Source organism: Ursus americanus, chromosome 12, assembly GCF_024610735.1.
Source record: "Ursus americanus isolate L20-20 chromosome 12, mUrsAme1.1.p, whole genome shotgun sequence".
NCBI classification, from domain to species: Eukaryota; Metazoa; Chordata; class Mammalia; order Carnivora; family Ursidae; genus Ursus; species Ursus americanus.
This window is the reverse complement of record NC_142138.1, coordinates 59,467,959-59,572,040: the sequence shown is the minus strand read 5'-3', so window position 1 is coordinate 59,572,040 and position 104,082 is coordinate 59,467,959. Positions and strand designations below refer to the sequence as shown.

The 104,082-nt window shown below is 46.3% G+C and overlaps 2 protein-coding genes and 1 long non-coding RNA gene across 10 annotated transcripts; 1 reads left to right on the top strand and 2 right to left on the bottom strand.

The window, feature by feature from the left end:
* Positions 1–13,682: 13,682 nt before the first annotated feature.
* LOC148109204 (uncharacterized) lies at positions 13,683–60,190 on the bottom strand. Its single transcript, XR_015726390.1, has 3 exons — positions 59,749–60,190; positions 32,189–32,413; positions 13,683–30,196 (listed from the first exon to the last, which is right to left on the bottom strand). It is a non-coding gene; the product is annotated as an uncharacterized LOC148109204 (long non-coding RNA).
* On the top strand, positions 51,192–80,997 carry ADORA3 (adenosine A3 receptor). Of its 4 annotated transcripts, XM_045801508.2 has the most exons (6): positions 62,826–66,122; positions 73,911–74,020; positions 75,520–75,867; positions 77,366–77,432; positions 78,306–78,406; positions 80,407–80,997. In XM_045801508.2, the coding sequence occupies exons 1-6, from the start codon at positions 65,773–65,775 to the stop codon at positions 80,475–80,477; spliced, it is 1,047 nt and encodes a 348-aa protein (XP_045657464.2). In that variant the 5' UTR covers positions 62,826–65,772; the 3' UTR covers positions 80,478–80,997. The 4 variants fall into 4 exon arrangements, with proteins under 4 accessions (XP_087722294.1, XP_087722293.1, XP_045657463.1 ...); XM_087866168.1 differs by lacking the exons at positions 73,911–74,020; positions 75,520–75,867; positions 77,366–77,432; positions 78,306–78,406; positions 80,407–80,997 and adding exons at positions 51,192–51,268; positions 52,662–52,777; positions 67,776–68,895 and having other exon boundaries at positions 65,604–66,122; XM_087866167.1 differs by lacking the exons at positions 73,911–74,020; positions 75,520–75,867; positions 77,366–77,432; positions 78,306–78,406; positions 80,407–80,997 and adding exons at positions 51,293–51,430; positions 52,662–52,777; positions 67,776–68,895 and having other exon boundaries at positions 65,604–66,122.
* A 7-nt stretch (positions 80,998–81,004) lies between these two features.
* On the bottom strand, positions 81,005–100,314 carry C12H1orf162 (chromosome 12 C1orf162 homolog). Of its 5 annotated transcripts, none has more exons than XR_006780324.2 (7): positions 89,914–100,314; positions 87,892–87,968; positions 87,081–87,147; positions 86,506–86,600; positions 86,173–86,240; positions 85,331–86,024; positions 81,005–83,252 (listed from the first exon to the last, which is right to left on the bottom strand). XR_006780324.2 is itself a non-coding variant. In XM_045801512.2 (7 exons), the coding sequence occupies exons 3-7, from the start codon at positions 87,926–87,928 to the stop codon at positions 85,863–85,865; spliced, it is 429 nt and encodes a 142-aa protein (XP_045657468.2). In that variant the 5' UTR covers positions 87,929–87,968; positions 89,531–89,557; positions 89,914–92,084; the 3' UTR covers positions 84,346–85,862. The 5 variants fall into 5 exon arrangements, 4 of the variants coding, with proteins under 4 accessions (XP_045657468.2, XP_045657465.2, XP_045657469.2 ...); XM_045801512.2 differs by lacking the exon at positions 81,005–83,252 and adding an exon at positions 89,531–89,557 and having other exon boundaries at positions 84,346–86,024; positions 89,914–92,084; XM_045801509.2 differs by lacking the exon at positions 81,005–83,252 and having other exon boundaries at positions 84,346–86,024.
* Between the last annotated feature and the right edge of the window lie 3,768 nt (positions 100,315–104,082).

The window sequence follows — 104,082 nt, the reverse complement described above, 5'->3', positions numbered from 1 at the left end:
AAAGGGTGGGCAAATAATCAATGAAACAGATTGGAGAGCCCGGAAACTATACCAAACACGTATGGAAATTTATCGTATGAAAGTGGGTGGTGTTACATATCAATTAAGAGACGGGGCTAAGACCATTGGTGTCCACATAGAAAAATAAAATAAAATTACACAGTTACCACATACCGTGTACAAAAATTAATTTTAGGTAGATCAGATTCTTAAACATCAAAGACAAACTTTAAAATGTTAAGAAGAATATATGGGAGAATATTTTTATGATCCTGGGAAAGGAAATGACTTTTAAAATAAGATACAAAAAGCGCAAGTCATAAAGGTCCAGATTGATACATTTCATTATACTAAAATTAAAACTTCTTTACACAAAAAGACTCAAAGAAGGGCAGCCAGCATCTAGCAGTGTATATTTACAATGTATAGACCCCCCCAAATGAGCATTATGAATGATATATCCCACAAATTATTGAGAAGAAGACAACTCACCAGGAGAGAAATGGGCTAAAGACATGAACAGATACAGAAAGGAACATTAAAACTGATGAATACACATAAGGGGAAATGGCCAAACGTTTTGTCATCAGAGATAAATTAACGCAACCAGGTATCATTTTAAACCTGTCAGAGGAGTGAAATTAAGGGGGAAAAAAAGTCTGCGTGCTGGTGAGGATGTGGGAGTGTGTTTGTGGACAGCTTGCCATGTGTGTCCCCTTCTCCAGCTAGAATGCGAGCTCCAGAGAGCAGCGACTTCCTTCTGTTCACAGGTGCACTCCCCAGTGCCTAGAACAGCGCGGGTGCTGCCAAGAGGTGACAGCAAGCGTGGGTAGAGGTGAAGATGCAGGTAATCTAAGTGTCCATTCCAGGAAGCCTGGGTGGTTCAGTCATCGCGCATCGCTCGGGGCTCCTTGCTCAGCGGGGAGCCTGCTTCTCCCTCTGCCCTCCCCCTGCTTGTGCTCTCTCTCTCCTTCATATAAATAAATAAAAGCTTAAAGCAAACCAACAAAAAACCCTGTCTGTTCATAAGAATATGATTCACAGGAAGGGACCATAGGAAACCCCTTTTACATGTGCACAAGAGATCATGGCCAAGTACGTCTCTTGTTTCAAAGCAGCACCAAGTTGGAAGAGGACAGATGAATGAATCCATTGTGGAATATTTATACAGCGGAATCATGTATGCCAGTTAACATGCATGAGTTAGAATGATCATGTAACAATGTGGCTAGAGTATCAGATTAATCTCTGTATTTAAAATATATTTGCTTGAAATGTCATTAAAAGTTATATTTGTACTGTTGAAAAATGTTAGATGAGCAAAAATTTCAACATAAAACCACCTGTGATGATTTATTATAATTTTTGCTATATGAAAGTTTAAAAAGTTAAACCAGATACACTAGCAGGTATAAAATGGTATGAGAGTCCTGAAAAGAGAAATTAATCTCTCCAAAAGAAATCAGAGAAGTGCTCACACCTGAAGCTGCACTTAATATTTAAATAGTTGGAAATGGAGTGAAGAGATTCTTGGTGGAGGGAATTAAGGCCCAGGCAGGGGAAATACAGCATTGAGAAAATGTGAAGCCTTGAAATTTGGAAGTGCAGTTTGACCGGAATATAGGTTGAGTACAGAGAAGTGGTGAAAAATAGGTTGGGATAAGACCCTGGAGGTATTTATTTTTTAAGTTTTTATTTTTTAAAAGATTTTTTTATTTGACAGAGAGAGAGAGAGAGAGCCAGCGAGAGAGGGAACACAAGCAGGGGGAGTGGGAGAGGAAGAAGCAGGCTCCCAGAGGAGGAGGGAGCCGGATGAGGGGCTCAATCCCAGGACCCTGGGATCACTCCCTGAGCCGAAGGCAGATGCTTAACCAACTGAGCCACCCAGGCGTCCTGGGAATGATATATTTTAGAGAAAGATGTTCGGCATATGACAATCTCTAATTTAATGCATTGCTTTTTTCATACTTCTTCCACTGTTGTCACTACTTAATTTATCTACACTTTGCCCCTTGTCTTGAGTATAAAACAATTTTTTATTCACTTGAACTTGTTCTTAGACTTGAAGTCTCCATGATTCATTTGTTCATTCATTTCCCTCTACTAATATTTATAAGAGCTTAAACCAAATAACACATGGTCTTCACTTTCTTGGGGCGTATTTTCTAGGACCAGATATAGGAATCCACCAGCAATGATGAAGGAGGTGATAGACGTGTTCTTGTAGAACAGAGGAGGGGCAGCTAATCCGAGAGTTAAGGAAGGCTTCCTAGGGGAAGAGATGTTCGAGAAGGATAGTTAGCAGTTAGTTAGCTGGACCAATGAGGAGAGAGTAGGAGAGCATCCAAGGAGGGGGCTCAGGGGCATGAGACATCCCGTGCATATGGTTAAGTACAATCAGAAAGAGGAAAGTGTTGGGGTACTTAGGGGAATAAAGGCCAAACACGTAGGCAGGAGCACATTGTGAAGGATCAGGTGTTTAAGGGGTTTTAATTTTATCTTGAAAGCTAATGGGGAGCCATCAGAGTATTTTATACAGGGAAATAACATGATCTGATTTGCATTTTAGAAAGATTATTCTGGCAGTAATGTGGCAGGTAGATTGGAGAAGAAATTAGCAGACCACTATAATGATCCAGGTGATGGATGACGAAGGCCTTACTAAAGTAAAAACAGTGGAAATGGATTCATGTGAGGGCACGAGAAGACTCTAGAAGCCTAAGTAACAGATCAGAGGCACAGGCGATAGAAGGATGAGAACAAGAGGGGGGCCACATTTCCAGCTTGACAATTGTGTGGACGGTGATGCTCGTCACTGAGGCATGAAGAGGCACAGGTTTATGGGGGGACAATGATGGGTTTAATGGAGACCCGTTATCATCTTTCTGGAGAGAAGTTTGAGTTCAACATACTTGGAACAGATTTGGGACTGAGGTCGTATGTGGAAGCTGAAGCTGGATGTCTGATTGAAGACCACCAAAGAGAGTTCTTAGGTAGACTGGGACAGCCAAAGACTGAAGACAGGCTTCTGTCTGGTCAAAGAATACACAGAGAAGGACGTGAAAAAGGACACAGCGGTCTCACAGAAACCCAAGGGGAAACCATATCCAGGAGGGGTTTCTACAGCATTAAGTACTATAGGGAGATTAAGGGAGATGCCAACAGGCCACATGAAGTCACTAGTCACCTTGGAGAACAATTTTCTTGGCCTGGGGATGTTTGCCAGATTGCAGTAGACCTTCAGATGAATGGGAGCTGAAAGCAGAGACAACGGGAATGGGTAGACTTTACAAACTTGGTTTTGAAGGAGAAGGAAGGGACGATTGCTAGGAGAGAGCGTGGTGTGGAAGGGTGGAGGCTGTTTTTAAAGAGAGTAGAGATGAAAATATTTACATGCTTTCAGGAAAGATCAAGTGGAGGGGAGTTCGGAGTAAAGGGGGTAGACAGGATGATTAATAGAGCAAGAGTTTCCTGAGGAGGAGGCAGAGGCCAGATGAAGGGATTAGGCTTGACCTGGAGACAAGGTCACCATGGAATGGGGGTAGTGAAAGATGGAATCAGAGGTTTCCATGTTTAGGTGTTGGGAAGGGAGCCCAGGGGCTTCCAACGGCTGGCTTTCCTCTACTCGGGTAGAAAGTAAGATGGTTTTTCCTGCAAGCGGAGATGTCCGGGCTTGGAGAGAAAGCAGGAGGGGTGTGGGCTGCTTAGAATGGCAGAACAGGTCAGCACAGCTTGAGCGCCTCAGGAACCAGGAGCACAGGAATGTGTGGGATGGCTTGTAGCCTGGGGGCCCAAAGCCCAAAGGCAGGACTGCCGGAGTGTTATAGAGTGGTTGAACTCCAAGGGCAAGGAGGAAGAGGGCTGGTGGGGAGGGGGAGGCTGCTGCAGAGAAGAGGGCCAGGCCCCGGCCTTGAGGAATCAGGGGACTGTAAGACCATGGGACACAAGTCTTCCATGCAGACACTGGCGTTTCACTGTTTGGTAGAGGCGTAAGAGGTGGTGGGGAAGGGAAAAAGGAAGGCGACCTGGATGCCAAGTCCTAGATGAAGTGTGGGAGACTTGTGATTCCAGCCTGCTCTGGCGATCCAAGACCACGGGCTAGGCTGGCACCCGACAGGAAAGCCGGGCAGAAGGTAGGGAGCTGCCCTCCCCATCTCCCCAGTTAGCTGCTTGTTTCTTTGTTCATTCATGCTTTCACCCATCCCTCCCTTCTGGTCCTTCAACAATCTGGAAGTACTTACTGAACGTTCACTCTGGGCTAGACCCCCATCATTGGAGGGGAGCAAGACCTATCTCCATCCATCAGCTCTGGAGCGTGCACCCCACGCCACCCCGCAAGTGTTTCCCATCTCTGAAGTCAGTTGGCATGCTTGTTTCCGCTGAGGTCAGCCAGGCTGCAGGCGGGATGCGGTCGTCGTGGTCTGGCCATGCTCACACCTCGCTGTAGCTGGTCACGTGGTCATGACATCAGTCGAGCTAAGTACGCTGTTCGTAATAACACGTTGAGCTCTGTTGCTGTTGAAACTGCAACACTTACTCTATCATTTGGCATGGAAATGAAAAGTTATTTTACTTGTAGAAGGTGTGGAAACAGTGGGGCATGAATCTGATATTCGCAAAACAAAACAAAACAAAAAAAACCAAGAGCCCAGTGTTTTAGGGGACCCACAAAAGAAGAAATACCCACAAACAAATAAAAATTGTGTTATGTTTTGTTACCGATAGAGACACAAAGTAATTGCCCAAGAAAAGCTCAGCAATGCAGTTGAAGGCAAGGAGAATCGTCCCATATTTTAACACCGTGAGAGGCTCGTGTGACTAATTCCTGGGTCATGGGATTATGGGTAAGGCGTGGGGTCATCATTTTGTTGGCAGGATTTTTTTCCTCTCTTAGTGATAAATAAAATAATGGCGTGTCTTACGATTAGATATGGCTTAGAATGGATGATAGATGATGATTCGTGGCCTAAAACTCTCTACATATTTTCTTTTGGAGAAACACAGAGTCAGGCCCAGAAAAACCAACTCCCTCCTTTCCAAGTGAGGAAACTGAGTCCCAAGAGATAGGCGACTGGCTCAGGAGGGCACCCCACAGCACGTCGGAGGCAGAGGAAATGGATTTACTACAGAAAATATTGCTGTGCCTTCTGGCAAGAGGAACAAGAAAAGATAACAATTACATAATGACTTAATGGCCCAGACCTCCATTAAAAATCTTGCGATCACGTTTTTCCCCCCTATTGGAAGGACGCTACACAGTTTAGTAACTACTAACCTTTAACAACATGTTTCTGATTTATGCCCACGATCGATATCTATTTCATTTCCTTAATCACAGGCCCTGCCGACTTTATAGTTTAAATGCTTCGTGGAGCGTACACTTTCGGGGTCCTTTTTATTTCCCTCAAGAAGTTTACAAGACACACAAGGTAGTTTTAAAAATAGATATAGACAGCAATCTTCTATTCGATGCGATTAATATTTTTGCAGTACCGAAGATGCAACGTTGCTTCACGGTTCGTCCTCCCCTGGGGCTGGGATCGTTAAGGAAAGCAGGTGTCCCAACTTGCAAGGGAGAATTAAAGAGAGAACAGTGGTGGGGGACCTAGAGGGGCGTAGCTCTTCCTACCCCGTCCTCCTGGCTCATGCCATCATAGGAGCAATCTCTTTGTTTACTGTCCGCGGCTCCTAATATCGGTAAGCAACTATAGTAGATTGTGAACGTAAAGATGAAAGATACTTAATTTTCTAGTTTGCAGTGGAAAGCTGCAGGCTCTCGTGATAACTTTGTGGTGAGCAGTTCATCTTCTTAAGGCCAGTATCTTAACTGAATAAGACTCAAATTTGTTTTCTGTTTTTTTAATTTTGGTTATACTAGCTGCTACTGTTTTACTCTTACTAAATAATGGCATTCTGGCCACTAGCCACACTAGTCAGTTAAATTATTTCCTATTTATTAATAAGTTGCTCTGGGACACCTGGGTGGCTGAATCGGTTAAGTGTCTGCCTTCGGCTCAGGTCATGATCCCAGGGTCCTGGGATCAAGCCCCGCATCGGGCTCCTTGCTCATCAGGGAGCAAGCTTCTCCCTCTGCTACTCACCCTGCTTGTGCTCGCTCTCCCTCTCTGACAAATAAATAAATAAAATCCTTAAATATAAATAAATTGCTCTAAAGCCTTTAGAAGAATGTAATATCGCTCTGAGAGACCTCATTCCTCTCTCCTCTCCTCTTTGGGGATCCTTTTATCTCTAAGGGTTTCCAACATAGGAGAGGTTCGTCCTTTTCTGATAGTAAAATTGATCCATAGTGTATCTTGTTATATACATCCTTCTGATCTTTCTCTTTTTTGTCAATAAAACAATTATGAGCTTTAAACAGCTGATGGCTGGTTACGTTTCCAAAAAACACGATTAATCTATTAATGGTGGCTTCAAGTTTTTCGTATTAGCTCCAGAAAATTCACCCAACTCTTGTCGCTTTTTAAAATACTGGAAGGTTGGCATGCATTGACTTGATACTCTCAAGTAACATCCTGATGGTCCTCCGTATCTACTTCAACTTTAAGGAATGGGACACTGGAATACTTGTCAGAGGGAATGAAAGAAAGCCTTGCTCACTGTGCAGGGCTGAGAAGACCACTGCTGTGAGTATAACTCTTGCACTGGTCAAGGATTCCTGGTAAGTGGCTGTAAGAACCAATGGAAATGGACCCAAAGCATGGGACCAAGCTTGCCGATCCCTTGTCTGTACGTGCTCTTCACGATTAAAGTATCCATCCTCTATATAATCATGTAGCTTGTTTTGCTTATTCAGCATTATTATGTAAGCATTCTCTTATGAGACTCTTTTTTTTTATTTTTTATTTTTTATTTTATTTTTTTTAAAGATTTTATTTATTTATTTGACAGAGATAGAGACAGCCAGCGAGAGAGGGAACACAAGCAGGGGGAGTGGGAGAGGAAGAAGCAGGCTCATCGTGGAGGAGCCTGATGTGGGGCTCGATCCCATAACGCCGGGATCACGCCCTGAGCCGAAGGCAGACGCTTAACCGCTGTGCCACCCAGGCGCCCCTCTTTTTTTTTTTTTTAAAGTAGGCTCCACGCCCAGCTGTGGAGCCCAACGCGGGTCTTGAACTCACGATCTGAAATCAACACCCGAGCTGAGATCAAGAGTCTGACGCTTAACTGACTGAGCCACCCAGGTGCTCCTGTTACTAACTCTCTTAAGTATAAATATTTGCATAATATTTCACTGTGAATATATCATGCTTTTAAAATTTGGTCCATTCTCCTGTGATTATAGAGTTAGCGTGTCTTTGGGTTTTTGCTATTGTAAATAATGCTGTGATGAACATCTTTCTGCATTCATCTTTTTCTGTGTGAAAACACAGTCACCTCTTTCAGGTTGGCTGGGTATTTCTTAATATACTGAAATGTTAATTAGTGAATAGTAGCCTAAAAGTGATAAATTGTGTTTCAGTTGACTGTATCTAAAAAGATTTTTGTTCGTTATTTTTATAAGCATGTACATTTACTTATCACCATCGGGGGTGGACCCCTTGTCCCAGAGAATAATTGGGCATATGTCCAGCAGCCTGGGACATATTCTGCCCTTTTGCACTTCTCCAGAACAGGGAAATACATTGGGGGTAGGTTGGAGGGGAGAGTGGAGAAAATCAGCAGTGACCTGGGCCTGGCAACCTCTGCTCCGTGACCAAGAAGAACAGGAATCTTTGCAAAATCCTTTGTGAAAATCATCTGTCCTGCCTTTCCAATTAAAGGATCCACTCCATGGTAGCAAAGCAGACGCCAGAACTCCACACACCCTTCATCCTGTTGTAGTCATTACAGGACCTTACGGATGTAGGAGTTGGGAACTCAGAACAGCCAGGATCAGGGCCAGGAGACCCGGCTCTGGCCTGGGTGGGAGTAATCCCCTCTCTTGTCACCTCGTAGCTTCAAAGGACAATTCTATCCAAAAGCCCTTAGGTCACACTTGCTAACACAGCTGTCAGAATACACACCCTGTAAACAGGAAATGCCTTAGGAAGTACAACTGAGTACTTCTTATTTTTATTTTTTAAGAAACTATTAAAAAGCTTGAGCAGAGGATGACATTTAACTGGCATTACAGTTAACAAGCTAGCACTGCTCCCCGACAGCCCAGGTTTTATGTTCTGGGCAGTTGTGTACCCACTGCTGTTTAACAGTTGCTTAAATACTCCCAAATTAATCTATAACTCATTTTGCCTTGTAAAATGAGTGTCTCGCTCGGTCAAGGGAGCTGTAAGTTACATAGAAAAGGAAAAGATTTACTAAACCCTAAACCAATATTTAGATACCTCTGTGCTTGGAATATGGAAATTTTAACACTGGGTAAAAGGCAAACCATGTGAGACAGAGGATGAGGAGGCTGTAGCTGGCTGACGAGCTTCAGGAAAGGCTAAAATGAAGAACTGCTGACTTCTAGAAAAGACCTCGCTATATGGCGGCCACACGACTCATCGACCCCTTGTGCGAGGTTCCACCCCCGCCCACTGCCCTGTCCCCGTCCCATTTGTTTCACACACAGCCTCACCAACTAGGCTGTCCCACACCACAGGGCCGAGACGTCGCTCGATTTGATCACAGCGTGTAGACGGCATATCACAGCGAACAGAACTTGGACTGCAGAGTAAGATATATCTGGGTTTAAATCTTAGTACCATTTTTTTTCACTAGATGGGTGACCTTGGAGAAGTTGACTTGACCTTTGTGAGTTGGTTTCCTCCGCAGTTAATGGAGCTAATAACTTGCTCACTGGACTATAGTGAATATTAATTCACACAACTATAGACGGTGCTTGGCATACAGTAGACACTCAATAGATCATTCCTTCTGCCATGGCCACTTGCCACACGTTCCTTAATTCTCCAGGTAGCATCATTTTACTCAAAACCTAAGAGAATGTCTGTAGGGTATCTCTCAGTCTGTTGTATTTACATAGTATTTAAATTCTTCATGACATGCTTAAATTATAGGGTTTCCAGAGGGAGTTTTAATTCATTTATTTATTCAACAAATATTTATTTAATGGTATCAGATGGCAGCTAATCCTATCGCTTGTGTTCTTTTTTTTTTTTTTAAGATTTTATTTATTTATTTGAGAGAGAGTAAAGGGAGAGAGAGCACAAGCAGGGAGAGCGGCAGAAAGAGGGAGAAGCAGACTCTCCATTGAGCAGGGAGCCTGATGCGGGGCTTGATCCCAGGACCCTGGGATCATGACCTGAGCCGAAGGCAGACACTTCACCGACTGAGCCACCCCGGCGCCCCTCACTTGTGTCCTTGATATGCTTTCTCTCCCTTCAGAACAGGGCTTCTTTGACACTACCGACGTTGGGCCACATCATTATAGCATGTTAAGCAGCATCGCCGGCCCCGACCCACTACAAGCTGCTAACAACCCCCCTACCTGATGTGACAACCCAAAATGTCTCCAGACACCGACCGCCCTCGGTTGAGAAGAACTGTTCTAGAACTCTGCTTTCTTGGTGATTCGCCCTCTCTTGGCTCTGTATGCAGCCTCTCCTGGCACCTTTCTCTCATAAAAATGTGTTCTCCAGTCTCTCAAAACCAAACAAAGGAATCAAGCCCCAAACGCTTTCCCTTCACAGTCCAAGAGCCTGCGTTCCTTGTCCCTTTGCCTCTGTTCTGCCTGTGGCTGCCGCCAAGCTCCCCTCACCTCACCTCATGAAGTGCTCTGGCAATGCTACCGCCGACAGAAGGCTAACCCTGTGCTCTCTCTCCACGGCTCTCTCGTCTTGCTTGGCCTCTGTGACATCTGACACTCGATACATTCCAGCTTGTCTTGACTCTCTGTCGCAAACCCTAGTGGGGTCGCCCTTGCTCTGCCTCTTAAGGTCTGTCATTCCCCAGGGCTCTGTTCTTGGTCTTCTCTCTTCTCTCTCAAGGCTTTCATTTTAAGGGCGCCTGGGTGGCTCAGTCAGTTAAGTGTCATGATCTGTCACCTTCGGCTCAGGTCATGATCTCAGGGTCCTGGGATCGAGCCCCTTGTCGGGCTCCCTGCTCAGCGGGGAGCCTGCTTCTCCCTCTCCCCGAGCCCCCACCCCTCCATGCTCTCTCTCACTATCTTTCTTTCTCTCAAATAAATAAATAAATTAAATCTTAAAAAAAAAAAAAGGCTTTCGTTTTAAGATAAACGTTGACTCCAAAATGTTTAGTTTCAGGTCAGCTGTGTCTCCTGAGTGCCAAACCTATATACCCCCTTGTGTGTCTCATCAAGGTCTCAGAGAACTTAGTATCTTTATCTCCTCGTCCCAGAATTGCTTCTCTTCCCGTCTTCCCATGCCCCATCTCATCCGCCCAGGGGAGCACAGTGTGAGCGTTAGGCTCTGGTGATGCAGATACTGGGCCCTGTTGTAAAGATGTTCCTCGTAGGTGACCTAGTCATGCAAGGCTGAGTGAGTTTGTCTCCCGCCTAGGCTCTGTCCTGAACCCTCCGGCTGTTGCCCACATGGAACAGGCACCCTTAGAATAACTTTAAATGACATAACCCCTGTCAAAGAGAACACTTTGCATGTCATAGGTACTCAGTACATCTTAGTTCCCTTTTCCTGATATTTTCTTCTAGAAGACACACTCCAGAACATTAAGAGCTAGGTATGCATGGTGAGAGTATAAGAGATTTTTTTTCTTGTGTTCTCTAAGTTTTTTCCCGTTGAAATTATTTTTGCAGGTAAAGGAAAAAGTCTGGCTAAAACACTCTTACAGGCATATCTGATCGTACCATTCCTCCCTACTGGCTGTTCATGGCCCTCATGCTTGGGTCCTAACCTCTCGAGAAGAAAGGTCATCTGTGATTTGGCCTTGATCTAGTTATGTAACCTTATCTCATCCTCTACCGGCTCCCGCCACATGACACACACACACTGGCCACTCCAAACCTCTTCCAGATCCCTGAACAAGCCTGTCTCTGCCGAGGATTTTCCCTCTGCATGGTGACGGACCCATGCCCCGCACCCCTTCCTTCCCATCCTGTGTCCATATTCAAGTCCACAGTCACACGCACACTCTGGGACACCTGGCCAATTCTCATTTCTCAAAGTACAGTTCAAACACATCCCCTCTGAACCTTTTTTTTTTTTTTAAGCATGTTCCCTTCTCTATTTTATCTGTGTACTGGAATCATTTTGCCTGCTAGATGGGATGGTTTCTAGTTTTCAATTTTAACGTGGCTCTGTGCCTTCCGGCCTGTGATAATAGTCCATACACTCAATCAACCTCTCTAGGAGTTCTGACATGGCCAGTTGGACGCTTCAATACCTTCCTTGATTGCTGTTCTGGAGTGGAATGGCCTTCAGACCCTCCTATCCTTAGGGCTACAGTGGATACTGGTGCGCGAGCTCGTCCCCCAGAGGCTGGACCAGTCTGATTTGTGTGCAGGTTGTTGACAAAAAGTACAATAGATCCACAGACAGAGTTGTGGTTGTGGTGGTTTGGGCAGTGAACATACATTATTAATTTGACCCAGATCAGCTGGTCTGGGCGGTGGCTTCCGCGGGAGCTCAGCCACATGCACAGCCAAGACTTCAGGGGCTGGTGGGGCCCTTGAAAGGAGAGAGAGCTGGTAGTCTAGATTCCTGGTTTATCAGCAGCCCGATGGAAGAGACGCATAGGCCAGAGTATGGGGAGAGGACACCACTCTCCCCAGATTTTGTGTTCATCAACCCAGAAGCTCCTGAACTCTTAGCTCTTCCAAACTACAAGTAAACACATTCTGCTTTGTCCTTCTTCGCCCATTTAGACATTTGTTAGGGCGCCGTAGATATTTGATTAGACTTCTTTGTTGAGTCATCTGTCCCCTTCTAAGGGACTGTGTATTCCTTAAGGGCAAGCACTGTGTCTTTTACTTGGCACGCGGGAGAAGCTCATTTCAATTTGATCTGAGAAGCACTGCAGTAAACTTCAGGATGACAGGAGGGAGGGGACGTATGGGGCTTGCAATTGTATCGTGGAAACGAACGTCATCAAGCGTGGTCAGGAAAGAAGAAATGATAACAACAGCTAAACAGCGTATATGCTTTCTCTCCCATTTAATGCATGATGTACTTGGAAATATGCAGCATTATTTTGTAAATATGAGAAATTGAGACTTTAATGAGGTGAAGTGATCTGACCAAGCAGCTGGTCAGCTTCCAAAATCCAAGCTCTCAGTCTAAACACAATCATGTATTGGATCCTATGGTTTGAATGAAGTCCTCGAAGATCTCTCCAGGGAGAAATTACCTCGGGGTCATCTTGACCACTGCCCTTATAGGAAACCTGGATTCCTGCAGGAGCACGCCCTGACGTTACCTGGTCACTCCAAATTTTTGGGGGCTGAGATTTCTGCTACTCCTCGACTCACCTTCGCACAGCCGACTCTGGAAGAGCACTCAGAACACAAGCTTTCCTGAGCTGCCCGCTCCCTATCTGCTCGCTGCAGGGAAACCTGTGAGTCTCCGGAGACAAGGAGAATCTGCCCCGGGTGTGGTGGGTGCCTGGAAGGGACTGCCTCGGGGCACAATGGGAAGAGCCGCTCCCGATGGTCACCTCATCTATCTATTCGAGATGTTCATCTCAGGTTACCTAGCCTCCCAAGGCCGAGTCTGCTCTCCCTCCTACACGTGCCCTCTTTCCAGAGCTCTGTCTGTGGGTCCCCAGGGAAGCCTACCTCCCGGTAGCTTTGTTAATGACTTTAGTGTCTGATTGAGATCAGGTGGCCTCCAAGCTGGCACCAGCATCCATTATACTCTCCAAAGATAAGGAAACCAAACATGAGCTGGTTGGTAGCAAACAGGGCCATAAACACACCGACGCCTTCCTCTCCTCACCCCGTCAAAGGAGCAGCAAAATGCCACTTGTGTCCTTATTTGGATGGGGGAAATAAAGACCTGAAGACAACCTCCCTTGGACTAGTAAAGTTTGCTTTAGCCCAAAGAAGTTCTCCTACAGAGAAGGCTTTCATTTCCCCTGCTGAATCAAGTACCTTCTTGTCTTTCTTGGGAATTCTCCCAATAACATCACTGGCTTGAGCCCATGACCTCTACGGACCCGAATTATACGTCTCCTTAAGTGGTACTGTGAACGCTAAGCATTAGGTGTGGATACAAGATAGAGCTGAGCCAGGGTTTTCTAGCCACTTGATATATTTCATTTTGTGTCCCGTGCATCGGAATAGTTTATAACTCCCCTTGGGGCCAAGCAATGTATTTCTTCAGTGTTGCTCGGTGGTGGTGGTGGGGGGGGTCCTCTGACCAGGAGCATGAGAATCAGTTTGGAGCTTGTGAGAAATGTACACCCGCAGGTCCCACCCAGACCCACCATCACAATCTGCATTTTGACGAGATCCTCAGGCAATTCATGGGCGCCTTAAGGTTTGAGAAGCTCTGGGCTACCATGTTGCTTACGGATACAGACCCTCCTGGGATCCCAGCGTGGCAGTTAGTATACAGGACGGGGTCCATTTTCTGTCCCCCCAAGATCCCCTGGCGTGGACAATAAACTCTACTTACACTTTTTGTGTATTTTTGTATATTTTTGCACTTACGATATACTTTTCCAGAGCCTTGCACAGATATTTTTATTAGTAGTAAACAGTAATAAGAACAAGAAATATTTACTGAGCGTTCATGTGCCCGGTCATGTACATATGTTCGTTTCGGTTCATTATGATTGTATTAGTTTGACCAGGCTGCCGTAAGAACGTACCCCAGACTGGGTGGCTGGTAAAGCAGAAACTCATTTTCTCACAATTCTGGAGGCTGAAAGTCCAAGATGTAGGGGTCAGCAGATTTGGCTTTTCCTGAGACCTCTCTCCTTGGCTTATAGAGCTTCTCATTGCGTCTTCATGTGGTTTCTCCTCTGTGTGTGCCCGTGTCCCATGTCTCCGTGTGTTCGAATTTCCTCTTCTTAGAATTCAGATTGGATTAGGGCCCACCCTGATGGCTTCATTTTAACTTCATTACCTCGTTAAAGGCCTTATCTCCAAATACAGTCACATTCTGAGGTACTAGGGGTTGGGACTTCTTCATCTAAGTTTTGGCAGGATGCAGTTCAGGTCACAACAACCGTAAAGTGGCTAATTATTATCATCCCCATTTTACAGATGAAGAAACAGAGACTTAAGCAGTTCATTAACTGCTTGAGGTCACACAGTTAGTAATGGTAAAGCCAGAAGTGGAATTGTTTGTTTACTCGTGAGTTTTCTCATTTGTTTAGCAATTATTTACTAGATAATCGACTATGGGCTGTGCCGTGTAGTATGCAATAGGGTTACAGGAATCACGGGTTTCGGTCTCATAAATTTTACATTTTTGTGGGTTATTTTCTCTTCTAGAGTCTATGTGCTTCCCCCCTCTACTGCTGCAGAGATCCATTTATCACCTAATTCAAGTGACTAATACAGCAACCTTCCAAACAAAACCAGGCTCTGGGGAATCTGGCGTCATGACTACCTACCTGGGACAATAACTGTTTCAGGTCAGTCCTGTCCATTTCCTACGGTGACCCACTTGTCTTAGTTTGCTGGGACTGGGACATCCTTGGTGTCAGCACCGAGAGTCCTGTGTCATCCCCCCACCCCCACTCCCGTCCCCTACCGGGAACCTCTTCTTCTCAGGCAAACCATCATAGTTGGTTACCCTCCTATTCCCCAACTTGTGTCCTGCACGGACAGAGGATGAAGAAGGAGGAGACATCACATGATGGAACCCAGTTTCCAAATCGAGAAGGAATGATGGGCCAATGAGAAACTTCAGCTTCATCCCGGGGCCTCTCCCTACTGCTGAAGTAGAAATAATCCGGGCCAGCCCACGGCCTCCTCCGATGGGAACTGACCCAGAGGGTACAGGGAACACCTCAGCATGGCTCTTCTCGATGTAAGTGTGAGCTCTGCGAATTAATAACGTAATTTCCTGAGATTCCTCAGCTGAGGACTTACCAATTCCCAAGTTCCAAATATCCCGCTGCCCCTCCTTGGGTAATCTCCATTTCGGTTAACAGCATGTGTGAAAATCTAACAGTGGGGAGCTGTGGTTGCCCAGGACATCCTCTCTTGAGTTGGCCTTCTTGGGGAGAACAGGGAGCGCTGCCCTATCCCAATGCTGGAGACCTTGGAATGTGGGGAACGGAGCTTCTGAAAGGCAGCCAAACCTACTGCATTACTGATGGCCTCAGCCCAGCCCAGCTGACCTGCTCTGCCGCTTCCCCAGTGCTATTGCCCCTCTGGCATGGTGTCTCTTTGCGGCTAGATTAGATGCGGCTTCTGGCAAGTTCCTGCAATATGGCAATGGCAGGCCTCTCTGCTGCAGGGGTGCTGAGCTCACTGTACTCCAGCCTCTGCTTTTCATCATTCTGTTCACGTTCAAGGCTTCACTGAAGGGGTCAGGGAGTAAGGACTATTTTGGGGAAGCTCGTGATTAGTTAAATCTATGGAAACACCTAAATAAAATTTTTCACTTTTTAACAACAACAAAAATTGCCAAAATGAATGCTATTTTATCTATTCTCTCACCAAATTCAAGGTTATAAATGGAATTGGAACAGGCAGAAAAAATTGGGACTGTCACAAAAACAAGGGTCTCCTATTATCTTTCTGATTTCAGGGAAAGCGGATTCCTGGGCCACGTTTAGTCCGCAATTACGCTTCTTGAGTTCCAAGTTAGTCAAGGAATTAATTGATACATGTTTAACTGAGAGCCTACTGGGTGCAACTGTGGTATTACAAAAAATATATTTAGTCTTTGTCTCAGATTCTTAAAACCTTTGGAATTTCCTGAGGGATAGAAATGTCTTTTGTTATCCCTAAAGAGCCTCTTTGGACCTTCCCTATGTTTTTGCTAAGAAGTCTATCCTGGGTGGGACCTCTAGGTAGCTTCAGGGTGAAGGTTGGTCCCCAGGAATGCCGAATTTTCAGCCCTACTCCCTGACCACCAGGAATAGTAGAGGGCTGGAGATGGGGACCCAGGGTCTTCCAGGTTGGTGAACATGCTGATGTGTTGGGAGGGTGGTGTGCCCAGAGAGGATGGAAAATTCCACCCCCACCCCCACCTCCTCATACCTTGCCTTCTGTGTCTCTTCCATTTGGCTGTTCCTGAGTTATATCCTTTGTCATAAACTGATAAATCTAAGCAGAGTGCTTTCCTGAATTCTATGAGTTGTTCTAGCCAATTATGGAACTGGTTGGGGGGGTGTGGGAACCCCTGAACTTTAGCTCACTAAGCCTAAGTGTGGGTAGCCTGAGCACCCCATTTGCGGCTGGCATCTGAAGTGGAGGCAGCAATACCCTTAACCTATGGGGTCTATGCTAACTCCAGGAGTGTCAGAACTGAATCATTGGACACCCTGTTGGTTGGTGCTGAAGAACCGGAGCATTGTGGGAAAACTCCCACCCATTGGGTGTTGGGAAACATTCCTCAGCAATGAACATACTAAGCACAAAGGAGACACAAAAGTAATAGGTGGTCGTTCAAGTTTACAATCAGTTGGGGGTTCAGATGCACATGAAGAAATGAGCAATTCAAAGGCATTTTGGTAAGTGCCCAACGAGTGAACTGCTGTAACTTATTAGGTCTTCATTTGACCTTGGAGTCCCTTTCAACTTCAATAGGGTTTCAATTTATGTATAGTCTAAGGTGCCTGACTATGGGTCTAGAAGAGAAGAACAAGGGGCAAGAAATGGCTCCTCTCTCCACATGGCCCTTGGTTTTACAGGCTGCCTCCGCAGAGCCCGCCACATGACCAGCCACAACACTGCAATGGTGCGAAAGCGGGGGGCTAGCCATTGTTTGCTCATGGAGCATATGAGTCCCTGCACCACAATGAAGGTTAGGTTGGCGAACATTTGCATGTCCTCTGGGAAATTAAGAAGCTTCCCCACATCACATGCTCAGGACACAGCACTCAGCAGTTTCCTCCCTGACATTTTATGCTTGGTTTTTATTTTTTTTTTCAAGTGGAAGGAACATCACAGAGGCTCCTTCTCTAACTGGGAAAAGACTGTTAATATTTCTTGTTAATCAGAACCTTCCAGAGAGCCCTCCGAGTTCCCATCTCCCAAAATACATTCATGGCTCCGAATGTGACAAACAGCAGAGGACTCCAGGCCTTTTGAGTAGGTAGTACGGTCCACCTGTGAGTCCAAGGCTGGTTTGAAGACTGACTCTTGGCCGGAAGGACCTCCCCATCTTAGAGAATGATTCCTTTCTGTGGGATGTGGAGACATTTCAAGCTTCAGAGCCCCTTGAAAGTGAACCCTGTAAAAATACAGCTTAAAATCTGGGAGCTCAGGGATGACTTAGCCCGCCCCTCATTCTACAGATCAGAGTCAGGACTTAATTTGCCTGGGGTCCTGTACCCTAGACAGTGGCCAACCTGGCCTATTGTTAAGAATCACTAGAACTCATTTGGCAATATTAGGGTACCTCCTTTAATCCGTGAGCAGAGAATCCTTTGCTAGCTGTGAACAGGACCCTTGGGCGATGATCCTAAAATTCTAGAGGGGTTAAGGCATCAGGAAGAAGGAGTAGAGCCCAAGGGAGCAAGGAGACACCAGACACAGTTCTTGCATTTCCCCTGGGAATATGGAGGGAGGCATAGCAAGGCCAGCTACTCCTGGTTGTGTTGTCCAGGGACCCAGCATAGTGACAAACTGACCATGTGGCTCTAGAGGTCCGTCTTGTCTGCTCAGTTTGCATGACAAAGTACCATAGCCGGGCGGCTTAAACACCAGACTTATTTTCTCCCAGTTATGGAGGCCACATGCTCACGAACAAGGTAGAGGAAAATTCAGTTTCTGGTGAGGCCTCTCTTCCTGGCTTGCCAGAGAAGGAGGGAAAGAAAGAAGCAAAGAGGTAGGGGAGAGAGAGAAAGAGAGAAAGAGACAGACAGGTCTGGTGTCTCTGTTTTTTAAAAAATTTTAAATTAATTAGTTTTAATCTATTTTTTTTTAATTTTTACTTTTTTGTTATTTTTCTTTTTTAAAAAAATTTATTTATTTTTCTTTTTTCCTTTTGATAATGTCTTTTCCTTATAAGACTATCAGTCCTATCAGATGAGGGCCCTAGGCTTTTGACCTCCTGAAACCTTAATTACCTCTTAGAGGCCCTATCTCCAAATGTAATCACAATGGAGGGTTAGGGCTGCCGCACATGTCTTTCGGGAGGACCCAGGTCAGTTCGTAACAGGGCTGTCATTTTATCTTGGTGGGGAGGATCTCAAGTTCTTAGTCAACCATTCATCCTGGCGGTATGAGTCTTCTAGCAAGAACTGAGTTTGCCATTCGAGACTCTTCTACTTTGGGTTGACAAATTTTTCAGCTTTGTGGGACACAAAATATTACCCACCCCCTGAGGAAGACACCCAGACCACTCTTCCCTCAGGTAAGTCAGGGGAGGGGCCTCTTTTCTCTGTACCCATGATACCCAGTGGATAGACTTCGTATCCTTACATTCCTGATGACCTGTTTAACTCTGTCCCCCACGAAAGGGTGGATTTCTTGAGGGCAGTGTCTCATTCTGTTTATATCCCCAGGGCCCTGCTCAATGCCCATATCACTTCAGATAGTTGATAAACGTCTGACGGATGAACAAAATGGCGTCCTAAAGCTGTTGAGACTGAGGCAGATAAACCATGGAGCTAATGAAGCTTAAGCATCAGGGCCCCTCATTTGCAGGAGGGCCTAACTGGCAGTTTTGAAGTCACACTTTCGTTTTCTATTCTTGAAAGAGATCCCACCCCTCAAAAAAATCTATAAAATTTTGGGCTCCAGGAAATCTGGGTGCGTTGCTGGGTTGCTAAGGTGAGCTGTGGCTCTCTGCTATATTTAATATCTTTTCCCTTCCCCGTTGGCCACTGGAAGGGAGGGACATGCCTCACAATACAGGTCTCTTTCCAAGACTATTTTTGAGAGATATATTCTGGTCAGTCAGCCATCTTTTGATCAAAGAAAATGAAAATACTTGGGTTGTGTGCCTGGAAGCATAAAATACACCGACTTCCAAAAATAATATTAATTAAAGGCAAAATCAGATGCCCTGAGTGCGATTCCAGGAGAGGTTTCTTCCCACCAACTATGACTCATCGTCTTGGTCCAGAGCGGAGGCACAGGCCGATGGTTGAGCCCTCGTACCCGGCGTTCCTTGAGGAGCTCAGTCGTTTGCCTGGACACTCCACTTTGAGGGCAGTAGTCATTTGCTCCTCATGCTTACTCGATTGAGAGCCTAGCCAATCTGACTTCTCATTAGTGTCGCACATGAGTCCAGTTCTGTCTTTGCCTCTGCTGTCACTGTCTTGGTCTCCTGCCTGATTATTGTGACTGACACGAACTGCTCCTCCTCCTTCCATTCTTGTCCCCTTCAATTCACCCTTTGCATGGTAGCCACAGTTCCAAGCTGGTCATGGAGCTCCCGTGCCCAAATCCCTCGGGAGCTCCCTGAGACCCTCAAGATGAAACTCAGATTCTGTGCTACTGTATCCCAAGCCCTCAGGACCTGGCTGCTGTTCACCTTCCCTTCCCGTCTCCCCCACTCTTCGCTGGCATCTCAGAGCTCATCACTATGAGTTACTCGTAATTCCTCGAAGGTGCCAAGCTCTCGCTACCATCTGGGCTTTGGCACACGTAGGCCCTCTGCCTGGAGGCTTCTGCTTCTGCTTTGCCCTGACTCATCTCTCCCACTTTCAGTTTAGATTCACGTTCTCCAATACAAACACTACATGAGCCACGTGTTTATTGAATTGTAAGTTTTCGAGTAGCCACATTTTTAAAAAAGTTGAAAGTACGCGAACACTACAGCCCGGAAATAGCGTACGTGACGTGACGGCAAGTGTAGCATGGGGTCCCACCAACACAATAAAGTTGTGTTAAATGGGAAACTCTTTCACATCGCTTCAGTTTTTACATTTAAGTTCATGAAATTTAAGGTAAGTGAAAAGTTCATTTCCTCAGTCATGCCGGTCACACTTCAAGTGCCTAATAATCTTGCGTGGCGAGTGGCCAGTGTGTTGGCACAGTGCTGGGCGCCCTCCCCGTGTTGCTGCGGGATTGTGTGCTTAACCCCGTCATAGTACCTATTGCACCGTGATAGCGTTGCCTGCGTCCTTGTCTCTGTTTCCCTTTAGACTCTACACCTCTTACCAGTTGGGACTTTGTTTCATTCATCGTTGTATTTTCAGCACCCAGCAACCTGGCCTAAAATAGCTGCTCAGTTTGTTTGTTTGTTTGAACGAGGTGGGATGCCTAAAAAGCCACAATCCTCTCTGGGCCTTCAAAGCACTACAAAATCTTGCCCCCGACCTGCTCTTGGGCCTCACCTCCTACCACCCTCCCCTTGTTCACTCTGATGCAACCACCCTGGCTCTTTGCCATTCCTGGAGGCCTTGAAGATGGGCTAACCTCAGGCCCTCCGTGCTCTGTTCCCCGAGTCTGGACAGCCTTTTCTCTGCAGAGCCAGTGAACTTTGCTCACCACCTCAGAGCATTCAAGCACCTCACCGAAGCTGCTTTTTCTGGCCACACTTTCAAAAATAGGCCCCGGTCTGCCAGTCATTTCCTAACCCCTGAACTTCATTTTTCATGACCGTGCCCATCACCACCTGGCATGCTGTTGACTAGAGTGCAAGTTTCGTGAGAGCACGCACTTTCCTATGTTGCTCGGTGATGTATTTCTGGAACCTAGTACAGTCCCTGGACCCCATAGGAGCTCAATAAACACTTATGGACTGTAAGAAGACTTGACGGTCGATCACAGGGGAACTTAAGCAAAGAGAAAAGATAACAAGGCACTCAGAAGCAGAGTTCCAGAAATGTCAATATTTCTCCCACTTCAAGTTTCAAAATGTCTGTCGGAAATTTACCCAACAACCAGCTTTTCCTCGGTTTATGGTGTAAAAGTTGCTGTAGGAGAAAAAGGATAATGAGCAGTTTTAGGAGGTCGAGCCTTCATGAGTACGTCTGATTCTCTGCCCCCAGAACCAAGGGACCGCTGGTCCTCCTAAGGCAGAAGGGTTGGATGGGTGGAATGTGGTTGTCGGAAGCTTCCACGGCAGTCGGTAGAGACCACCAGTTGGACTGATGGAAGGGATCCAGCAGGTTGCACAGAACAGAAAGGTGCCAGGTAGGGAAGCTTCTGGGAAAAGCAGCCCGACTGGATGTGGGGCTGCCCTGTCCTGAGTGGAAACGAGGCCGAGCAGAAAATGGAAGGGCTGGAGGCAAAGCTCTAGGTCTCGGTCTGCACAGGGACCACTCTGGAACATGACGCAGTGACGTGGGATAGGCCACTCACTCAGCGCTTTGTCCTCATTTGTGAAACGGAGGTAATTCGTATCCCTCAGGGTTGCTGCAAAGACGATGTGCCATGATATCTGTGAAAGTGCTCTCTCTAAGCTGTTATGTCTGAGAAACACAAGTTGTTAGCACCAGGGGCATTTTCCCAGGGGTTCTCTTGTCTGCCCACCCTACACATGCAATTATTGACTTTATTGATTATATACAACTCAGGGGCCTTGTAAACTTTTGTTTTGTTATAAAACTCAGAGCCTTCCCTCTTGAGTGTCCCTCAGGGTTCAGAAAAACGAATTTGATCTAGCCTTGAAGAACCACCATAATCTGTGACTTAAGGAGCTGTATTTGGCCTTTCAACAAATACTGTTTTCCAATGATTTCATATGTGAATTTCTTATCTCCCCAGATACACTGTAAGCTGCTTGTTGTTAAGAGCACAGACTTCAGAGTCATTCAGTCCTGGGTTTAAATTTTGGCTTTGCTCCTTACTTGCAGTGTAGGGATTTGGGTAGATTATGCAGTCTCTTTAAGCATAAATCTTCTCATCCACGATATGGACATGGTGATGTCATTTGTAAAGTGTAGTAAGAATTAAGAGATAATGCATCTAAATTTCTTAACCATGGTAAGAGCCCAGTCAGTTGTGCCTTCTGAACAGTAGCTGCTAGGACAGCCCTAGGTACTAGAATGGGTTTTCCCAAAATGCTTGATCGAGAACTGGAAGTACAGCAAAGGAAACAAACAGTAACTCGAGGCCATTTTTAGCTGTAAGCTCCCAGCCTATCAATAGGAACCGAAAGGGTATGGCTTCCTGACCCAGGCAGAAACTTACCCGGTAATATAAAAGCAATTTATTTTCTTGGGTTGACAACTGAAACATGTCACTTGAAATATGGCAGTGGGTAGAGGAAGGGGAGATTGGTGATATTAGTCCTGACAGGTTTGGTTGGTGGGATGGTTGTGGAACATGAACATGAAGCAGTATAGTTTATTTTAATTTTTAATATATTTTTTAGATTTATTTACTTGAGAGACAAATAGAGCACATGTAGGGGGAGGGGCAGGGAGAGAGAGCAATCCCTGAAGCAGACGCCCTGCTGCGCATGGAGCCCGTCGCGGGGCTTGATCCCAGGACCCCAAGATCAGGACCTAAGCTGAAACCAACAGTCGGCCAGGCCACTTACCCAACTAAGCCACCCAGGCGCACTGAGGCAACCTAATTTTGAGGCTGTTTCCTAATTTCAAAGCCTCTGCCGCATTTTCAGACCATGTGTCTTGATTTTGTTCAAAGAATTGAACGGACATAAAGGTAGATGTCTTATTGTACAGCACCAAAAATGATTAGTATTTTATATATTTGGTTATTTGCTTAATTTACGCACACAAGCAACAGTTCTTAAACTATTGAGCTCTGTGCTACATTGTACAAATCAGAGATGAGACACAGTTCTTTATTTTTTTTTTTGAGAGACAGACAGAGAGAGAGCATGTGCAAACACGGGGAAGGGGTAGGGAGGCACAGAGGGAGAGGGAGAGAACCTTAAGCCGAGTCCTTGCTGAGCACAGAGCCTGAGCTGGGGCTCGATCTAACGACTGAGATCATGACCTGAGCCATGATCAAGAGTCGGATGCTCAACCGACTGAGCCACCCAGGTGCCCCGAGACATAGTTCTTGACCTTACGTTCTGGTGCAAGGGTCAAACACATAACCATATCCAGAAATGCTAAATGTGCTGTTTTTACCGTTATGTTCAGAATGACAGGGGGAATATTTTTCCTGTCTTTGTAAGGTTTTTAAAATAAGGCAAACATTGGTGGGCAGAAATAGTTTTCCTCTTAGTCTTTGGAAGACATTACGCTTCTCTGTTTTGCCTTTTGTCACGGTGTTGAGAAATCAGTCATCAGTGTAAATATCATTCCTCTGTAGGTATACCTTTTCGCTTTGACTAGTCTTACCATTTTCTCTCTGTTAATCTGTGGTTTTACTTCAATGTGTCTAGATTCATATTTCTTTTACAAGGGATTCATTGTGATCCCTTAAGTTGAACATTTGTGTCTTTATCGGTTCGGAAAAATGATCTCCCCTTATCATTTTTTCAAGTTTAAAAAAATTGTGGTAAAATATACCTAATAAAATTTACCGTTTTAACCATTTTTAAGTGTATAATTCAGCAGCACTAAATACATTCCCATCGTTGGGCGACCATAACCCAGCTCCAGAATGTTTTTTATCTTCTAAAATGGAAATTCTGTACCCATTAAACCCTAACTCTTCCTTCCCCCAGGCCCTGATAATCACAATTCTACTTTCTGTCCCTTCAAATGTGACTATTAAAAAATGGACAAAGGTACCTCATAGAAGTAGAATCATATAGTATTTGTCCTTTGAGGATGCCTTATTTCACTTAGCATAATGTCCTCAAGGTTCCTTCATATTGTAGCAGGTGTTAGAAATTCCTTCATTTGTAAGGCTGAATAATATAATACTCCATTGTCTGTACATACCCCATTTTGTTTATCCATCCGTCCATCGATGGGCACTTGGATTGTATTTCCATCTTTGGGCTATTGTGAATAATGCCTCTATGAACATGGGTGTACAAACATCTATTTGAGTCCCTGCTTTCATTTCTTTTGGCTACAGATCCAGAAATGGAATTGCTGGATCATATAATTCTGGTTTTGATTTTTTGTAAGATTTTTATTTATTTATTTGAGGGAGAGAGAGAGCAAGAGAAGGGCAGAGGGAGAGGGAGAAGCAGACTCCCCAGTGTTCAGGGAGCCTGATGCTGGACTCCATCCCAGGACCCTGGGATTATGACCTGAGCCAAAGGCAGAAGCTTAACTGACTAAACCATCCAGGCGCCCTTCCGTTTTTGATTTTTTGAGGCAGCAAAATACTGTTTTCCATAGTGGTTGCACCATATTACATTCCTACCAGCAATGAACAAGGAATCCAATTTTCCACATCTTCATTAAGGCTTGTGACTGGTTGGTTTGGTTTTCTTTTTTGATAATAGCCATCCTAATGGGTATGATGTGGTACCTCATTATGGTTTTGATTTGCATTTTCCAAATTATTAATGATATCAACCATCTTTTCATATGCTTATTGGCCATTTGTATATCTTTGGACAAATGTCTATTCAAGTTCTTCGTCCATTTTTTAATAGCGGGCTGTTTTTTTGTTGCTGAGTTGTAGGACTTCCTTATCTATTCTAGATATTAATTCCTTTTTAGATATAGGATATAGATACAGGATTAGGAATGAGATAACCCATTCCATGGGTTGCCTTTTTACTCTGTTGAGGTATCCTTTGATGGAGGAAAGTTTAAAGTTTTGATACAGTCCAAATTATTTGTTTTTTTTCTTTTGTTGCCTGCTTTTGGTGTCATATCCAAGATATCACTGCCAAATCCAATGGCATGAAGATTCCCCCGTATGTTTTCTTCTAAGAGTTTCATACTTTTCGCTCTTCCATTTAGAGTTTTGATCCACTCTGAGTTAGTTTTTGTATATGGTATATGGTAAGAGTCCAACTTCATTTTTTTGCATGTGAAATATCCAGTTTGCCCAACATCATTTGTTGAAAAGATCATTATTTCATGAAATATTGTCTCTTCTCTTTCCTTTCTAGTCTCTCTTTTGGAAAGCTGAATAGACACAGATATAGCTTTCTTACTTTGTCCTTTATGGTTTTTTTTTGTTGTTGTTTATTTGTTTTGTCCTTCATGTTTCTTAACCTGTCTTTGTCTCCATTATCTTTGTGATATTAATTCGGTATACTTTCTTCAGCTTTGTTCTTCAATTTACAAATTCTTCTTCTTGGTCAGTCCTGCTATTTAATCTGTCCGCTGAGTTTTAAATTCAATTATTACATTTGTTTCATTTTTGGAAGGTCTATTTAGTTCTTTTCTACATATGTCTGGTCATTTTTTAGTCTCTTATTCTTATACTTTTAGTTAATGCTCCTGTTTTGTAAACATACTATACAAACTTATTTAATATTCTGTAACCATTGCTACCTATACTCAAAGTCTTGGGAGGTAGTTTCCCCCTCCATGTTGTTTCTGTGTCTCTCAGGGGACTTTGTGTCCTCATGTACTTGTGATTTTTGATTGTGAGCTAACATTCTTTGGAATTTGTGGGAGTTCTTAGAGGCCTGAGTGGAGAGAATTTGTGGTTGCTTTTGACAGACATTTGGGTACTACCAATCTTGGACGACTGTGACTAAATTTTTGACCAGTTTGTTTGTTTTTGGAAGATGACGGAAATCTGAATTCAGACCCCAAACTTATCTGAGGTCTCACACATGGTTAAAAATTCACAAAGGAGACTTTTGGATCCTGTACCAAATACCTCAACGGATATTATTATTTCTCACTTTGTTCTTTTGGGAGGTATGTTTGTGTCTCTTTTAACTATTCACTGAATCCGAATGTATAATCCTTTGCAACTCCCGGAGAAATGTGTGGGTCTCTAATCCTACTCCCGAACTCACCTGGACTCCAGACTTACTGTGCTGCCTCCAAGTGGCCATTAAAACAAATGCTCTAGATTACTTTGTATCTGTAAACGCTCTAGAACGGTCCCTCACTTTAACATTCACCCTCCTTTTTGAGTTTGTGCTGTGGTTTCATCTTTGACCTTTGGATATCTTCTTCATTTTCTTGTGGATCAGAAGGCTTGTTAAATTTTACCTGGTGGTTTATAGCAGAAAGGTTTTTCAGATGTGAAATCCTCTGTAACACTATATACCTCCATGGGTTCCTACAGTGCTAAATTCTGTGTCTGTGACGTTTCTAACTTGATCTTTGATTTATGTTTTATGTGTGTTATGTTAATTCTCACAAGTCTATGAGATAGGTATTATCATGGTCATTATTCCCCCCTCCTTTTTTTTTTTTTTTAGAGAGAGAGTGTGTGGGGGGAAGGGGCAGAGGAAAGGGGAAAGAGAGAATCTCAAGCAGGCTCCACACCCAGCTCAGAGCCTGACACGGGGCTCTATCCCAAAACCCTGAGATTAGGACCTGAGCTGAAATCAAGAGTGGACACCCAACAACTGAGCCACCCAAATGCCCTGATCATTATTCCCACTTTAAAGATGAAGAAACTGAGGCATAAAAAAGTTAAATAATATACCCAAGGTCACAAAGCCATCAAGTAGTAGATATTTGGGTCTGGGATCTCTGGCTTCAGTGCACATGTGCTTACCCACTTCAGTCCATCACATTCAGCTTCTGCTTTGTGCCCAGCTTCCTGCTTACAATTGGAATGAGCAGGCAATGCATACCCATGTGGAACCTCTAGAAAACAATATTAGACAATAATACATACTCAAATTCTTGTTATGTGTACACATTCTTAAGTATTACAGGTGTTCACAGAAAGGATGATCAATGGGGACTTTTGCTGCTAGTTTTGGACTTGAAACAGGTCTTGAGAAATGGATTTGAACTGGTTAAGTAAGAGAAAAGGGAATGAGGGAGAAATTCCAAAGTGGGAGAGATAGGAACCCAATGTCAGAAGTAGAAATGAGCATGATACTATATGTTTGAAAATCCTGGCCCATGAGGGTCTTCTTTAGGAAGAGACGGACAATTTGGTTGGAGAGGTATGGAGGAGCCTGAAAGCCAGCTAAAGAAATTTAGATGTACTAGGTAGAAATTAGGTTTCAGAAAGATATCTTTGTAGCAGCATACTGGTTGGAAGTTATCAAAACCTGTGAAGGGTCTGACATTTTACCCTACCTGCAATCAACAAAGTTAGCCCCTTGCGAGGATGTTGGCACAAGATGCGAGACTCCTGGGTCAGAGACAAAGGACTTCATTATTTCTGGCACAACAAACAGCATGAGTTTCAGTTTCACATCCACTCTCCTTGCTCCTTGGGTCCCACAGAGGTGATGCAGAGTGAATGCTGTATACTCCATGGCTTGCTATCACAGCTGAGGAAACCCAAGCCTGAGAAACTCAAATCTTTTGTGGTGGTCTCCAAGAGCCTCTGCCTGACTTTTGCCTGGAGGGAGATACTATCTTCATTAAACTAGACAGTACATAAACCTGTTCTCTGCTCTAGAGGAAGACAGTCCTGAAATAAAGCCATCTGTGCCTCTGCTTGCAAGAGGGGAAGCAACATGAGAAACCCATGAAAAACTGTTTCCCAACAGAAGTAATCTGAAAAACAGCAATCTGAGTATGAAGTGTTTGGGATATTTCATGCAAGCTCTGCAAGATCAGAGATCTCACCTGTTGCTATTGGCTGAATGTTTGTGTCCCCTCCCCCCAAAATCATATGTTGAAGCTCTAATCTGCAATGTGATGGCATTTGGAGGTAGGGCTTTGGGGAGGTAATTGGGTCATGAAGGGGGAGCCCTCACGAATGGAATTCGTGAACTTCTAAGAAGATGATGATCTCTCTCTGCCATGTGAGGATACAGAAGGAGGCCATGTGCAAAGCAAGAAGATAGCCTTCGACAGACTTTAATCTGCTGGTACCTTGATCTTGGGCTTCCCAGTCTCCAGAACTGTGAGAAATAAATGTTATTTAAGCTACCCAGTCTGTGGTAATTTGTTAAAGCAGTCCACGTTGACTAAGACTCCTGTTGTCAGTCTTGTTCACTGTACAAGTCCCACAGATAAGTGTGTAATAGGCCTTTAATAAATATTTACTGTCTAATAAATATTTAGTGTCTAACAATTTTTTAGTGTTTATTATGTGCCAAGCCCAGTACTTATCACTTGACAAGTGTTAATGCATTTAATCCTCATAACAGTAGGTACTTTTATTATGTCCTTCTACAGATGGGATCCACCCAGACCCACACATAGAACTGTTCAGTTCAACAAAATTGAAGGATACAAGATCAATATATAAAAATCAGTTGTATTTCTGTACACTAGCAATGAGGAATCTAAAACTGAAATTAAAAAAAAAACAATTCCATTTACAATACCATCAAAAAGAATGAAATACTTAGGGATAGATTATTGTTAAGATGGCATTAAGGAGGGCACATACTGCATGGCGCACTGGGTGTTATACACAAATAATGAATCATGGAACATTACGCCAAAAACTAAGGATATACTGTTTGGTGACTAACATAACATAATAAAAAATTATTATAAAAAAAAGATGGCATTATTCCACTTCAAACCCACTAGTATGGCTAGTACCAAAAAAGAAAGCCAAAACCCAGGAAACAACACAAAATAACAAGTGTTGGTGAGGATGTGGAGACATTGAAACACTTGTGTGCCGTTGGTGGGAACGTAAAATGGTGCAGGCTATGGTAAACAGTATAGTTCAAAAATTCAAAACAGAATCACCATGTGATCCAGCAATTTCACTTCTGGATATATAGCCCCAAAGAACTGAAAGTAGGAACTCAAACAGACGTTTGTACACCCACGTTCACAACAGCACTATTTACAATCACCCAAAGCAACTCAGGTGTCCATCACCAGATGGATAAAAAAGTTGTGGCATATACATGCGACAGAATATTTTTCAGTCTTAAAAAGGAAGGGAATTCCAACACAACGTACAACATGGATGAACTTTTGGGACATTGTGCTGAATGAAATAAGCCAGTCACGGAAGGACAAATGCTCTATGCTTCCACTTACATGAGGTCCCTAGAGTAGTCAAATTCATGGACACAGAAAGTAGCATGGTGGTTGTCAAGGCTGGGCAGAGAGAGGAAAGGAGTTATTGTTCAGTGGTTATGAGTTTCAGTTTGAGAAGATGAAAAGAATTCTGGGGATGGATAGTGAAGATGGTCTTCACTATCCAATAACTAAACGTGATATAGCCATATAATGGCTATATACAGTGTGAATAACCAAATGTGGTATAGCTGTATGATGGAATATTATTCAGCCATAAAAAGGAAGTACTGATACATGCTATAACATGGATGAATCTTAAAAACATTATGCTAAGTGAAAGAATTCAGATACAAAGTTCACAAATTCTGTTATTCAATTTATAGAAATGTCCAGAATAGTCAAATCCGTAGAAACAGAACGTAGATTAATAGTTGCTAGGAAATGGGGGGAGGAAGGAATTGAGAAGTACCGGGTTTCTTTTTAGGGAGATGGAATGTTCTGGAATTAGATAGTGGTGATTGTTGTACAACACAGTGGATATACAAAAAGTTACTACATCGTACACTTTAAAATTGGTACAGGGGTGCCTGGGTGGCTCACTGGGTTAGGCATCCAACTCCTGATTCTGGCTCAGGTTATGACCTCAGGGTTGTGAGATAGAGCCCCAAGTTGGGCTCTGTGCTGAATGTGGAGCCTGCTTAAGATTCCCTCTCTTCCTTTCCCTGTGCCCCTCCCCCTCCCCCAAATAATGTATGTACACCGTAGTTCACAGGGAACTGTTTGTTTGTTTGTTTCTCTCTCTCTCTCTCTCTCTCTTTGCTTTTCTTCTCTCTCTCTCTCTTTCTTTCTTATTCATCAGTAAAAAATACCCATTAAAAACTACATTTAACAGTTGGGTTACCAAAGAACTTATACCTCTGCTATAGGTATGGTTAGCAAAATTTCTTTAGAAACGTTCTAGATATTTGGGGGAACCTACCAATAGACTTTTGATTTCATTTTCCTATTGTATTCCAAATTCTAGTTTTTATGTTTTCTTTTATCAGGAGAAAACTGAGTTTGTGACGGGGTAGACATACAGCTACACAGTTACTCACCTGGCATTTCAGAAGGCTGGTTGCAGTTCTCCAAGAACAAATCCCAAGAAGTTTCATGGAGAAAGAAGCAGAAATCGGCCAGTAATACTTCGGTAAGCTATTGTGGGAGTCAATACTGTTGTACCTGGTCTGGCTAGCTCATCCATATGAGTGGTCAGAGAATTTCCCTAGAGAATTAGGAATTTATAAGGATGCTCTCAGAGCTGCTAAAAACCAGAAAAATTTTTATTTTTTCTTTCATCTTCCATGGTTACTGAAAGAAATATACATTACAAATTTCAAGTCTAAGAACTGGTCTGGTTGCGAACAAACACGTCTGGTATTGTTCAGTCCGTGCGTAAGAGAAAAATGCTCCCTTCACTGCCTAGGTCGCAGACCAAGGGCATCCATATGGCTGTGTGGTATGATGTCTGCACTGCTTAAATCAGATTTCCCCATTCTTAGGTGACTGTTCCAAAACTTCACTTCTCTCCTCCAACTCTCTACACAGCCCTCCACTTCCTCTCTCGAATGGCGCCTGCTACTTCATCAACTGGACGGAGGCCGCCAGGCAGCTTCCGTCAGCTCCCGCTTTTCATTCACGCAGTCCTTCTGCCCACGTGGAAGGGAGCCCCACAGCCACTTCTCCTTTATCTGACCTCTGTGCATCATCCCCAAGTTCAATGGCTACGTAAAGAAGGGAACACTAGTGCTAACGTAAACCTCTTACATTAAGATTCGCATCTTGCTCCTCCTCTCCAGTCGTTTCCTCCGAAGCCATTTTCCTGTCTCTTTCAATCTTGACTCACCGAATTTCTCAGCCTCAACCAGACCCAGTTCTATCGCCTGCCGTCCCTCACAGCTTCTTGACATTCTCCATTTCTGTGGCCTCTGTGAGGCTCCTCTCTTTTAGGGGTCTTAGATTCTCAGAGGGTCTTTTGCGGGTCCCTCTTCCTCTGCCCATCCCCTGGAGGTTGGGTCCCTCAGGGTTCTGCCTTAGCTCATTGCTTCTCTCTCTGTTTCCCCCTCCTGGTTATCTCATTTCTTTCCGTGGTTATAATCATCATGTACGTGGGGGGTGTCTGCTAAGCATCTCTACTTGGAGATCCCATAGGCACCTCAAATTTGGCACGTCCCAAATGGCCTCGCCTACAGATTTATCACTCCTTTTTCAGTTTGCCTGCAACTTATCTACTGATTTCAGTTCTCTCATCACCGTACCAGTCAGGGTTCTATTAGGGTGCTCATAGACAATTTCAGATCCCCTATATGGACCTTGAGCTAAGAATAAGAATGGAAAGCTCTGAGCTCATCATTTCCTTCTCGAAGTTCTCCAGCACACTTAGAAGCAACCAATCAATCCTATTATAGCTCGTATTGTCACTAAAATATCCTATGGCAGCAGACACTTGTTCACCGAAAGCTTTACCTTTTATGGCAGAAGTTGGCAAACTAAGCCTCCCGGACCAAATCTGGCTTGCTGTTTTTGTAAATAAAGTTGGATCAGAACACAGCCACGCCCATTCACATACTTACTGTTTAGTGGCTGCTTTTGAGCTACAGCCACAGAGACGAGTGGTGGTGGCTCACAAGGCCTAAAATATTTACTATCGGTCCCTTTTCAGAAAAAATTTGCCAACTCCTGTTCTATTGGCATTTGATTAAAGGTGGCAAGCTATGACAATTTGTGTAACTGCTTTTGCCACTTCGTGCTACATAGTGCTAGTGTCTTCTTGACCACTGGAAACAGGGCCATTAGTAAATACCTTTAAATCTAACAAAATTAGAGATTGAATTCCAGATAACCCGGAACCTATTCAGAGAACTTATCCTTCAGGCCCTAGACCCTGGAATCCTGTCCAGCACAAAATTCTCTATTAGAGTTCGATCAGAGAGGCAAAACCCCTCGAGATTTTGACCTCACACCATTGTGACATGTGGTTAAATGGTCTCCGTGAGGTTGTGTTCTCTGTGCCTGAGGCAGAGCACGACGTCTGCAGGGAGGGAAGTGGGGCAAAGAAGGAGGAGGTAAAGTGGGGGAGGAAGAGCAGGAACGGGCTGGAACCCAGAGCCGTGAGCTGGAGGCCCATGAAGATTTTCTGGAACCTGCGTCAGTTTCTCATCACCTCTAGCTTCTACAGGAAGAGCTGGCCTACTTTGCCATGGAGCTAAATACTCACCTGTCCCAGGAGTCGGAAAACGTGAAGGAAGATCCAGGAGGGGGTGGAGCAGCTGCAGGACTGGCTGTGGCCCCACAGCAAGGAGATGAGCCAGGAGATAATTGACAACAAGCACGAGCTCCATCCCTGCCTCCTGCTTCTGCACCAAACTTACGTGCGTGAAAACATGGCTGCTGCTTCCCTTCCGCTTTCCAAAGCTCACATACAATGCCTCTTTGGTCCACCCTAACCGGAAACATACAAAGAGGAGAGAGTTCTGGGAAATAGTCATTTTAACCAAATTCACAAATTACAAACCACCACCATCACATTCCCAACTATTAACGTTTTAATTGAATTATTGTAAGTTTTGATGAAATGACTTAAAATTTCCCATTTATATTTTCTGTCTCTCTGCGTATCTTTAGTGTATCTAGTCTCAAGTAATGGTGCACTAGTCACTAAACTTCTAAAGCTGGGTACCTGGGTTCATTTCTTCCATCCTCCCCGTTAGTCGCTCACCAGATCTTGCTCGTTTCAGGTCCTAAATATATTTCTAATATGTCTGTTCTTTAGCAGCAAACTAGCACTTCCCCAGTGCAGGCTGTCCTCATCCTTTGGCTTTTTGCTATCACCGCCTAACCAGTCTCCCAGCCTTTGATTTTGTCCTGCTGAAATCCATTCTTCTTTCTATACTGCTTCAAGCACAAATTGAATTGCATCCTGTATTTTCCCATGCCCTACTCCAGAGTGTTATGGGGGGATAGGAACGGGGAGATATTGTGTATAGCCATGAGTAACTTTCTTGCTTTTCTGTGTTTGCAGGTGGGTTTTTTTTTGTGTGTGTGTGATAAATTTAAATAACATAAAACTTAGCATTTTAACCATTTTTAAGTGTTCAAGAGCATGAAGTAGACTTACATTGTTGTGAAACTGTTCCCACCATCCAACTCCGGAACTGTTTCCATCTTCCCGCACTGGAACTCTGTCCCCGTTAGATCCTCCCCAGCTCCTGGTAACCATCATTCTACTCTCTGTCTATGAATTTGATTTTCGACTACCTTACGGACTTCATATAAGTGGAATCATACAGTATTTGTGGGGTTTGGTTTTTTGGGTTTTTTGGGGTTTTCTGCGACTGGCTTACTTCACCCAGCACAATATCCTCAAGGCCCATCCGTGGTGTAGACTGTATCAGAATTTCCTTCCTTTTAAAAGCTGAATAATATTCTGGGGGCACCTGGGTGCCTCAGTTGGTTAAGGTCATGATCTCAGGGTCCTAAGATAGAGCCCCACCCCCCACCCCGCCAGGCTCCCTGCTCAGCAGGCAGACTGCTTGAGATTCTTTCCCTCTTCCCCTCCCCTTCTGCTCCTCCACCCCCTCCTGCTTGTACTCTCTCTCTCTAAAATAAATAAATAAATCAATAAAAATGTTAAAGGCTGAATCATATTCCGTTGTATGCACGCACCGCATTTGGCTTATCGGTTTTTCTGTCAGTGGACGTTTGCGTTGTTTCCATATTCTGGCTGTTGTGGGTAATGCTGCTGTGAACGTGGGTGTACAAATATCTCTCAGTTTCTGCTTTCAGTTCTTTTGGGTATACCCAAAAGTCGTATTTTTGGATCATACAGTAATGCTATTTTTAATTTGTTGAGGAACCGCCATGCTATTCTCCGTATTTCCACTGGCAGTGGCATTTCTCACTTGTCCACATCCTCACACCACTTGATCATTTGTCCGTTCTAGTAATAGCCATCCTAATGGATGGAAACCGGTATCTCATTGAGGTTTTGGTTTGTGTTTCCCTACTGACCAGTGATGTTGAGCATCTTTTCATGTGCTTAATGGCCATTTGTATATCTTCTTTGGAGAAATGACCATTCAACTCAGTTTGCCCATTTTTAATTTGGCTGTTTTTTTCATTGTTGGGATTTAGGAGATTATGTATATATTGGATATGTGTCTATGTACATATGTACGTACATACGTGTATATCTATGTAATTTATTAACATCTTATCAGATATATGATTCACAATTATTTTCTCCAGTTCCATGGTCGCCTTTTAACTCTGTTTTTTTTTTTTTAAGGGTTTTATTTATTTATGTGACAGAGATAGAGACAGCCAGCGAGACAGGGAACACAAGCAGGGGGAGTGGGAGAGGAAGAAGCAGGTTCATAGCAGAGGAGCCTGATGTGGGGCTCGATCCCATAACACCGGGATCATGCCCTGAGCGAAGGCAGACGCCTAACCGCTGTGCCACCCAAGCGCCCTGCCTTTTAACTCTGTTGATAGTGTCCTCTGATGCACGAAAGTTTTAAATTGTTTTTCAAAGTTTTAAATTTGATATAGTCTAATTTACTTATTTTTCCTTTTGTTGCTTGCACTTTGGATATCGTATTCAAGAAATCACTGCCACATCCAATATCATGAAGCTTTCCCTTTGTGTTTTCTTCTAAGAGCTTTCTGGTTTTAGCCTTTATGTTCAGATCTTTGATCCATTTTGAGTCAATATTTGTGTATAGTGTAAGGTAAGGGTAACTTTGGTCTTTTATGTGTGACTATCCAGTTTTCCCAACACTTTCTGTTGAAATGACTGTCCTTTCCTCATTGAATGGTCTTCAAACTCTTGTCAAAAATCATTTACCACATATGTGGTTTATTTCTGGACACTCTATTCTGTCCCATTGATCTGTATATTTGTCTTTATGTCAGTACCATACTTTTGATTACAGTAGCTTTGTAATAGGCTTTGAAATCAGGAAGTGTGATGCCTCCAGCATTTTTCTTTTTTTTTTTTAAGATTATTTTTGCTATTTGGGTTGTAGTTCCTAGTTTTTTTGTTTTTAAAATAAAATAAGTATTAGTTTCATGATAATAAAACATTAAAAGGCAAATTTAATAAAATGTTATCTACCCAAACAGCTCCCTACATAAACAAAGCAAAACTCAACAATGGGTCCTCACTGTGCGCTGAAGAAAGTCCAAACTCCTTAGCAGGCCATTCAAGGTTCTCCACGTCCTGCCTCCTATAGATTTACCCTTCCTTGTCTCACCTCTGTCCCCACCTTCCACCTCGTGCTTCTTTTATAAATTCTGAGCTCATGCCTAACTGCTTGCATTTTTTATCCCAGCCCATCTCCCTATACCACTGGACTTTTCCTTATACTGTTCCATCTGCCAAGAACACCCTTCCTACTTTTGGGGAGTGACTCTTCCTCACTCTTCCTTTAGAAATTAGGTTATATGCCATCTTTTTCAAGAAGCTTTTCCCCACCCCCCATGCTGGCCTACAACCCTCTCTTCTGAGTTCCAGTGGTTCCAAGTCTATGTTGCTTGGTTAAGACGTTATATTATATAGGACTTGCATGTAAGTTCTTCAGGATCAGTGACCAGATCTTCTTCTTTTTTTGTTTAACTTTCAGTGGCTACACACAGTTTTTGGCACATAGATTACATTTGTTAACATTAATTCCATGGAACCGAAAGGAATTTTGTGTCTCTAAGGCACGTGCCTGTTGCTAAGGGTGGGATGTCACTGCCATTGGCAAAGGGAGGCCCAAGCGGGACAAATTCTCTTGTATTGGCCCTGGGGCTGAGGCTCATTGGGATCCAGAATATATAAAATTTTGCAGGGGAATAGAAGTATCAGATGACTTCGATATCATAGATTGGGAAAATTCTCCTGTTGCCAAATCACGAGGCAGGGCATCTATTTGAAAAAGTATATAAAGTTAAGGTCATTCCAAAGGCTACTAGGCAAAAATCCAACTCCTCTGTGATGTAATAGTCCTTTCCTGGAGGAATGCCAGAGGTCCTGGGAACCTTTTCATTCTTCAGTGCATTGAGATGGAAACATGCTTTACTCAACCGTAGCTCTTTAGTTCTTGAGATTGTTTCCCCAAATGCATTCCAGTGACTTCAGTAGTTGCAATTATTTTGTAGACAGTATGGTTCTAAACCCAAAGGAGATTCTGTGCGCTTGGCTTCCGGGACTTCAAAGATGAACCAAAAGCATTCAGGGCAAAATCCGTAGTAGTGGGGGCACTACGTGGGGACCGGATGGTGGGAGGGGCCGATTCAGCTGCCACAACAAGAGACACACGCTCCTCAGGAACTTCATGCTCATGCCCTGCTCAGAATCATTAGTCATACAGAGACATGGCATGTCCAAGCAATGAACTTGATAATGGAAAGACCACAATTCGTGTAGCCATGTGATGGGTGTGGGTGATGAACTTCCCAATGCCAATCCTCCTTCTGTATTTGGTAAACTTGAGAGCAAGGAGTCGCTGGGGTACCACATAGTTTTCTGCACAGCATCTTGTCTATAATACGTAACTGATAAATGTTTGATACAATATGTAATTCCAGAAGTACACAATGTGTTTTTCAGTGAAATGTCTGTAGTTGTCTGCATATCATAGGAAGTGCATTTTTAATAGCTGGTATCATCCTGATATGCTCAATTTTGTGATGCAACCATTCTTTAAAAAATGGTGAAAACGCCATATGAACTGACAAATAGCAAAAAGCGGTCTTTAATTTTAAATGCTTAGGTATTTAAGGAGAGGACTTAAAGGAAATGAGAAACCCCATTCTGGTAGTAAGGACATGGGGTGGGGGATCCCCTTGAATAAATGACTAGTAATTAAAATGGTCCAGCAAAAAAAGATCCCATCTATTTTGGGTGCCTGTCTGGCTCAGTGGTAGAGCATGCAACTCTTGAACTCAGGGTCGTGAGTTTGAGTCCCACCTTAGGCATAAAGTTTAAAAAAAGATCCCATCTGTTTTAATCTTGGTTACCACGGCCCCTGTGTGTTTCATGTTGCTAATTATATTGTTTTAATTTTCCTTAAAGTTTATTAATTCCCGATTAGATATGTCTTCCTTAGTCTTGGTAAAGTAGGACTGTTTCCCTCGGACACATAATCTTTGTACTCCTCAGCATTTCCAAATGAGTTCAAACTACATTCTTTCTAAGTCTTTGAAATCACATGTCAAAAAGGGAAGGTTCCCCCTAAAGGAGAACTCTCTGGTGTCCTAGGACAGCTTGTCCCAGGGACAATTTTTAAAGTGCTTCTTAGCCTTTGAGCCTCTTTGGCCTCAGTCACCCAAAAAGGGAAGGTTCCTCTTTAAGCAACAATGCTCTTATGAATTTGTTTTTTGGGTCATAAGTGCCATTGACATCCCCGCCTACATCACTGGAAGATGAGCTCTGACGTCAGATTACCGGCAGGAGCTCAGCAAGTTTTCCTTGAGCGCCTGCGGAGAGCTCAGTGCTGTGCTAGGAGCTATTCATTCAATCCGTGTTTACTGAGCCCCTACACTCTGCTAGACGTTGGAATACACAACGAAAAGGATGATTCCTGTGTTCAAACTGCTCAGAGTCCAGGCAAGGACAGAGCTAACGCACAAGGAAGCATACAGCAATTTGAGCAGTCTTGTGTTAGAGGGGAGCGCCTGGAGTAACCCGAGAGGAAACCATTACTCTGGCGTTGAGGACAAGGACCTCGATGATGATACTTGACACCATGCCTTGAAGGATGAGTGAAATTTTACCAGTTAAAGAAGAGTTAGGTGAGAACAGTGGGGAAATGAGTTTGAGTAGAGAAAGTGGTTGCAGGAAAACGTGAAAACCAAGGGGAGCAATTTGGACCTGAATTGGTGGGTAATAGGAAGAATTCAACCGTAGGACGGCATGACCGGTGAGTTGTTCAAGGAACAATTCCTCAGACAAGACATGTTGGAGACAAGAGGGGTTGGCCTGGAGGCAGCCAGTTAGTTCTGGCAGATGCCAGTTGGTTGGAAGGCAATAAAGCCTGGGGCTGAGGTGACAGCAGAAGGAACGGAGAGCAACAGGGTTTGGTGCGTGGTGGGAGACGAATAAATGTTTGTTGAGAGAGTATTTAAATGGATAACTAACAGCACTGGATGTATCGAAAGGGAGTGAACACAAAACATCACTGACTCTAAGGATTTGAACCAACATGACAAAGAAGAATGGCTTAGCATTTCATTGACAGGGATGAGGAGTATGAGAGATGAAGTGTATTCAAAGAAAAAGAAGTTAACTAGTCACTGTAAATTCCTGTAGGGTAGACTTTCGCTTCGTTCGTAGTATAGCACTTAGTATATAACAATATACTGATATATATACTGATATATATATACTGATATATATATTGGGATCCAGAATATATAAAATATATATATATATATATATATATATATATATATATATATATATATATATATATATCAGTAAGGGTTAATAGGAAGTTAATAGTGCAAGTAAGTAGGGGAAACAAGGGCATGGCTCTCAGCCTCTCTGGGGTCCTAAGATGGCTTGTCCTGGGGATAGATACTCTCGAAGTGCAGCTTGGGCCCTTAGCCCCTTTGGCCTTAGTGTCCTCATCCAAAAAGTGCAGCATGTGATTGATGGCTAGCTGACATCCTTCCAGTGTTAAAAATCAGTGACTCTGTTTTTGTTTTTTCTGATATTAGCATTCTTGCTTCTATAAAACAACTTAGAAAATGAGCCTCAACTTCTCAGGCTTTATTCCTTCCCTCTGAAGTGAGCAGACGGAACTGATGTATGAGGTACAGAGAGAATCCAAAGGACTTCCGAGCTGAAGGGCGATTTCTCAGTTTGAAGGATCCCATTGCCAAAAATGGAAGTGGTGTTTGGAGTGTTGTTTTTGCCATGTCCCCTGGACTTAAATGGAACTGAATTCTCTTGCAAAGACGGAGAGGAGAGGAGGGGGTGCCTTGGCTGGGAGCTGGCTGCTAATCTATGCACCGGAGGTCCACGTTCAAATATGCTTTCAGAAAAGCTTCAGTGCGTTTTTCTCCACCCACAATGGGGCTGTTGCGCATCCAGAAACCGGGAGAAGGCAGCTGGATTTCTAGAGCCCCATGGCCAGCATCTTTCTGATTCTTTTCTGATTCTCTTCTTTGGAGACACACCCCACAGGCCACATTGGTCTGGAGAATAAAACACGGCTCAGTCATTGTCATCAAGTCTAGAAAACAAGAAGCGCACCCTGAATGGGTGTTATCGGGCCCTCATTAGCGCTTGGCCTCCGTGACTCATTCAGCAGAATATGAAAAACGACTTGCAGTAGAACAAGGGGTATTAAACACTTAAACCTCACCTTAATAATTTGCCCTGCCTATGCCGACCATTTTAGGTGGGTAAGTTCCCGGACTGCTGGCTTTAGTTTAATTCTGTAAACTACCCCATAAAAGAATGTGTTGAATAAATGCCCATCTGATTTCAAAAGTCCAGAAGGATTTCTGTGCCTCCTGCTTATAGGATCTCGTCAGATGGTCTCTGAAATGGCTCCAGCCCTCTTTAGGGGAAAAAATGTCTAAAATGAGAAATTGTGGTTTTTTTCTGCTAAACTCTGTGTGATAGTTTTGTGTGTGTGTGTGTGTGTGTGCATGTGTGTGTGTGTGTGTGTGTGTGTGTGTGTGATTTCACTTTAAACAGATGAAATTTGAGGAATTGGCACGAGAGGAAACTAAAGTTGAGTGATGGGGTGGGTGGAGGCATTTGGATACAGTGATGGCGATGGGTGACATTTATCCAGTGTTTACTCTGTGCCAGGCACTCATAGAGGCACCTGATGAATTTACCTCATTTAGTCTTCAAAGTGAGTCTATAAAAGAGATATTATCTTTATCACCTTAAAAATGAAACACAGGGTGATTAAATCACAAAGCTGATAGGTCGTTGAGCCAAGCTCCCAAAAGTGGTACTTAGAGCCACAGACTATACTCATTTCCTGTGAGGAGGGTGTTCCCCAGACTTTCATGCCTCTCGACTTTATGTTGTGTTGTGTTCTGGGGGTGCGCGTTGTGTTGTATGTGTTGTGTTTTAGCTCTGGGTACAGTTCTTGGCTCTTCATGGTCTTTATACTCTGCTTCCCAGATATAAGATGAGCAGAAAGTAATAGAGGAGTAAACAGGCTTGGAAAGCAAGGGAAGAAGTCATGACGTCGAGTCCACACACGCGTGCATGCGCATGCAGACATGTACACACGCACGCACACGCACGCACACGCCGACCCGTTTGTTTATTTCATGCTCCCATCACTCATGCGCTCTCACAGGCTCCTTTCCTGCCAGCTTATACATAGTCCTTCCCCGAGGGATTGGCCCTTTCCAGTCCAGGTCATGGGAAGGGGCAGGAAGGGGATGACTTCCCTTCCAAGAGCCTGCCGGAAAACCATGTTTGGACAGGGTCACTTATAAGAATTGATCAATAAGAATAGCGACTGTGAAGGCCAACCCCCCGTGAGTGAACCAGTGCAATCAGCAGCGCTCGGAGCACAGAAGGAAATCAGTCCCGTCCTACAGGAGCTCAGCACTGACAAAAGCAAACGCAGGTTCTGAGTGTCGTCCCCCACCTGTGCCCACAACCCAGAACACCAAGATTAGTATCTTGGGACATGCTGTGGGATCTGCTGCTGTGTATTCTTTAGTTTCTAGTACCCCGGATTTAAAAACAACTCCAACTCTTACGACCATGCAATCAGATACTGTGTCCTTACAGTGAATGAGGTTGAATTAATATTGAAAAATATCCATGAGGGCGCCTGGGTGGCTCAGCTGGTTAAGCATCTGCATTTGGCTCAGGTTGTGATCCCAGGGTCCTGGGATCGAGGCCGCATGGGGGGGGGGATGTGTGTGTGGGGGGTGGTCCCTGCTCAGCAGGGAGTCTGCTTGTCCCTCTGCCCCTCCCCCCACTCATGCTCTTTCTGTCTCTCAAATAAGTAAATAAATAAATAACACAGCCAGCTTTAACGACCTATGCTTAAATACAAAGTCTCAATGGGGGGAAAACATGTTCTCCGTGTACAGAAATGAAATAAATAAATAAATCTTTTTTAAAAAAGAAAGAAAGATGCCGATGGTATGTTCTGCCGCTTGCAGAAGAGGACGCTCGGTATGATCCCATTTGTGTAACAAAGATAGAAATACAGGCATAACAACAATAATAACGCACAACAATAATATCTGTATAGGGCTTATTATACACCAAGCATTATTCTGCGTGCTTTCCATTTATTAACTTATTAATCTTCACAACAATCCTATAAAACAGATACTAACATTATTTCAATTTTATATGAAGCAATCAAAGAAGGAGAAGTTAAGCAACTTGCTCAAGATCACCCAAGTAAGTGGCAAAGTCAGAATTCACACCTCTGGCATCCTGGCTCCAGAGTGGCTATTATTAACCAGTATGCTGTCTATAAACGCCTTGCAAGCGTAGAACAATTCTGGACAAATACACAGCAGCCTGCTAACAATGGTTAGCCAAGAGGAGTGGAAGTGACGTTGGGATAAGGGACAGGACAGGAAAATTTGTTTTTATAATACATACCTTTGTACTCCAGGGGCACTATTCTCAAACTATCTTTTGATTTGTTTACAGTTTTAAAAATCCTTTGGCAGCTACAGACAACCACTAAATCTGGACAGATTCTGTTTCTAGGAGGAGAGAATGAGACGTGGGTTGGCTACAAGTAGAAAGGAAAGAGCAGGATAAGGAGAAGTAGTTGAAGCAAGTTAGGTACTTGGAGCTGTCAGAACCCTGGAGACAGGAAGTGTGACGGGGCTGCGGGGGTGTGGGGTGGGGAGAGGGGGAGTTAGTGCTTAGTGGGTGCAGTTTCAGTTTTACAAGATAAAAAGAGAGGGGGCGGGACTCTTAACTATAGGGAACACACTGAGGGCTGCTGGAGGGGTGGGGTTGCTGGATGGGGTGACTGGGTGATGGGCATTAAGGAGGACACGTGATATAATGAGCGCTGAGTGTTAGAGGCAACTGAGGATTCACTAAACTCTACCTCAGAAACTAATAATACACCATATGTAAGTTAATTGAATTTAAATTTAAAAAAAAATAAATAAAAGAGAGGGGTGGGGATGAATGGTGGTGATGGTCGCACAACAGTGTGTGTGCATCTAATTCCCCTGAATCGTACACTTAAAAAATTGGTTAAGATGGTAAAGTTTATGTTAAGTGTATGTTGCTACAATAAAAAAGAAATTGAAGAGGATAAAAAAAAAAGAGAGAGAAGAGGGAGAAAGAGGACGAGGAGCCAGGAGAGGCAACAAAGAAGAGAAAGGAGTTGAAATCGGTGCATAAAACTGTGCCAAGGACCTTGGCTGGGTAACACAGCCGGCTTTAACGACCTATGCTTAAATACAAAGTCTCAGTGGGGGGAAAACTTATGTTCTCCATGTACAGAAATGAAATATTTTGCACACTTTATAAATGGACCAGTAATTGTCCTTTTGGGGGATGGTTAGAGGGTCCCCGGGAGAATTCCAATCATAACAGACTTGTCTCTATCCTGAGACTGGGTATTTTGGTTTGGAGGAAAGGCTGCTGTTGTAAAGCAGAAGTGAGCTCCCGTCTCTGAAAAATGCAAATACAGAGTGACCCTCTCTTCTACGGAGCAGTATGGATAAATAGGGCCACCCACAAATACACCGGCATGGGAGAGCAGGGAGCACATTGCTGGCCGCGGGGACACCTTGCTGGCCTGCTGGTGAGGTGGCCCCATTTCAGCAGATCCCAGTAGCTCCTGTGCCAAGTCTGCTATCAGCTCACCCACCTTTGCCCTTGAACCAGAGCCAAGGTCTCTGGAGGAAGGAGTGTGCTTTCATATCCGGCCTTCCTAGCACGCACTGAGGTCAGGCAGCACTCAGCGCTGAGTGGCTCCCAGGGCTTCCTGGGGCATTGTCACTGGAAAAACTGAATCTCTGGAAAGGACAGTCTCTAAGGGACGGTCAGTCAGGGCCCACAACAATCATTGTCACCTGGGACATCTCGGACAATTTTGATTTTTGGGGAGTAGAAATGAGATTTTCTTAGTTTTTCCTAGGCTTGGATGGACTTCACTTTAGAGCTCCGCATGGTTTCATTCTGGCAAGTAAGGAGAGGTACCATCTTCCATTTTTTAAAAAAATGAGAGAGAGAATGAGCAGGGGGAGAAGCAGAGGGAGAGGGTGGGGGAGAAGCAGGTTCCCCACTGAGCGGGGAGCCTGATAAGGGGCTCAATGTGGGGCTCGATCCCAGGACTCCAAGATCATGACCTGAGCTGAAGGCAGACACTTAACCGACTGGGCCGCCCAGGGCACTCTAGGAACTATTTTCTATTCAAGTGGCTCTCCAATAAATAGGTGGCCAGAGCCATGGCGTAAGCTCAGCATACCTTGTCAGATGTAAGGTCTGAGATTCTCCTCTACCTTACCGGGTATGAAAGGCATTTGCATATGGAAGCTTTGGAAGTGACATTTCCTCAGCTACTAAATACCGTGAGGTCCTAGAACTGGGTTACTATATCCCCAAAGCTCCTCATTTACACGGAGGATAAAACTTTAGTGCTAAGAAGGATTTGCTCTAATTGTGTTCAAAGGGCTCTAGAATGAGCCAAGCTAATCCATTTCTCTCCCACCGCAAGGCCAAGGGCAGGCTCTCACTGCCTGCAGGGGAGGTAGGAGAGGACCGTTTCAGTTCTCTGCTGATGGTCCGTCCTCACCGTGAGGCCGTTCTGTGCGGTTTGTTAGGGCTGGCCTCAATTTCCCAGTGTCTCCTAGACATGATCTTAATGATTATTTATGCCCCTTGAATTCAAGTTCTCAATCTTCATACAAGTTTCTAACTCCTTTTTAAAAAGACAACTCAGGAGGGTTCTGTGAAAGAGGCGATCTTCTAAAGCTGGTTGACCTTTGCATGACTACACTCTGCAACGGATAGAACTGATTACTCATGAAAATGGGTCTTTAAAGGCAGTGTTTTTTACACTTTCTCCTCCTCACAACCCACATAAAAAAATACATTTTAGACTTTTAATTCCAACCAAGACAGAGTAGGAGGAACCAGATTTGCTTCCCCGGCTGAAACAAGTAATAAGCTGGACAAACGAGTAATGAACAGTGTTTGGACGCTCTCAGGCAATCAAGACAGTGTCTCTGAGAGAGGGAAACAAATGACGTTAACCCCACAGTCATCCAGATGACTTCTGGAAGGGTTTCTAGGTTGCAAAGCAGAGAGGAGGAAGCCAGGCAGTGCCTGGTAATTGAGGAAATGGAAATGGGAGTCTGGGGAGCCAAAGTGGCTAGAGTCTGCAGACAGAGAAAGTGCTGGACACCCCCAGAGGGTCTCCCTCTAGTCTAGCCAAGTACTGCTCAGCACATGCACGTGAGAAAATTATCTGCAGCTGGACAGAACCACACAAAGGGAGCAGAGGACAGCACCAGAAGAGTTCATGTTCCTCCCAGCCAGAGTGGAAAACTTTGTAATTGATGGGATTTGGGGTAGAGATCTCATAAAGATACTGCCTCAGTTGTAGAACAAAATTAGTCCTAGACTAAAGGCAGCTCTGGTCTCACCAAACAAAGTTTGAAGCAAGCCTGGAACGAATAAAACTATTTCTGAGTAACTTAACCATGCTCCAGAACAGAGCTCAAGAATATTTATAGGAATACAAAAATATCTAGTACTAACAAGGTGAAATTCACAAGGCTGTGCATCCAATCAAAAAATTGCCTGTCGTGTAAAGAAGCCAAACTATGACCAATAATTATAACATTTATAGAAATAAAAGGTATGACAGTAGCACAAAGGCCAGGAAGGGGAGAATGGATGTATACTGCTTTATGGTCTTATGCTGTGTGTGAAATGGTATAATATTTGCAGCTAGACTGTATTCTACAAAATAATAGTTATAGCTAATGAGTCAACAAAAGGGGATAAAATGGAATCATTAAAAATATAATTATAGGAACAGGGCAAGGATGTCCCCTCTCACTCTTCCTTTTCAACATTATACTGGAAGTCCTAGCTAATGCAATAAAACAAAAAGAAATAAAAGGTATACAGATTGGGAAGGAGGAAGTAAAACTGTCAAATTTTTTAAGATGACCTGATTTTCTATGTAGAAAATTCCAATGAATCAACAAAAAGCCCCTGGGATTAATTTGCTATTATAGCAAGTTTGCAGGATATAAGGTCAATAGACAAAGGTAAATTGTTTTTTTATATACCAGCAATAAAAAATTGGAATTTGAAATTAAAAGCACAGTATCATTTACATTAGCATTATGACATAAATATGAAATACTTGGGTATAAATCTAATTAAATACATGTGAGAGGAAAACTGCCAAACTCCGATGAAAGAAATCAAAGAAGAACTAAATACATGGAGAAATAGTCCATGTTCACATATAGGAAGACTCAATATTGTCAAGATATTAGTTCTTTCCAGCTAGAGCTATAGATTCAACATAATCACAGTCAAAACCACAGTTTTATTGTATGGATATCAACAAATGAATTCTAAAGTTTATATGGAGAGGCAAAGACCCAGAATAGCCAACACAATATTGATGGAGAAGAACAAAGTTGGAGGACTGACACTACCCAAATTATTGTAAATCTACAGTAATCAAGACAGTGCAGTATTGGCAAAGAGTAGACAAATAGATCAATGGAACAGCACAGAAAGCCCCAAAAGAGACCCACATAGATTCAGTCAACTGATCTTTAACAAAGGAGTAAAGACTGTCCAATGGAGAAAAGATAGTCTTTTCAACAAATGGAGCTGGAACAACTGGACACGCACATGCAAAAGTAAATTTAGACATAGGTTGTATACCCTTCACAAAAATTAACTTAAATAGACCATAGATCTCAATGTAAAGTGCAAAATTATAGAACAACTAGAAGATAACAAACAAGGGAATCTAGAGGACTTTGGTTATGGCAATGACTTTTTAGATAGAACATCAAAGGCACAATCCATGAAAGAAATAATTCACATGCTGGACCTCATTAAGTTGAAAATTTTCTTTTCTGCAAAGGTCACTGTCAAAAGAATGAGAAGATAAGCCACAAACTGGGAGAAAATATTTGCAAAAGACATATCTGATAAAGGACTGTTATTCAAAATATACAAGGAACTCTTAAAATGCAATGGTAGGAAAATGAAAAACCAAATTTAAAAAATGGGCAAAAGACCCCAATGTTCATAGCAGCATTGTCCACAATAGCTAAATCGTGGAAGGAGCCGAGATGCCCTTCAACAGATGACTGGATTAAGAAGTTGTGGTCCATATATACAATGGAATATTACTCAGCTATCAGAAAAAACGAATTCTCAACATTTGCTGCAACATGGACGGCACTGGAGGAGATAATGCTAAGTGAAATAAGTCAAGCAGAGAAAGACAAATATCATATGATTTCTCTCATCTATGGAACATAAGAACTAGGAAGATCGGTAGGGGAAGAAAGGGATAAAGAAAGGGGGGTAATCAGAAGGGGGAATGAAGCATGAGAGACTATGGACTATGAGAAACAAACTGAGGGCCTCAGAGGGGAGGGGGGTGGGGGAATGGGATAGACCGGTGATGGGTAGTAAGGAGGGCACACATTGCATGGTGCACTGGGTGTTATATGCAACTAATGAATCATCGAACTTTATATCGGGGATGTACTGTATGGTGACTAACATAATATAATAAAAAATCATTTAAAAAAAATAAATAAATAATGGGCAAAAGACTTGAAGAAGACGCCTCACCAAAGAAAATATGCAAATTTTCACATAAGCATATGAAAAGATGCTCCGCCTCATGTCATCAGGGAAATGCAAATTAAAACAACAATGAGATACTACTACAGACCTAGTGGAATGGCCAAAATCCCAAACAGTGACAGCACCAAATGTTGGCAAGGATACAGAGCAACAGGGGCTCTCATGCATTGCTGGTGGGAATGCAAAATGGTATAGTTACTTTGGAAGACACTTGGTAGTTCCTGACGAAACCAAATATAATCTTACCATATGATCCAGGAATCACACTCATTGGTAGTTACCCAAGTGAGTTAAAAACAACAACAACAACAATAACAACTCATATCTATACAAAAACGTGCCCATGAATTTTTATAGCAGCTTTTATCATAATTGCCAAAACTTGGAAGCAACCAAGATGACTTACAGCAGCTGAACGGATAATGAAGTGTGGCACATCCAGACTGTGGAATGTTATTCAGCACTAAAGATAAATGAACTATTAAGCCATGAAAAGACATGGAGGAACCTAAAATGTATATTACTAAGTGAAAAAAGCCAATCTGAAAAGGCTTCATACTATATTGTTCCAACGATATGACATTCTGGAAAGGGCAAAACTGAAAAAACAAAACAAAACAAAGAAACCCCCTCGGTTGCCAGAAGTCAAGGGGGAGGTGGGATTAATAGGTAGAGCATAGAGAATTTTTAGGACAGCGAAACTATGCTGTGTGATACTATAATGGTAGATACATGTCCGTACACATTTGTCAAAACCCATAGAAGGTGCAATACCAGGAGCGAACCGTAATGTAAAGTACGGACTTTGGTGATCATGATGTGTTAATAAAGGTTCTTTGATTATAACAAGTGTACCACTCTGCGCAGGTTGTTGATAGTGGTGGAGGCTGTGTATATGGGGCAGAAGATATATGGAAACATTCTGTGCTTGCTGCTCAATTTTGCTGTGAACTTAAAATTGCTCTAAGAAATAAAATGTGTTTAAAAAAAATTCTAACAGGGACACTTGGGTGGCACAGCAGTTAAGCGTCTGCCTTCGGCTCAGGGCGTGATCCTGGCGTTATGGGATCAAGCCCCACATCAGGCTCCTCCGCTGTGAGCCTGCTTCTTCCTCTCCTGCTCCCCCTGCTTGTGTTCCCTCTCTCGCTGGCTGTCTCTATCTCTGTCAAATAAATAGATAAAATCTTTTAAGAAAAAAATCTAACAAATACTCAATCCAAAAGAAGTCATAAAAAGAGGAAAAAGGAAACCCAAAACGAATGGAACAAATAAAGACTAAATAGCAAGAAAGTAGATTTCAATCCAACTATATTGGTAATTACATTAAGTGCTAATTAAAAGGCAGAGATGGTCAGATTATATAAAAAAGCAAGAATCAACTATATGTTGTTTCCAAAGAAATCCACTTTAAATATAAACACATAAATAGGTTAAAAATAACAGGATGGAAAATAATACATCATGGTACAACTAATCAAAAGAAAGCTGGAGAGGCTCTATTAATATCAAAGTCGATTTCAGAGCAAAGAATATTATTAAGGATAAAAAGGGTTATTTCATAGTGACAAAAGGGTCAATTCATCAAGAGGACACAGTAACGCTAAACATTTAGTGTTTAATAGAGTGTAATAACAGAGCTTCAGAACAAATGAAACAAAAACTGATAGAACTATAAGAGGAAACAGACAAACCTACAATTATAGTTGGAATTTTAACACCCCTCACTCAATAATTATTAGAACGAGTAGACAGAAGTCAGCAAGTATATGGAAAAACTGAATAACAACCATCAATTAACTGGGCCTGATTGTTATTCATAGAACTATCTAGGCAGCAACAGAATACATATTCTTTTCAAGTACACATAGAACATTTACCAATAAACTGTGAAATAAGTACCAATAAACTCAACAGGATTTAGATCATGCAAATTATTCTCTATGCAAATTGTTCTCTAGCCACATGGAATTAAATTAGAAAGAAATAATATAAAGATATTAGGAGAATTCCCAAATATTTAGAAATTAACACACTTCTAAATAATCCATGAGTCACAGAAGAAAACAAAAAGTGAATTAGAAAGTATTTTGAAATAAATAAGAATAAAAATATAACATCAAAATTTGTGGACACAGCTAAAGCAGTGGTTAGAGGGAAATTTATAGCACTAAACATTTCTACTAGAAAGGTCAAATCAATGGCCTCAGCTTCTATCTTAAGAAAGTAGAAAAAGAGGGGCGCCTGGGTGGCACAGCGGTTAAGCGTCTGCCTTCGGCTCAGGGCGTGATCCCGGCGTTATGGGATCGAGCCCCACATCAGGCTCCTCCGCTATGAGCCTGCTTCTTCCTCTCCCACTCCCCCTGCTTGTGTTCCCTCTCTCGCTGGCTGTCTCTATCTCTGTCAAATAAATAAATAAAATCTTTAAAAAAAAAAAAAAAAAAGAAAAAAAAAAAAAAAGAAAGTAGAAAAAGAAAATTAAACTAAACCCAAAGCTAGCATAAGAGAGAATATAGTAAAGATAACAGCAGAAATCAATGAAATAAAAAACAGAAAAATGATAGAGAAAATCAATGAAACACATGCTGGCGCATTCCCCTACTGATGGCCGTCTGGATTGTCTCCGGTTTGGGACTACTACATTTAAAAGTGCCATAAGCATTCACATTCAAGTCTTATGTGGGCAAAATGTTTTCTTGGGTAAATACCTGGTTATGGAATGACCAGTATGAGATCCTAAAATCAACAATCTCCAAACAAGTCCGGAGGAAGATGGTGGCAAAAGGCTAAGAATGGATCTCAGTCGCCAGTGCAAGAATTTGAAAGCTTAGGCCTTCTACTTTAAGACTCTATATAATTTGTCACCATATTAACAGAAGAGGAGGACCGTTGGTGATAAAGACATAGGAACTGGGGCACCTGGGTGGCTCGGGTGGTGAAGCAGCCAATGATTTCAGCTGAGGTCGTGATCTTGGGGTCGTGGGATGGAGCCCATGTCGGGCTCCACGCTCAGCATGGAGTCTGCTTAAGGCTCTCTCTCCCACTTCTTCTGCTCCTCCCCACCCCCTCTCAAATACGTAAATAAATCTTACAAAAATAAAAAAAAGACATGCGAACTTACCCAGGAGGGCTTGTCAATATAACGAAGGGACTGTTTTGGGCTCAAGACATGTATTTTTCAAACAGATTTAAAGCAATGTTTTTCAAACTACAGGTATCAACCTCCTAGCGAATTATGAAATCAACGTAGTAGTTTGTGATCAGAGTATATTTTCAATTGAATGGAATGAAATGGAATGGGCATATCAGATGACATCGCACGTAGCAAGACTCATTTTGTTTCAGGTATAGGTGTGAGTGTATGGTGGGTAGCACTCTAAAATTAATTCCCTTTGTTTTATACCTTTTTTTTTTAAAGATTTTATTTATTTATTCGACAGTGATAGAGACAGCCAGCGAGAGAGGGAACACAAGCAGGGGGAGTGGGAGAGGAAGAAGCAGGCTCCCAGCGGAGGAGCCTGATGTGGGGCTCAATCCCATGACGCCGGGATCATGCCCTGAGCCGAAGGCAGACGTTTAACTGCTGTGCCACCCAGGCGCCCCTGTTTTATACCTTTTTGAAGTATATAATTAACCTGCAGTAAACTTCACACATTTAAAGTGTGCGATTTGATGAATTTTCACGTATGTATACAGGTGTGAAACCATCACCACAATCAAGATAACAGATCCAGGGTGCCTGGCTGGCTCAGTCAGTAGAGAATCTCGGGGTCATGAGTTCGAGCCCCATGTTGGGCATAGGTATTACTTAAAGTAAATAAATAAATCCCCCCCAAAACATATTCTGTTTAAAAAAAAGATGACATAGCCCTGCTGCCCCAATTTTCCTCATACTTCTTTGTAATCCCTTCCCTCCCACCGTCTTCCTACGGACTCGTTTGGAGATTGTTGATTTTAGGATCTCATACTGAAAATTCTTCCGTGATGACTCTAGTCAGAAGGAACACTATGGGGGGCTCCCGGGGGACAGTGAGATGGCAGCCACTGACCAGACAGTTACTACTACGGTTGCCGAGGCTTCTGGATCTCACTAGCGTGGCTAGCAGCTGCTGCTAGCTATCACTTCCCTCATAAAGGAAAGCAAGCAGGCTCTGGAACTGAACCTCTTCTTTGCGATGACTTATTTAGCTCCCTGAAGAATTTGCTTTTAGTTGTTGTTGTTTTGCCTATGCATGAAGGAGGCCATATGGAAAGTGGTTCCTGTTTCCTAAGTGGTGTCATTTGCAAAGTCAGTGCATTTTACGTCCATAAAGATTTAAATAAACGAATTTGGAACCAAAAGGAAATGAAACTCAGGCAGAAGTTGGAGTTGTGATTCTGGCCCCTGCATTTTTCTAGACCGTAGCCGAAGACAAGCAACTGACAGAACGGCCTTTTTGTCCCAAGACCTCAGCCTTCCCATGGTTCCAGAAGAACCGACTGGTACGTGGATGCCCAAACCAAGATGCGTGGTCCGCTCAAGGGGCACAGGATGGTAAAGGAGAGCTTGAATTCCTAGGCTCAGCAGAGTGGCCGGGGCTCAGTTGATTTAGCTCCAAAAATCGAAGATCTGGATTCTGCTCAGAGAAGTAGGAGCCTGATGCTGTAAGTTCAGAATTCGAACATCCTTGGGGGCGGGGAGTCAGAGAATATTGATGCTGTTGCTTCTGGGCAAATAGATTTCGGTGTCAAGTTCACACCTTCCTTATTTAGAACCAGGAGAGAGCGTGATACCGTGACAAATACTTGGTCTTGGTAGCAGGCAGACGTTGGTTCAGATCGTGTCTCTGCTGCCTGCCAGCCTTGTGACCTTGAGAAAATCGTTTAACCTGTCTGAACTTCAGATTTCTCGTTTAGAGCATGAGTGCTCAACCAGGAGGGATTTCGCTCCCTTCCCCCCACCCCTCCCTGGGAACATCTGGTGGTAACTGGAGACATTTATGATCGTCACGACTTGGGGGTGAGTGGTGCTCCTGGCATTTAGTGGGACAGGCCGAGGATGCTTCTAAAAATTCTACAATACACAGATAGTGCCCCCACAGCACAGAATTATCTGGTCCAACATGTCAATAGAGCTGAGGTTGAGAAATCTTCGCTTAGAGGTAATGTATGCAAAATGGCTCTACCATTTACTACCTGTATAACCTTGGGCAAGTCACTTAACCACAGTCTATAAAATGGGGGTAATAATGATACCTGCCTCACGGAGGACAGGTCTGCCCAGCATAGCAACTGCTCGCCCAATATTTGCTGTTGTTCCGAGGGGAATAAATATGGAGCCAGTGCCGACAGGAGCCCTGATTGAATAAGAAACTGAATTTTTGGATAGGAAGTATGAAGGGGAGCGCAAACCAGACATAAATGGGTAATTGACACAGCAGTAGAAAGTTCATCAAGCCGCTAAGCACCCACTGCTGCTGGGCAGGGTGCCAGATGTTTATAAATACCACCTCATTGAATCCCCTTGACAACTCTTTGAAATGGCTTCTATTAACCTATTTCGGCCTTCTTTTACAGGCATGGAAACAGGTTCTAAGCAATTAAAATAGCTTGCCCAGACGCTCATAGCCTTCGGGGTAAAGCTGGAGTTTTGAATCTAGGTAGGACTCCAGCCTGTGTTTTTTGTGGGCTGAAATTCAGAAACGCTCAACGGAGGGCCTGTTCCGGGATATAAAACATTCAACCAGTTGGGGTTCTCTCTGTTTAGGAAAGGAAGAAAAATGGAAAGCCCAGCTTCTGTGTCTGGCACTGGCTGGGACAGGTGGCCCAGGGTATGTAGGGACGGGGAAAGGGGTGCGGGACACAAGTGACAGGAGCCGTCCTTGCTTTCCTCCAGGGATAACTGCGGCATCCAGAAAGCCACCTTGCATTGCCATAGCGGGAGGAAGCTGTTCGTGGGGAACATTCTTGGTAACGGCTTAGGTCCGGCGCCTAAGAGAGGCGATGTGAATGGTAAGGTTACTCAGTGTTGGTACTTTCTGCCACGAGGAGATATTTTCTAGAGGATTCCTGGGATGCCTGTCCCCTCACTAAATGTTTCATGAGGCTAGTGCTGTGGGCGTGTGTGTGCAGCGAGAGGAGACTGCAGTAGCCTGGGACTGAGGAGCCAGCAGAACCAGGAGAAGGGTCCTGGGAGAAGCTATGCCCCTTCCTCTAAACAAACAGCTCTGTTTACACGGAGGTGGAAATAGTGCCTAAAAACAGCCGCGAGGCCTGAGTCTACCCCCAGCCCGGCAGGGTGAAGCCATGGCACACACTGAAGCTCCGGGCCGAGGCTGTGACGTAGGCGTTGTTTCGTGGATCTCCGGCTTTGCTGGGGGGCCCCTTCACTCCGTCTGGGGCTGGAAGGCATCGCACCTGCTTGCGCCCAGAAAGCCATCGGGGCAGACCTGCCCAGCCACTCTCTGAACTCGGCCCCACTCACCCAGCGGAAGCACGGGCCACAAGGCCTCAGCAGCACACTACGGCCTGTGTGTCCTGCGGGGGGCTGTGTTCTCTCCCCCGGGGCAGAAACGCTCTCCCAAGTTCACTAACCTGGTTGTTTAAATATAGGAGAGGAAACAGATGCTGGCTGGCCGGAAGTCTCTGCGAAGACCGGGTTTTGGCCGTGGCTTGCTCAGGCTGATAAGCACATGGGGTGTGCTCCCAGATGGGCCTCTGCCAATTCGCTTTTCGGGCCTTTCTGAGGTTGCCCTGAGCCACCACCATCAGAACCTGGCTCCTCCCCAAGCCCCTCCTCCTGGCTGACACGGAGGAGGGCTATTTTTAAACTGATCTTTTGACTTCCTTTTGGCCTTCCCCCTTGCTCTCCTCTCTCAGAGGCCCTGAGAGCAGCTTCCCGCCCAGGCCCACTGGAACCCCGGGGATGGTGATGCGTGCAGGGTCCTGGGTGGTGAGGGCCGGCTGTGCAGGGCAGGGACACGCCCCCCCCCCCCACTGGGCAGGGTGTTTAGTGGGGAGGAGGGGTGCCAGGGCAAGCAGGCAGGACTATCACAGGACTCCTGGCTTCAGGCCCAAGTACTAGGGCAGGGGGCGCACTCAGAGCAGTCACCCAGCAGGAGTCACGTGAAACCTGCCGTTCCAGGACCCTACGTGCCAGGGGCACGTAGATGGGGACAAATGCCCTGAGCCTGGACATCACCCTGCTCACCCCTCTGGGGGCTGACCCTTCCTGGGCTGGGCTGGGCTGTGCTGACCCGAGCAGCGCACCTTTGCCGTCTGCGGGGAGCACCCCTCCGGTGCCCCTCGGCTCCCGGAGTTCCGGAGGAGCGCAGCTGGCCAGCTGTGCTGCCAGCATCCTCAGAGTGTGTTGCGGATGAATCATACTGACGGTCCCAGACCCGGCACCCCCGGCACCCCCGCAGTAGAGGAGGGGAGCACTGCTGCTGGCACGGGGACTTCCAGGGGCCGCGTGAGAGACACATCCCGCCACAGAGGCCCCCGAGCTCCGTGGCTGCTGCCCCTGGCTTCCTGCACATCCCAGACCCACAGCCGGGCAGCTCAGGGGCAGCCACGGAGCCCGGCAGCAGTGGCCCTGAGAATGGGCCCACTGCGTGGGGGGCAAGCCGCCGTTCCTCCCAGGGAACCCCTGCCTTCTCTGCTGGGAGTGCTGGGAGAAGGCTGACAGCACCCACTGCTCCCACCAGGCAACACACAGCCCCTGCCCTCTCCCCACTCTGGGGCCCTGCAGCCAGGACCTGAAAACACCTCTCGGCTAGTGACTCCTTCCTTCTTCAAAGAAGCAGGGCTGAGGATAGGCATTTCCTCTCTCAGACACAGGGAACCCAGGCTCAGTCCTCATGGGCGGGGGACACACACACACACACACACACACACACACACACTCCTGATTCTGCAGCCCCTGTGAAAGCAGGTGGGATGGGAAGAGCCAGGCTACATCCCACGGGCCAGTCTCCACGCGATGCTCGGAAAGGCCTTTCCAGGTTAGAGTCTGGGTCAAGAACTAGGCCTTCACTCTGGAGATTCCCTCTTTAGGGGACGCGCGGACCCAGGGGACATCTCTGTGTCGAATTCAGAATTCTAGACGCTCAACCTCTGTCGGTCGTCTGTGGAGAGTGGCACCCCACCCCCCAGGGTTGCCGGGGGACTGTGTGTATGAGTGTGTGTGTGTGCCCACCCACACTGCACACACACGCAGTGAGTGGTGGTGGTGCCAGGCACTAGAGTATTTTTTTTATTTTTTATTTTTTTAAGATGTATTTATTTATTTGAGAGAGAGAGAGTGCACGCGTGTGTGCATGAGAGTGGGGGGAGGGGCAGAGGGAGAGAGAATCTCAAGCAGACTCCCCACTGAGCTTGTGGCCTGACACGGGGCTCGATCTCATGACCCTGAGATCACGACCTGAGCCCAAACCAAGAGCCGGACACTCAACACACTGAGCCTCCCAGGTGCCCCCCTGTGCCAGATACAAGTTTAGACTTTGCTTCTCACTCACTCTCTCTATTCCTTCTGAGGGCCTTTGCTGTCACCTGTGAAATGGGGAGTTGGGTCCATCATTTTCTAAGATCCACTTCCACCTGCACATAGAATTCCACGTGTAAAATGGTATCTAGGAAAGGGCACGCCCATGCTCTATTCATTTCGTCACAACACAGCAGCGTTAATCTCCCTCAAGGAAAAGCCAGGAGGAGCTGGGAGGTTGGCAGCAGTCCTCGGGCCTGACCCCAGGGCCCGGCTGCCTGTTTGCCCTGCTCAGATGCGGCTGTACCCTCTGCCCTCCTCCCTGAAATTCGAGCATCTTCCTCCCACGGCCTCTCCAGCTGCCTCTCCGCGACCCCACCCCAGCCCGTGGCGGCCCTTGCCTCCCTGCAGATGTTTCCAGTTTCTAGATTGCACGGAGTTCACGTTGGTCATTTGTTCCATTCGCTCAGAAACAACAGCCAGCATTATTGGCAGGAAACGGGGAGGGTGCCAAGCGCAGGATAACACAAAAAGCCCTAGTCATGGGCACTGGGTGGGGTGGGGGCTGGGGGAGGGAAGGAGCGCAGGCTGGATTGTCTCGCAGTGACCTAGAGTTCTGTTGTCCCGGCTGAAGTCATGGTCACTGAAGCAAGGTCCAGCCTTCCTCTGGGAAGGGCCAGAGCGGGCCAGTTGACTCATCTTGGACGGACAAGGACAGAATGAGATGCTATCTTGGAGGCTGGGAGCGGCTGCAGGCTGGCTCGCCGGCCTGGCCCTGAGGCTGAACCTCGACCAAGAACAAATTCTATTTCTTTGTTCCTTCGAAATCAGGAAAGATTACAGGGTTCATGAAAGATTAGATGATGTTTGGCGTTTAAGGTCGAGCGCAAATACAAATAAATGTAATCCAAATTAAATTATGGGCCTCCCGTGGCCCCGGATGTTTGCCACGCCGCTGTTTTGGCAGGAGTCAGCTGTGTATTCAGCAACCTTCACGCCGGGCGCAGGAGGGGGCCCCTTCATAGTGGGTGAGTAGTGAGCTGCCAGGCCCTCCAGAATGAATGGCATGCGAGACATGGACACTGTGCTTATTGCCCACGGCAATCTGACTCTTGAGACCCGCCCTGGAAGAGCTTCACCAGCAGGAGGCTGGGGGCCCAAGGGGCTTTTAGGGGCTAGTGAGCGGGCAGGCCGCCCTTCCCCAGCCCCAGCGGAGTCATGGGTGGCACTGTCGATGAGCCCACCAAGCAGGCCTGTGGATGCTTTCCTGGGCAAGCAGGTGCCACCCCCCAATGTAGACAAACCACTCCAAATGGGACCAAGAAGGCACTTCCTGGCAAGCGTGAAGAAGGGAAAGGGAGGTGTTATCGCCTCCTGAAGTCTCCTTTGGATACTTCCCATTTCTGAAGCCAGGAGCACGTCGGGGGCCCCGACGTCTCTCAGTGAGAGACTGAGAGGCAGCACTGGAGAAAACAGGATCTGGGGGGCACGTCTTTAATGAATTCCCAGCAAGCCTGTATCTCACCATTTGGGGAGGGGTGCAAGGTGTGGAATGATTTTCCTTTAATTCAGTATGTTTGAGGCACCTCCTGAGTGGATCCCCGGGCCTGGAGCTGGAGGGACACTGGTGATGAAGCATGGAACCCCCCACCCCGTCCCGGGCACTGACACCTGCTGGGCTTCCCTCAGGTATCTTCGTCATCGAGCAAAGGGGCAATGAAGACACGGAGAACAAACAATTTGTCCAACATCTTCCACGTAGAAACAATTTAAAACAAGAAAGACAGGTTTGTTTAGAAGCCCATGGCTGGACCTGAGAATGACTTTTCCCCCTGGAGCCCATGGGTCAGAGCGCAGGGGAAAGGGCCTCCCCCTGCACGAAGAGGCGTCCGGCTGTGGCTGAACCCACTATCACCCATGAGCGAGGACTGACGGACAGGCTGCCAGGGGCCAGGCGCAGCAATGAAAGAAGGAAAGACCAACCGTGGGCGTGGTTTGAGGGGGTCCCCGGCTGTTCAGACAGCTGTGGACCAGGGTGACCAAAGAGCCAGCAAAACAGAGCAGGGAAAGAACCCCTCCAACAGGAGACTCAGAGTATCAGCCCTGAAGAAACACAGGAACTCCCAACCATCTGGACCCCTAACCATTTCTGCAAGGAAAGAAACAGGGCTACTTCTCCAGGTCTGACCTTGAACTAGCTACTCTGGGCATCGGTTTCCTCTGGCACTCCGTCCCTCTCTAAATCCTGTGTCCTGGAACGCCCCCACTCACGGAACACAGTGACGTGGGGCAAGTCACTGGACTTCGTGAGTCCCGTGCCATCGAGTGTCAGACTGAACTGGCCAGCCAGGGTCAGAGGGGGTTCGAGGTCTTGCGGACACCTCAGTGACCAGTAAGGCGTGGATAAACTGGCTCGGTGGAGTGCGAATGAGCGGAGTAAGGCGGCGGACAGTACGTGTGTGAGTGAGTGTGTATATGTGTGTGGGTGGAGGGGGCACGCTTTAGATACGTGACAGAGATGAATGCCGTGGGGTCGCAGGTACAAATCCCGAAACCACGAAATGTGGAGATGTTAGTCTCTCCGAGGGTCCCTTTCCCGAGGCGCTCACTGGTCCCATGCTGTTTCCTATCTGAACTGGTTTGAGATTGAAGTTAGAGGCAAGAAACCATTTTTTCTGAGCAGGAGTTCTCCCCGGGTACCTCCTGATTCCGCGCTGGACGCTGAGAGGTGTGGGCAGCGCTCTTGGGGGGCGAGGAGCGGCCAGGCCCCGAGAACACCACATCGTGCACTCAGAGAGGCTTTATCGCGGGTCCCCTTGTGCCGGGTACTATTTTAGGCTCTTGGTACTTTGGGGACAAGGGGAGTGGGAGGGAGAGCTAAAGATGAATGAGGCATAATTTCTTATGGAGTTTACTAAAGGATTTACTAGCTCGTGGGAGAAGCAGTCACGTAAATAAATAACTATAAATGGGGTCATAAGTCCTCCAGGGGAGGAACGTGTCAGCTGACGTGGGCGTGGAGAGGAAGCTATTAGCTCAGTCTTCTAGTGACTTCAGTCCTTTGTGGAAGTAGGCGGGATGTACGTAAATAAGAATGAAGTCTACCTGAGGGAATCACAGCCCCATTCCTAGGGGGGTGTTTCCGATGTGGTAGTGCGTGCTGAATAACGGAGCTCCAAGCCGCGTACTGAAAGCTCTCCTCAAAGAGCTCGGTTAACCCCAAAGCACATTTTCTGTCTCATCATTTTTTTTTCTTTTGCCCAAACTGATCATCTAAAATACGATTGTGGGGGCGCCTGGGTGGCTCAGTCAGTTAAGCATCTGCCTTCGGCTTCGGTCATGATCCCAGAATCCTGGGATCGAGCCCCATGTCGGGCTCCCTGCTCAGCAGGGAGTCTGCCTCTCCCTCTCCCTCTGCCCCTCCCCCCCACTCGTGCTCTCTCTCTTGCCCCCCCCAAATAAATAAATCTTAAAAACACTAAGATTATGGACCGCTTGTTGAGGAAAAGAACCTCACCCCAAAGTCAGGGAGGGTGGGGCAAGGATCTTTGTACAACAGCCTGGAATAATCCCCTTGCAGACCTGCCTCCAAGATAAATGCTAGTGTTTCGTCTAACGTTAGTTGCACGTATTTATTGAACCTTGCCAACTTCCAAAAAGTTGGGAGGCCGCTCCCAGTAAAAGAATAGGGCATGACAGAGTCGCTTACAGCCCAGGAGCCCAGGGCTGACATGGAGCCCACAGACGCCCCTGAAAGCCCGCACAAAGCGTGGTCACTGAGATAGAACACCAGCTCCTAGCCTCTCGGCTGCCCTGGCAAAGCGAACTACACAAAGCTTCCCACAGAGCAGAGGCACAAAGCAGGCTGGTTTATCCAGAAAAGCAACCTCTTCGCTAGCACGAAACTCCTCAGTGACATTTAGCCCAAGAAACTTTCTGGAAGGAACATGACAACAGGCCGTTCTCAGTCGTGATGAAATGCTGAGACGCACTTTCTATGAGAGCTTTCTATATTTACCTTTAATAAAAAGCAGAATGGGTCAGGTTATCTGGGAAGGCATTCGGCAAGGAACTAAAGTAATACGATTTCACGCTGCTGCTGTCTGATCCCAGACCAGGGGAAGGAGCAGCGCTCGGAGAACGCAGAGGTGCCCCGGCGGCCCACCACGGGCCCCAGACCACCAGCATCTCAGCAGAGCTGAGGAGCGGACAACTGACATGGTGACACACTGCCCCCCATAGCCAGCCTGACCTGTGACACAAGACTTACCCAGCAAGGCACTGAGGAATGTCTGCCTCAAATGACAAAGTGGGTTTTGGCATAATTGATACAGAACTGTTCTCACGGGGTGCACTGGGAAGAGCCAGGGCTTTGAAGCCAAGGATAGACTTGGGTCTGGGCCCCAGCTCTGTCATTTACGGGCTGTGTTGCCAAGAGGAAGTCACTCATTTGTCACCACGCCTGTTTCCTCATCTGGGCACTGGATCGAACAACACGTACCTACAAGGCGGTTGGTGTTCTCGCACAGGCAGCGGTCACGATCGTAGATACGAAGGCCTTGCGGAGTAGGACGGGAAGACGCACACAGCAGCAGAACAGGGAAGTTACGTATCTCCTGCCCGGTTCCCAGTTCATCACGGAGTGTCGTCACATGCGTTAGGGAGAAGGTTAAAAAAACGGGGTGGGGGGCAGGCTATGGCCCCGCTGTCAACAGTTAGGATCAGCGGTTGTCCTGGCCAGACTTCATTCGTTCCTGCACCATCCGGGGTTTAGATACAGGCTGTGCAGGTCGACACCAGGATCTACAGTCGGCCCCGGAGGCCTGCCCCGCTTTGGGATTTGGGGAGACACCCGCCCGGCACGGGTGATGAGAAGGCTGGCGCTGTGTTGTGAAGACATTCAAAATGTTTTGAGAAATCACAGGCTCTGAAAGGCGAGAGGCTGGGAGGCTAGCCAGCACAGGCCAGCAAGGCTGCCCACGGAAGGGAGAGGACTGGGCCGAGACTGGCAGGTGCCGAGGGAGGGACCAGGGACGCAGGGCAGCTGAACGTCCCAGTGGGACCTCGCCTGGCAAGCCCTCTTCCCGTCTTCCCTGTTCTCCCCTGAAGTGAGGAGGCCAGCGGCGGGCTCCCGTTCCTGAGTCGCCTCTGGCCTGGAGCAAACCCTTCCAACCTCTGGGCCTCAGTTTCTTCTGCGGTGAGCCGAGATGAGTAATATCGGCCTCACGGGGTGGTTTTGTTAATTGAGTGAAGTGGAGCGTGTGAGCGGCTTCACACACACTAAAGAAAAACCCAGATACTGTTTTTATTGGAATACTCGCAAGTCTGAAAGTAGAAGCATCTTCTCAACCTTCTTGAGTCAAGAGGACTGAATTCAGTGCTGCCCAGAAATACGCCGTGGCATCGGCTTGAGCTTGGGCAGCTGGCAATCTGTCCTTGTCTCCCTTGCCCTCAATCCTCAGTTCCTCCATGTTCTGCACCATCTGAGGTCTCTGGCTAAACAGCGCCAGAGCGGGGTGCCACCAAGTAAGTGCTCCCGGCTTCTCTTTTTTTCTCAGCCTGCGTCCTGAGCGGCTGTGGGAATGTGCTGCCACCTGGTGGTCACCGCTGAGCATAGCGCCCCAGCAGAGACTCGGAAATAAGCCGAAGCTCGTGCCCAGAAGCCTTTGCCCTGCCAACTCTTGTAGTTTGAACATCTCCTTGCTTTCTGGGTGCCTACAACCTGGAAAAAATTTAGAGTTAGCTGAACCCTTCTCTGGACTCTCCATTAGGGCCTGGAGGCCTTCTGACACACGTGGTGTCAGTGGGGGTCCGGAGGGTGGGGCGTTTAACCCAGGAGTTCCCCTTTGCTGAGCAGGATTTCCTGTTGCTCCGAGTGAAGGAACCTTGAACTCTCCCTTCCCCCTTGCCCTGGCTCAGAGTGCGTCTCCTGAACTCCGGCTGGAGGCCTCAGGCGTCCCTAGCTCCTTGGCCGAACCCATGTGGCCCAAGTCAGTGGGCCCTCGTAGGAGGCCGCCTGGGGACAGTGGCTCCAGCTCAGCCCCTGGAGGGAGGCTTCCGGAGGGCCCAGCGGCCTCCTCCTGGGCTGAGAGCAGGGAAAGGAGGGGTGCCGGGAGAGGCCACCTTCTTGGCCATCTCTCTCCTTCTAAGCCTCTGCGGCTGCCTAGCAAGCATGAAGCTCTATAAAAATATAGAGCTTTGGGGAAGTGGTGATGGGGCCAAAAGGAAGTGACCAAACTGATTTTGTGCAACTCTGCCGGCCGCTGCGCAGGCAGTGGGAGCGAGCCCCAGGCAGAAGCCACCACCTCCGGCCTGCCCAACATCCTGTCTCAGCAGCTGCCTGGACCACTTCTAAGTCTCCAAAGGCTTTTTCTCCCCCCCCCCCCCAACCCCGCCCCCCGCCCCGGGCTGCTGCTTCCATAGCATCTTGCTGCTGGTGCGGGATGGTGGCTGGGGCTTTTCAGGCTTGTCCGAGAAGCTGCAAAGGAGCCGATGAAGGGCTCTCTGGCCAGCCTGTCACCCCAAGGGAAACCCAAGGGAAAGGCGGCCTCCCTGTGGCTGAGCTGTGTCCAGGTGTGTCAGGCCCAGGACTCCAGACGCTTTCCTGGTGGATCCGCTTGACAGATCGTCCCTGATCCTTGTCTCCTCCATGGAGTCCAGGTTCTTTTAGTAAAACTGAAACAGACACAACCCTTCTTGTAGATGGGGAAATTCCTTGAGCCACGTCTCACTGATAATTTATTATTAAAAAACCCTATTTTTGGCACTCTGGTCCAATGAAAGATTTTCTTTCTGTCCCAGAGCTCCCCTTGGGGCCCCACCAAGTGGCCTGCTGGTTCTTCCTCCTCTTCGTGAATCAGAGCAGGTGCCAGACCTACAAGGTACTTGGGCTCTCTTCCCACAGTCTTGGTCACCTCTTTCTTTTCCAGGTGTGAGGTGAGAACATCCTATTGATAATATGGCAACATCCAGTCCAGGGACGCCTTGTCCTTGTGAAAGCTTCCCACGGTTGTTCACTTGCGCATTCATTTACTGAAGCCAGGAGCCCGAGTGTGAATGCCCGCTCTGCCACTTCCTAACTGTGCAACCCCGGGGCAAATGACGTCACCTTTCTAAGGCTTCGTTTGCTCCGCAGTGATTATCATATCTATTTCATCAGAGAGCGCTGAACAAGACCATGAGAGTAAAATGCTCTGCACTCGAGATGGTATAAAGCAGGTCTCAGCTAATTTATTGGTGTTCTGTGCCCAGTGCCAAGCTGATGCCCTCTGGTTCACTGAGGTGCTTTTGTAGTCATTCATTTACCAAAAACATACTTGAGCACCTGCCATCTGCCAGGCATTGTGGGGGGGCTAGAAATGAAAAGTGGAGGTCCCTATGCTTTGGGAGCTTGCAAGATAACAGGGGAGGGAAGCTTATAAACACAGCACGGGGAGGGGATGTCTGGGAAGTTTTCTTCAGGGTCCCGTTTGAGAACAGTCTTGAAGGAAAAGTGCTTGCATTCTAGGTGGATGCGGGGAGAAGGGCTTTCTGAGCCGGGTGCACAGGGGAAAGGAAGTGAAAGCGTGGTAGTGCTTGTGGTTGCAGGGGGGAGGGGGATCCAGGCACCGGGAGGCTGCAGAGGCTGGGAGACCCCAACCTCGAAGGGTCTCCTATGCCATTCCAGGGACGCTGCACTTGGTCCTGAGGGCTACACGGAGGCTGTGAGGGGACTTGCATCTGGGGATGACTTGGGGGGCTGAGGCGGTCTCTCCGTGAGAGATGAGGGAAGTTACCCCAGAGCAGCTGTGGCATGTGTGTGTGTGGGGGGGGGGGTAAGCAAGATGACCATCTGCCCTGGTCGCTCTGTCTTCTTTTCCAGGCTGCCTTCTGGTGCTCCACCTGGAGGGAACAGTTGGCTCAGGGTGCAACCCTAGGCCAAAACGCTAAGGAACTGTGGAAACGTCTCCCTCATCCCTCCAATCACCTTTCTGAACAGGGCTGGGTTGAGGCCTTCGTTGTTCATGGAAAAGAAATTTCCAAAGAATTCCCGGATGGGAAGATGGGGCTAGGTCAGGTGTCCCAAGTGTGGCCCCTGCCTCTCCTTTTCCCCCTGGATTATTCTCTCACTGGCAACCTACACCGACCACACTTATCACTGGTGCTGGGTCACAAAGCCCAGCAGTCCAGTCCTTCCCCAACGCCTCGGTCCACTTGCCATGGCCGGATCCACGTCTCAGGCTCTTTCCTGGCCTCTGCCACCTTACCCCTCACCCAGCTTCTGGCCCATAACCATGCAGGGCCCCATCCCTCTCTCTAAGTGTGGAAACTGTCCGTCATCTGACCAGCTCTCAAACACAAAGCAAAGCTGTGAGGCAGACCTGGGGCAGCCAAGCTCCCCCCCCCCCCGCCCCCCAGGAAACCACTCCATTGCTGTCCATTCACCCCAACCGGGCAACATGACTCGTCCCTACACCACACAGTATCTCTCTCACATTGGGCTGTTTGGTGCTACCCGGTGACATGGGGCTGGCGGGGAGGGTACACCAAGACTCAACGACTGCTTAAGGGAGACTTCTTTCGGTAGCACTCAGCCTCCTAGAAATGGCTCTCTGTGACTTCCTTCTCCAAAGCAGAGATAAAGAAAGCAGTTGCAGTAGAAACTTCGATGAGAAGCCACGCTGAAGGCTGGCAAAACTTCTCAAGCTCCCAGGGCGCAGGGATGCGGGCGTAGTTAACCCTGGAAAAGTCGGAGTGGTGGAGATGCTGTTGGGGACGGGCTGCCCCTTCACGTCTGGGGGTGGGGGGTTGGCCCAGGAAGAAGCGGCAAGTCTGGAAGGCATGAGCAAGGGATTCAGGCTTGGGCCAACTGGGGATGAGGTGGGGGAGCAGAGGGTGATGTGGAAGCCGCAGCCCGTGGCATCTCACCGATGCCCTGGTGAGAACGTGAACAGCACTGCTGAGAGCGTTGAACAGTAGTTTTGGCTGTACGTAGATTGGTTGAAGGCAAATCTTAGAAACCCTTCAATTCACGGTGTGGGCTCAGGTCCACACATCCCTTTCTCTAAATCAACGCTTTGGGCAGGACTGAGACACACCTGAACTCCATGGATCTTAAATAACCAATTGCATCTAAATGTCTGGTTGTCCAGAAGTTGTAGACCAGGTGAGCAACTTCCAGGAAAGCAATTTGGTTCCTCTTTTCCTGCAGGTGGGGGTGGGAGGGTATGCCACGTGACAATGTGCGCCTGTGGCCCTTGCCCTCCTTTCTGCCTGGCCAGTCATCCTGTTGTCCTGCTGTTCCTCAAAGAGGTTTGTCACCGGATGGGTTGCTGGGGTGAGGGCATGTGAGACGTTGGTGGGTGTGCAGGCCGACGAACGGAAATGTAGAGTCAGCGGATACGCTTTTGGGAGGTGCGGAATTTTTTGCCCTTGTAAGCAGGGGATCTTAGCGTGCAAAAGTGGGGTCCCAGCTGTGCCTGGCCCAGAGTCAACTGCCACTCAACTCTCAGGGTTTGCTGCTTTGCACTGTCTCAGTCTGTTCAGGCTGCTGTTAACAGAATACCAAAGACTGGGTGGCTTATAAGCCATAGAGATTCTCAGTTCTGGCGGCTGGGAAGCCCAAGTTCAAGGTGTCGGCAAATTTGGTGTCTGGCGAGAGCTGGCTCCTTGGTTCATGAATGGCAGGAGGGGTGAAGAAGCTGTGTGGGGTGTCTCTTATGAGACATGAATCCCACGCAGGATGGCTCCATCCTCATGACCCAGTCATCTCCCAAAGATCCCACCGCCTAATATTGTCACTTTGAGGCTCAGATCTCAACCTATAAATTTGGGGAGGGGGCCACAAACACACAGTCCGTACCATGCACTGAGAACCCAGAAATTCTGGCTAAGGCTGCCACCAGAATCTATTTCTTGTTCCCCTGTGGCTCCTATTTGCCTCTTTGTCCCAGGATCTTTCTGCCAAGCTAGCAGCAAGCCAGAATATTCTAGTCAGTGCTTCTATGGCTCTCTCATGCAGCGCCGCACTCCCATCCCATCCAGTCCCCGAGTGAAAGAGTTGTGAGCCTTCTCCATGCCGCTCACCCCCTCCTCTGCTCTTTCCATCTTCTTGCTGAGTGTTCCTGGTCTATGCTTCCTCTTGGCCCATCTCACTTCCTGAAACACCCCTGAAGAGGGTTGCTTATCTCGATGGAGCTCGAGTGGCCCTCTGGGGGCAGGAGGCAGAGGCCTTGAGCGTGCCTGTCTGGGGAACTAAGAGAAGCGGCACTTTCAGATTCAACCCACACAGAACTATCCTCCACGCTTCTGGGAGCCCCGGGATGTGTGGCCCACAGAGGGGCAGAAAGTGATTGCCCCCGGATGGGCTCTGTCTAGGAAAAGCGGGGGTCTCCAAGGGAGTGTCCCACCAGAGAAGAGAAGGAATGAGCCACTGTTGCTGCTGCACCTGGACCCCTAGCGAGATGCCTGGCGCGAGCTAGGCTCACTGGACCACACGGATCCTGTCAGCACGCCTTCCCTCGGGAGGCTCCTTGGGGAGAGCAAGATGGCCGTCAATAGCACTGCCCTGTTGTTGGCCAACGTGACCTACATCACCGTGGAGATTCTCATCGGGCTCTGCGCCATAGTGGGCAACGTGCTGGTCATCTGGGTGGTCAAGCTGAACCCCAGCCTGCAGACCACCACCTTCTATTTCATCGTCTCCCTGGCCCTGGCTGACATCGCCGTTGGGGTGCTGGTCATGCCTTTGGCCATCGTCATCAGCCTGGGCATCACCATCCACTTTTATAACTGCCTGTTCATGACCTGCCTGCTACTGATTTTCACTCACGCTTCCATCATGTCCCTGCTGGCCATTGCCGTGGACCGGTACCTGCGGGTCAAGCTCACGGTCAGGTAAGAGGGGGCAGGGTGGGGCAGTGGGGGCAGTGCCTGGGACGTGGGGCTTCTTCAGTGGAAACAAATCCAATCCGGCCTCTGAGCTTGGAAGAGGGCACTAAGTTTCTTTTCACCATTTGGTGTGTGAGGGGCTTAACAACGCTGAGCTGGGACTGAGGGACAGAGGAACGCTCAGTCCCTCTCCCCTGACTCGGGGGGGGGGGTGTGCTAAGGCCCCTGAGGCAGCTAAAGATGATGAAAGTTTGATGCCTTTCTTTCTTTCTTTCTTTCTTTCTTTCTTTCTTTCTTTCTTTCTTTCTTTCTTTCTTTCTTTCTTTCTTTCTATTTTTTGATTAGTGTCCCTAGCTTAATGCATCTTTAATTAATAAAAAATGTTCTTGAGTTTTAGAAATGATAGAAACCTATCAGATAAAATAAGGAGCAGACAGAGAGGAGTAGGAGGAGATAAATAAATGGACGGGTCCTGTTCTTTGCAGATGTAGGTTATTTTAAAGTTATTTTTAACTTTGCTTCCTCTTCCAAGTTGAGAAGAGGACCAAAAAAAAGTTCTCCACTGCAGAAAGTAGTAACAACCTTTTGTGTGATGATGTGAACAGAACAGACTGCCAAACAGAGACATCTCATTCCCCAGGTGTCCGGAATGGCAAACAGCTTGCACTCCCTCTCTCTCGTCTTGGGGAAGAGACGTGGGGAGGGAGCTGCAAACAAGCTTTTGATAGTAAAAAGCCCAGGCTCAAACCCAGATCTTGAGATCTGAGCTGGGGCAAGTGACTTCTGCTGCTTTGGTTCCTCGTCTTTGCACAGAAGTTAAGATACTCTGAACTTGGACTTACGTCATTTCCATTTTACCTCTGCCACTTCTAGCTCGTACGGGTTACCTGCCTGTTTCTTTTTTTTCCACCTATAAAGTGGGGACAATAATCGCCGCTTCCTCATCCATTTCCATAGTCCACTTCCAAGGTCTACACTCACTCCATGGCAGCTCTAACTACTGTTACCCTCACCGGTCACCAGCAAGGAAATGGAGATTCTTGTAAAACTAGCTTCAGTTTGTCGGGAGACGTAACTGAGATAAAGTCTCCCGAGTGCACAGTCAGCACGTAAGGAAATCAGTTTCCCTCTTGGAGTCTGTGTAGGATGTTGTCAGGAAGGATGGCGGAAGGAGGGACGGTGCCTCTCGTTGGACGAGTCGTTTGAGGTCCTGGAAACACTTCAGTGTGCCCTGCACGCCTTCACAGACCCGTGTCACTCGAACACCAAGTGTGGACGCCAGAGCAGATGGAGAAGCAGGGGCAGAGCATGGGTGGGGAGGGCGGTGCGGGAGAGGCTCAGGCTAATTCCCAGCTTGCAGCCCAGCAGCCAAAGAGACCAGGGAGAGCACGGCTGGAAACGTACTTTGAGACCATAGTGGGTAGGCGATCCCAAGAGACTTAGAAAGAAACTCTTACTTTCCATGAATCGAAGAATTCTTGGGCTGGCAATGGAGCTGTGCATGCGGCAACGTATTTCTAATCCATTCTATATCATATTTCTTTTAAAAGTCCCCCAGAGAAGTTTGCTGGAATGCCAGCTCTCTCTCCCTCCCCATCGCCCCACTCCTTCCTGTAGCGAGTCCTAAATGAACTCACCCGTTCTCTTCCGTTCGCACAGATACAGGAGGGTCACCACTCAAAGAAGAATATGGTTGGCCCTGGGCCTTTGCTGGCTGGTGTCGTTCCTGGTGGGACTGACGCCTATGTTTGGCTGGAACATGAAACTGACCTCAGAGCACCACAGAAACGTCACCTTCCTCTCCTGTCAGTTCCGCTCCGTCATGAGGATGGACTACATGGTCTACTTCAGCTTCTTCACCTGGATTTTAATCCCCCTGATTGTCATGTGCGCCATCTATCTCGACATATTCTACGTCATCCGGAACAAACTCAATCAGAACTTTCCGGGCTCCAAAGACACAGGTGCATTTTACGGCCGGGAGTTCAAGACGGCCAAGTCTCTGTTTCTGGTTCTCTTCCTGTTCGCTTTGTCCTGGCTGCCCTTGTCCATCATCAACTGTGTCACCTACTTCCACGGGGAGGTGCCTCAGATTTTTCTGTACGTGGGCATCCTGCTGTCCCATGCTAACTCCATGATGAACCCGATCGTCTATGCTTATAAAATAAAGAAGTTCAAGGAGACCTATCTCTTGATTCTCAAAACCTGTGTGGTCTGCCAGTCCTCTGATTCCCTGGACCCGAGCACGGATCAGACTTCTGAGTAGTTATCCGGGAAAGGTGACTCTTGACCGCATTGACCTTCGGATTCAGCATGAGTAAACACTTGAGGACCTATCCACCTGAGCCAGGGGCTTTCGCGTCCTTAATTCCTTCTCCTGAGGTGGGGAGCATTCGACTGGCTGCCTCCAGTTGCACCTACCCTCACGCCCGTTCCTATAATCCAGTTGTTTTCTTGTCTCTCTTCTTTGATTCAATGTTCTGGATGCCTGACGTGAGGGGAATGTTCTACTGTTACTACCGCCTGTGTTCCTCCTCCCCAAACAGGAGGGGAAGTCACGGAGTCTGAAGGATGCCTTGTTGACTTAACTGATGAAAGGTCCTAATCCCGCTGGACATGGGTGTGGTGGGGACTCAGTTCCACTCCGTTGTGGAACCAAGCAGAGAAACCGCACCAGCCGACACCGGGGGTGATGGCAGGAACAGAGTGTCGCAAAGGGGGACTGAACCTGCCGAGTTCACCTGTAACTGCATTTGAGTAAATAAAAGATGACCGCTAACCGTCGCGTAGCTCTTTGCTGAGGGTCAGGGTCACTTGGGGCTCGCAGACCCAGTTGGCTGCTCTTGGCACGCAAGCTGCTTGCCACCGGGAAGCATGCCGTGTTCACCTGTTTGATCTCTGGGCCCCTCACCCTTGCCCTAGAACACCCTGCTCCTTTCTCCTGGGCTGATCGGGGCATTTGCCAACTTGACGAGTCAATTGTTAGAGAAGGATCCAAAGAGGCAGAAAAGAGACACGGGATGGCTATTATTTCTAGAGTGCTTTCTGTGTGCTAAGCACTTTCCAGACATTATCTCTTCTGATCCTTCCAATCTCTGAGGTGGGTGCCACCATTATTGTCCTGTCCATTTTGCAGAAGGAAAACGGAGGCCCAGAGAGGTTAAGCAACTTGTCTATAGTCACACAGTTAATGAGTAGTGTAAAGCCAGGATTTACACTCAGCCCTGCCTTTTGGGAGAACCCAAGCTCCTCATCACCTATTTTCAGGCACGAAGAGGGACTCGTAACTTTTCCAAAGTCCAAACTCTCAAGTTCACCTAATGAACGATTAGCAAATGCATGGATACGTGCACGGTTTGTATGCTCGAGGGCTGCTGGATTTTCGGAGGGGGGCGGTTTGCCTTGGCTACTATCATAGCTGTCTCATTCATCTGGACACCAGGCGAACAGAGTCCCAGTCACATCCTTCCAGCATTGGTGTGGCTGTGGAGATTCAAGGCGACATCTCTGGTTTGGTCTATCCAGATTTGCGCTGTGGCCCCTCTCCCAACAATGAATATATGACCCTGATGAGAGCAGCAAGCTGGGGATTTCAATTAAACCACTTCAAGAGGATAAGTGTAATTGAGATTTTTTTTTTAAATTAATTCTTAGGTGGTTCTGAAAGTTTATCTTGACTGCAATCTTTGGCCAGAGCCCGATAACCATATTTATCTAGTTCGCATTTCATTTCTGTAAAGGTCTTCACTTCTCCCCCGTCACCCCAGGAAGAATGAATACTGTCTGGGAAGTCTAAAGACTTACGTCTTCTTTGCTCCTAATGCCAAATTGAGTTGGTCGCCGACCCACGCACTTCCCAGCACCGCTCACAATCGTGTCTTAAAGGCGAGTGACTAGGACCTGTTTCCATTGTCCCTGGAAGTGTGGGAGGTTACCTTCGTCTCATCAGCCTCCCCTTCAACATTTGGAGATCTTTGTTCCCTAAAAATCCAAGCGCCGCCCCCAAAACCACAATTTTTTTCCCTTAATGGCACCTTCTTGTTTGATTTAAGGCTCCCTCCCCTGACCCCGCCAAATTAATTTTTGTGCTTAGTTAGAATGCCCTTCAGAACGATGCCCTGGGTTTGCTGGGGGGCTTCCGGTGGCCGTGGTGCCTGCTTCTGCCCACAAGCCATCTTTGCCCTGTTGGATCCTTGAGGGAAGTGCTGGTTAGTTTTCGCTTCCAAACAGAGGCACTTGACAGTTTACAATCTCTAGCAGTTGCTGTAGCAACACTTAGCACCTGCTCTTTGGGGAAACTTGCCTTAAAGGGACCACTTCCCTCAGAACAAAGCAGCAGTCTGTCCTGTGTCATTTGGTGTCATAAGGTGAACTGTGGTCTCTGATTGCAGAAAAAACTCCCCCCCCTTTTCTTTTTTCCTCCTATTCTCCCCCTTCTCTCACTCTTTCTTTCTGAGGGCCACTGCTTAGCAAACCCACTGGGGGTTTGCAGGGAGTTGTATTGTTTTTTGGGTTTTTAAAAAAATGTTTTGTTTCGGTTAAATGGGAACATCCTGAGCCAAGATGTCCCACCAGCCCCGAAAGAGCCCTTAAAGTGAGAATGCCTTTCGGAGTCAACTCAAGAAAGCTGAATTAAGGTAGATGTTGAGTAGCTGGCTTTATATACCCATTTTTTTTAAAATCAAGTCAACTGTGGGTAAATGAAGACCAAGTGAGGCCCAGCAAAGGCTACCCCCAAGTTTGCGATAGAAAGAGAGAGTCCGTCAGGGCCCCTCGCATTCTGGCAGAGACTCCAAGGCAGGCAGCGGAGGGGGCCAGCGCTCTGGTGGCCACAGGGGGGCTTCGCTGGGCGCTGGTGGGAGGCTGGTGGCTGGGGGGCTGGGGGAAGCTGTGGGCGGGCTCATACAAATGGGTCATCCTGCGTGATTGGTTAGGAGAGCTCTTCGGCTTTCTCTGGTTGGCCCCAAGATGGAAGCGGGACCAATATTTGGGAAGCTGTCAGTTATTACCAGCTACTTGGGTTGATTGTCACAGGGATTATCATTTGGTGTTCCAGACCTTGGCTGGAGATCATGGTCTGATTCCCTAAAAATCTGACTGCTAGCAGGCTGGCTTCCCTGGCCAGTTACTATAGATAAGACGCTGGTTTCCTGGGCCAGAAATTCTGTCCAGAGGTCTATTTTTATAGGTGGTCTGGCCATTGTCCATGGGTACATTCAGTTTTTTACAACCACAGGCACATTTTCTAGAGACATTCTGCCCTTAGAGGCCATAGTGGGTATGGTGGGAATGGGAAAGGAGCTGCCCGTGGCCCTGACCGCTCGGATGACATAGCGTATGTCACATCCCATTGTGACGTCTAACATCTCCAAGCTTTCGCCGTGTTGTTACTGCTGTAGAAGGATGAGTAGTATCATGGAAGACTTAGCATCAGGTCATCGTGGCTGGACTAGCTGTTGTGAACACCGGCAACTTCCTAAAACCGAACCTCGTCATACCTGAGTGTCGTTTTGTTTTTTGTTTTCTACTATTTATGATGGAGAACTTCAGGCACACAAAAGTGAAGAGGCAAGAATAATGACCCCTCGGGTATCTGTTCTGCTGCTTTAGTGATGATCAACTTACAGCCAATGTTGTTCCATTTATGTCCCTTCCCACCTGCCCCACCCTGATTTGTCTTGAAATTTTGGACATCAAATTATTTCGTGTGCAAACATTTCGGTTTTTCTTTATGAAAGGTACTTTTTAAATGATAGATTGGCTTATTGTCATTACTCACTCATCTTCTTAAGTTATACATCGAAGGAGTGAAAATTAATTCCTCCCTGACAAGGCAGCGACAGAACAAAGAGCACCAAGAAATACTCAGAAGGCTGGTAGACACGTGGTTCATACTTTGTAACTCTGGGCCTCTCATTTGCTTTAGAATGTTACCTCTTCATGGCTTGGGCACTTTACTGATATCTGCGCCCAGTGCATTTCCCCCCTTCGGTTGCTGCTTCTTTGGTTTCATGGCGCTATCTCTGAGCCATCCCAAGTGTCCATTTGGCTGTAGCTTTCTCAGAGAGAAGGACTGATTTTTAAAAATAACAACCACAATATCCATCTGAATTATCAATTGCTATGTACTTTTTATTGATTTTTCTTTTTTTTTAAAGATTTTATTTATTTACTTTTTTATCTGAGAGAGAGCAAGTGAGGAGAGGGAGAGGGACAAGTAGACTTTGCACCAAGTATGGAGTCCCAGCACTCTGAGACCATGACCCCAGCCGAAATCAAGAGCCAGGTGCCCCACCAACTGAGCCACCCAGGCGCCCCCATTTTTATTGATTTTCTTGATCACACAGGCCAGCCCTGATTCAGTTTAGGAGGGAACTGCCCAACGGCATGAGTGCCAAGAGCCATCTTTGAAGCTGGTTATTTTTACTTATTTTATAATTAAAAAAAAAAAAAGAACTCATAATTCCACCAGTCTTTAAAAAAAGATTTTATTTATTTATTTTAGAGAGAGCAAGAGTAGGAGCAGAGGGTGGGGAGGGGGGGGGAAAGAATCTCAAGCAGACTCTGCCCTGAGTGTGGAGCCCAACTCGGGGCTCGATCTCATGACCCTGAGATCACACATGACCTGAGCTGAAACCAAGAGTCGGATGCTCAACCGACTGAGCCATCCAGACGCCCCTTAGAGACTGGTTCTCGACAATGTCATTATCATATCTGGAAAAAAAGTAATAATTTCTTAACATCATCAACTATCTAGCCACTGTCTAGACCTTCAGTCAGGATCCAAATATGTTCCATGTATTGCAATTTGTCGTTATTTCTCCTAAGTTCTTTTTAATCAATAGATTCCTCCTTCCTGCCTTCCCCCTCTTTTTTCCCCCCCATCTTGCGGTTTATTTGTTGAACTCACAGAGGTTTGATGAGGAGTCAATGAAGCAATGTAGGTAACATGCTTACTACCGCGCAGGTAAAACGGGCACGTGCAGGAGGCGCACCGCTGGCCCGCGTGCTGACCGCGCGGGAAAGAGGGAGAGGCCCCCTCCCCCACGAGAGGATGGTGCTGAACAGCCTGGACCCTCAACCACGCGTGGCTCTCGATGGGAAGGGCTAGCTCTGGGGGGTGATGAGTAGTGATCAGCCAAAATTCACCTGAGGGGTGGTTCTGTAATTCAAACTTTCAAAATCGGTGGTCAAGCCAGGAGTCCCGATAGGAACCAAGAGAAGCTTCTCTCGCTACGTGGACAGATGTCCTTAATTTGTCCCAGCTCTGCCCGGGGAAGCTCTCAAGAGGTCTGGATGCGGCAGCCCTGGCTCTTGACATCCAAACACCCACCTGCTCCTAACAGCTTCACGCTTCGCCCCCGACCCCATTCCCTGGGGGAAGCTTCGGTGTCTACTTGGGAGTTGGGGAAGTCAGCACTCTCACCTGGTCCATTGGCAGGACAGGCACAGTTGCACCCCTGGCTGTGTGCCAGCACGGGTGTATGTGCCTGTGCTCTTCTGAGTGGGTACAAGGCTCTGTTGTACCAGGGTGCATTTATCAAGGAGGGGAATCTCCACTGCTGTTTTGGGGGTGCCAGGAAGCCCACAATTTTTTCAGTTGTCTATATTGTTATCAAATAAGTTTATTTCCACAAATGGCATCCCTCGGATGAGGTACGCTTGTGCAGTGCACAACCTGGATAGCTATACCTAGAAGCACTGCTTGGATTGACTGGTTGTTTCCTTTGCCCTGGTCTCTTCAAACAGGATAAAGCCAACTGGAGCTCAAACATCTTGGTTCCCCTTAAACAGATCCGGGATTCCTGAGACCCCTGGGCATGGCTTGTCATTGCAGTTGAAGGTTGCTCACTGCCATCCAGTCATGGGGTTCTTCATTCTGCTCTTCCTGACTGTCTTTTCAGGTAAGATATAGGGAAGGAACATTTCCAGCCTCCAAACTTCCCAAACACCCTGCATTTCCTTGCATTTCCTTCTCCTGTCCTACTAGGAATGCCGGCTCAGTTGCTCGAACCACTCACTGCAGGAGTGGGATAGGGAAATAAAAGGAGGAGACAAAAGATCCTGTTCAAATTCATCCTTGTTCTTAGGTCTGGTAAGAGGGTAGTGAGGGGAGAAAAAAAAATTTGAAAAGAGGGTTGCGAGGAATTTGAAAGCCTCAGCTAAAATGTGGGCTCTGTACTCTCTCAGCGTAAGTTCCCCTTCCCTCCCCCTTCCCTCCCCCAAAGGGTTTGTGCAGATGGATAGGGCCAGAACTTTCTGCTGTCTGCCTGTGCCTGAGCCCAGAGTGAGACCCCAGGGGACTGGCCTGGTGACCTTGCCGGCTGCTGTGCCTCTCCCTGGGTCAGCGCCAGGCCTGTAGACCGAGCATCACCCCATCTTCCTTGTGGGGCTGATCGGAGAACAAAATATGAAGTCATATCCATTCATATGAGGCAGCATCTGCGGGGACTTAGCCCACCTCTGGAAGGCTGACACAGTGGGGCCCCTGCTGCCCCCTCTCTGCGATTTGTCCAGATACTTCCTCAGCCACAGTCAAGGGGGACATGGTGTGCACGACTTCCTCACTACGCAATTTCCTGAGATGGTGGAGCTGCCCCTTCAGGCCTTGTACAGAGGAGACGGAAGGTTCTTAGCTTCTAAGAGCAGAACCTGACTCCCTTTGTTCTCAGCCCTGTGCAGCCAGCAGAAGCGTCCGAACCGTCTCACTTTTTGAGGGCGCCTCAGTGGCTCAGGGGGGCTAGGGGCAGAGGCTCTGCTCGCAGTAAGCCTCGGGCTCTTCAAGCCCCGCCAGGTAGTGGTGAAAGGCCGCCTGTCTTGGCGCGGAGGGGGTTCGTCAGGCCAGGGCACGAGCCTGGGCCGGGCTTGCGGTAGTAGCGGGTGAGGCCTGCTGGGACCCACACCACAGACTGGCTGGCTTGAACGACAGAGACTTCCCTCTTCGCATTTCCCGAGGCTGCAAGTCCAAGATCAAGGAGTGAGTGGGTTTGGTTTCTGCCGAGGCCTCTCTCCTTGGCCTTTTGGCTGTGTCCTCACACGACGGTCCCTCCGCCTGTCGTCTGTATCCTAAGCTCCTTTTTCATACGGACACCAGTCAGGGGGCATTCGGACCCTTTCTAATGACCCCATTATAGCTTGATTACCTCTTTAAAGGCTCGGTCCCCAAATACAGTCACATTCTGAGCTACTGGAGGCTAACACCTCAACAAATGTGGCCCCTTAATAGTCGCTCACCCCAAACAGGCAAAATAAAAAAATCAGATTCTTGTGCTTTCACTGATTTTTCTCCAGGATGGCAGGAGCTGGGACACATTTAAAGAAACAAGGGCACGCGTGTGTGTGTGTGTGTGTGTGTATGTGTGTGTGAGTACACGCGCGCACGTGCCCATGTGTGTGTTCACAGATGCCATGGTTGTGGACGAGAAGGTCAAGGCAAGCTCTGCGTTGGCCACGGCTTCCGCCACCTGCAGCTACAGCGCCCACTGCAAGGACCACCCCAAATACTGGTGCCGGGGCTACTTCCGGGACTACTGCACCGTCATTGCCGTCATGCCCAACAGCACCGACCGCGTGGCCCTGAGGGACACGGGAAGCCAGCTCATCGTCACCGTGTCCTGCCTGACCAAGGAGGACGCGGGCTGGTACTGGTGCGGCGTCCGGCGGGCCTTTGCCAGGGACGACATGGATTCCACAGAGTTGGTTGTGACTGACCACAGAGGAGCCCTCGCTCGTGATTTTTGGTCTGGGAGAGGTAAGGAGCCTGTCAGCGGTCCAGTCAGGGGCGACCCACAGTGGCATGTGTTCGTGGGTGTGGCAAAGGCTCACTGAGGCCCGGGAGCACCAAGTCAGGCTCCCCCTAGGTTCTTTGGGGTAACCTGGTCTCTCCTTCCCTCCAAAGTTGGGTGGTTGCTGATGAACTTGGAATTCGGGGAAGAGGAGGGCGTGCGGGCTCCAGGGTACTCCTGGAACCTTCCTTCCCTCACAGCAGTCTGGCTCATGGGGTTTGGGAGAGGCTTGTGGCAGGGAACAGTTGGGGGGTTTTTGTGTCGCCGGCCAGGAAAGGCTCTGAGGTTGTTGCTACCCGACTCCAGCCTTGTAGGTCTAGAATCTTGAAGATGCATGTCTCGAGAGGTGAGGGAGGCTATAAAAGTGATCCAGGAGGCTCTAAAAAAAGGCCCATGTGCAAGAAAATGAGCACACTCGGAAACTGGGACGAAGATCGTGGCCAAACGGGTCAGGAGTGCAGTTTACACCCAGATGCTGCTGGGCGGGTGTAGGTTAGACGGGAGCCTGCAGGGGGAGGTCTGGCTAAGCCGGTCAACTGCTCCTTTGGGCCAGGGCTGAGTTCTCCAGATGCTCACCGGAAGTCTTCTGTCAAATGCCCCAAACCTCATTTTATGTCAGAAAGCCTCTGTCTCAGGCAAAGGGCTCACGGAAAGCGCTAGCCTTTCTCTTTTTTTCCCTCTGTGGTTTCTCGGTTGTTTCCATTTCTAGAAGGGGTGTCTTTCTATCATAATCCAGAGCACAACGCTGGTAGGAAAACAAACCGAGAACTTAAGGGAAGCTGCAAGAAGCCTCCCGGGGCTGGAAAAAGAGCCTTACTCACACTTGAGCAACTAGTAACTTGATTAGCAGGCGTCTTATTGAACGGGTGACATCCTCACACCTGGCGTGTTTCTACTGTATCGTTTTAGGCTTGGGATGAAAGAGGTCCCACCTGAATGTGCTCCTTGTGTAAGGCCCCCCCCCCAATAGATGCGCCAGAGAAGGCAATGTGGGTGGCCATGGCGGAGCGTCTCCCACTGGGTTTCCGTGGCTGTCAGGAGCACAGTGTGGCAGTGATGTCACCTATTGGCTCGTTCCTTAAGGATTGGACTAGCCCTCCAGTGCCTCTGGTGTCCCCTCCCATAACCTTCAGCCTGGGACTCTCTAACCATGGGCCACTCCTGGTCCCCACAGGGCTTTTGTGCAAGCCTGCCTCCAGGTGCATGGACCCCAGTGACAGCGGGTATGGCTTGGCCAGCAGAGTGTGGGCTGGATTTCAGCCCCGACTTGTTCCCTCCGCCTCCTGCCCTGTGCAGGGCACGCTTATGCGCTGCGCCTGCTGCCTCGGCTTGGCCCAGCCTTTGTTCGGAACACTCATTCTCTGAGGGTTGAGGGAATGACAGCCAGACACGCAGAGACGCAGAAGGCAAGGGCAGGCCTGGGGACAGGCTCACTGGACCCTCAGCAAATCCTTTCTGATGCAGACCTCTCAGGCAACGAGACCAGAAGCTGCAGGGCTTCCAGAGTGGTCCACAAGGCCGATCGTTCCAGGTGAGGGCCAGCCGGCTTTGGGGGGGTGAGGCGGGCAAGGGTGACACTGTGTGGCAATTGATTTGCACCTGCCGCTTTTCAGTGGCATGTTGCTGCTTCTCCGCCTCGACTTCGGATCTTCAATGTGACCATGTGGTTTCTCTCAGAAGAATATAGTTGAGGACTCTTGGATGCATGAAGCAAAAGTGCCCTCTCATTATTTTAATTAAAAAGGAAGATCACAGGGTGCCTGGGTTGCTCCGTCGGTTAAGTGTCTGCCTTTGGCTCAGGTCATGATCCTGGGGTCCTGCTCAGTGTGGAGCTTGCTTCTCCCTCTCCTGCTCCCCCTGCTTGTGCTCTCTCGCTCTCTCTCTGTCAAGTAAATAAATAAAATCTTTTAAAAAATAAAAATCAAATCAAAAGGAAGATCCGGCTTAAGGAGCGAGCAGAGTCTCACACGTGAAGGGTGGGGCATGGCATCCTCAGAAACGGTCCGGTGTATCTTTGGGACTTCTCAGTCTCTGATCTGCTGCTCTCATGTGTGTTTGCTGCCTCTCTCTCTGCACTGCCCTTTTCTGTTGCATTTTGGCCACTTCTAGCTCCTGAGCTTGTGTCTGCTGTGTTCAAGAGACCAGCCACTCTGGGCACTGGACCTTGCTACTCCGAGTTTGTGTTAGTCTCTGAGGAAGGGGCTCGGCCCCGCTTGGTCTGCCCACCTGCCCAGGTCCAATCAGGCTGGGGCTGGGGGACAGGAGCACTCTGAAGGGGCGCGGTGGCCACGAGCTACTGGGACTGGCTGGGGGCGGGGGGTGGGGCGGATCCCAGGAAAGGGAATCCTGAGCAGAGAACCAAATTCGAGTGACATGAAGTCCGTCTGTCTGTGACTCCTTCCAGGGTGTCCATTCTCGTCATCTGCATACTCATCACAGGTTTGGGGATCATCTCCATAATCAGTCATTTGTCCAAAAGAAGGAGAAGTCAAAGGCACAGAAGGTGTAAGTTGCCACTGGGGGGTGGGGATTAAGGAGAATGAAAGGGCCAAGGAGTAGCTTTCAAATGAGTGACGGTGACCCTCGTCTTGTTGCCTGGACCCATGGAGGCCAAAGCAGCCAGCCCATGGGCTGGGGGAGTTTCTGCTTCATGGTGACCAAGGCCCCATGAGAGGTGACAGAGAGGGCATGGTGGCCTTGGTAAGTGGGAGTGTGTGTAGACTAGGGAGGAGGGAGGCCTTGGGACAACCACACCGCAGGTCCCCGTGTGTGGAGGGCCACTTGCCTCCCCAGCACACAAACTTTGGAGGTAAACTTACTCTTAGCTTGAAACTTTTTATTCACCTGGAGGGACTGTCAAAGGACCTCTGGGGCCCCTGGGAGGGCAGACATAGAAAAGTTTCCTTGAGAAGGGACAGGAGTGGAAGAGGACAGGCCCACGGGCCTCACCCCTGGTCTTCAGCCACCGGAGGAAGGCCCTTACGCTTTGTGCTTTCTTCTGCCCTTGGGTGATTACAGGTAAAATCTTCGCTAGAAGCCAGAAAACCAGTCAAGCTTCTTCTATGATCCCCATACATCTGGTAAGGTCTCTCCTTGGCTCTTCCTGGGCCCTGGGCCCCACAGTTACCTGATCTTTAGGGATCCCCCTTTCTACATAGAGACTAGGAAGTTTGTTCAGCAGGGTCTATGTGGATCTGCCCACCTCTCCTTTTTCTCTCTCTCTCTTTTTAATTTTTGTTCAGCTTTCCTTTGGGGCAGCATCAGAGAAACCAAAATCCTCAAGACCACCATGTGGTGGTTCTGCTAACCTCTCAAGAGGACACGAGGTAGAAGGAGCACCACATACAAGCGCCTGTTTGGCCACTAGGGCTTTTTATTTTTTTTCTTTTTATGCTCAGTAGCCGCAGAAGTCCATTGGGCAACAGGGACACTGTAGACATAGTTAAGAGCAGACTCCCACTGCCTCTGGGTCTGGAAGTGCAGAGGAACAACATTTCAGAGAATGAGAGAAAACACACACACACATACACACACACCCCTGGCTGCACCTGCTACTGAAACACAGGGTAGAGCCGGAAGAATCTGGAATTCAAAGCTAGGGCTGCCAGGCGTCATACTCTCCCTGTGATAATTTGGCCTTATGGCAGAGCAGAAGCCCTAAGAAATCAAAGCCGCGGATCCCTTTTGTCCTCTATGAGCTTCGGGGACCAGTGGAGGTGGGGAATGTGGACAAAACAACATCTTTCTCAGTTGTGCCCAAGACCCCTCCCTTTGGGACCCAATTGTACTGTAGGTGTTGGCAAAAAACCATTGTCACTTCTTTAAGGCACGATCTTGGGTAACTTCTCACTCCTCTGGGCCTGTTTTCTTCTTTATAGATTGAGGACCCCAATGTCATACTCCCCAGGAGTTTTTATTCATACATTCACTCTTCTTTCAATGCGCAAGGACCGTGCTAGATGCTGGAGATACAAAGGCGAGCAAAAGAAATGGCATCTGTCCTCACAGCACGTATAATGTAGAGTGGGAGGGAGACAAACTATCACACAGATGAAAAATTGTCAGCTAGCATAAGTGCTCTCTAGGGAAGGCACAAGGTGTCGTGGAAGTTGAGGCAAGGGAATCCAACCCCATTCCTTTTGAGCAAGGAGTTGTGCGACCCGGGTTAGCCCTGGCCTGCTTCCTCACGCTCAGGCAATTGAAACGTGGCAGCTGGAGTCAAAGACCCTTCTGGCTCTGACGTTCCTGGAGTCTGCAGGGGTCCAGTGGCATTAAATCACCGAAGCGTGCTGACAGGTGAATGCCAGCCCCATGTGCCAAGCTTCCCTACTGACCGACCAATGAGCTTTCAAGTAATGACAGCTGATTTCCGCCCAGAAAACAAACTGTGGTCTTTAGTCCCCATAAAGAGACCAGGAGAGAGTTTGCCACTTCTACTGCAGAAACGCGCGGCGGAGGTGGGCAACGGATCTCAACTCGATTTCCTGTTTCTGTTTCCTGCAAAGCAGACAAGTCACTGAAGCCCTCCGCGTGTGTCCTGACTCCACAGAAAATGGCTCAGCCTGAACAGATGTGACTGAAGACTTCTTTTATTTAGTTTATAAATTAAGTGATGTTTTAATAGAGTCGTCAGGAAAACCAGCCCGCACATCGTGGGGACCGATGGTGATCTCGCAGGTGTTCTGCGGGACCCTCTGACTTGCCAGCGACCACTTGCCGCTGGCTGAGAACAGCCGTCGTGAGTGAGGAAGAGGGGCAGAATCTGGCTCAGGGGGCCAGGAGATCCCTTGTGTGTTCTCGGTTCGCCAATAAATTCCCGATTGGTGTGGAATGGACTCTCAGGTACCACTAACTTCTCCTGGGATACCCCTGGAAATGTGTTTTCAGAAAAGTTTCAAGTACAATGTCACAGTATTTATTTCTGCATTGGTATTACCGGCTGTCCTACCAAAGGAAGGGATATAGGCCACGCCAGCAGGGCTCAGGTATTCTTGGTGAAAAGATTGTCCTCTATGGGGCACTGTCCCCAGACTGAATGGATGCCGCCCTGGATCAGTGAGAAACCAAGGTGTGGTGAGTGAACTATTCAGTTAAGTCAGGAAGCACAAATCAGGACGGAGGGAGGCATCAGCAGCTGTGGGTGCAAGGGAGGCTGTACTATCCGAAAATGCCAGAACTCCCACCTGCGTGTCTGCACCTTCTCTCCCCATGTGAATTCTTCCCTGCTATTTCAGAGACTTCCCAGGGGCTCCCCCTCACTGCCTCTGCTGCCCTCACAAAAACCCTGCTCTTCTGGGGTCTTGTAACAAGGGTGCTGGCTAGTCCCAGCACTCAGGATGCTTGGTGGCCCTGGGGTCAGTGCAGGGCCGGGGCAGGGAGATTGGCTCTTTTTTTTTTTTTTTTAAGATTTTATTTATTTATTTGACAGAGAGAGACACAGCCAGCGAGAGAGGGGACACAAGCAGGGGCAGAGGGAGAGGAAGAAGCAGGCTCCCAGCGGAGCAGGGAGCCCGATGCGGGGCTCGATACCAGGACCCTGGGATCACGCCCTGAGCCGAAGGCAGACACTTAACGACTGAGCCACCCAGGCGCCCTGAGGTTGGCTCCTGACACGATTCCGCACTTGCTCTGCACGTTTTGGTCTAAGCTCTCACGGCGTCTTTCACGAGCACGGTCCCTTCAGTTTCCACCCTAACCCCTCCATCGGTGGGGAACCTGAAGCTACTGAGCAGCCTGATGGGAAGAGGTGGGGGTGAGGAGACCATCCCATTCCTACCATCTCCCTGTTTCCTGCGGCCAGTCCCCCTCCCTCCTGGAGTCTCCGATTCAAGAACATCAAAAGTGCTGCATTTTTTTTTCTCCGCCACTAAACAACTGAAGTCCCTCCTCTATGGCCACGTATTGAAGCACAAGCCCACCGGTTCTGCAAATAGCAATCCGGTCTGGGCTCCGTGAGGCCACGCTCCTGCCCAAGGCAAGAGAGCCGGCGTCAGTCTTCCACGACACATGAAGACACCTATAGTAGTTGTGCCAGATTTATACTTATGTACCTGGAGAATCATTTCCCCTGAGAATCCTACAGGTTTGTTCTGATTCCACGAACCAGCGTTCTAGAGCCTTTTCTTCTTCCCTTCCCTGGCAAAGACCTTTTAAATCTCTGGTCAACTATTTAACTGCTCATTTCATCCTCCAGCAAGACTAGGTGCACACCGGTTTTCATGGTAGGGAGTCAAAATCCAAAACTTTGTAAGCATAGGGCCCTGCTGTTAAAAACAGGAAGCTTCAAGAAAACAGAGGGAAGATCAATTAAGCTGATATTTCATGTCTAAGGGGGCGGTCCTAGGACAATGCTTAGTCCTCTTGGAACCGTTGAACAAATACTGGCTCTCAACTGGAAAGCTGACGTGCCTTCTAGCCTGGAGGTCGGTCCTATCATCCGCTGTCAGCCCAGAGTCTGGGAACAGGTGACAGCTAGAGAGGCCCCCCTGAGACGCTTCCCCGGGCCATCGACAGAAGAGCCCCCGCTACCCTCCTGGGGGCGGCCACTCTGCTGTGCTGGGGCCTCTTCACAAGTCCCCAAACTGTCTTTCTCCTTGGCCTGTTCGCTCCCCCACTGGGCCCACCCTTCCGCCGTTTTCTCAACATCCAGCTGTCACAAGCTCTCTGGGTCAGGTCACCTGACTTTCCCTTGCAAGTTTCTCTGCCACTCGGCCTGCTCTGGGTGGGGCAGCTTGGTGTGGAGGCCCGATGCAAGGGATGGGAAGTCAGGGGACTGGATGGAAGTGTGGCTCTGCCGCTTCCTCGCTGGGAGGCATTGGCTGCATTATTTGATCTCTCGGGACCTGAACTTCCCTACCTCCGTTCTTAAACATCCTACCTGATGTACTGTCTAAGAGCGATTTGTGGTGGCCGCTTTCCCCCCACTCCCACTTCCTTCGCGATAGACTGAGCTCCATTAAGGTGACACTGCTCGGGGAAGCCCCATCAGAGCAGGAGTGACCCGTCCGATGGGAGTCCACGGGTCAGGCTCCGGGTGAACCCGCTCTGCCCTTCCTCTTCCTTTTTCAACCTTCTGCGTGCAGAAGTTTGGAAGTGCACATGGTCTTCTGCAACTCCCGGATGCAGCCGAGCCACGGGTTCGGATGTGGGGGGGGGGAGGGATGGCCCGCAGCCGCACACACGCCACGCAGCCACACACGCCACGCTCTCCAGGGCTCACTGTGCAGCAAAGGCGGTCCTTTGTTCGCTCTCTGCTGAGGCCTCTTACTTCTCAGCTGGCTCAGAATTCAGGTGGGGATGGGAGCACCAGCTATCGGGTGCCCTGAAGATCCTCAACGAGGAAAGTGAAGAACTTCAAAAGGTACAAAAATGCTCTTAAGGGAAAAGACCTCCTCCCATCCCTGCCCCTCAGTCCCTCAGTTATCAAGCTCCCTGCCCAGGGGCAATCACTGAGCCCAGTTAACGGTGCTTTCTTTCAGAGACAGAATATGTACAAATACAGGTGCGCACACGTGCAGGCAGACACACGCACACTCTCTCTCTCTCTCTCCTGGACGTGAACAGAGCAGTCAGAATTCTGTTCCGCAGTCCGCACCTTACGTTTAACGTAACTTGGAGGTCTTTGTTTCCTGGAACATAGCGCAGCTTCCCTCTGTCTAATGGCTACGTTGCACTCCATTAGCCAGTCCCCTCTCGAGAGGCATTGAGACTTTTCTTGATCTTTCCCTGTTTCAGAGTTGAGCATCGTGGAAAAACGGGCAAACTCTGGAGCCGGCCTACCTGGGTGTGAGCCCAGCGCCGCGACTTCCTAGCAGCGTGAACTCGGGCGCGTCACTCAGCCCCTCTGTGTCTCCCTTTCTCTTCTAAAATGGGAATAAAAACTGTAACCTTGTGTTTCGTGAGGCTCCCACGAACACATGCCCAGCACTTGGAATATGCTTGGAGTATAACGAGCCTCGCTAAGCTTTATGCAGTTTGGCGAACGCGACAATTTAAACCGTGCGCAGGTGACTTTCCCCAGGATGCATTCACAGTGATAGGATTTAAAACCTGGTCAGTTTTTGCCAAACGGCCTGTCATAGCTATTGTAGGTGCGTCTTGGTTCCCTGCAGTCCTGCGCGAGCGGTTTGTTAGCAAACTTTTTGAACGTTGTTCATCTCGTTGATGGAAAACATCTAATTGTAGTTTTAATCATGATTTCTCTTATTACGAGTAAACTTGAGTATCTCCTTATATGTTTAAAAGCCATTTATATTTCCTTTTCTGTGACTAACCTAGACTCATCCTTTGTGCTTTTTTTTTTTTCCTACTGAGTTGCTGATTTTTTCTCTACTGACTTACAGGAGCTCTGAGTATATTAAGAAAATTAGCCCTTTGGCTATGAGAGGCTTTGCAAATATTTTCCAGGCTTGGCATTTTGAATGGTATTTTGGACGTCCAGTTAATCAACGTTTTCTAGTTTATTGGCTTTGGGTCATACATTCAAGGCAGGGACCACTCTATTTTTAAAGTTCTCCCATATACTCTCCTAATACTACTACTTTTTTTACAGTTAAATTTTTGACGCATCTAGAATTTATTTTGATGTAGGGAGGGAGATGTGGATCTGATCTTATTTTCATCCATCCGCACGATTGCCTACCTGTCGGAATACCTTTTATGGATAAACCAGTTGCCCCCAAATGACTGGATATGCCGTCTTCATCAGACTCCCAATTTCCCCATGTACATCTGTTTCTAGGCTTCTTATTCTATCCCATTTGCTTACTCACGAACCATGAACACATTTTAATGAGTCATGCTTGATAAAAAAATACTTCTAGTTAGTGGTTAGGGCTAGCCTTCCTATATTCTTTTATCTGCTTCTTTTTATAAATTTTCCTGCATTTGCTTTCTAGTTTATTGCCTACACGGGGACTTTAGAGTAACCTTACTGAGTGAAAGATAATCTTATGGGGGGGGCGCCCCTGGGTGGCTCAGTCCGTTAAGTGTCTGCCTTTGGCTCAGGTCATGACCTTGGGGTCCTGGGATGGTCAGGTTCCTGGCTCAGCGGGGAGTCTGCTTCTCCCTCCGCCCTCCCCCCTGCTCGTACTTTCTCTATCTCTCTCTCAAATAAAAAAACATATATATATATAAAAAGAAAATCTTATTGGTATTTTTCCTGGGACTGTCTGTGGGATCATCCATTAGGATGTGCGGGGGGGGGGGTTAACATTTAAATTTTTAGCTCCCACATAACATCGCTTTACGTATCTTTTATGCTATAGCAAGGAGGTGGACATCCACATTTGAATTGTGCTTTATACAAGAGGGACTTTATATTTGTGTAAAACTCTTGGGATGTACAAGGTACCTCAGGAGATGACATCTCACTTGCTGTCACATGAAGAGGTGAATGTTCCGTTTTCACGAGGAAGCAGTTACACTTACCAAAAGGATGCAGCTAGTTGGTGCCGAGCTTGAGACCTGGGCCCCGATCGGTCCTGAGCTTGCTCCAGAGTCCCGTCACCTCTGTTAGGCTTCCGGCTATGGAGGGCTTCGGGATCTCTGGACGTGACAGGACCAGACAAACAAATGATGCGGGAGGAGCCAGCGTTGCAGAGGGATTGCTTTTATTTGTAAGTCTTGCTGACTTGCCCATTTAGCTGACTTCTCCCACGCTGGTCAGTGGTGCTGAGTGAACACTCTTCGTGTGCTGAGCTCTGCACCACACACTTTGGAAGGGGACCCGGGAGGCCGTCTCGGCCCTCAAAGGGCTAACAGGCTGTCCATCCAAGCAGGAGGGCTGGCAGTCTCTTCTCAGGCCAAGGGAAGGACTCCCCCTTGGTCTTCAAAACTGCTGGCTAACATTCCCAGACCCCACCCAAACAGCCCCAACTGTTGTTTGGCCATGTTGTGGTCCAGAAATTGTCCTAAGGGAAAGTGAGACATAAGATGGAGCTGAGAATAAGAGGGACTGGTGTCAAGCTTCATTGGAAAGGTGGAGGGAGTCTGTCACTTTGACGGGAGCATAGACAACCGAGTCCAAGGGTGTAGAATGTTTCTTGGTCAGGTGATCGGTCTTTTCTTCTGAGATTTTGAAAGCTACGCTAGCATAGGTGAGTGCTTCCTCCGGGGACGAAAGCTGCAGAGGACGAAGGAGGAGGAACGAATGAGTTCAATTTGGAGGAAGGCGTCTCTTTAGAAGCCACTTGGAGGCTGTGGTCACAGAGGACCAAAGAGATCACAAGGTCCCTGTGCCCAGTGTCCCAGAAACAGTGTGGTCGTCTTACCTTGGCTGGAGGCTCACAGCCGGAGTGAGGGTCTGTGGGAGGATCCAGGGCCCAGGGACTGGAGTGACCTACCACACGTGCCAGGAAAGAGAGGGACGAGTCTCACCAGTGGGGCCTGGAGGAAGGGGAAGCCTCTCTCTGCAGGCTGGGGTGCAGGGGTGGGTGTTGGAGGTGGCAAAGTGGAGGGGCAGGGAGGGCAGGGGGAGAAGCGATGGGATTCAGGCCCTCAGTCTGCAGACGGAGAGCTACCTGGGTTTTAGGCCCCCTGAGAGCTAATGCTGTTCTCAGTGTCAGAGCCAGAAGAGCCGTCCCATCTCTCTCGAGCCCACTTACATTTCCTGTAGCACTTTATGACGAAGAAGATAAGGGCCAGCAGCAGCAGCGTCAGCAGGACCCCCGCGAAAAAGGCTAAGACCAAATGCTGAATGCTGTTTTGGCAAAGAAAGGGAGCAGATGACCTGCTGGGCTTTCTACAGGCCTCTGCTAAAGGTCAGAGGGTCACCGTTCCCGCCTGTGGGTAAATCCCTGAAATAGCTTTTTCATGCTGGTTAGGTGACTTTTACTGTTAACCCCCTGCATTTCAACTTCCTGCTTTGGGGTGCCAGAATTATCTGAGGCCTCAGTGCAAACTGTGGGCTCTTGTCCCCCTCAAAAATCTTCATAAGCCCGTACACACAAAGTTTCTCCATGAGCTGAGGGGATTCATGGATCTCTTGAGGGCTCTCCCCTCCCTGGGGCACTCCGGGTTAGGAACCACACTCTAAATACAAAAAACCGATTCAGTTTTCCAACTGTTTCTGGTCCCTTTTCCCCAGAGCTCCCTCCCAAGTCCCGTGAGGCGAGGCTGTCAGCACAGAATCCAATGCCATGTGGTACGCGAGGAAATGGGTGGGAGAATACTCGCTTACTTGACGTGCTCCAGGAAGCCGAGTGTAGAAGCAGTTGTCGGGGCTGCTGTGTTGACACACTGTTTGTCTGTGAGAGAACACAAAGGGGCTTAGTGTACCTGCCATGTCTCATAAATCTTTCCAGCTTAAATGTCCCCAGGTGCCCCTCCCTACCCAAGCAACCAGGAGAGGTAAATGATGGAGGGCCCCACTCTGCGAAAGGAGAGAACGGTGTTTCGTATCCTGGATCCTTTAACGTGAAAACTAGAGTTGAAACTTAAAAAACAATCAGCTACACACATGAAAGAGGAGCCTCGTGTTTCTGCAGCCCCATGTGCCCCTTTGACAAACACATCTCCTGTCGCTCCCTCCAAGATTTAATGGACCCCAGGGAGATGTGCTTCCTCGGACATAAGCAATGCTAAGGCCAGGGAGTAGAGAACCAAAAGCGAAACCCAGAACTAGCATTTCCCAAAGGTTTAGGGAACTTGACCTTGGAAACTGCTGCCTTTTCTAGTTTGTTCCTTTGTGTGCAAGGCAGCTTTTTACAGTGACTAGTTAAAGGCAGCCACAGTGAGTTCTCCCCACGCCGGCGCTATAAATAGGGGGCCAGTAAGGGAAGTGACCTGCCTTGTCCTCAGCTACGCAGCTGGTCTCGTACTGAGCACACACATACGCTTTACTCAACTTGGGAGGGTAGATTGTTCTCCCTGGTTCCCCTTGTCCCTCTTCCTGGCATTGGGTAAAATTTGATTCTTCCAGCTTCCGAAATGTTGTCCCATTACAGCTCGTTAGTACAGTTACTGGTTAATCCAATCCATGTTGGACTTACCATTGCTGGGTTCAGGTTTGGAACTCCCTGTTCCCATGCTGTCTTCCCGAGAGTAAAAAATGTTCCTCTTCGAAAGCCTAGAAAGGAAAGGTAGCAGAGGGGTGAACTCTGAGACTGATTTTAATACCAAAGCATACTGATGAGAGACAGGCTAGTCACGGTGGGTATTCTAGCAAGGACAGTGGTCACGGACTTTATGTGGTGTGGTCACCACACCTCAGCAACCAGTCCTCAGCTTTGCAGGTCCAGAAATTTGATCTTAGCAGGGCACCAAGAATTGACTGATTGGTCTAGAACTGACTCACACTAACTCACTCACAGGAGACTGATATATAAACTGAAATGACATAAGGAACATGTTGGTGTCACCAGTGCATTCTATCGGAACACATGAGAAAGCCAGTTAAAAACACAGTTTTGCTTGGCAAACATTGAATTGAACTAAGTATGGGAGAAGATGAATGGATGATTTAAATATTGAATATCATAGAGGTCTAATGCATTTGCCTCACTCCTCCCTGGCAGTGCTGGGTAATCTCTGACCCACTTTCTTGTGAAGATCCTTCCTTTAGGCTATATCAGAACTTTTATTCTGTTCACATATTGTCTTTTCAAGTATGTCAGTGTCCTTATCTAGGCTATGGTTCTACTTCTTATGTTAAGTTTTCTGTATTTTCCCTTTTATTTATTTGTACTAAAAAGTATAAAGTACCTAAAAGTAGCAGAGTAAAATCACCCAAAATCCTATTACCGATTATTAATATTTTAGTGTATTTTTTTTTAGTTATACTTCCGTGCATTTCCTAAAAATTGGTTGAGACTTCATATCTCTTTTGTTGTTTTTACTGTTATTTTTAAATCATAAACATCCCTCCCATGCCACTCAAAACTTTCTATAAGCATTTTTAGTGGCCATAGGTCTTTCTGTTATAGCTATGTACCATAGCTTGCTTAACCAGTTTCTTTGTTGATAAAAATGGTTTCCACTTTTATTTAAATAAAAGAATAAAACCATTTTAGGAAACGACAGTTTTACTTCATATTTAGTCATGCCCATGATAAGAATTTTTGGCTTTGCCAAAATACCTGCTGTATTTTAAGGTAATTTATTTAGACAATAAATGTCATCTATTATTTGTGTTTATTTATTCAGTTTTCAAAAGTGAATCAATTTCCGAGTCCTTGGACACAGGGAGGGTCGGGAGAAGGATACCTCATCGCCATGTGCCACTTACAACAGCAACAATAATAAGTGCCTTAGACTTGACCAAATAACATGCTCTAGGCTAAAGTGCCGACAGGGAAATCTGGCGAGAATTCTGAGAACCGAGACTAGGAAGCCCACCATCCGCAGCAGAATCATCAGTGGTAACAATTTCTCTAGCATTTTTGCTCTTTTTCTAATTTAAAAGTCAACAGTGCTCTTTGTAGAGCACCATAAAATATTTATAGAGAATTTTTTAAATATTGAAATATGTGCTTGCCCTAAAAAGAGCATGATCTTATCCTATGAATTTATATTAGACTTGGCCACTGGGGACGTGGGAGATGAGAGGACCATAGGTTTCTGTAAAATCTTAACCTTCACATAAGTGGCTCTGAATTTACAACCACCCCAAAGAAATGCTACCATACTCACCTTTAAAAATTTGGGGGCCACCACACTCTGAAAGACAAAACCGTTGCACAGGGCAGCAGGGAAATAAATTCTTACAGATCCAGGCCAAGAAAAGCAGGAAACACATTTCCATTTGAAAACAACACCGCGAACGTTTGACAGAGCATAAATTAAAATAGAAACAGCACTCTGTATACTTTTTCACGTTTTGTCCAGTCCTGGGAGATTCTTACCGATTGCCATAAAATCCACCAGCTACGTGCAGCCGCTCAAATACAACCCTTCCCCCACCAACTAAAGTTAAACAGAAAGAAAATGGTAGAAACCACTAAAAATTAGATGGCATTTTCTTTTGGTGAATGATTATTTCATCTAGATTAAAAGCATGGGGTAAATGCATTTACCTTCTGAGAAAAAGTCCGGTCATAAGATGCCAGTTGTCTAAGACTGAACTTTTCACTTGCTTCCGTGACTACTCCTACTTTTCAGAGATGACGAAATAAGGGTTTACTGCTACTACCCCGTCAAGCTGCGTGTTGCAAAGATCTCGTCTAAACTTGAGGTCAGACTTCCTCTTTGAGGCCAACATTATATATATATATTTTAAAATTATTTTTATAATGCCATATATTTTTTAATCCCATGAACAGCTTCTCTTGTATCTTTTGACACATGAACACTAGAACACAGGGAGCTAAGACAAGTTTATTTCTAATTAAGCATGTATTAAGTATTTAACCACCATGCGAGATAAGGTGGAGTTCCCAGCAATATGGCATTATCATTACCATCAAGCATCTTCAAATCTCTCTTGTTCTAACCAGAAAGATGAGGTTGATAGGAGGGACAAAGAGCAGAGTCAAGTATGAGCTGCTAGCTGGGCAGACACGAAGTGTGTTGGGAGTTATGGAGATCCCTGGGGGTGCCTGAATGGCTCAGTCAGTTAAGCCTCTGATTCTCAGGTCATGGTCTCAGCGTCATGAGATTGAACCCATGTGGGGCTCTGCGCTCAGCGAGGAGTCTGCTGGGGATTCTCTCTTCCTCTCCCTCTGACCCTCCTCCCTGCTCATGCTCAGGCTCTCTCTCTCTCAAAATAAATAAATAAAATCTTCAAAAAAAAAAAGAGTTATGGAAATCCCTTCAGAGGGAAGGCGAGTCATTTCTGTATAAACATTTATCCATAAAATAATGTTAATAAAGTACTCTGCATCTTGGGGCTCCTGGGTGGCACAGCAGTTAGGCGTCTGCCTTCGGCTCAGGGCATGATCCCGGCGTTATGGGATCGAGCCCCACATCAGGCTCCTCCGCTATGAGCCTGCTTCTTCCTCTCCCACTCCCCCTGCTTGTGTTCCCCTTCTCGCTGGCTGTCTCTATCTCTGTCAAACAAATAAATAAAATCTTAAAAAAAAAATAAAGTACTCTGCATCTTAAAAGAAGTAGTAAAAAGTAAAGGGAGATTGAGTTTAGAAAACTAAACATATGGATTTAGAAATAAACCGAAATAGAATTTGTGAAAGATTCACTATTATGTATTCACAGATATTTAAGAAATTTGGAGCACAGTGATTTCTAAGAACACCATAGAGATCCTGGTCACTCTATTGTGTTTTGTGTTTGCCCCTATAAGAAAACAGTACCGTTGAGAGTGAAATCTGGTATTTAAGGATTCAAGAGGCGTGATAAAAGAAAATAATCCCTGAAATTATTCTTTTTACAAAAGAATGTCCTCAATTTATGGATTTTATGGAAAATAAAGCAAGAAATCTTATGCTTATGAGGCCGAAGTTATCAAAGGAACAGATTGGATAATCCTCATCAGATTATCCTCTCCATAACTTGAAGAAACTATTGAAAGAGAGAAAAAACACCTTTAATTTGGAATCACTATCTCTGGATCTGTTAATCAAGAAATGCACACTTTTTTTTTTTAGGTGTAGTATTTGAAAACAAGAAACATTCTATAATTTGAAAAAAGATTTAAAATATTAATACATATACTTGCTAAGTAAACTGTGAACTAGCTGCTGTGAATATTTCAGAGAACAAGGCAGAACATTTTCTCATGGGGCCTATTGTCTAATTGAGAAGAGAAATCCTAAACAAGAAAACAACAGACATTACAGATTGTGTTAAGGGCCATAAAGGACAGAAGCAGAGTGCCATGCTAGACTAGATTAAATGATGGGAGAAGGTCCTTAGATGAAATGGATGACTGGGGATGGTCTGTCCAAGGAGCAGACACTGAGAACCAGAGTTTGGGAAAGAGCTGGTCAGGCAGAGAGCCCCAGAAAGACAATTTCAGGCAGAGGGCAGAGGAACTCACAGGCAAGAGAAAAGGAAGAGCTGGCAGAGCTGGCAGAGCTGGTGAAATTCGGCAAAGCTGCATGCAGGTGGACCCGAAGCAGGGGTCTGGGGCATGGATGAAGTTTGGCTGGAGGGAGCAGAAAGAAACCAGGTAGGGAGTATCCCAGGCCTGGGACTAGTTGCTGGGATTCAGGGGATGTATTTCCTGGACATCAGCGTGGTTCAAGAGTGGAGCAATTTTTTAAATGTAATTTTTAAATTTAAATTCAATTAATTAACATACAGTGTATTATTAGTTTCAGAGGTAGAGTTTAGTGATTCATCAGTCTTATATAATACCCAGTGCTCATTATATCTCGGGCCCTCCCCATTGTCCATCACCCAGTTACCCCATTCCTCCACCCTCCTCCCTTCTAGCAACCCTCGGTTTGTTTCCCATGATTAAGAGTCTCTTATGGGTGGTTGTCCTCTCTGATTTTGTCTTGTTTAATTTTTCCCTCCCTTCCCCTATGATCCTCTGCCTTGTTTCTTAAATTCCATATATCAGTGAGATCATATGATAATTGTCTTTCTCTGATTGACTTATTTTACTTAGCATAATACCCTCTAGTTCCATCCACGTCATTGCAAATGGCAAGACTTCATTTTTTTTGATGGCTGAGTAGTATTCCATTGTATATATATATCCACCACATCTTCTTTATCCAATCATCTGCTGATGGACATTTGGGCTCTTTCCATAGTTTGGCTATTGTGGACATTGCTGCTATAAACACTGGGATGCAGGTGCCCCTTCGGATCATTACATTTGTATCTTTGGGGTAAATCCCTAGTAGAGAAATTACTGGGTCATAGGGTAACTCTATTTTCAACTTTTTGAGGAACCTCCATACTGTTTTCCAGAGTGGCTGCACCAGACTGCATTCCTAACAACAGTGTAAGAGGGTTCCCCTTTCTTCAGATCCTTGACAACAACTGTCGTTTCCTGACTTGTTAATTTTAGCCATTCTGACTGGTGTGAGCTGGTATCTCATTGTGGTTTTGATTTGTATTTCCCTGCTGCCAAGTGATGTTGAGCATTTTTTCATGTGTCTGTTGGCCTTTTGGATGTCTTCTTTGCAGAAATGTCTGTTCATGTCTTCTGCCCACTTATTGATTGGATTATGGGTTCTTTGGGTGTTGAGTCTGATAAGTTCTTTATAGATTTTGGATACTTGCCCTTTATCTGATAAGACATTTGCAAATATCTTCTCCCATTCTGTCTGTTGTCTTTTGGTTTTGTCAACTATTTCCTTTGCTGTGCAGAAGTTTTTATCATGATGATGTCCCAATGGTTCATTTTTGCCTTTGTTTCCCTTGCCTTTGGAGACGTGTCTAGCACGAAGTTGCTGCAGCCAAGGTCACAGAGGTTGCTGCCTGTGTTCTCCTCTAGGATTTTGAAAGATTCCTGTCTCACATTTAAGTCTTTCATCCATTTTGAGTCTATTTTTGTGTATGGTTTAAGGAAATGGTCCAGTTTCAGTCTTCTGCATGTGGCTGTCCCAATTTTCCCAACAGCGTTTGTTGAAGAGATTGTCTTTTTTCCATCAGATATTCTTTCCTGCTTTGTTGAAGATTAGTTGACCATAGAGTTGTGGGTCCATTTCTGGGTTCTCTATCCTGCTCCATTGATCTATGTGTCTGTTTTTGTGCCAGTGCCATACTGTCTTGATGATTACAGCTTTGTAATGGAGCTTGAAGTCTGGAACTGCGATGCCACCAGTTTTGGTTCTCTTTTACAACATTCCTTTGGCTATTCAGGGTCTTTTCTGGTTCCATACAAATTTTAGGATTATTTGTTCCAGTCCTGTGAAAATAGTTGATGGTATTTTGATAGGGATTGCATTGAATGTGTAGATTGCTCTAGGTAGCAAAGACATTTTAATAATATTTATTCTTCTAATCTATGAGCAATGAATATTTTTCCATTTTTTTGTGTCTTCTTCAATTTCTTTCATGACTGTTCTATAGTTTTCTGAGTACAGAAACTTTGCCTCGTTGGTTAGGTTTATTCCTAGGTATCTTATGGTTTTGGGTGCAACTGTGAATGGGATTGGCTCCTGAATTTATCTTTCTTCTGTCTCATTGTTTGTATGTATAAATGCAACTGATTTCTGTGCATTGATTTTATATCCTGCCACTTTGCTGAATTCCTGTATGGGTTCTTGCAATTTTGGGGTGGAGTCTTTGGGTTTTCCACATAGAATATCATGTCATCTGTGTAGAGTGAGACTTTGACTTTTTCTTTGCTTATTCCGATGCCTTTTATTTCTTTTTGTTGTCTGACTGCTGAGGCTAGGACTTCTAGTACTATGTTAACAGTGGTAGAGTGGACATCCTTGTGGGAAAAGCTCTATTTTTCCCCATTGAGAATGTTATTCACTGTGGGCTTTTCGTAGATAGCTTTTATGATATTGAGGTATGTTCCCTCTATCCCTACACTGTGAAGAGTTTTAATTAAGAAAGGATGCTATAGTTTGTCAAATGCTTTTTCTGTATCAATTGAGAGAATCATATGGTTCTTGTCCTTTCATTAATGTGATGTATCATGTTGTCCTTTCTTTTATTAATGTGATCAATCACATTGATTTGTGAATGTTGAACCACCCTTGCAGCCCAGGAATAAACCCTACTTGGTCATGGTGAATAATCCTTTTAATGTACTGTTGTATCCTATTGGCTAGTATCTTGGTGAGAATTTGGGCATCCATGTTCATATAGAATATTGGTCTGTAATTCTCCTTTTTGGTGGGGTCTTGTCTGGTTTGGGAATCAAGGTAATGCTGGCCTCATAGAATGAGTTTGGAAGTTTTCCGTCCATTTCTATTTTTTCAAACAGCTTCAGAAGAATAGGCATTAATTCTTCTTTAAATGTTTGGTAGAATTCCCCTGGGAGGCCATCTGGCCCTGGACTCTTTGTTTGTTGGGAGATATTTTTTTTTTATTACTTCTTCAATTTCCTTGCTGGTTATGGGTCTGTTCAGGTTTTCTATTTCTTCTTGTTTCAGTTTTGGTAGTTTACATCTCTAGGAATGCATCCATTTTTTCCAGATTGCCTAATTTGTTGGCATATAGTTGCTCATAGTATGTTCTTATAATTGTATTTCTTTGGTGTTGGTTGGATCTCTCCTCTTTCATTCATGATTTTATTTATTTGGGTTCTTTGTCTTTCCTTTTGATAAGTCGTCAGTGGTTTATCGATCTTATTAATTCTTTCAAAGAACCAGCTCGTGGTTTCATCAATGTGTTCTATTGTTCTTTGGTTTCTATTTCATTGATTTCTGCTCTAAACCTTATTAATTCTCTTCTCCTGCTTGGTTTAGGCTTTATTTGCTGTTCTTTCTCCAGCTCCAGACCTTTCTTGTTTCTTGAGAAAGGCTCATATTGCTATATACTTCCCTCTTAGAACTGCCTTTGCTGCATCATTGAACAGTTAGTTGTGTTTTCAATTTCACTTGTTTCCATGAATTTTTAAAATTCTTCTTTAATTTCCTGGGTGACCCATTCATTCTTTAGTAGGATGCTCTTTAATCTCCAGGTATTTGAGTTCTTTCCAAATTTCCTCTTGTGATTGAGCTCAAGTTTCAAAGCATTGTAGTCTGAAAATATGCAGGGAATAATGCCAATCTTTTGGAATTGGTCGAGAGCTGATTTATGACCCAGTATGTGATCATATTCTGGAGAATGAATGTTCCATGTGCACTCGAAAAGAATGTGTATCCTGTTGCTTTAGGATGGAATGCTCTGAATATATCTGTGAAGTCCATCTGGTCCAGCATGTCATTCAAAGCCCTTGTTTCCTTGTTGATCTTTTGCTTAGGGGATTGGTCCACTGCTGTGAGTGGGGTGTTAAAGTCCCCTACTATTATTGTATTATTATCAATGTATTTTCTTAATTTTGTTATTAATTGGTTTATATGATTGGCTGCTCCCATGTTAGGGGCATATTTACAATTGTTAGATCTCCTCATTGGATAGACCCTTTAATTATGATATAGTGTCCTTCCTCATCTTTTATTACAATCTCTGGTTTAAAATCTAATTTGTCTGATAGAAGGATTGCTACCCCAGCTTTCTTTTGATGTCCATTAGGAAGATAAATGGTTTTCCACTCCCTCACTTTCAATCTGGAGACGTCTTTGGGTCTAAAACGAGTTTCTTGCAGACAATATATCGATGGGTCTTGCTTTTTTATCCAATCTAATACCCTGTGTCTTTTGATTGGGGCATTTACCCATTTACATTCAGAGTAACTGTTGAAAGATATGAATTTAGTGCCATTGTATTACCTGTACAGTTACTGTTTCTGTGTATTGTCTCTGTTCCTTTCTGATCTATGTTACTTTTGGGCTCTCTTCACTTTGATTCCCTTTAATGTCTCTTGCAGGGCTGGTTTAGTGATCACAAGTTCTTTTAGTTTCTGTTTTTCCTGGAAGCTTTTCATCTCCCCTTCTATTTTGAATGACAGTCTTCCTGGATATAGTAATCTTGGCTGCAAATTTTTCTCATTTAGCACCCTGAATATATCACGCCCATCCTTTCTGGCCTGCCAGGTCTCTGCGGATAGGTCTGCTGCCAGTCTAATGCTTCCACCCTTGAAGGTTAAGGACCTCTTGTCCCAAGATGCTTTCAGGATTTTTGTCTCTGAAATTTGCAAGCTTCACTATTACATGTCAAGATATTGACCTAGTTTTATTGATTTTGAGGGGAAGTTCCCTGTGCCTCCTGGACTTGAATGCCTGTTTACTTCCCCAGATTAGGGAAGTTCTCAGCTATAATTTGCTCAGATGTATGTTCCGCCCCCTTCTCTCTTTCCTCTTCTTCTGGGATCCTAATTATTCTAATATTGTTTTGCTTTATGGTATCACTTCTCTCTCACATTCTACCCTTGTGCTTCAGTAGTTATTTCTCTTTTTCTCAGCTTTATTCTCCATCATTTTGTCTTCTATATCATTAATTCTCTCTTCTGCTTCATTTATCCTCGCAGTTAGAGATTCAATTTTTGATTGTATCTCATTAATAGCCTTTATTTTTACTTGATTAAATTTTAGTTTTTATTTCTCCAAAAAGGGATTCTGTAGCGTCTTCTATGCTCTTTTCAAGCCCAAGATGTAAGTGAATTTGAGAGATATCTAGGAGAGTGGTAGCAGAAACAAGGAAGGGCGAAAGTTCAGAAGGGCAAAAGATCAAAGATGTCACCAAAGGGCTGAAGGAGGAAGAAGAGCCCGAGAGGGAAACAGTAGTAGCTCAAGACTTAGAGTGACAATTAATTAATCCAACATTTACTGAGCACCTACTATGACCCAAATGCACTGTCAAGTTCTGGAGTAAACAGCATAATGAAATGTTGTAGATGCTATGCTGACGTCTGCACCAGATGGAGTGGGACCCAACAGAGAAAGGGCTGAGCTTACACAATAAGGAGGGAAACTGAGTGTCACAAGAAGATGATGTATGTGTTGTTGTCTTGAAAAATGAATTACATTTTCTAGGCAGGCAGAGGAAGGAAGCGTATTCCAGGCAGAGGGACTGCACAAGCAAAGGCATGCTTTGTCATGTTGGTTACAGTCCAGGAAATGGAAGTATTTCAACATGGCTGGTGCAGTGGGGAATGACGGTCAGGTGGGGATGGGGAAGAGAAGAGGAAAGGCTGGAGAGGAAGGACAAAACCAGGTATGGAGGACCCTAAACAAACCTTAGAGGGAATGGAGAGGAGTGACATGGTTACATTGGGGACTGGGGAGGGGCCAGGCAGCGGGTGGCAAGTCCTTTACCATTGAAGAGCTCTGATCAGAGGCAATAGCCATGGGGAAGAAGAGGTGGGGCAGAAAGTTGATGAATCTAGTCATTTATCACTTCTAAGAGGAAGGTATGGGAGGAGCTCAGGGTAGCTCCCAGATTTCTGCATTGTATCACTGATTAATAGTGCAGGTATAGACGAAAGGGGTGTAGGATTGGACAAATAATGCGTTTACTCTTGGACACACTGACTTTAGGGTGCTTGTGGAACATTCAAGTAGAGATGTGGTGAGGGTAACTGGACATGCAGGCCTGGGGCTCATGAAAGAGATCTAGATTTGTGTGGTAGACAGTCCTAGTTCTTGCCCACAACCAGGTCTCCTCTCCTTCTGGCTCAGAGCCTCTCCTGTGGTTGGGTGGTGCCATGAGACTCATTGTGGCCAACGGCCTATGTAGGGAAGTGTTGTAGTCCCTTTGAGTTGAAGCATTTAATTGCTGAAGTAAAACCTTCTCTGACCCCTCCTCCTGCAGGGCAATCATGATTTTGTGGTGAGAAGGTAAGGCTGAAGGCTCTAAAGCCAGATCACTGTGTCATCACATAGAGGACAGTTTCTCCAGGGGGTCACTTGGACCTGTGGTGGATTCTTCATGAGCAAAAAATAAGCTTTTCCATGTTACACGAAATCTGGGGATAGGTTGTCTCACTTAACCTATCCTGCCTAATACAATCTGAGATATAGATGAGAAAGTCATCAGCATACATGTGACAGTAGAAGCCATGGGAATGGCTAAGATTGTCCAGGTACAGTCTGTAGAGTGGGAATAAAAATTCCTAGGACAGAACACTGAGGAACACCAATGCTTAAGAGGGAGGCAGACAGTTGTCACCTACAGAAATTGAGAGGAAGCAGTGATAGCAAACACACACTATAGGAAGCCAGGAACGAAAGGAAGGAAGGAAAGCTGTGGCCAACAGCACCAGATGTGCCAAGAGGGAGGCCCAGTAACACGAGGACTGCAAAGAGTGAACTAGATCTGGAAATGGAGGGATCGTGATCTTTTCTGTGAATGCAGTTTAGGGTGTGGCAGTGGTGGAGAAAAAGACTTCGGTGGGTTGAACCATGAAGACAAATCCCAGGACATAGAACAGACTGGATCTTTAAAGAGATCCTCTTGTTAAAGAACACCAACCAACACTGGATAAAACATTTTAAACACCAGAATTGAAAAAATATGTGGCTGAACTGGATGTTGGAAATCCTCAAAGAAAGGAAGAATGTTGACTGAGACCTGGAGCTGGTGTTTGCTCTGGAAATAGCTGCTAATTTTTGTTGGCCCAGAGCTAGGGTCGAAAGGCCATGTGCATGAGGTCAGGAAACCAAATCTAAAGCCTGCACAAAGGGGGGGATTTGCATCAGACCCTCTGAAAGGAGACCCACAGTGAGTACATTACGAAAAAAGCCATGCCACAGATGGAAATGTTAAGGATCCTTGTACTAACTTTCAACAGCAGCATAACAAATGATCACACATTTCAAGGCCTAAGAAAGTCCACATTTATTATATCTTAGTGTCTGTGGGTTAGAGCTTGTGGGTATAGCTTACCAGGGTTCTCTGCTTAGGGTCTTACCAGGGTGCAGTGAAGGTACTGGCTGGGCCCTGGTTTCATCAGAGGCTTGACTGGGGGAAGATCCACTTCCAAATTCCATTTGTCACATGAATTCATTTCCTTTCGGCTGTATGACTGAGGGCCTCGGCTTCTTACTGCCTGTCTGCTGGTATCTGCTCTTGGGGTCGAAGAAGCTGCCTGCCATTCCCTGCCCGTGGCCCTGTTCATAGGTAGCTCACAACATGGCAGTCAGCCTCATTAAGGCCAGCAGGAGAGTCTTGCCAGGCTGCTAGGATGGTCTTACACAGTGTAATGTAGCAGTGGGAGTGACTTCTCATCACCTTTGCCACGTAAAGTAACCCAATGGAGGGAGTGGCAACATATCACCTTTTATACTGTGTTCATTAGATGCAAGTCACAGATTCCATCTGTGCTCCGGGCAGGCGGGAGGTTTACTGAGGGCAGACACTGAGGCGCAGTGTAGAATTCTGCCTGTCACACTGGCTTATACCAATCTTGGCTCTGGGCAGAGGAGGACAAAGAGAAAAACAAAACAAAACAAAACAGCTTTTCTTTGACGATTCTCTAACCGCAAACCCGACCTCAGGAAGTTTTGGGCCAGATTTTGTACTCCTTGTGGTTCTGTATCTTCTGTTTTTATCATTCATTTCACAATACTTTCTAATTTCTTCTTTGATGCATGGATTATTTAGAAATGTATTTCTTAATTTCAAAATACACATGGATTTCCTTATCATTCTGTTAACTTTTAAGCAACAATTGCTCTGTGATCAGCAAAAATAGTATTTATTATTTCAATCCTTTAAAATCTGTTGAGGCATGCCTTGAGTGTTATTTCATATGTACCTGAAAAGAATGTGTAGCCTGTGGTTATTGGGAGTAGTGTTCTCTACATTTCTATTAAGTACAGTTTGTTGTTTTGTTTGAATTCTATATCCTAACTGCTTACGAATTTTTTAGTCTCTGATAGAATTATGAATTTGTCTACTTCTACATAAAAATATTTCAATCTCTGGGGGCGCCTGGGTGGCACAGCGGTTAAGTGTCTGCCTTCGGCTCAGGGCGGGATCCCGGCATTATGGGATGGAGCCCCGCATCAGGCTCCTCTGCTGGGAGCCTGCTTCTTCCTCTCCCGCTCCCCCTGCTTGTGTTCCCTCTCTCGCTGGCTGTCTCTATCTCTGTCGAATAAATAAATAAAATCTTTTAAAAAAAAATATTTCAATCTCCCAAGAGTTTATATTTACACTTACAATGTTCACTTAGGTTTGCTCACATCCTTAACAGCTATGTTTTTCTTCCATTTTCCCCATTTCTGGCATTTTCCATGGGATCATCTTCCTTGTCTTAAAAATACCTTTTAGTCTGGGGCGCCTGGGTGGCTCAGTTGCTAAGCATCTGCCTTTGGCTCAGGGCCTGATCCCAGCGTTCTGGGATTGAGCCCCGCATCCAGCTCCCTGCTCAGCGGGAAGCCTGCTTCTCCCTCTCCCACTCCCCCTGCTTGTGTTCCCTCTCTTGCTGGCTGTCTCTCTGTCAAATAAATAAAATCTTAAAAAAAAAATAACTTTTAGTCTTTCAATTAAATGCCACTGGTTGCTAACTCATTTTTAGTTCTCTCAAAATCTTTTATTCTTAAAAGATATTTTTACTGCTATAGAATTCTCGTTAGGTATTCCCCTCCCCACCCCCCACCCCATATCAACCATTTCGTGTCATGATCTTCTGGCCATAAGCTCTTTAAATATTCCCTCTGCCTCATTTTCTTTGGGGATCCCAACTACATATTAGACCTTATTGAATCTTGTCTCCTACTCTCCATTTGGTATTTTTCATCTTTTTTGTCTCTCTCTTCCTCCTTCCAGATATTCTAAGTTATTTCCAGTTCATCATTGCTCCCATCACCTTTGTCTAATCTGCTATTGACAATGGCCAACTGAGCTAATTTTTCTATGTAATTTTTTTCGGTTCTAGAATTTGTATTTTTTAAATTTTCTGTCTTTTAAAAGTACTTCTGGTTCTGTCAGCATTTCAAACTTGACTTTTATCTGCTTGAGTACAGTAAGCATAATTAGTTTATGGATTTATTTAGTTATTGCTTACAGTATCTTATCTCCTAATCATCTGATTATCTTTTGCTGTAAAGTTGGGCTTGAAAAATCATTTGTAGAAGAAATGTAAGACTAGGATCATGTTTTGTTCCTCCAAACGAGGTTTCTTATATTGCTTTTGTCAGGGACCTGGGGGCACCAGCAATCTGGGATCACCTTAATCCAAGTTCAGGGCTGAGTGTTCACGGAGTCGTCTGCTCACAGCAGGGCGCTGGCCATGGAAGGGCTGTTTTTTGTCTTCACCTTTACTCCAAGAGCGGCTGACTATGTGTGTGTTGGTGGTGGGCAGTGGTGATGTTTACTCGGGTCTCCCTCCTCAGTGGGTCCTGGACTCCATCTTTCATTCCTGTAGCCTTGTGAGGTCACCAAAAGAATAGTTTAATCTCTTGGCCATCTCTTTCAGATTGGCAAATGCTCCCAGGGCATAAGCGGGCCCACATGCTAAACTCACCTCTTTGAATTTCCATTGTCTCTCAAGTTCTTGGCCTGATGATTTCTCATTACCTCTTGGTGCTTTAATATTCTTTTTTTTTTTTTTTAAGATTTTATTTATTTATTCGACAGAGATAGAGACAGCCAGCGAGAGAGGGAACACAAGCAGGGGGAGTGGGAGAGGAAGAAGCAGGCTCATAGCGGAGGAGCCTGATGTGGGGCTCGATCCCATAACGCCGGGATCACGCCCTGAGCCGAAGGCAGACGCTTAACCGCTGTGCCACCCAGGCGCCCCGCTCAATTGCATTTTAATCCCAACAACAAAGTTCCAGGAACCTACACCTTAATTTTATTTCTTCAACAACAAACAGAAAATTTAAGCAAGGTACATTTTATAATACTAATAAAGAATAGAGAGTTTTTAGAATAAACATTATAAAAAAGGTACCAGACCTTAACAGAGAACATCAAAAAACTTTAATGGAAAACGCTCAAGACCTAATACATGGAGAAACATAATTCTTAATTACTTCCTTTAGTGTAATTTATCTTGTTCCTCTATCTCCTGCAGTTCCTGGAAACTGGAATTTACATCTTAAGCCTCGACAGATTCAAGTTCATTATTTTTGGCTAGATTACATCATAGGTGATATTGTCTACTTTATATTTAATCACATCAGGGAACATTTCTGGTTATCTCACCATGAGGGATGCTAAGAATAACCACTGAATTAGGGTGATTGACTTGATTGGAATGGTCTTCAGATTTTTATCATTGATAATAAATTTTTTTATGCTCACTATAAAACTTATAACAAAAGAATCTAATGTTTCCCTTTTTTTCATTGACATTGTAATCTACTTCTTTTGCTAATACAAAAATACTTCAAATTCAGTTGGACTTTTTCATATCATATACTTAAAAAATAATCAAGATACTCTAATCTGCAGCCAGCACAGCCAACCCCCATGCAGCCGGTTGGTAGGTCCCAAACCACATCTACTACATAGAAATACATTTCTGATCATTTGAAGGTAGACATTTGGAACCGGGGTCTGGAGTTTCACCTCTAGGACCCCTGCTTGGCTTACCACCTCCTCTGGTTGCTGGCTGGCTTCACTCTGGGTTGACACCATACCCCTTGGGCACAGGTAAACAAATTCCTCCAGCATATCCGTGGCCCCTTGCCCAATGGAAGCAGCATGTGCTCTACACCCAGCTGCTGTGGCTTATGTCCAGGTAGCAGAGCACTCTCCTGGCAATGTTTCAGTGTTGCTGAGTGCACACGGATGTCACTCATCTGGTTCTCTGGTTCTGGGGACTCTGGGGCCTGTTCTCAGACTCTGCTCGGACCAAGTGGCCTGATGAAGAGCCCCAGATGAAGCTGTTCTCAGCCTGAAATCATTGGCCCGAGGGTCAGCCTGGCTGCCCCACATATTAAAGAGCAGTATCTCCTGGCATATTTGCCATCTGTGGCAACCGGTCTGGGAAGCTCTGATTTTGTGCAAAGGCTGCAAACTGGGAAAGTTTAGACGTTTGAGGAACAGCAAAGAAAGGATGGCCAAAGCAGAATGAACAGGGAAAGTGGTAGACGAGGTCAGAGAGGTTGCTGGGGACCAGTTCACATAGTACCTTATAAATAATTGTAAGGATTAGATTCTAAATGTGATGGGGCATTATGAAGTTTTATGCAGAGGAATGACAGGATTCAACTTACGTTTTTTAAAGCTCACTCTGGCTGCAGAGGATTGTTAGAAGGGGTGCAAGTATGACAACAGGGAATTGTAGTAGCCCAAGTGAAACATGGCATTTTGGATTAGGCAGTGGTAGGAGTGGACAGATTTGTGGTAAGTTCTGAGAGCAGAAGTAACAAGACTTGCTGATGAACTGGATAGAAAAGTGATGGGGCGCCTGGGTGGCACAGTGGTTAAGCGTCTGCCTTCGGCTAAGGGCGGGATCCCAGCGTTATGGGATCGAGCCCCACATCAGGCTCTTCCGCTATGAGCCTGCTTCTTCCTCTCCCACTCCCCCTGCTTGTGTTCCCTCTCTCACTGGCTGTCTCTATCTCTGTCAAATAAATAAATAAAATCTTAAAAAAAAAAAAAAGTGAAAGGGTGGGGCGGCTGGGTGGCTCGGTCAGTTAAGTGTCTGCGTTCGGCTCAGGTCATGAACTCAGGGTCCTGAGATCAAGCCCCACATTGTCATCGGGCTCCCTCCCTGCTCAGTGGGGAGTCTACTTAGTCTGCTTGCCCTCTCCCTCTGTCCTCCTTACCCACCCACCCCCACTTGTGCTTACTGTCTCATAAATAAAACCTTAAAAAAA

Excerpts from the sequence above, each read along its gene's own strand:
- ADORA3 (XM_045801508.2), top strand. The coding sequence starts at position 65,773 with ATGGCCGTCAATAGCACTGCCCTGTTGTTGGCCAACGTGACCTACATC. Across the intron at positions 66,123-73,910 it reads CGGGTCAAGCTCACGGTCAG|ATCCGGGATTCCTGAGACCC; the intron begins GTAAGAGGGGGC and ends CCCCTTAAACAG. Across the intron at positions 77,433-78,305 it reads CACAAGGCCGATCGTTCCAG|GGTGTCCATTCTCGTCATCT; the intron begins GTGAGGGCCAGC and ends GACTCCTTCCAG.
- C12H1orf162 (XM_045801509.2), bottom strand. The coding sequence starts at position 89,936 with ATGACCGGACTTTTTCTCAGAAG. Across the intron at positions 87,148-87,891 it reads CAAACCTGAACCCAGCAATG|ACAAACAGTGTGTCAACACA; the intron begins GTAAGTCCAACA and ends GTTCTCTCACAG. Across the intron at positions 86,025-86,172 it reads GCTGTGAGCCTCCAGCCAAG|CTTTCGTCCCCGGAGGAAGC; the intron begins GTAAGACGACCA and ends CGTCCTCTGCAG.